Source organism: Salmo salar, chromosome ssa10, assembly GCF_905237065.1.
Source record: "Salmo salar chromosome ssa10, Ssal_v3.1, whole genome shotgun sequence".
Classification (NCBI taxonomy): Eukaryota; Metazoa; Chordata; class Actinopteri; order Salmoniformes; family Salmonidae; genus Salmo; species Salmo salar.
Window position 1 is genome coordinate 80226763 of NC_059451.1, and position 144179 is coordinate 80370941.

The 144179-nt window shown below is 42.9% G+C and overlaps 4 protein-coding genes across 5 annotated transcripts in view; 3 read left to right on the forward strand and 1 right to left on the reverse strand.

Moving 5' to 3' along the window:
* The first annotated feature begins 528 nt into the window (after positions 1 to 528).
* Positions 529 to 60175, forward strand: LOC100136415 (peroxisome proliferator-activated receptor alpha). 2 transcript variants are annotated; one of them, XM_014124067.2, is made up of 7 exons: positions 529 to 717; positions 37648 to 37890; positions 41024 to 41181; positions 45080 to 45218; positions 50706 to 50905; positions 54233 to 54689; positions 54884 to 60175. In XM_014124067.2, exons 2-7 carry the CDS (start codon positions 37695 to 37697, stop codon positions 55126 to 55128), a joined length of 1395 nt encoding a protein of 464 aa, XP_013979542.1. In that variant the 5' UTR covers positions 529 to 717; positions 37648 to 37694; the 3' UTR covers positions 55129 to 60175.
* A 12378-nt stretch (positions 60176 to 72553) lies between these two features.
* On the forward strand, positions 72554 to 80903 carry yars2 (tyrosyl-tRNA synthetase 2, mitochondrial). The gene is made up of 5 exons (XM_014124502.2): positions 72554 to 73369; positions 73612 to 73779; positions 74125 to 74280; positions 74439 to 74609; positions 78391 to 80903. Exons 1-5 carry the CDS (start codon positions 72582 to 72584, stop codon positions 78548 to 78550), a joined length of 1443 nt encoding a protein of 480 aa, XP_013979977.1. The 5' UTR covers positions 72554 to 72581; the 3' UTR covers positions 78551 to 80903.
* A 1787-nt stretch (positions 80904 to 82690) lies between these two features.
* Positions 82691 to 86312, forward strand: LOC106560990 (cyclin-dependent kinase inhibitor 1B). Its single transcript, XM_014124501.2, has 3 exons — positions 82691 to 83420; positions 83829 to 83958; positions 84897 to 86312. Exons 1-2 carry the CDS (start codon positions 82991 to 82993, stop codon positions 83945 to 83947), a joined length of 549 nt encoding a protein of 182 aa, XP_013979976.1. The 5' UTR covers positions 82691 to 82990; the 3' UTR covers positions 83948 to 83958; positions 84897 to 86312.
* A 14753-nt stretch (positions 86313 to 101065) lies between these two features.
* LOC106560953 (potassium voltage-gated channel subfamily KQT member 1) overlaps positions 101066 to 144179 on the reverse strand; it is a 248252-nt gene continuing 205138 nt past the window's right edge. Inside the window, exon 18 of the mRNA XM_045688129.1 lies at positions 101066 to 102975. Coding sequence (XP_045544085.1) covers positions 102799 to 102975 — 177 coding nt within the window. The 3' untranslated portion in view covers positions 101066 to 102798. The remainder of the gene's footprint in view (positions 102976 to 144179) is intronic.

Consider the following 144179-nt stretch of genomic DNA (forward strand, 5'->3'; position numbering starts at 1 on the left):
ATTCTATTTTACAATAACGACCTGTGTGTTTGTGTGTCTTTATGTTTATAACATGGTAATACAGGTATATAAACATTGAGTAAATGTAGATATGAGGGCATAAAAGTAGAGCATGAAAGTTCTTATAATGCCCATATTTAGTGTTATTGATGCTTCTGTGACATTCTTTCCTACTACATTGGCAAACAGCGACTAGTGGACAGAGTTGGATTATGCGGACTGTTCTTGCCTTGCTCCCTCATGTCATTTCATTGTTAGGAGGGGTCCTGAACAAGGAAAAGACATGGGGAGAATCTCAATATCATTCTTCTCGAGTCCTCTCTCCCCTCCTCCTTCTCAAAATCTATTGGAGGAGAAGGACAGAGAGGCGGGACCTCTGGCTTTCTCATCCAATGGGTGTTGAGAAGGAGACGAGGAGCGAGGACGCGAGGCTTGACAATTGAGATCTTTTTCTATTCGTTGAAATGATAGGTGTGTCAGGGGTGTGTGCTTCTTTTGCCTCAGCTGTCAGTTATGACGTCAGTTCCGGCGGGTGGGTCGAGCTCTGTGGTCAGTGTGGTGGGGAATTTTGACAGCGACAGCGTTGTTTAGGAGACAAACAAGGACGTGTAGAAGGGGACTATTTTTCTCTCCTCGTTCCTCCCGATCTCGCACTGACAGTTTCTCAACGCACCTAGATTTCTGACGATATGGCGGCTTCAGATCGGGCTGTCTACTGTAAGGTAGATCAATTTGATCGCGTTATTACTGCACATATTGATGTGAATTGCATTACTTTATGTCTATATGGTGTTGACATAGAATTGAAATGTTACGATTCGAATTTGCCTGTGTTCATCGACTGATGTTTGTGAGGGAATTTATTCCATTCATATTTATAGTTTCAGCAAAATAACAGAAAATCTATGAATGGATAGTGTTGCAACAAGATATCTGGGGCCATTGTTATTGTATATTCTGATTTCACATCGAGCACGCCGGCGCATCCGACATGGATATCGATACATGCTTTTTTGTGATGTAAGGCTGTTCATGACTCCTGTAGTCTGTTACTACTATGAATAAACAACTGCCCATGAGAGTTTTGTGACAGTCTTATACTCCAAGTTGCACATGCAAGACATTTAAGTTATTTTTCCCACGCATAGACTAGGCTACATGTTGCACTGCACACTCCTTGAATCAAAGTAACAAATGTTTGTCCTAGTGGAGCCTTACCCTAATATTTGGAGCTTGAGAGAGATGTTCTATTTTAGGATATACATTTAACTTATAGAAAATGTTCAAGATTTTTCTCATTGCAGAAGTGATAAGTTAAGACAAAAACATGTTTTATTGTCCCATGCACCAGTTAGCCTACACTTTGAAGTTTGTCTTGCTATGTCAAATAGGGGTGAGAGGTGGTGTTGAGGACATATTCAGGGATGGAGCTAAAATGTTTGTCTAGGACAGTTGTTGGAGCAGCATGTAGCCTAGAGGTTAGAGCATTGGGTTCGAATCCCCATGTCGACAAGGTGAAAAATCTTGAACAAGGTACAGTACTTAACCCCAATTGCTCCAGGGTCACTGTTGATAATGGCAGGCCCTGGCTGTGACCCCACTCTCTGAGGGTGGCATTCAGTGCCAAATTGCACACTTCCTCTGTGAGTCTGAAACTTGATCCAAATCCTGCTGTACCTGTCCCAGTCCCCCAAGCTACAGGAATGCTGCCTGGGTTTTTCTACATCCAGGCTTGTTGAGATTTTAACCCATTCTTTTAGTCATCCACTATTTTTCTGAATTTGTTACACATGGGTCACAGTATTCTATATGAGGCTTTGTAAGGATATACTGTTAGACGTTTTGTAATTGTATCAGTAACTTGTATTAATCAACAGTATGATATTGTATAAACTGAATATAATAGATTACCGTAGAATGCACAAGACCTTTCTGTAGAATGCACAGTAAAATACCATAAATGTGTTTTACAGTATTAATTATGGTGCATTGTGGGAGGAGAGTCTCTGACAATGCACCATAATTAATACTGTGTAACACATTTACTGTATTTTACTGTGCATTCTACAGTGTTTACAGAAAGGTATTGTGCATTCTACAGTAACCTACTGTATTCAGTTTAGGGAGTCTCTGACATATTTCTAGGTGTGCCTTAAATAAGCTATATTTGGGGAAAAGGGATACCTAGACAGTTGCACAACTGAATGCATTCAACCAAATGTGTCCTCCACATTTAACCCAACCTTTAAATCAGAGAAGTGCTGGGGGTTGCCTTAATAGACGCCCAGGAAGCAGTTGTTGAGATTTTTCCACCTTGCCGGCTCGGTGGATTCAAACATGCGACCTTTCAGGTCCATCGCTCTTAACAGCAAGGCTACCTGCCGCCCATATTTGTTGCAACCGTGAGTGAGAATGCTGTATCCCCACAGAATACGATAATATACTGTATTTTAGGAATTCTACCAACCTTGTCCTGAAACACTACAGTAACTTACTGGCTAATTGCTGTCAGTAATTTACTGTGATTCAGAATACAATATCAATACCTAATTTTTGGAGTGCCAAAAACCTTTTGCACACTAGTGGGTGTGTGGTATTGTTGTTTCTTACTCATTAACATATTTTGAGTTGTGTCTTATAAGCAGCTATATTTGTTTCACCCGTTAGTGAGAATGCTGTACCAATTTAACTGGTATGTGGTAGTGGTTCCCTAACAACTATGTATATATAGGAGACTGATCAAAGTAGTAGAAAAAAAAAGTTGTATTTATTGACTTTGGAGAGCTAAAACTACTAAATATCAAGGCATTAAACCTCTCTCTCAAAGCTACTCGGCAGTGTTAGCCTAGTGGTTAGAGTGTTGGACTAGTAACCGAAAGGCTGCAAGATCGAATCCCCGAGCTGACAAGGTACAAATCTGTTGTTCTGCCCCTGAACAAATCATTGAAAATAACAATTTGTTCTTAACTGACTTGCCTAGTTAAATAAAGGTTAAAACATTTTTTTTAAATACTGAAACTGTATCTAAATCCCAACTGGTTTTCCAGTAGGCTACTAAGAGAGGCACATCTGATGTTCAAAAGGGGTCTCTTTGCTGTTATACAGATTAAAACTATCAATTTCTGGTGGATTGACAATGGAACCCTGTTTAAAGTAACCTTATTTTAAGTGAAGCGATACAGAGTTGGCTACAATTCCAATTTTATCCCCTAGAAGACGCAATACAAAATTGTAACCATCTCATCACAGCTCTGCCACAAAAATGGAAAAGGCAATTACTTTAAAGAGAAAGGAATGAATTTGTTTGTCTGCCACCAATTAAAGATCATAAATGGTTTAAAATAACTAATATAAATCGTAAAAAATCTGTTTCACTTATTGTCAAGAGGGTTGACCACTATGCTACATACAAGATAGTTGGGAACAGATTTTCGATGTCCCAATACCATGGCATCGAGTTTATGAACTGATATACAAGACAACAACTGATGCATCAATTTAGATTTTTTCAATATAAGCTATTATATAAAATTCAACAGTCAGACAGTTGCAGACTCTGCCATGAGGCAGAATCTGTAGAGCATATATTTTGGTACTGTCCATCGGTAGCTTGTTTTTGGGTCCAGGAATGGTTGTTATGCCATAATATCAGGGTGCGGTTGCACCTTGAAACTCTATTGTTAGGGGATTTGAAGGAACATAGTCAGTCAATAGGAAATATCATTGCTGCCTTGGGTAAAATGTTTATTTTCAAGGCAATTTTGGCAGAAATGTTGCAGATGGGGAGGTTCAAGTCCCGAGTGAGACGCCGTGGGAGAATGGAGGGATGTATTGCTTGGGGAAATGTTACAATGATGATTTATTGGAACATTTGGGTTGATCTGTGGCTATCTGAAGGGTAGAATTGATGACCGTTGAAATAGTTATATACACAAATGTACAGTGTAAATGTTTGAGGTCCTCCAATCAGGGGTGAGGGTGGGCGTAGGATTATTGTATGTTTTGCTTTTCGTTATTTATGTTTTGTGGTTTGGCTTCACGCTGTGTGCTGGTCCGGGTAGTTATGGGTACGCTCGCTTCCACGCTCAGCTGGGTGTCAGGCGGGGCTTAGGTTTTTCCCGCCCTTGGAAAATCACTTTGGGCCGGGGGCGGGGCCTTGCCGTGCTGGCATCTCGGGGCGGGTGGTGGCGAGCACACCCTCTGACTAGAGAACCTTTAATATTTGAGTTGCAGCCATGTCCCTTTGATCTGTTTTGCCCAGTAGTCACTGTCAGTTTAGATGCTTTTGTTAAGGTCTAAATTGCTGTTTTGCTGTTTTGCTATATATTTACTGCAGCAAACTGTAAATGATGGTTTATTGTGGAGAAATATTGTGGGAAGAGAAATAATCGCTGATCATTAACATATGCATCCTTTAGTGAGAGTGCTGTACCAATTGAAGTGATATGTGGTAGTAGTTCCTTAATAATAACATTTATACTGAATAAACATATACTGAAAAATAAATGCAACAATTTCAAAGATTTTACTGTGTTACAGTTCATATAAGGAAATCAGTCAATTTTATAAAATTTGTTAGGCCTTATCTACGGATATATCATATGACTGGGAATACAGATATTTCATCTGTTGTTCACCAATACCTTTTAAAGAAAGTAGGGGCGTGGATCAGAAAACCAGTCACTATCTGGTGTGACCACCATTTGCCTCACGCAGTACGACACATCTCCTTTGCATAATGTTGATCAGGCTGTTGATTGTGGCCTGTGGAATGTTGTCCCACTCCTCTTCAATGGCTGTGCAATGTTACTGGATACTGGCGTGAACTGGAACATGCTGTCGTACACTTCGATCCTTATATGCTCAATGGGGGACATGTTTGGTGAGTATGCAGGCCATGGAAGAACTGGGACATTTTCATCTTCCAGGAATTGTGTACAGATCCTTGCGACATGGGGCTGTGCATTATCATGCTGAAACAGGAGGTGATGGTGGCGGATGAATGGCACGACAATGGGCCTCAGGATCACGTCACTGTATCTCTGTGCATTCAAATTGCCATCGATAAAATGCAATTTTGTTCATTGTCCGTAGCTTAACCCCACCATGGGGCAATCTATTGCTTACCTCAGGCAAGCAATACCTTGAGACTTCCTTAATATTAGACATTGCGCAACAGCTGTTATTGACAAATATACACACACCCCCACCGTTCGTCTTACCAGACGTAGCGGTTCTGTACTGCCGATGCACAGAAAACCCAGCCAAATGTATATTATCCGTGTCGTCGTTCAGCCACAACTCAGTGGAACGTAAGATATTACAGTTTTTAATGTCCCATTAGTAGGATAGTCTCGAACGGAGATCATCCATTTTATTCTCCAGTAATTGCACGTTGGCCAATAGAACAGATGGTAGAGGCTGGTTACGCACTCGCCGACAAATTTTCACAAGGCACCCCAATCTCCGCCCCTTGAATTTCCGTATTTTCTTTACACGAATAATGGGGATTTGGGCCTGGTCTTGGTGAAGCAGTGTATCCTTCACATCGGACTCATTAAAGAAAAAATCTTTGTCCAGTTCGAGGTGAGTAACCGCTGTTCCGATATACAGAAACTATTTTCGGTCATAAGAGACAGTAGCAGCAACATTATGTGCAAAATAAGTTACAAACAATGCGAAAAAACACAGAAAATAGCACAGCTGGTTAGGAGCCCGTAAAACGGCTGCCATCTCCTCCGGCGCCATCGTGGGCGGGTGGTTTGCTGATGTCAACGTTGGGAACAGATTGTCCCATACTGGCCGTGGGGTTATGGTTTGGGCAGGCAGAAACTACAGACAACGAACACAATTGCATTTTTATCAATGGCAATTTGAATGCACATAAACACCATGACGAGATCCCGAGGCCCATTTATTTTAAGGTATCTGTGATTAATAGATGCATATCTTTATTCCCAGTCATCCGTAGATTAAAGCCTAATGAATTTACCAATTTCCTCATATGAACTGTAACTCAGTAAACTTTTTGAAATTGTTGCATGTTGCATTCATATTTTTGTTCAGTATGCAATTATTTTCAAAACCAATAGATCCTTAACTATAACAACATTTTCAGTAACGGTTATAGACACGTTTTAATTGCTATGACTGTGATAAGCGTTATTTTTATCAACCTTTATTGAATGCAGTGACTGTAAGTTGCTAAGGGCAAGAGTGCCCGCTAAATTACCTAAATGTAAAAATTAAAACTTGCAAAGAACACTGGGTAATATGTCACGGCATGAGTAATTCCAGTAATATACTGTAAATTAGAATACAGTAAACATGTTGGTACTGTAAAAAGGATTACCATAAAATGAAATACAATAGCTGTAGTGTAAAATAAATTACAATAACTTATTGGCAAATTGCTGCCAGTAATGCACTGTTCATTTTACTGGAATTGTTTTACATTCTAGCCTGGACACAAACTGACTGCAGTGGTAGTTGAGGGTTACATAATAATTATCTTTGGTTGCTGCCTTGGGGCCCTTGTCCATACTGCCAGGGGTGTGTGGACGTGGAGTTTGCCTTTAGTTCAAAGGTCACCCTCCCATCAGTGAAAACTTTCCACAATGGCCCTTATCATGCTGCAAAGTTTCCTTTTGGTTTAATATCCATTAATGATCTGCCATGGTTGCATATCCCAAAGTGTTCATGTTCATGCACAAGGAGGTCTACTCACTTTCCTTCTTTTGTGCATGTAGGCTAAACTATGTTGATTGCAAGCTGAAGTTGCTGAGAACCGCATTTTCAGTTGCAAAGATTTTATAGAAATTGATCTGATATTGATGTATGAAGTATTCCTCAAGAGCCCTTCAATGTGCACCTGCAAAACTGTTGTCTCCGCTGCACCAATGATACAGGGGGATTTGAGCTGCATGACACTTGTTCCACCAGCAGCAAGTTGGTAGTTGCCTGTTGAGTTGGTTACTGCATGCACTGACAGAACCCAATGGATCTTCTTTAGCTTTCAAAAAGGTACAATTTCTCATCAGAGCTTTCCATGCAACTTCACATCATGGAGCACAGAGCTATAGTGTAGAACCACTGCAGATGAATAGTACCTGCATAATGTCTATGACCCTCAATCTCAGGACATAGTCCCTTCCTAACCATGTGTTGTACATGTTTAGTCTATTCCTATGGGAGCTATGGGATACTTCTCCTGTTCTGTTCTTAGGCAGTACGTTTCTAAAGGTTTGGCAGCACTGTGAGAGACTTGTCTGTAGGAACTTGACATTGGTGGAAAAAGTACCCAATTGTCATACTTGAGTAAATGTAAAGATACCTTTAATAGAAAATGACTCAAGTGAAAGTCACCAAGTAAAAATCTACTTGAGTTAAAGTCCAAAAGTATTTGGTTTTAAATATACTTAAGTATCAAAAGTAAATGTAACTGCTAAAATGTACTTAAGTTTCAAAAGTACAAGTATAAATAATTTCAAATTCCTTATATTAAGCAAAGCAGACGGCCACATTTTCTAGTTTTTATTTATTTACGAATAACCAGGGGCACGCTCCAACTCTCAGACATCATTTACAAATGCAGCATGTGTTTAGAGAGTACGCCAGATTAGAGGCAGTAGGGATGACCAGGGATGTTGTCTTGATACGTGTGTGAATTAGACCATTTTCCTTTCCTGCTAAGCATTCAAATGTATGGAGTAAAAAGTACATACTTCACTACATTCCTGAAGAAAAGTAAAAGTAAATATTATTAGTCAAGTCATGTACAGATACCCCCCAAAACGACTTAAGTACTACTTTAAAGTATTTTTACTGAAGTACTTTACACCACTGGAACTTGAGACCTGTAATTGGCTTGGCTGCTTTAGACAGCTGCATAGAGACACAGAGCCATAGAAAGAATGAGAGACAGAGGGGAGGGCTTTATTTTTTTCCCCTCCTCAAACAGGACTTTCCGGTTTCGTCTTTACTGCTTTCAATCTTGCATTTATCACCTTTCTTTCTCTGTGATTCCGAGAACAACATGTCAGTAGGTTACTGCACACGTCCTCTTTCAGAAGCCTGGTATGCATGTTCATTAGGGAGGTGAGAGTCCTTCTGAAGGGAAATGTCACCATAGAAGCAGTATCAAGAGTCTGCTGTAGTACAGAGAATGTGTTCATGGAGGTATCGGCGAGCATGTGGGTATGTTGGTAACTCTGTGTGAGTGCATGCGTGCGTTCGTGCACACACGTGTGTACTGGTTTGGCGACGTGTTTATGTGTGTGTACTTCTCTGCCTGCGCGACTGACTATGTGAGGATATGTGCGAGTCTCTTAAAGCCGATTTATGCTTGATGTGGCTCGGAGGCTCCGTACGGAGGGTGTGGCACAATTGCGGCATCTCTGGATGCCAAATCAAGCTCCGTATGGCGATGCCGTGCGTCTCCCAAATGTTATAGCTCCACATTGACATGATTGGTTGACGGTAGGTCGGGTGAAACGTCCTGTATAATCACAAACTCCCTTCCCTGACAACTTCCTTCACAACAGCTCTGCTCTGCTCCTGAAAGTGCAAGAAGTATGAATCCCCTGACTTCTGCAGAGGCCGCATCGCAGTAAATGCTATACAGCCAATGCAAACGCTGGATTGACAATGCTTTTTGCTTTACTCTGCTATCCACTCCTCTTAGAAAAAAGTGTTCAATAAACCCACAGCCCTCCCATTGATGTTGGAGACTACAGGGCCCTTCTGGTATTCCTCAAGCTTGTGTACACTCTTAGAAAAAAAGGATCCAATAGGGTTCTTTGCAGAGGGATAGGGGTTATTATCAGATAACTTTTTGAAACAAAGTTTTTTTTAATGATTCTTTGGAAGGCAAGAAGGATTCTTCAGATGGCAAGAAGGGTTCTATATAGAACCATATATCATATTTCCCAGCATGCTCTATTGCGGGTGATTTTCAGAATTGTTTGTTTTAATATCTGTTTTTTGCATTATACATTGATTGGTTGATTAATTTCATTATTATTTTTAGATTTTTTATTTAACCGTTATTTAACTAGGCAAGTACAATGACGGCCTACCAAAAGGTACGGGGGCTGGGCTTAAAAATAAAAAAAATAAAATAAAAATATAGGACAAAACACACATCACGACATGAGAAACACCACAACCCTACATAAAGAGAGACCTAAGACAACAACAGCATGGCGGCAATACATGACAACAAAGCATGGTAGCAACAGAACATGACAACAACATGGTAGAAACACAATATGGCAGCAGCATAACATGGTAGCAGCACAAAACATTGTACAAACATTATTGGGCACAGACAAGAGTACAAAGGGCAATAAGGTAGAGACAACAATACATTACGTGAAGCAGCCACAACTGTCAGTAAGAGTGTCCATGAATGAGTCTTTAAATTAAGAGATGGAGATAAAACTATCGTTTGAGTGTTTTTTTTGCTGTGCATCTTAGTTAGTTTTGCAGCTGGGGTGTAAGAGGAGCGATTACGATAGAGGAAGCCAAGTCTAGATTTAACCTTAGCCTGCAGCTTTGATATGTGCTGAGAGAAGGACAATGTACCGTCTAGCTGTACTCCCAAGTACTTGTATGAGGTGACTACCTCAAGCTCTAAACCCTCAGAGGTAGTAATCACACTAGTGGGGAGAGGGGCATTCTTCTTACCGAACCACATTACATTTGTTTTGGAGGTGTTCAGAACAAGGTTAAGAGCAGAGAAAGCTTGTTGGACGCTAAGAAAGCTTTGTTGTGGAGTGTTTAACACAAAATCCACGGAGTACTCCAGCTGAGTATGACTGTATCATCTGCATATAAATGGGTGAGAGAGAGCTTCCTACTGCCTGAGCTATGTTGTTGATGTAAATTGAGAAGAGCGTGGGGCCTAGCATCGAGCCTTGCTGTACTCACTCGGTGACAGGCAGTGGCTGAGACAGCAGATGTTCTGACATTATACACTGCACTCTTTGAGAGAAGTAGTTAGCAAATCAGGCCAAAGACCCCTCAGAGACACCAATACTCCTCAGCCGGCCCACGAGAATGGAATGATCTACCGTATCACAAGCTTTGGCCTAGTCAATAAAAATAGCAGCACAACATTGTTTAGAATCAAGGGCAATGGTGACATCATTTAGTACCTTTAAGGCTGCAGTGACACATCCATAACCTGAGCGTAAACCAGATTGCATACCAGAAAGAATACTATAGACATCAAGAAAGCCAGTCAGTTGATTATTGACAAGTTTTTCCAACACTTTTTGATAAACAGGGCAAAATAAAAATAGGCTTATAACAGTTAGGATCAGCTTGATCTCCTCCTTTAAATAAAGGACGCACCGTGGCTGCCTTCCAAGCAATAGGAACCTCCCCAGAGAGGAGAGACAGGTTAAAAAGGTCAGAGATAGGCTTGGCGATGATGATAGGGGCTGCAATCCTAAAGAAGAAAGGGTCTAAACCATCTGACCCAGATGTTTTTTTGGGATCAAGTTTAAGGAGCTCCTTTAGCATCTCAGACTCACTGACCGCCTGAAGGGACAAAGTTTGTATCGGGGCAGGGGGAAAAGAGGGAGGAGCATCGAGGCTAGTCTCATTAGAAGGCTGTGGGAGATGAGGAAATGTTGGATGGGCAAGGAGGCATGGCTGATTCAAATAGGACTCCTCACTTAATGAAGTGGTGATTATAGAGCTCAGCCATGTGCTCCTTGTCAGTAACAACCACATCATCAACATTAAGGGACATGGGAAGCTGTGAGGAGGAGGGTTTTCTCTCTAGGTCTTTAACCGTTTTCCAGAACGTCTTGGGATTAGACCCACAGAGAGAGAACTGCTCCGTAAAGTAACTAACTTTGGCCTTCCGGATAGCCTGAGTGCACTCATTTCTCAATTGCCGGAACGAGAGCCAGTCAGCCTGAGTATGCGTGTTTCGAGCGATTCGCCAAAGGGAATACTTGAGGTGGAGTAACTCTGCCAGATCACGGTCGACCAAGGGGCTGAACCTGTTTTTAATGCTCATTTTCTTTATGGGGGTGTGTTTGTTAACAATACCACTGAAAATATTAAAAAAAGAAGGTCCAAGCGACTTTGACAGAATGGCTCAAGCTGATTCTATACCAATTTACAGAGGCCAGGTCATGAAGGAAGGCTTGCTCATTAAAGTTTTTTAGCAAGCATCTATGACAAATCAGGACAGGTCATTTTACTGAGCAGCCATTACGAATACAGGCTGTAAATCAGTGATCACTAGGGTCATTACAGGAAACACCAGACTGATACCTATCAGGATTAGTTGTGAGGATAACATCAAGGAGAGTAGCATTTTCCATAGGATTGGTAATAATCTGAGAAAGATTTAGGGAGTCCCATTGCTTTAGGACTTGATCAGGTGGTTTAAGCATGTCCCAGTTTAGGTCACCTAGCAGGACAAATTCAGACTTAGTTTAATTGGCCATTGAGAGAGCTAAGGGCATTTAAGGTACAGGCCGGTGTTTATGGAGGACAATAACACCCAGCAACAGTCAACAAAGAGCTATTTGAAAGTTTAATGCTTAACCTCTCTAGGGTATGTGGGACGAAATTGTCCCACCTAGTTAACAGCCAGTGGAATCGAGTGGCGCGATATTCAAATACCTTAGAAATGCTATTACTTCAATTTCTCAAACATATGACTATTTTACACCATTTTAAAGACAAGACTCTCGTTAATCTAACCACATTGTCCGATTTCAAAAAGGCTTTACAACGAAAGCAAAACATTAGATTATGTCAGGAGAGTAGCCAGCCAGAAATAATCACACACCCATTTTTCAAGCTAGCATATAATGTCACAAAAACCAAAACCACAGCTAAATGCAGCACTAACCTTTGATGATCTTCATCAGATGACACTCCTAGGACATTATGTTATCCTGTTAGGGCTAGAGGCAGTATTGACACGGCTGGATAAAAAAACGTACCCGATTTAATCTGGTTACTACTCCTGCCCAGTAACTAGAATATGCATATAATTATTGGCTTTGGATAGAAAACACTCCAAAGTTTCTAAAACTTTTTGAATGGTGTCTGTGAGTATAACAGAACTCAAATGGCAGGTCAAAACCTGAGAAAATTCTGTACAGGAAGTACCTTGTCTGACCATTTCTTGGCCTTCTTTGCCATCTCTATCCATTACAAAGGATCTCTGCTGTTACGTGACACTTCCTACGGCTGCCATAGGCTCTCAGAAGGCGGCAAAAAGCTGAATCGTGGCTTTGCAGGCTCTGGCTGAAAAAATGTAGCGCGTTTGGGTAGTGGCTGGTTACAGTACTGTGAGACTCAGGCTCGTGCCCGCGTCGACCGAAAGCTTTGTTTTCTTTCCTCTGTTTACCTAAACGGAGATTCCCGGTCGGAATATTATCGCTTTTTTACGAGAAAAATTGCATAAAAATGGATTTTAAACAGCGGTTGACATGCTTCAAAGTACGGTAATGGAATATTTAGAATTTTTTTGTCACGAATTGCGCCATGCTCGTAACCCTGATTTACCATTTCGGATAGTGTCTGGAACGCACAAACAAAACGCCGCTATTTGGATATAACGATGGATTATTTTGGACCAAACCAACATTTGTTATTGAAGTAGCAGTCCTGGGAGTGCATTCTGACGAAGACAACAAAGGTAATCAAACTTTTGTAATAGTAAATCTGACTTTGGTCAGGCCTAAACTTGGTCGGTGTCTAAATGGCTAGCCGTGATGGCTGGGCTATCTACTGAGAATATTGCAAAATGTGCTTTCACCGAAAAGCTATTTTAAAATCGGACACCTCAATTGCACAAAGGAGTTCTGTATCTATAATTCTTAAAATAATTGTTATGTTTTTTGTGAACGTTTATCGTGAGTAATTTAGTAAATTGTTAGTAAATTCCCCGGAAGTTTGCGGGGGGTATGCTAGTTCTGAATGTCACATGCTAATGTAAAAAGCTGGTTTTTGATATACATATGAACTTGATTGAACAAAACATGCATGTATTGTATAACATAATGTCCTAGGATTGTCATCTGATGAAGATCATCAAAGGTTAGTGCTGCATTTAGCTGTCTTCTGGGTTTATGTGACATTATACGCTAGCTTGAAAAATGGGTGTCTGATTATTTCTGGCTGGGTACTCTGCTGACATAATCTAATGTTTTGCTTTCGTTGTAAAGCCTTTTTGAAATCGGACAGTGTGGTTAGATTAACGAGAGTCTTGTCTTTAAAATGCTGTAAAATAGTCATATGTTTGAGAAATTGAAGTAATAGCATTTCTAAGGTATTTGAAAATCGCGCCATGGGATTCAACTGGCTGTTGCGTAGGTGGGACGAATTCGTCCCGCCTAGCCCAGAGAGGTTATACAATACATGCATGTTTTGTTCAATCAAGTTCATATTTATATCAAAAACCAGCTTTTTACATTAGCATGTGATGTTCAGAACTAGCAAACATACCGAAAACTTCCGGTGAATTTACTAAATTACTCACGATAAACGTTCACAAAAAACATAACAATTATTTTAAGAATTATAGATACAGAACTCCTTTATGCAATCGCGGTGTCAGATTTTAAAATAGTTTTTCGGCAAAAGCACATTTTGCAATATTCTGAGTAGATAGCTCACCATCACGGGCTAGCTAATTTGACACACACCAAGTTTGGCGTTCACTAAACTCAGAATTACTATAAGAAAAATTTGATTACCTTTGCTGTTCTTCGTCAGAATGCACTCCCAGGACTTCTACTTCATCCACAAATGTTGTTTTGGTTCAAAATAATCCATAGGTATGTTCAAATATCCTCTGTTTTGTTCTTGCGTTCAAGACACTATCCTAACGGTGACGCGCGGACGCATATCGTGACAAAAAAATTCAAAATATTCCATTACCGTACTTCGAAGCATGTCAAACGCTGTTTAAAATCAATTTTTATGCGATTTTTCTCGTAAAATAGCGATAATATTCCGACCGGGAGACGTCTTTTTCGTTCAAAGACTGAAAATGTAAAATGGCCTCTTCACGTGCATGCGCGCAACCGTCTCATTGTTCTCAGATCGACCACTATCCAAATGCGCTACTGTTTTTCAGCCATGGGCTGCAAAGTCATCATTCAACGTTCTGGCGCCTTCTGAGAGCCTATGGGAGCCTTAGAAAGTGTCACGTTACAGCAGAGATCCTCTGTTTTCGATAAAGAGAGTGTAGAAGGCCAAGAAATGGTCAGAGAGGGCACTTCCTGTACATAATCTTCTCAGGTTTTGGCCTGCCATATGAGTTCTGTTATACTCACAGACACCATTCAAACAGTTTTAGAAACTTTAGGGTGTTTTCTATCCAAATCAAACAATTATATGCATATTCTAGTTTCTGGGCAGTAGCAATAACCAGATTAAATCGGGTACGTTTTTTATCCGGATGTGAAAATACTGCCCCCTACCCTAGAGAGGTTAAAACCAGCAAATCAAATTATTTGGGGACAAAACTTGGTGGAGACAACTGAGCACTGAAGGTGTTCCTTGGTGAAGATTGCTACTCCCCCACAATTTGGAAGATCTGTCTTGACAAAAAAAGGTTATAACCAGAAAGGTTAACAACAGTGTTTAAAACACTCTTTCTTAACCACGTCTCAGTGATGACCAACACATCTGGATTAGAGCTGTGAACCCACACTTTCAATTGATCCATTTTAGGTTATAAGCTTCTAGTGTTGACGTGCAGAAAACCCAGGCTTTTACAAAAGCAGAAATCAGTGAAACACATATCAGAGCACAAGTCAGAATTGAGGCTAACAACAGTAGATGAGCTAAGGTGTATATGCACATTTCAAAATATCATCAGCAGTAATACAATCAGGGCACGGCAGAGGACAGGGAGAGCTCTGCTGTGTTGATTTGTTATAACATTTGAATGTGCATTAGATGGCAACAAGATCATATTGTACAGCAATATCATCAGGTAACATGAATAATAAGCCGGCGAGAAGTGGTTAGAATAAGATGGGAGGCCTTATAACCAATAGAGAGTCAGAGTCCCGAGTGTGGGAACAAACATAGTCTGTCCCACGGTTGGGTAAACAAGCAAGTTCATAGTCAACAAAGCATGCAAGAGTCACGAGGCAAATAAAGCACAAGAAAAAATATAACGACTTGGGGCTAGTCATTGTAAGTTCAGAGTCACTCGCCCCAACAATGCGTGTGTGCTGGAGGCGGGCGAAAACTCGGGAGAGGTGGGATTGTGGCTGGGGGTACCTGTACCAGACAGGCCAGGGCAGATGGTGAACAGATCACCAGGTGCAATCCAAACAGCAGTGCAGCAGGCAATGGGAGTAGGTGTCACACCCACTTGGGAGAAGCTTTTTTCGGGAGGCAGATTCCTTGTAAAAAATTCCAGTTAGCTAGCTGATGTAGCAAGTCTCTGTCCACCATTTATTTTCCATGTGGAAAAGGAAGTCATTAGCTAACTATATCTCTTCAGTTTTGGCTTTTGGAGGTTGCGAGAAGGATATCTTCTGATATGATCAAAGCAACAATATTGTTTCTTATTGAAGTAATTTACAATTGAAGTGTCCTGGCTGCATCTTTGGTAGTAGGAATCCTTCCAGGTAATTTTGTCCAAATCAGGTTTTAGTTTTGGAATTTTGATTTGGAGTGAAGGTTATGTTGTGGAGGGTAGTATCCTGTATATGTCCTTGTGGAAAAATCCAAGTTTACTGTTTCTATCTTTTTGTAAAAACATGCGGGAGTCCATCTGCTCATGATCTCTCTCTCTCTCTCTCTCTCTCTCTCTCTCTCTCTCTCTCACTCTTTGTGATGCTACACAAAGATAAATAACATCCAATCTGTTAGTAGGAGGACTCATTGCACCCGTTAGTGGGATGGTTTTTCCAGTTTAGATGATTGAGGTAGTCTCAGTATTTAATCTTAATTCTGAATGAATGTTGTGGCTGATAAAAAATTCCACACGTCCTTCTGATAAAGTTATACAAGTATTAGCGCACTGTTTTGAAGCAAACTGCTTAGCAATTTCGTTGCATGCCTCGGAGCTCCGGTATCAAACGTACTTGTGGCCTGTAAACCAGGCGCTTCCTAACACCACTGTGAGGGCCTATAATTAGGCTCTCAACGATAGGCCTTCTGATATATATAATGTATTGTCATAAATAATTTAATCGTAAAGGCTAATAACACTGGTAGAACTGTTCATAGAGGGTTCTAAGAAGAACCTTTAGATGATACAATGGTTTTTGTTAGAACCCTTCATAGAGGGTTCTAGGCAGAACCTTTCATAGAGTGTTCTAGGTAGAAACATATATAGTGGATTCTATGAAGAACCCTAAACAGAGGGCACAAAAAAGGGTTCCGCTATGGGCACAAACCTTTTTTATAAGAGTTTTGACAAACTAAGGTCCTTGGAGGACACCTTACAACGGTAAATAACAGAGAAGTCTCTTTTGCTTTCTCTTTGTCACTCTCTGTCTTTGTTTTTCCCTCTATGTTTGTCCCGCTCTCTCTCTAGTAACCATTGGATTAGCTCCAGGGACGTATGAGAGAGATACAATTTGAACCTCCTCTGAAAACACAGCCTGACTGATGTCATTTGGGAAGTAGTGCACTACGTAGGGAATAGGGTGCCATTTGGGAAGTACTGCACTACGTAGGGAATAGGGTGCCATTTGGAATGCAGGACCAGATCTTCCATGGTAAAGTTCCTCAGTCCCATCTATAGGATTGGGTCATAGCCAAACTTAATGTAAGCTGCTCTGGACAGGTGCTAGCCTGAACTACTGCTCGGGCAGCGCCATCCTCATGGCCCACTGATGTCACCTGACTGACTGTCAGGGTAACTTGAACCCCAAGGGGCTTACATCTATGATGATAGTAATGGGCTCCCTTGAGTGGATCTCTCTATCTCCGTAGCTGCTCCATAGTGTTTTAGTCAAGGTCTACTGTATCTGTCTGGTTGGAGCAGAGGGGTATTTGGCCAAAGGTGTGGGAGGTGGGGATAGGGGTCAATGTGCCGGTGGGGTTGGGCACGTCTGGCCACATGAGGCCTGTCTAGAGAAATTGTCATCGATCACGTAGCTTCAGCCTCTTCTGCTCTAGTAATGTCTAATTCCATTACTGGGTTAAGCCCTGACCAGTCTCCGTAGATGTTCGACCATGGATGTACTGTAGAGCCTGACTCAGAGTGTAACTGCAACGTTGTATTAATGTTTTCCCTCAAACAGCCTGATCGGTGGATTGGATGAGCCTGGGTATAAGTGGTCACTCATTATCAACAATGTACTATGGAGAAGGGCTGTTCCTGCTATATTCCTTGGAGCTTAATTAAGACTGTTTATAAGGGTGATACCTAAGAGTCTTGGCTGGTCAGGAGTGCTGGTGTTTTCCAGTGGTTCTGTATGCTGCAAGTCTGTATGCTCATTTACACAGGCAAACTGACCCGTGTTGTGAAGAGAGACAATATATATATATATATATATATATATATATATATATATATATATATATATGGGAAACTGTCGCAGTTCAAATAATCTTAGAACCTATTTAGCATATGAATGTTGTTAGAGTGAATATAATGAATTAAGCTGACAAAATAGTAGTGTGTGTGTGTGTTTAAGAGGCACACAGACTGTTAGTGTGAAATTAGGGCCGTCCAAGCGCTGGCCCAGGAACAGTTTTGTTTGTCAACTCCAACCGTTAGTTTAGGTTGCACTGTTGCACTAACCCTATCACAACTCCCTCAGGCTGAAACAGCAGCAATAGTAGTGTGTAGTAAACTACATGGACTGGGTCATTCCACCAATAGAGGGCCTTTTGGGTCGAATCATTTGGTCCAAAATAACTATTTATTTCAACTAATTTTAACATTCTGTGATAAAGAACACAATTTCAACTTCATAACAAACATACAGTTGAAGTCGGAAGTTTACATACACCTTAGCCAAATACATTTTAACTCAGTTTTTCACAATTCCTGACATTTAATCCTAGTAACCCTGTCTTAAGTCAGTTAGGACCACCACTTTATTTTAAGAATGTGAAATATCAGAATAATAGTGGAGAGAATGATTTATTTCAGCTTTTATTTCTTTCATCACATTCCCGTGGGTCAGAAGTTTATATACACTCAATTAGTATTTGGTAGCATTGCCTTTAAATTGTTTAACTTGGGTCAAACGTTTCAAGTAGCCTTCCACAAGCTTCCCACAATAAGTTGGGTGAATTTTGGCCCATTCCTCCTGACAGAGTTGGTGTAACTGAGTCAGGTTTGTAGGCCTCCTTGCTCGCACACGCTTTTTCAGTTCTGCCCACAAATTTTCTATAGGATTGAGGCCAGGGCTTTGTGATGGCCACTCCAATACCTTGACTTTGTTGTCCTTAAGCCATTTTGCCACAACTTTGGAAGTATTCTTGCGGTCATTGTCCATTCGGAAGACCCATTTGCAACCAAAATTAAACTTCCTGACTGTTGTCTTGAGATATTGCTTCAATAAATCCAAATAATTTTCCATCCTCATGAGCCATCTATTTTGTGAAGTGCACCAGTCCCTCCTGCAGCAAAGCACCCCCATAACATGATGCTGCCACCCCTGTGCTTCATGGTTGGGATGGTGTTCTTTGGCCTGCAAGCCTCCCCCTTTTTCCTCCAAACATAACATGGTCATTATGGCCAAACAGTTCTATTTTTGTTTCATCAGACCAGAGGACATTTCCCATCTCAAGAGGTTAAATTTGCAACATGACTATAAAAGTGGCAAGTAAGGGCCTCCCGAGTGGCGCAGCGGTCTAAGGCACTGCAGTGCTTGAAGTGTCACTACAGATCCGGGTTCGATCCCGGTCTATGTTGCAGCCAGCCGTGACCGAGAGACCCATGAAGTGACGCACAATTGGCCAGTTGTCCGGGTTAGGGGAGGGTTTGGCCGGGCGGGATGTCCTTGTCCCATCATGCTCTAGCGACTCCTGTGGCGGGCCGGGGCACATGTACGCTGACATGGTCGCCAGTTGTACTGTGTTTCCTCTGACACGTTGGTGCAGGGTTGTGTTTTGGAGGACCACAGCTCTCGACCTTCGCCTCTCCCGAGTCCGTACGGGAGTTGCAGCAATGGGAGAAGACTGTAACTACCAATTTGGGGAGAAAAAGGGGTGTAAAGAAATAATAAAGTGACAGGGTTGACAATGTCATCTTAACTTATTTTTTTCTTATTTTAATGAAAACACACTAATTCTGGAATTGTTAACATGGTTTAGCTTAGGTACAGCAAAGAGGTATGTGATTCAACTGTTAAATTGAGAGTTTTATCAAAATGTACACACCTAACATGCTGACCAGACCAGCTCCACGCATGTGTCTGCGCGTAGCATTGTGCACATTTAGATTTTGTCTATCCCTACCAGACATGTTCATGACACGATAGTTAAAATACCAAAACCAACTGTGAACCATCTGTATTAATTTGGGGACAGATTGAAACACACATGAAACATTCATGGACATTTAGTTAGCTTGCTGTTGCTAGCTAATTTGTCCTAGAAAATAAACATTGGGTTGTTATTTTATCTGAAATGTATATGGTCATTTTTTAGCTGTCGAATTTCTGTCAAATTTGTATAAATTTTTTTATCAATTTTGAGTCATACAACATTGAGTTTTCCCTACTCTGACAATAAATCCACAGATGAAAAGGGGAAACCTAGTTAGTTTTTCATTTTCTTTGATAAATCTCTCCCCGTTCATCTTTCTTGTTCTTTTTCTGTGGATTTTATAAGGCGGCAGGCAACCAACTTTAAGGTGCATTTCCGCCACCAACTGGACTAGAGTGTGGACCTCAGTCACCCCCGTGGGTATATGCTCTTAAAAAGCAATGAGTAGATGGGAGAGGTGCAGCGCGTCAAGCGTGTAAAATAGAACCAAGTTCATAAGCCTAGTTTCCTGAAACGGGTCACATATGCTGAGCACATGTTGGCTGCTGTTCCTTCACTCTGCGGGCGGTCCAACTCATCCCAAACCATTTCAATTGGGTTGAGGTCGGGTGATTGTGGAAGCCAGGTCATCTGATGCAGCACTCCATCACTCTCCTTCTTGGTCAAATAGCCCTTACACAGCCTGGAGGTGTGTTGGGTCATTGTCCTGTTGAAAAACAAATGATAGTCCCACTAAGCGCAAACCAGATGGGATGGTGTATCGCTGCAGAATGCTGTGGTAGTCATGCTTGTTAAGTGTGCCTTGAATTCTAAATAAATCACTGACAGTGTCACCAGCCAAGCACCCCCACACCATCACACCTCCATCATCCTTTCATCGACACTGCGTCTCACAAAGACACGGCGGTTGTAACCAAAAATCTCAAATTTGGACTTATCAGACCAAAGGACAGATTTCCACCGGTCAAATGCCCATTGCTCATGTTTCTTGGCCTAAGCAAGTTTCTTATTTTTATTGGTGACCTTTAGTAGTGTTTCTTTGCAGCAATTCAACCATGAAGGCCTGCTTCAGGCAGTCTCCTCTGAACAGTTGATGTTGAGATGTGTCTTACTTGAACTCTGTGAAGCATTTATTTGGGCTGCAATCTAACTCTAATGAACTTATCCTCTACAGCAGAGGTAGCTCTGGGTCTTCCTTTCCTGTGGCAGTCCTCATGAGAGCCAGTTTCATCATAGCGCTTGATGGTTTTTGAAAATCTTGACATTTTCCGTATTGACTGACCTTCATGTCTTAAAGTATTGATGGACTAACGTTTATCTTTGCTTATTTGAGCTGTTAATATGCCATAATATCGACTTGGTCTTGACTATCTTCTGTATACCACCTCTAACTTGTCACAACACAACTGATTGGCTCAAACACATTAACAGGCTGACTACACCATTGCAAAATAAATGTAGAAATCTATGTTATTAAATTATTGCACCCACACTGCTCGCGCGCACCAACGAGCGTCTGCGTTGCCAAGGGAAAAAATAGAAATCAGTTCTATTTCTGACGCAGATCGTGCTGCAAGTCCTGCCTCTCCCATCTCCTCATTGGTTTATAGAAGCAGGTACCCACGTGCCATTTCCTCATTGGTTATACCCATGTGGGTGACTGAAAGACAAATGAGGTTGGTGGCGATAATGCACCTAATTTATGGAAGTTGCCAATCGCAATATATAGTCCAGAGAAGAAAGAGCCTGGAAGGAGGAGAGATGACTAGAAACGATTCGGTTGACCGTTTTATGTGTGGATTAATTGTCGGAGTAGAGGATCTTGTGCATTTCAGGTAAAATAACAACTCAATGTTTTATATCCCAGGACAAATTAGCTAGCAACAGCAAGCTATCTGAATAGGATAAATTAGCTAGCAAGTGCAAGCTAGCTAGCTAAATTGCCATACATGTTTAATGCTTTTCAACCTGTCCCCAAATTAATGTAATTGGTTCAGAGTTTGTCTTGATATTTTAACCTGCGTGTCGTGATCGCGTTTGGTGTGGGGGGACAAAATACATTTATGCATGATGGCACACGATTTTAACAAGGCACACCTGTTAATTGAAATGTGTTCCAAGTGACAACCTCATGAAGCTGGTTGAGAGAATGCCAAGAGTGTGCAAAGCTGTCATCAAGGCAAAGGAGGGCTACTTTGAAGAATCTCAATATAAAATAGATTTTGATTTGTTTAACACTTTTCTGGTTACTAGATGATTCCATATGTGCTATTTCATAGTTTTGATGTCTTCACTATTCTACAATGTAGAAAATAGTCCAAATAAAGACCCTTAAATGAGTAGGTGTGTCCAAACCTTTGACTGGTACTGTATGCGTACATTTATTTTGCAACGCTCGCGCACGCAACGCGGAATGTCTGATCAGCATGTAATGTCTGAGGGACATAAAAGGCACTCTATTCGTGGAATGACCCAACTGTCCGTCGCCAGGCCTGTACGCACGTCAGCGCATGCCTAGCTTCCAACCTAACAAACATGTAGGCTGACTTGGCAGCCAGACTGGGGTAGTACAGGACTCCAATGTCATACTGGAAAATGTAACAGGACCCACACAGCTGTCTAGTGGGGAGAAGTGCTCCCAATGTCCATCTCCCAACATTTGTCCTTGTAGTAGTAATATTCACCTCAGAAACAGACAGAATTCACACGTCAGGAGGTCAGACCCTGTTCTGTTCTCAGCCTCCTCAGGCTTTCTGTATCTGTCTGTCTGTCTGTCAGTTTGTTTTCATGCACATGCTGTTCCTGCTGTAATACGAAGAGGAGAAAAACTCATTGTTGTGCGTCTGCTATTGTTTTAGCCCATTGGGTGTGCTACAAACAAGTAAGAAAATAATTCGGTGAGCTTACTTCACATCCGTGACAAATGACCACCATTTACACGCTCCACAGAATAAAGAGGAACCTTGACCAAATGCTGCCCTTCATGCACTGACAGCAAACTACAGTGCCTTCAGAAAGTATTCATACCTTTTGACTTATTCCACATTTTGTTGTGTTACAGCCTGGATTCAAAATGGACTACTTTTTTTTTTCTTCTCAAACATCTACACACAATACCCCGTAATGTTAGCAAATGTATTGAAAATGAAATACAGAAATACACATTTACGTAAGTATTCACACCACTGAGTCAATACATGTTAGAACCACCTTTGGCAGCGATTACAGCAGAGTCTTTCTGGGTAAGTCTTTCAGAGCTTTGCACACCAGGATTGTACAATATTTGCACATTATTATTTTTTAAATTCTTCAAGCTCTGTCAAGTTAGTTGTTGATCATTGCTAGACAGCCATAGATTTTTAAGCCGATTTAAGTGAAAACTGTAACTAGGCCATTCAGGAACATTCAATGTCGTCTTGGTAGCCTTGTGTTTTAGGTTACTGTCCTGCTGAAAGGTGAATTTGTCTCCCGGTGTCTGTTGGAAAGCAGACTTAACCAGGTTTTCCTCTAGGAATTTCTCTGTGCTATTCTGTTTCTTTTTATCCAAAAAACTCCCTAGTTCTTGCCGATGACAAGCATACCCATAAAATGATGCAGCCACCACCAGGCTTGAAAATATGGAGAGTGGTACTCAGTGACGTGTTGTATCGGATTTGCCCCAAACATAACACTTAGTATTCAGGACATAAAGTACATTTCTTTTTCAAATTCTTTGCCAAATTTTTAGCAGTATTACTTTAGTGCCTTGTTGCAAACAGGATTCATATTTTGGATTATGTTTATGCTGTACAGGCTTCCTTGTTTTCAGTCTGTCAATTAAGTTAGTATTGTGGAGTAACTCCAATGTTATTGATCCATCCTGTTTTCTCCTATTACAGCCATTAAACTCTGTAACTGTTTTAAAGTCACCATTGGCCTCATGGTGAAATCCCTGAGCGGTTTACATTTACATTTACATTTAAGTCATTTAGCAGACGCTCTTATCCAGAGCGACTTACAAATTGGTGCATTCACCTTATGATATCCAGTGGAACAACCACTTTACAATAGTGCATCTAAATCTTTTAAGGGGGGGGGTTAGAAGGATTACTTTATCCTATCCTAGGTATTCCTTAAAGAGGTGGGGTTTCAGGTGTCTCCGGAAGGTGGTGATTGACTCCGCTGTCCTGGCGTCGTGAGGGAGCTTGTTCCACCATTGGGGTGTCAGAGCAGCGAACAGTTTTGACTGGGCTGAGCGGGAACTGTGCTTCCTCAGAGGTAGGGGGGCCAGCAGGCCAGGTTTCCTTCCTCTCTGGCAACTGAGTTAGGAAGGACGATTGTATCTTTGTAGTGACTGGGTGTATTGCTACACCATTTAAAGTGTAACCAATAACTTCCCCATGCTCAAAGTGATATTCAATGTCTGCTTTTTTTACCCATATACCAATAGGTGCCCTTCTTTGTGAGGCCTTGGAAAACCTCCATGGTCTTTGTGGTTGAATCTGTGTTTGAAATTCACTGCTTGACTGAGGGACCACACAGATAATTGTTGGGGTAGAGATGAGTCCATGCAACTTATTATGTGACTTGTTAAGCACATATTTACTCCTGAACTTATTTAGGTTTGCCATAACAAAGGGGTTGAATACTTGTTGACTCAAGACATTTCAGCTTTTATCTTTAATTCATTTGTAAAAATTTCAAAAAGCATATTCCACTTTGACATTATGGGGTATTGTGTGTAGGCTGTAACAATCCAGGCTGTTACACAACAAAATGTGGAAAAAGTCAAGGGGTATGACTACTTTCTGAAGAAACACAACTCACCCTGTCAATATCAGCCAAATCCTAAGCTTTACCGTCAAGCATTCTTATCGATGTCACATATGCTACTCCATCCTCGTCAGTCAGTCAGAGAGCACGTGTAGACAACGGCTGATGAAATTTGGCTGTCAGCTGCTAGCCAGGGCTCCTGCCAACCCAATCCACACATTAATAGTCCTGGTAGATAGACCCTCCTGTGCAACTCAATTTCCAGGCCTGAGCAGCTTGGCACAGTGGCTGGCTAGGGACACACTCCTCTATGTCTCAGTTAGGCAAGGTAGGAGGTATGTGCAATTGTCTTGTCCACTTTTCCATGACAGTTGTATCTCTGTGTATCTGGGAGTTTGTGTTCACACACAATAAATCAGCAAAGACAGAGGGAGTAGTAAACAGTGAATGTTAAAAACGTACTTTCTTCTTTACCATAGGTGACTAACGATGTGGGCAATATTCAGTGTATTATGGTTTTGATATTTGGCTTTCTATGGCTATTGTGTTGCTCTTACTGGAGAATATAGTGTGTAGTGACTGACTGTGCTGTACAGATAGAATTCCTTCCTCTTCAGCCAGTCCTCCAGCTGTCCAGTGGATAAAATAGCTGGGACAGATTTCTGCCGTTTGTCTTTCCCCACTCTGAAATGTACAGTACAGTTGCAAGGAGCACAGAGTTGTTTTGTAACGCTGCTCTGCATCTGATCCTGCTGGCTGATTTGGAAATAAGCTCAACATGGCCACCAAGAGTTTGGCACAGAGCTGAGGTGTAGCTTAAGGACATTGTTTTTACCAAGTGCTGCTTGGAGCAACAGGGAGAGAGAGAGTGAAAGAGAGGGGTAAAAAAAAGTCAGAGGGGGAAAGAAAGGCTGCCACTGGTTCAACTCTAAACATTTCTGGCATTACGGGACAGTGTGACCTGACGTTTCCATGTACTCTCAGCGTCACTAACTATGCCATATCTACACACTGGCCTATTCAGGGCAGCAGAATACCAACTGAACTGAATATCCACCTGTATCGGTACCGGCGTGGACACAGTAAGCCCAGGAAAGACTCCAGACCATTATTCTATATTTAGGTTATTACTCGGGTCCCAAGTTTATAAAGATGTTTTTTGTTGTTGTTTTTTTTACCTGTGTTGGAGTTATGGGGTGAAGTTACAGAGTTACAGTTCATGTGTTTGCTTTGTTCATGACCTCTCTCTGACCTATTATAATGTTACAGTGATTATCAGTATGACACTGGACCTGGACCTGCTGTCAAGTCATGAGACAAAGTCCAGTGGAGGAGTTTATGTAATGTTTGGGTTTAATGTTTTATTTCTCAATGCTTCTATGAACCAGCGGCGGACTGTACATGACAATTGGCCTGAAGGAGAGACCTGTACACATTGGACTCCCAACGCTGAAGGCTACATCCCATATCCCCGAAAACGTACCCGCCCTCTGTCCCCCCCGAAAACTTACCAACCCTCTGGTTTACCTATTTCCAAGAAACTTGTCCCATCACTGAAGGCAAATCTATAATCCAGAATGCCTTAGCAGTCGTCACGAGTTATAAAATGTGTGAAGTACGGTAAAATAAATGTTTAAATCCCAATTTTCCGGTGCTCATTCCCTAGTCCCCATACTCCATAGTAGCTGCCATGCGTGATTACCACGTGATCCCAGCGCACCTTTAGGGAGATATGGAGTCAATTTGGTAAACTCTGGAAAAGTTGTTTATAAAGGTTTCTTTTCACACATTTTTCTATTCCGGATTATAGATTTGGGCAATTGCGCCGAAACTAAAATGTTTTCTTAAAATGTATGCCAAAGGAAAAAAACATTGATTTCAAAGTTTAACAAACCATACAATACATGCACAATGACTACTTTTAACAATTTACACTGAACATTCTACAAAAACACATTTACTGGAATAACTATGCAGATGCAAAGTTTGGTAACAGCATTTAGTAACAGTGAAATCAGTAACAGTAAAATTTCCCTCAGTGTCCTCGTTTTCCAAAAACTCTGTTAAATGTCTGCAACGAATTAAGATTCAATGATGTCTGCTAAAAGAATGGGTTGTCGCCTATGACATGACACATTGATTTCTGAATAAATATTTTTGGGTTATTCAACTACAGTTAGTGAAGTGGATTTCCACCATGTAACGGAATTGTGCTAACGTGCCCCTGATCTGTACTACATATAAATGCATAATTATTGATATGAATGTCATTCTCTTCATGGTGATGTATCCTAAATAGGTACACGAAGGTAGAAATATGCAATATCCTTCTTTGGGCATTAATCTACACACTGGCTGTTATTTTAATGAGTTCTGCCCCCAAACAAGACCAAATTTGGTTGGTCTGGACTGGACCAAATCTGAACAAATCATAGCTATGTTTTACAAGTTTGGACATCAAAGTACAGCCCAGTAGAGTACAGCACAGAACAGTAAAGTACAGAACAGTAGAGTACAGCACAGAACAGTAGAGTACAGCACAGCCCAGTAGAGTACAGCACAGCCCAGTAGAGTACAGCACAGCCCAGTAGAGTACAGCACAGCCTCCTAATATTGAGTTGCACCTCCTTTTGCTCTCAGAACAGCCTGAATTTGGGGTGGCAGGTAGCCTAGTGGTTAGAGCGTTGGACTAGTATCCGAAAGGTTGCAAGATCGAATCCCTGAGCCGACAAGGTAAAAATCTGTCATTCTGCCCCTGAACAAGGCAGTTAACCCACTGTTCCTAGGCTGTCACTGAAAATAAGAATTTGTTCTTAACTGACTGGACTCTACAAGGTGTTGAAAGCATTGCACAGGGATGCTGGCCCATGCTGACTCCAATGCATCCCACAGTTGTGAAGTTGTCTGGATGTCTTTTAGGTGGTGGGCCCTTCTTGATACACACGGGAAACTGTTGAGCGTGAAAAACCCATCAGCATTGCAGTTCTTGACACAAACCGGTTGCGCCTGGCACCTACTACCACACCCCGTTGAAAGGCACTTCAGTCTTTTGTCTTGCCCATTCACCCTCTGAATGGCACACATACACAATCCATGTCTCAATTGTCTCAAGGCTTAAAAATCCCTCTTTTAACCTGTGACATCAATAAGGGATCATACTGTAGCTTTCACCTGGATTCACCTGGTCAGTCTATCATGGAAAGAGCAGGTGTTTCTTATGTGTTGTACACTCAGTGTATATACCCGGTGAGGGTTCTATCCCTACTCCAGAGTGTAATTGGGTTTTAGAAAACAGCTAACAGCTAACCCAGTCACATCAAAATCTGAAATGACAGCTAACTTTCCCTTATCATTTGTTTCACCTCGTTTTTTCCATGGCAAAAAGGAAAACACAAAGCGGACCCAACTCTTTGGTCCTTTAAAAACTTGCTGTATGTAAAATATTGTGTGCTACAATATTGTGTTCTATCGTTTGGAAAATAAACAAATGTGACGGTGGATGACAACATAATGATGTTTGTTTCCAACATTATGGCGGTTTTCCTAAAGAAGTTAAATCTGGTTTGTGTTTGGTTTCCTTGCCACGCTACTAACGAGTATCGCGGTACTGGTATTGTCCCGGCCCGAATAATAACGCTGATTTAAGCAATTGGTTAAGTTGGCTTTTTTTTTACAGTGTATGTAGACTTGATTTACTCTGTAAATGGAGTAAAGTGACTGAGATGGTGACAGACAGTGGAGCCCTAGTGACCTAGCTGCAGTGCAGTAGAACTGGGACATATGTCTACTGCCTCCATTCATCTCAACCCATAGAGTAGGCCTAAAGGGAGCACTGAGTTCATGTTGACATTAAATGAAGTGGCCTTGACATGAGTTAGGTAAACGACTCATTAGTATTGTAGTTTTGAACCTTCAGATATCACATCACATGGGTGACCCTGTCACAAACCTACTAAACTCCTGCTGAAAAATCCCCCCAGCCAGTGCAGTGTCTATCATCTCACCCATTACACTGCACTTTGACCGGTCTCCTTAGAGATGATTGGGCGCTTGGTGGCTGGCGTAACAGTGTGCTCAGATAAGGGCCACTCTTCTGTTTGTTCATTGGGCACGGTCATGACGCCGAGCCGCTGCCACTCTCTGTTGTCATCTATGCATAGTCACTTTAATAACTCTACCTACATGTACATACTACCTCAACTAACCGGTGCCCCCACACATTGACTCTGTACCGGCACCCCCCCCGTATATATTGTTATTTTTTACTGCTGCTCTTAACCTGCGTTGTTGGTTAGGGGCTCGTAAGTAAGTATTTCACTGTTGTATTCAGCGCATGTTAATAATAAAATTTGATTTGATTTGAAAAAGGAAACACTGCAAACACATAGGCTGTGTTCGAAATCCCCCCCTCCCTATTCCCTACATAGTGCACTACTTTTGACCAGAGCCCTATGCAGGCCCTGGTCAAAAGTACTACACTATATAGCATTTTTTGTCTCATTTTGCGACCCTTTGACTTGGCTCTACGAGTTACATTTTCTTTTACTGGTCGCGTCGTTGCGAGCTGCACGTCCTACATGGTCACCTCATTCAAAACGTCCTATTTTTTTGGAAGGCTAAAACCACGATTTGGTCAAACAGTAAAGTACAGTATCCTCATGATTCCTGTAATGAAAATGTCTGCCTTCCCCTGTGCCTGTTTCAGTTGGGCCTACTGCTGTGTCAAACGAGCCACTCTGTCTCTTTTCCCGGGGGAAAAAAGTGTTTTGATAGTATAACATTTAAAAATCCAGTTGGGGGGGGGAAACACAGCTATCCTGTTGTCACAGTTAGAGAGAAGGTTCTCGGCTTTCTGAATGTATACTTTTTATTTCTCAACTCAAATGTTTACAACCAAGATATTTGTTATGGCTTTGAAATACGAAGTGTGCAAAATGCACATTGGCCATTGCAATTGCATAGGTCTCATTGGGCGGTAGGCTAAAACTGCAACTTTTTTGGGGGCATTAAATGTAATGTCAGATCAGCAGTTCCCAAACTAGCGGTCGACTGATATGAAAATGGGGTCGCGGGAGAATTTCCAAAATCCTGGTAAAATAAATCAATTATAATATCTTCTTTGTCTCTCAATCATTGTAATGTGGTTAACCTTAGTCTAAATGAAAATCATTAAAATCTAAAAGTTAAAGTTCAACCAGTTCGTGGGAAAAGGCCACACTTGACCGTTACACTTGAACCATTCCCACGGTGAATGGCTAAGCCCGCTATGCTATGAAACCGCACACTATTGCAGAGACTTTGATAATACCGGCCACAAATGATATGGTGAAAACAATGTGTGGGGAGGCAGAGGCACAGAAACTCACATCAATGCCTTTGTCAGATAACACTGTGAAACTAAGAATTAATGCTATTGCTAGCTATCAAGAGCAAACTGACTCAAAAACTCCCCACCTTATGCTCTCCAAATGGACGTTAGCTGTGAGGGCCAAGATGCATTGACTTTTGTTCACTATTCACAATGACATATTGTTCTGTCTCACAATTCCAGAGCATGAAACGGCACGGGGGATGTTCAGTGTTCTGCGTGGCTATACAGTTGAAGTCGGAAGTTTACATACACTTAGGTTGGAGTCATTAAAACTCGTTTTTCAACCACTCCACAAATTTCTTGTTAACAAACTATAGTTTTGACAAGTCGGTTAGGACATCTGCTTTGTGCATGACACAAGTAATTTTCCCAACAATTGTTTACAGACAGATTATTTCACTGTATCACAATTCCAGTGGGTCAGAAGTTTACATACACTAAGTTGACTGTACTTTTAAACAGCTTGGAAAATTCCAGAAAATGTTGTCATGGCTTTAGAAGCTTCTGATAGACTAATTGACATCATTTGAGTCAATTGGAGGTGTACCTGTGGATGTATTTCAAGGCCTACCTTCAAACTCAGTGGCTCTTTGCTTGACATCATGGGAAAATCTAAAGAAAGACCTCAGAAAAAAATTGTAGACCTCCGCAAGTCTGGTTCATCCTTGGGAGAAATTTCCAAATGCCTGAAGGTACCACATTCATCTGTAAAAACAATAGTACGCAAGTATAAACACCATGGGACCACGCAGCCGTCATACCGCTCAGGAAGGAGACGCGTTCTGTCTCTTAGAGATGAACGTCCTTTGGTGAAAAAAGTGCAAATCAATCCCAGAACAACAGCAAAGGACCTTGTGAAGATGCTGGAGGAAACCGGTACAAAGTATCTATATCCACAGTAAAATGAGTCCTATATCGACATAACCTGAATGGCCGCTCAGCAAGGAAGAAGCCACTGGTCCAAAACTGCCATAAAAAAGCCAGACTACGGTTTGCAACTGCACATGGGGACAAAGATCGTAATTTTTAGAGAAATGTCCTCTGGTCTGATGAAACAAAAATAGAACTGTTTGACCAAAATGACCATCGTTATGTTTGGAGGGAAAAGGGGGTGGCTTGCAAGCCGAAGAACATCATCCCAACCGTGAAGCACGGGGATGGCAGCATCGTGTTGTGGGGGTGCTTTGCTGCAGGAGGGACTGGTGTACTTCACAAAATAGATGGCATCATGAGGATGGAAAATTAGGTGTATATATTGAAGCAACATCTCAAGACATCAGTCAGGAAGTTCAAGCTTGGTCGCAAATGGGTCATCCAAATGGACAATGACCCCAAGCATACTTCCAAAGTTGTGGGAAAATGGCTTAAAGACAACAAAGTCAAGGTATTGGAGTGGCCATCACAAAGCCCTGACCTGAATCCTATAGAAAATTTGTGGGCAGAACTGAAAAAGTGTGTGCGTGCAAGGAGGCCTACAAACCTGACTCAGTTACCCCAGCTCTGTCGGGAGGAATGGGCCAAAATTCACCCAACTTATTGTGGGAAGATTGTGGAAGGCTACCCAAAACGTTTGACCTAAGTGAAATAATTTAAAGGCAATGCTACCAAACACTGATTGAGTGTATATAAACTTTTGACCCACGGGGAATGTGATGAAAGAAATAAAAGCTGAAATAAATCAATCTATCTACTATTATTCTGACATTTCACATTCTTAAAATAAAGTTGTGATCCAAACTGACCTAAGACAGGACATTTTTACTCTGATAAAATGTCAGGAATTTTGAAAAACTGAGTTAAAATGTATTTGGCTAAGGTGTACGTAAACTTCCGACTTCAACTGTAAGTATTCAGACCCTTTGCAATGAGGCTCGAAATGGAGCTCCGGTGCATCTTGTCTCCATTGATCATCCTTGAGATGTTTCTACAACTTGATTGGAGTCCACCTGTGGTAAATTCAATTGATTGGAAATGATTACTTCGCCTCCATGGCCTATTTATTGCCTTAACACCCTTATCTTACCTCATTTGCACTCACTGTATATATACTTTTTGTTTTCTTTTTTTCTACTGTATTATTGACTTTATGTTTTGTTTATTCCATGTGTAACTCTGTGTTGTTGTATGTGTCGAATTGCTGTGCTTTATCTTGGCCAGGTCGCAGTTACAAATGAGAACTTGTTCTCAACTAGCCTACCTGGTTAAATAAAGGTGAAATAAAAAAACAAAAAATTGGAAAGGCACACGCCTGTCTATATAAGGTCCCACAGTTGACAGTTCATGTCAGAGCAAAAACCTAGCCATGAGGTCAAAGGAATTGTCCGTAGAGCTCCGAGACAGGATTTTGTTGAGGCACAGATCTGGGGAAGGGTACCAAAAAATGTCTGCAGCATTGAAGGTCCACAAGAACACAGTGGCCTCCATCATACTTACATTTTTACATTACATTTTAGTCATTTAGCAGACGCTCTTATCCAGAGCGACTTACAGTAGTGAATGCATACATTTCATACAATTTCATACATTTTTATTTTTTTTTTGCTTGGTCACCTTTATTGGAACGTAGCAACACACTCTTAGAAAACAAGGGACCTAAAAGGGTTATTCGGCTGTCCCCATAGGAGAACAGGTAGAACCATGTTGGGGTCCTACCGGAAACCAAAAAGGGTTCTACCTTGAATCAAAGAGTGTTCTCCTATGGTGACAGCCGAAGGCTTCGTCCAGTAGCTGTGTGCCAAAATGTAGCTACCCTCTGTGTGTTCTATTTATAGCATGTACAGTGCCTTGCAAAAGTATTCATCCCCCTTGGTGTTTTTCCTATTTTGTTGCATTACAACCTGTAATTTAAATTGATTTTTATTTGGATTTCATGTAATGGACATACACAAAATAGTCCAAATTGGTGAAGTGAACGGAAAAAATATAACTTGTTTAAAAATAATTCTAAGAAATGTAAAACGGAAAAGTGGTGCGTGCATATGTATTCACCCTCTTTGCTATGAAGCCCTTAAACAAGATCTGGTGCAACCAATTACCTTCAGAAGTCACATAATTAGTTAAATTGCACACAGGTGGACTTTATTTAAGTGTCACATGATCTGAGTATATATACACCTGTTCTGAAAGGCCCCAGAGTCTGCAACACCACCAAGCAAGTGGCACCATGAGGACCAAGGAGCTCTCCAAACAGGTCAGGGACAAATTTGTGGAGAAGTACAGATCAGGGTTGGGTTATAAAAAAAGATCAGAAACTTTGAACATCCCACGTAGCACCATTAAATCCATTATTAAAAAATGGAAAGAATATGGCACCACAACAAGCATTAATGCCCTCCTTGCCTGGTCCAACACTCATGGACCAGGCAAGGAGGGTATTCATCAGAGAGGCAACAAAGAGACCAAAGATAACCCTGAAGGAGCTGCAAAGCTCCACAGTGGAAATTGGAGTATCTGTCCATAGAACCACTTTAAGCCGTACACTCCACAGAGCTGGGCTTTACGGAAGAGTGGCCAAAAAAAGCCATTGCTTAAAGAAAAAATAAGCAAGCACGTTTGGTGTTCGCCAAATGGCATGTGGGAGACTCCCCAAATGTATGGAAGAAGGTACTCTAGTCAGATGAGACAAAGAAATTGCTTTTTGGCCATCAAGGAAAAGGTTATGTCTGGCGCAAACCCAACCCCTCTCATCACCCCGAGAACACCATCCCCACAGTGAAGCATGGTGGTGACAGCATCATGCTGTGGGGAGGTTTTTCATCGCCAGGGACTGGGAAACTGGTCAGAATTGAAGGAAGGAAAACAATGACGCTAAATACAGGAACATTCTTGAGGGAAACGTGTTTCAGTCTTCCAGAGATTTCAGACTGGGACAGAGGTTTACCTTCCAGCAGGACAATGACCCTAAGCATACTGCTAAAGCAACACTTGAGTGGTTTCAGGGGAAACATTTAAATGTCTTGGAATGGCCTAGTCAAAGCCCAGACTGCAATCCAATTGAGAATCTGTGGTATGACTTAAAGATTGCTGTACACCAGCAGAATCCATCCAACTTGATGGAACTGGAGCAGTTTTGCCTTTAAGAATGGGCAAAAATCCCAGTGGCTAGATGTACCAAGCTAATAGAGACATACCCCAAGAGACTTGCAGCTGTAATTGCTGTAAAAGGTGGCTCTACAAAGTATTGACTTTGAGGGGGTGAATAGTTATGCACGCTCAAGTTTTCAATTTTTTTGTCTTATTTCTTGTTTGTTTCACAATAAAAAATATTTTGCATCTTCAAAGTAGTAGGCATGTTGTGTAAATCAAATGATACAAATCCCCCCAAAATACATTTTAATGTAAGGCAACAAAATAGGAAAAATGCCAAGGGGGTTGAATACTTTTGCAAGCCACTGTATACCATCCTGTATATTCCACCAGCACTCTGCACTATGAGACAACAGTCAATAATTCAGCTGAACCATAAAAGCTCAGCTTGCCAACAATTATTTTACACAGCTCTGACTAGAAGCCTGTCTGCAGTCTGCATGCCTGTGTCATGTTTAGAACTTGCCCCTATAACAGCTCTCCCACAACATGGGGACTGCTTTACAGGATGTCTCAGGGCTCTGCAGTGGAGACAGCGCATAATGCCTGCACAGCGATAATAAAGCAGGGGTATTAGACCAACTAGACTGCATGTGGGCTCCCTACGTTGATCTCTGTTTTTTGCTCCTAGTACACCTTTCTCTGTTTTCTGTCCCCGTGTACACCTTTCTCTGTTTTCTGTTCCTAGTACACCTTTCTCTGTTTTCTGTCCCCGTGTACACCTTTCTCTGTTTTCTGTTCCTAGTACACCTTTCTCTGTTTTCTGTTCCTAGTACACCTTTCTCTGTTTTCTGTCCCCGTGTACACCTTTCTCTGTTTTCTGTTCCTAGTACACCTTTCTCTGTTTTCTGTCCCCGTGTACACCTTTCTCTGTTTTCTGTTCCTAGTACACCTTTCTCTGTTTTCTGTTCCTAGTACACCTTTCTCTGTTTTCTGTTCCTAGTACACCTTTCTCTGTTTTCTGTTCCTAGTACACCTTTCTCTGTTTTCTGTTCCTAGTACACCTTTCTCTGTTTTCTGTTCCTAGTACACCTTTCTCTGTTTTCTGTTCCTAGTACACCTTTCTCTGTTTTCTGTTCCTAGTACACCTTTCTCTGTTTTCTGTTCCTAGTACACCTTTCTCTGTTTTTTGTTCCTAGTACACCTTTCTGAGACTCTTGCAGTGGTAATAGATTGCAGTGGTAGTAGATTGTTGTTTTGGAATGTTTTCCCCTCCCGATTTTGGCTATCCCAGTGGCTGATGGGAGAGGTATTTTGTCAGTCCCCCGGGGTTAGACCAGAGCCCTTCCCTCCCCCTCACAACCCTAACACACACACACTTGCACGCACGCACACACACACGCACGCAGATGACCTTGCTTGTCCTCGGTGCAGTATGTGCAGTGCCCTCCTCAGCAGGCTTGGTTGACCTCTGGGACAAAGCACTGCTGTTACCGTAGGAACCGCCTGGCGTCCTTTCTCCCTCTTCACCCTCTCTCTCTCTCTGTGTCTGTCTCTGTCTCTCTCTCTCTCTCTCTCTCTCTCTCTGTCTCCCTATGTTGATCTGTTTTTCTGTTACTCTCTCTCTCTCTCTCTCTGTCTCTCTCTCTCTGTCTCTCTCTCTCTCTCTCTCTCTCTCTGTCTCTCTCTCTCTCTCTCTCTCTCTCTCTCTCTCTCTCTCTCTCTCTCTCTCTCTCTCTCTCTCTCTGTCTCTGTCTCTCTCTCTCTCTCTCTCTCTCTCTGTCTCCCTATGTTGATCTGTTTTTCTGTTACTCTCTCTGTCTCTCTCTCTCTCTCTCTCTCTCTCTCTCTCTCTCTCTCTCTCTCTCTCTCTGTCTCTGTCTCTCTCTGTCTCTGTCTCTGTCTCTCTCTCTCTCTGTCTCTCTCTCTCTCTCTGTCTCTGTCTCTGTCTCTCTCTCTCTCTCTCTCTCACTGTCTCCCTATGTTGATCTGTTTTTCTGTTACTCTCTCTGTCTCTCTCTCTCTCTCTCTCTCTCTCTCTCTCTCTCTCTCTCTCTCTCTGTCTCCCTATGTTGATCTGTTTTTCTGTTACTCTCTCTGTCTCTCTCTGCCTCTCACTGCCTTGCTGTCTCTCTTTGTCTCAATCTCTCCTTCCCTCTCTCTCAATGTCTCTATCTGACTCTCTCTCTCTCTCATTCTGTTTATCTGACCAGCCCACCCTACCCCCTCACATCTGTCAGCCTAGGTTAAAGTGACACCATACCCGTGTTTTGGTAAGAAGCTGAGGGATGGGTCTGTAGAAATGTAACCACTCTCAAATTCATAGACTATGGCTATGGATGGAAGGACTGACCATCCAGGATATCAAAATGAAATATTTTTTACCATGTTTTGAGGCTATACAGTGTTTGTTGACAATGCCATTGTTTATAAACAATGGAGTAAAACGGGCTCATGTGTTGGGTTCTGATGGGGTGTGACAGTGGAACTAAGCTCATGAGGCATTTAGAAGTTATATTCTTGGACTAGGGCATAGTGGAGTAGGGCAGTACTGGAGTGCATAGCTGCTGGTGGGGGTCATGCGGTCATTGAGTGTGTCAGTCATGTCTGTGGAGACTAACCATAAAGGGTGAGCTGTGACCAGAGACCCTGTGTGACAGGTGTCTGTTTACACAATGTCTCTAGTCAGTCAACCATAGTCAGTCAACCATAGTCAGTCAGCCATAGTCAGTCAGCCATAGTCAGTCAGCCATAGTCAGTCAACCATAGTCAGTCAACCATAGTCAGTCAACCATAGTCAGTCAACCATAGTCAGTCAGCCATAGTCAGTCAGCCAGTCAGTCAGTGGGCAAGTCAACCATTCAATCAGTCAGCCAGCCATCCAGCCAGTCTGTCTGTCAGTCAAACAGTTTGCCAGTCAGTCAGTCAGCCAATCAGTTTGTCAGCCAACCAGTCAGTCAGAACCAGCATTGGTAGTGTCAACTGCTACGTACTGTTACACCAACTCTGTTCATTGTTTAAGATCTACATTGGCACATCAGTCTAACCTAGGTACTGTATTTCTTCACTACCTGGCACTGTGGATGTCATGGGAAGGCCTGTGCTGTGATGACATATTAATGAGAGAATTGAATGTCCTGAAACAAGGTGTCCTCTAAATGAAGACCTCTGGGAGCAGCAGGACTATGTTAGCTAATGAGGCCAGCTCTATTTCTCCTGGGTTAACCAACACTGTTCGTAATGCCCGCTGCAGTGCCTACTTTGACCTGCAGCTATTATATACCCACAGTATGCTTCAATGAAACGCAATGCATTTCAGTGTTGACTTGGATCTACAGCTGTACACTATGATTCAACGAAGTGCTATATATTTCTCTTATTGGTATATCTGTGACATGGGAATACATTGAGAGGTGTGGGGCTGGAATTCTCTTTGAAGGTGCATGTAACTGTTAGACACCATTGACCAGAGTCCAAAATAGACGTGAGTACTGCATGGAGTCTGTTAAGATTAGACTTAGCCTCAATAGGGTCAAGCCCTGGCAGGCTGCTTACTGCAAGCTGGTTTCAGATGGAGTAGCTCCTCCTCCCCCGTGACTGAGGGTAAATTCTACCCAAAACCATTAGGTCTTTATCACCCCTCCAGCCCCTCCCCTCATCCGGCCCAGCCCAGAGTCATACGTTCTGCCCCCCCTCCCTCTCCCCCATAACAGTGGGTATGAGGGATCCGGTTGCTGTCTCTAAAATTAGGAGTCCATTGAGGGACCAGACCTAACCAGGCTGTGTTGTGTTGTGTCACTAGATATGTGTTGCAGAGCTGAAGGCTCCTCCTACTTGTATGGGCCACGTATGCCCCATACACCATTGTGCCAAATTTATTGTACATCGATTGTGCAAACTGAGTGTGTATAGAGCCTGTAATAGCATGTAGAACAGAGTGTGTTCCATCCTTGTCGTCAGGGATACACTTCATTAGGAACGCTTGTTGGTGTTCAGACCCTCCATTAACTGACCCGCTTTCTCACTCTCCCCTCTTGTCTCTCCAGTCTGATGAGTAATCCCCCCCCTGGTCCTGTCCTCCATTGTGGACGACATGGCGAGCCACTACCGGCCGCCGTCCCCCCTGGAGGATTCGGTGCTGGGCAGCCCGGTGTGTGGGGACTTCCTTGGGGGCATGGAGGAGCTGCAGGACATCTCCCAGTCCATCGACGGTGACGCCCTCAGCTCCTTGGATGTCCCTGAGTACCAGTCCCAGTCGAGTAACGGCTCCGAAGGATCCACCGTTCTAGGTAAGATAGATATACACTCACTGGACAGTTTATTAGGTACAACCATCTAGTACCGGGTTGGAACCCCCTTTGCCGCCAGAACATCTTGAATTATTCGGGGCATTCTACAAGTTGTCAGAAACGTTCCACAGGGATGTTGGTCCATGCTGACAATACGCGGTTGCTGCAGATTGGACGGCGGTACATTCATGTTGCAAACAGCCCGTTCTAGCTCATCCCAAATATGCTCTATTTTTCCACGCCTCAATTGTCCAGTGTTGGTGATCACGTGCCCACTGGAGTCGCTTCTTCTTGTTTTTAGCTGATAGTAGTGGAACCTGGTGTGGTCGTCTGCTGCAATAGCCCATCTGTGACAAGGATCGATGAGTTGTGCGCTCCGTGATGCCGTTCTGTACTGTACTACGCTGTACACCACTGTACTGCGCTGTTATTTGTCTGTTTGTGGCCCACCTGTTAGCTGGCACAATTCTTGCCATTCTCCTTCGACCTCTCTCGTCAACGAGCTGTTTTCGCCCACAGGACTCCCGCTGACTGGATGGTTTTTTTTTCTTAAAGTAAGAATGAGTAGCCTACGGTGTAGTGATCCTTTCATAAGCCAGCTCTACGTTGTTATCGTTTGACCATATATTCCCTGATCATTCAGGACCCCTCTTCACATAGCTAATCTGTAATTCACCCTGACTCAGAGGGTTAAGAGAGGACACTCGGCTTGTTTAACCTTACCTCAAGGCAACAGAGCTGCTTTTGACAGAGGGGTTATCTGTTCTGTGAATGTCTGACCTACATATTCACACCCTGAGGCCACTCTCCTCTTCCCCACACTTCCACAGAGGAATTCCTAAATCCACACACATTCCTCAACTCACAAGCTGAGTCTCGACATGGTACCCTATTCCCTATATAGTGTACTACTTTTGACCAGGGCCCTAGGCTATAGGGAATAGGATGCCATTTTGGACTCAGACACACACTCCCCCACAGCAAATTAGTCAGTGTTAAATTAACACTGACAGTGTCAAATCTAACTATGGGCCCGTGTCTATACGAATCCACATTTTTGAGTATTAAATTAACACTGTGCTTAGTGCTGACACTGTTACACTTTGTCAGTGTTAGGGAATTAAAACTTTCAGTGTTATGCAATAACACCTCATGTAGTATTTTGAATCATTAAACCAATAGGTCAGTATCTCTTGACAAAGTCGCTGTTGGGTTAAAGACATTACAATAATATTTACAAGTCAATCAATCAAATGTATTTATAAAGTCCATTTCACATCAGCAGTTGTCACAAAGTGTCTTTATATAAACCAAGCCTAAAACGCGAGAGAGCAAGCAATGTAGAAGCACGGTGGCTAGGAAAAACTCCCTAGAAAGGCTGGTACCTAGGAAGAAACCTAGAGAGGAACCAGGCTTTGAGTGGTGGCTAGTCCTCTTCTGGCTGTGTCGGGTGGAGATTCTAAGAGTACATGGCCATTGAGGCTAGATCGTTCTTCAAGATGTTCATACTGTAGATGACCTGCAGAGTCCAATAATAATCACAGTGATTATAGAGGGTGCAACAGGTCAGGACAAGGTACCACGACTAGTGAATTCATTCATTTCCAATCCTGTGGACTTCGCCGAGTGAGTTCCCACTGTAAATTTATGACAATACATTACACATATCATAAGGCCTTACGTTGACGGCCAGGCTTTACCCTAATCAGTGGTGTTAGGAACCTCCTGGTTTACAAGTCACCTTATGCTGGCTTGCAAAGTGATGTGCAATTCCTACTGGAATCCAGCCAGAGTTAGGACAGCCAACAGTTCAAATTTTTATTCACCCAGATCTTGCATTCAGAATAACAATCAGGGTTCGAAACATTGATAATGGATACTACCTAAACCATTTAAACTAGAACAACCATTTCAGTAACGATTGCAATACATCTAACTAACGGATTGGATTAGTTTAGAAAAAAATGTTATTTATCTTTGTGTAGCATAAAATCAATCAATGTACATACAAAAACACAGATAGTAAAAACAATCCACCAAAAAAATCAAGCTGCAGCAGAGCATGCTGGGAAATATGATAATGATGGATGGGAGAGTACACAATCAGACTCTCACACTCAGCACTGGTTATTAACACCAACACTGGGGGTTCTTTTACACCAGTGAGTGTTAAATTCACTCTTAGAAAGTGAATTGAACTCCTGAATCAACACTAGAAATGTTATACTGAAAAATCAACACTTGGGAACACTGGTCAATTTGCTGTGCCCTAAATAATATTTTTGTAAACATTGTGTTGTTTTGTGTCTAATAGAAACCACTGGGATGTGTTAACAAATATGTTACTACGTATTAGTTATTATGCAAATAGACTTGAAACAGTGACTGGAACGTAAACACAGAGGCAAAGAGGGGGCTGGCGTATTGGGAAGAGGAGGGAGGAGGGGCTTCATGGAAAATAACAATGATGATATCATGGAAAAGTAATGGAGTGTTAGAGAAGTACTGGTTGTTTATGGTGGTTTAAGGAGTGAAGAAGGAGGGAGAGAGAGAGCGGGGAAGAAGAAGCAGACACTGAGTATCTGGGACGTGATATTCTCTTCCTTGTTACAGTGCAGACTGTAGAGTATTGTGGGTGTGTGTGTGTGTCACGTGCAGTTAGTCCAATATTTATCCCTGATTTGGCTTCTCTCACCCACCTCATGTGGGATGATTTAGTGCTGCTCTATTTTGCACCGTCCCTGGAATGCTGTGTGTTTGGTGTGTTTGTATTCGGGAAACAAGAAAGATACAGTGTGTGTATCATGGGTCAATATTTGACTCATCCCCTGAATTTAGAAGTGTTGCTCATCCACTTTTAGTGGTGTGTATGACTGTCTCTACGTATTTATAGAGATGCAATGGAACACATATTACATGTGCTCTTCCTCTGTGTTTGGCCAAAGGCATGAGACACCAGTGACTTTCCACTGGTACACATATTCTGCCAGCTAGGGCATAGAGGCTTCACAGTCAAAACACTAATAGGAATATCAATGTCTCAAGGTTTATTGGTTCATTGGTTATAAGTGTCTGTGTGTGTGTGTGTGTGCGTGTGCGTGCGTGCGTGTGTGTGTGCGTGTTCGTTCGCCAGATGCTCTGACCCCAGCCTCCAGCCCGTCGTCAGGGGGGTATGGGGCGGCTGCAGGGCTGGAGGAGTTCTCCTCCACCTCTCTCAACCTGGAGTGTCGGGTGTGTGCCGACCGCGCCTCCGGATACCACTACGGAGTTCACGCCTGTGAGGGCTGCAAGGTGAGTGACCAGACATCACACACACACACGTACGCAAAGCATGCACAATACACACACACATAAATATATGCCTACATAATCACACACCTGGTCAGAGTGCACTCCAACACATGTTTTACAACAAGGACACTGGTGTGGATGCTCTCTTGGTTAATTATTTCTGTGCCTGTTGAAGAGCAGCCCAAGGCTTATGTGTTTTGTCACTGTCACTGGAGGACAGAGAAGATCTCAATCTGCCACCGGAAGGCCACTAGATCACACTGTAAGATAATGTCGTTTTGGTGTTGTTATGACACACATACCACTAACCACTAAGTAAGCATATCCCAGTCTTTAGTTGTGACCCAAAAGTAGGTGGTCTATGTGCTGACCCCATGACCTTTAACATTGTTACTGTATTACTTCTGAGCCTTTGAATGGTAATGGGGGAAAAAAAAGAATGAATCAACATTTCAAAATGAATATATTTGGTCAATATTTTTTTTCATTATTTTGACCTCCTTACATTATCAAAACCAAATGTCTTTGTCGCGTACACAGATTTAGCAGATGTTAATCTCTGGGGCATGTGGGATGCACACTATTCAACAGCCAGTGAAATAGCAGGGCGGCAAATTCAAAACAACACAAATCTCATAATTCAAATTTCTCAAACATACAACTATTTTATCCCATTTTAAAGATACACTTCTCGTTAATCCAACCACATTGTCCGATTTCAAAAAGGCTTTACAGTGAAAGCATAACATTAGATTATGTTAGGACAGCGCCGAGACAAGAAAAACCACACAGCCATTTTCCAAGCAAGGAGAGGCGTCACAAAAAACAGAAATACAGCTAAAATGAATCACTAACCTTTGATGATCTTCATCAGATGACACTCCCAGGACTCAATGTTACACAATACATGTATGTTTTGTTCGGTAAAGTTCATATTTATATCCAAAAACCCCATTTTACATTGGCGCGTGATGTTCAGAAAATGTTTTGCCTCCCAAAACTTCCGGTGAATGAGCACATCAATTTACAAAAATACTCATCATAAACGTTGATAAAATTTACAACAGTTATTGAAAGAATTATAGATACACTTCTCCTTAATGCAACCGCTGTGTCAGATTTCAAAATAGCTTTACGGCGAAAGCACATTGTTCAATATTCTGAGTACAGAGCTCAGCCATCAAAGCAAGCTATACAGTTACCCGCCAAGTTCTGGAGTCAACAAAACTCAGAAATAGTATTATAAATCTTCACTTACCTTTGCTGATCTTTGTCGGAATGCACTCCCAGGACTCCCACTTCCACAAGAAATTTTCATTTTGTTCGATAAACTCCATATTTATGTCCAAATACCTCCGTTTTGTTCACGCGTTCAGATCACTATTCCAAAGGCATAATGCGCGAGTGCAAAACCCGAGACGAAAAGTCCAAAAGTTCCATTACCATTCGTAGAAACATGTCAAACAATGTTTACAATCAATCCTTAGGGTCTTTTTATCATAAATATTAGATAATATTCCAACCGGACAATAGCATATTCATTACAGAGGAAAAAGAAGGAACAGAGCGCCTGCGTGACTGCGCAGTAAACAACTCATTGGCATCAGGCAGTCCACTTGTTGAGTGAGCTCTTTTTCTCTCCCCAGTAACAGTAGAAGCATGAAACAAGGTTCTAAAGATTGTTGACATCTAGTGGAAGCCTTAGGAAGTGCAAAATGACCCCACAGACACTATAGTTTGGATAGGCAATCACTTGAAAAACTACAAACCACTTCCTGGTTGGATTTCTTTCTCAGCAGTGCACTAAATGTGCAGTTATGCAGATGAAGGATCTTCATTTGATCACCCTGTTGCTGGAGGACTTTCCTGCAATGACGGAAATGTCTAACTTGTAGTCATGTAGGAGGTTTAAAAAGGCTTCTAAAGTTTGTATTTCCCACTTTAAAAATTCACTTAATTTTCCTTTATGGAAAATGTATCAACCCCAACAAAAATCTCCATGAATTATAATCCACATAATAATTCACATTTCCTTTTGGTGCAGGATTATTTTCCTACTGTAGCAAACTGGCTCAAATTAATATTCCTACGTCTGTAATTGGAAGATGAAGTGTAAACTCTAACATTGCCCACTCCGAACACATGGTTAAACAAAGGTTAGCCATGTGTTGGCAAAAAGTCAAGAAAGCTTACAAGCAGCCAGAGGCACTTGCTGCGACTGGTACTCACTAGTGCTTTTTCAAAGCCAATGTCAGCTACTGAGTGTAATGAACTCCAATTAGTGTAATTTGGTCAATATTAGGAGTTGAGAAATAAAGATTGCATTATTCCAAATATTTTCGCGGAACCCCCTGCAGTACCTCCGAGACCCCAGGTTGAATACCCATGCCCTAAGGAGAAGAGTCGATTTTCACCCTGCTATGAAAGTCAGGCAAAGATAATGGGTTTTCATCCGCTACATTTTCTACATAGTCTTTCACCCTGAATGTATGGGTGATGCCTTCTTAGATCCCTGGCCAGCCCATCTATCCCTGTGCCAGGGCTATCTGAGTATGGATCTCACATGGCGAAGTTGGCAGTGCTTTCAGTCACTCCTTCCCCTCATGTCAACACACTGTTGCACTGAGTTCCACAGTGTATCCTACCCTGCCCTGGCTGGACCTGGCTCAGGGCTGCTGGAGGCTAGAGTGGACATTGCCTGAACTGGTCAAGCATAGCTGTCCCAGATTGGAACTCCAGCTATGTGCGCTACGTGGTCCATGGAGCAGGCCCGGCCAAGGTACGGGGCCATAAACCAGAGGTCGCCGTTGCTCTTACAGTGAACTCTGTGAACCTTCCTCTTGGCCAATCAGATGGGCAGCACAGAGTGGGCCGGTGTGTCTCCCAGAGACATGGAGACACACTGAAGGGCATAGCTAGATACACAGACACACAGTACATAGCACACATACAATACACACACACACAGGTATTTGGAACCTATGAGTAAATTCGGATTGATAAAACTGTAAGTTCGGATTCTAGATGATGATAGGTTAAAACAGCATTCCAGCTTTCCCCTCTTTGTTGTCACATACCCACGTGTGCCCTGCTCCTCAGCTGTCTGGTCATCTGAGAGGGACGGGAGGGGACTGACCCCTGGATAGGACGACGTACAAAGACACGAGACAGGCCTGTCATGAGGCCGTTGTGTCTGACAGGCATTCTGCCCTGGCCTCATGTGATCCTCGAGGGGTGGGGGTGTGTGTGCATGCACGTGGCATGTCCTTGCAAGCGTTAGTGCCTGCCATGTGCAGGGACACATTAAGGAGATCTTTCACAAGAATTGGGAAATGAATGTCTTGGAATGGAGGTGGCTAAATATGTTCTTCTTAAGCAATTCCCTGTCCATTTCAATACCCCCCCCCCCCCGCCCCAACCCCAGTCCAAGCCCTTAACCACTCAGCACAGGACATCTACTGCTGCCCATAGCCAGACACTGTTGTTTCTCAGGGTTGTGTAATATAAGTGAAATCCCATTTAGATGTGATAAGCATATATGTCCAGACTGATAGTGTCATGCTCCAGTCATTGGGTCCATTCTCTGTATTATGGCCAAAGTGGCCATTGGGTGATTTGGAGTTTCCTTAGTGTCATGTTCTAGGCCAGGACACTGCCTTCACTTCGCTGATAGATAGCTGAGCTTGAGAAAGTCTTAGATGACGGAACACGTTTAATAAAGTTAGCAGTTGAGAGATATCAAGATATCTGGTATGAACTGACAATAGTCTTCTTTTGTCAAGTCACTATAGTGTGTGGTTGAGTTCGCCTACTGAGTCGAGGCTGAGTTTCTTTCATGAGTGCAGTCTATTGGGTCTCGACCTGAACATTTATCTCTCTCCTCTTTCTGTGCCTGCAGGGTTTCTTTCGGCGGACCATCCGCCTGAAGCTGGAATATGACAAGTGTGAGCGCCGCTGTAAAATACAAAAGAAGAACCGTAACAAGTGCCAATACTGCCGCTTCCAGAAGTGCCTGTCTGTGGGCATGTCCCACAACGGTGAGGATTTCTTTTCTTTTTGAAAAATGTTTTCTTTAACCTTTATTTAACTAGGCAAGTCAGTTAAGAACAAATTCTTATTTACAACGACGGACTACACCAGCCAAACCCGGACGACGCTGGGCCAATTGTGCGCCGCCCTATGGGACTCCCAATCCCGGCCGGTTGTGATACAGCCCGGAACACAGACATAGCCAGATCCCTGAGTACTACTTTCTGCATACAGCACAACCTGCCAGCAGCAACCAGAGAGGAACACACACACACACACACACACACACACACACACACACACATATGCATTTGCACGTAGACATACGCACACATACATGTACGCCATTCAAAACCACACTCTTGAGGAACCGGGAGTTGCAATTTAACACCACATTAACACAGAAGGTTGCTTTTCAAGACTAATGAGAGTAGGTAATCACTTGATAGACTGCCGTGAATCCTACAATTTTCATAAAAAAAAAATGAAACAATTGTTCAACATTTGCACCGTTTCATATTTCGCTTTATCCAGACAAAAACGATGCAATTGATGCATGAGTCTCTCTGCCTCTGTGTGGTGGTCTCTATGCAGACTGTCTGTGGTGTTTCCTTGTGAAGGTCAGTAAAACTATAAGGTGGGGTTGTATTGCGTTGGCTGAACCCTCCTCACCCTTTAGCTGTGGATGTGTGAACAGAGAAACATACAGTGGGAGTCTCAGCCTGGGCCTGCCGGTCATGTGACCAGGGCTGATAGAGAGCTTTACAGGGTAGTGCAGCGTGTCTTTCAATAGGATACGTTACTAGTGCAACATTACTGCCTACACACACAGTGTAAAAAAAAAATCGTACAACAGATTTCACTGTACAGAAAAAAATCACAGACATGCACCCTCATACATACAGACAGACTAACTACAAGCACTATAAACATAAGGATCTTTACTTTATAGAGTTAATCTACAATCAAAAACCTTGATCCAGGACAATTAGTTCAAATTCTTTGACCCTATTGGATGGATGTTGTTTACCTGTGTGTTTTATGTCAACATAAAACATGGCATTCTGAAACTTAGCTAAGATCGATGTCCTGCCGTTTACAGTGAGGGAAAAAAAGTATTTGATCACCTGCTGATTTTGTACGTTTGCCCACTGACAAAGAAATGATCAGTCTATAATTTTAATGGTAGGTTTATTTGAACAGTGAGAGACAGAATAACAAAAAAATCCAGAAAAACGCATGTCAAAAATGTTATAAATTGATTTGCATTTTAATGAGGGAAATAAGTATTTGACCCCTCTGCAAAACATGACTTAGTACTTGGTGGCAAAACCCTTGTTGGCAATCACAGAGGTCAGACGTTTCTTGTAGTTGGCCACCAGGTTTGCACACATCTCAGGAGGGCTTTTGTCCCACTCCTCTCTGCAGATCTTCTCCAAGTCATTAAGATTTCGAGGCTGACGTTTGGCAACTGGAACCTTCAGCTCCCTCCACAGATTTTCTATGGGATTAAGGTCTGGATACTGGCTAGGCCACTCCAGGACGTTAATGTGCTTCTTCTTGAGCCACTCCTTTGTTGCCTTGGCCGTGTGTTTTGGGTCATTGTCATGCTGGAATACCCATCCACGACCCATTTTCAATGCCCTGGCTGAGGGAAGGAGGTTCTCACCCAAGATTTGACGGTACATGGCCCCGTCCATCGTCCCTTTGATGCGGTGAAATTGTCCTGTCCCCTTAGCAGAAAAACACCCCCAAAGCATAATGTTTCCAACTCCATGTTTGACGGTGGGGATGGTGTTCTTGGGGTCATAGGTAGCATTCCTCCTCCTCCAAACACGGCGAGTTGAGTTGATGCCAAAGAGCTCCATTTTGGTCTCATCTGACCACAACACTTTCACCCAGTTGTCCTCTGAATCATTCAGATGTTCATTGGCAAACTTCAGACGGGCTGCTGCGCCTTCTTCACCACGCTGTCTGTGTGGGTGGACCATTTCAGTTTGTTCGTGATGTGTACGCCGAGGAACTTAAAACTCTCCACCCTCTCCACTACTGTCCCGTCAATGTAGATAGGGGGCTGCACCCTCTGCTGTTTTCTGAAGTCCACGATTATCTACTTTGTTTTGTTGACATTGAGTGTGAGGTTATTTTCCTGACACCACACTCCGAGGGCCCTCACCTCCTCCCTGTAGGCCATCTCGTTGTTGTTGGTAATCAAGCCTACCACTGTAGTGTTGTCTGCAAACTTGATGATTGAGTTGGAGGCGTGCATGGCCACGCAGTCATGGGTGAACAGGGAGTACAGTAGAGGGCTGAGAACGCACCCTTGTGGGGACCCAGTTTTGAGGATCAGCGGGGTGGAGATGTTGTTACCTACCCTCACCACCTGGGGGCGGCCCGTCAGGAAGTCCAGGACCCAGTTGCACAGGGCGGGGTCGAGATCCAGGGTCTCGAGCTTAATGACGAGTTTGGAGGGTACTATGGTGTTAAATGCTGAGCTGTAATCGATGAACAGCATTCTTAGATAGGTATTCCTCTTGTCCAGATGGGTTAGGTCAGTGTGCAGTGTGATGGCGATTGCGTCGTCTGTGGACCTATTGTGGCGGTAAGCAAATTGGAGTGGGTCTAGGGTGTCAGGTAGGGTGGAGGTGATATGGTCCTTGACTAGTCTCTCAAAGCACTTCATGATGACGGAAGTGAGTGCTACAGGGCGGTAGTCATTTAGCTCAGTTACCTTAGCTTTCTTGGGAACAGGAACAATGGTGGCCCTCTTGAAGCATGTGGGGACAGCAGACTGGGATAAGGATTGATTGAATATGTCTGTAAACACACCAGCCAGCTGGTCTGCGCATGCTCCGAGGACGCGGCCGGGGATGCCATCTGGGCCTGCAGCCTTGCGAGGGTTAACACGTTTAAATGTTTTACTCACGTTGGCTGCAGTGAAGGAGAGCCCGCAGGTTTTGGTAGCGGGCTGTGTCGGTGGCACTGTATTGTCCTCAAAGCGAGCAAAAAAGTTGTTCAGTCTGTCTGGGAGCAAGGCATCGTGATCCGCGACGGGGCTGGTTTTTCTTTTGTAGTCCGAGATTGACTGTAGATCTTGCCACATACCTCTCGTGTCTGAGCCGTTGAATTGCGAACTCCACTTTGTCTCTGTACTGACGCTTAGCTTGTTTGATTGCCTTGCGGAGGGAATAGACCTGGGGACTAGTGTCAGTGCAATCATGGACACACTTCAGTTTGTAAACCACTGAATTGAACACTATCATGCTGGAGAGCAATCTAATATGTGGACTGATGCACAACATTAGTATTTATTTCACATCTGGGGTGTGTCCAAGACGAGTTTCTCCTTGTGGAAACACGTGTGTTGTGTTTCCTAAATGTAACAGTATACAGGGGAAAGGACATGGGAGAGGGTGATGGAACCTGATACACTGAGGAGGACTCGAGCAGGACTACAGCCCTCCCTGCTCTTTATGCCTTGCAACAGCATAGGTTGAGTTGTTTGTTGTTTGATAGACGTTCTGACAGATTGCTGTCCCACGCCATCCCTGTGCTCTGCTGTAGAGGGTCAGAGACTCATCCTCTCACCCTCAGCTTAGTCTGATGTTCTAATCCTGGGTATCCTGATCCCTACTCAGAGCATCTCTCACTTCCTCTTTCGTTAATGAATCTTTCAAATACATTCAGCGTTTGCTTTAGCCTGCCTGGAGAGCCAGGTGGTTGGCTCTACACCTGTGAAACTGTGATTTGTCCAAATAAACAATGATGAAAAATCCAAGCTCCGGAATTACTGGTAATTGTTAGCTATCGGTGCCCATAGTATAATTAAGCAATAAAGCCTGAGGGGGTGTGGTATATGACCATCTTACCACAGTTAAGGGCTGGTCTTATGTATGACGCAACGCGGAGTGCCTGCATACAGCTCTTAGCCGTGGTATGTTGGCCATATACCACAAACACCGAGGTCCCTTATTGCTATTATAAACTGGTTACCAACGTAATTAGACCAGTAAATAGTACTTTTTTGTCATATACCACGGCTTTCAGCCAATCAGCATTCAGGGCTTGAACCACCCGGTTTATAAAGACCGTTATAAACTGGGTGGTTGAGCCCTGAATGCTGATTGTCTGAAAGCCGTGGTATATCAGACCATATACAATGGGTATGACAAAAAAGTACTATTTACTGGTCTATTTACTTTGGTAAACAGTTTCTAATAGCAATAACGGACCTCGGGTGTTTGTGATATATGACCAATATTCCACGGCTAAGGGCTGTTTCCTAGCACTCCGCGTTGCGCCGTGCATAAGAACAGCCCTAAGCCGTGGTATATTGGCCATATACCACACCCTCTCGGGCCTTATTGCTTAATTATAAACTGGGTGGTTTGAGCCCTGAATGCTGATTGGCAGAAAGCCATGGTATACCACGGGTATGACGAAACATTTTTTTTACTGCTCTAATTACGTTGGTAACCAGTTTATAATAGCGATAAGGGACCTAGGGTATTTGTGGAATATTGCCCATATACAACGGCTAAGGGCTGTATCCAGGCACTCCGCGTTGCGTCGTGCTTAAGAACAGTCCTTCGCCGTGGTATATTGGACATTTACCACACCCCCCCGGGCCTTATTGCTTAAAGATCTACAGTACTGTACCAATATATGTTTACATAGTCTGTCCACGAGCGATGAAGATATGTAGTTGAAGGCATTCAGTTATACAACTGACTAGGTATCTCCCTTTCCCTAATAGGGGCACCTGCTGTTGTGCACCCTATGAGGGAGGTGTGTGTTTGCGTATGTGTGTTAGCCCACTGAGTTATTGGTAGTAATCTGATTAGTTAGACACTTAGGATCAGACTGTCTGAGAGAGTCAGAGTCGCTCTGTACAAAAATAACACACACGCACACATACTGGCACTAGCTATCTGATTGGTCTTATTTCCTTTAGCGGTCTAACACATTGTTCCTCAACTGCCTCTCATCCTGCCCCCACTTCTCTCAACTGTCTCCAGGGATCCATAGCCTGGCTACATTTTACTTATTTAAAAAAACAAACGTTTGTCATTCAGCAGACGCTCTTCTCCAGAGCGACTTACAGTAAGTGCATTTATCTTTAGATAGCTAGGTGAGACAACTACATATCTCAGTCGTGGTAAGTACATTTTTCCTCAAAGAATAGAAAACATAACAAATAACATGCTCCTGGAAACAACCAAACCTCTTGGACGGCAATCCCTTCTGTGGGCAGCTTCCAAGTTACACCCAAAACCTTTGAACAACAGTGTTCATGATTTGGCAAACAAATAAAAAAAATACACATTGACTTGAGCCTCCATATCTTTCTAATGTTGATATGACAAACAATATACAATAGTCTTGAGTCTCCATATATCTCTCAGCAAAACAGATGCATCTTTGTCCGTTGTATTGTAAATACTGTATGTAATTTTCTTCACGTACGTTCTCATCTGTGCACTCTCTCTAATTAGCGATCCGTTTTGGTCGGATGCCCCAGTCTGAGAAGCTGAAGCTGAAGGCAGAGATCCTGACAGGTGACAGGGAGGTGGAGGACCCCCAGCAGGCCGACCAGAAGACTTTGGCCAGGCACATCTACGAGGCCTACCTCAAGAACTTCAACATGAACAAGGCCAAAGCCCGCACCATCCTCACCGGCAAGACAAGCACTCCAGTAAGAGCAGTGTGTAGAATTGTGTGTGTGGGGGGGGGTGCATGTTGGATCAAAAATTAAACTAACTCTCCAAAGGGAATCATTCAAATTTTGGAAATGAAATACAATTTTTTGCAACTCTGATGCTACTGCATGTCTTCTGTGCAATCAGATGGGTCCAATATTATATTTTGGATTATTCCCTTTGGAGTGCGTTGGCTGCATTTTTATCCGGTTTGAATGGGATGCAATGTGCAAACCAAACAGTCCTTGTGTGTCAACATAACCTGTTGGCAACCACTACCCACTAGGAGCCAAAGAACCATGCAACGACAGAAATAACTTGATCAATGGCATTTAGAAGCCAACGTGTCTGGACAAGGACACATCTGTCTGAATACATGAAGAACAACTCTGTATGACCGTGACTTATAAAAGACCATTATCAACAGTGTTTGAAGACCACTGCACCCCTCCCTCCCTCTCTTTCTTTCTTTCTTTCTTTCTTTCTTTCTTTCTTTAAAGATGGTCCCCTTAGATCTGTGGACTCCATTCATTCTTTCATCACATAGGAGAATAAATGGGTGGGGTAAGGGTGAGGTTTTCTGGTGAAATCCATCTTCGGTGGGTGTAGGTGTTGCAGATGTCAGAGAGGAGGATCACGGGATTGTAAACCAGGAGTAGAAGTGGTGGATCAACTACACAGTAACACTGTATGGATAGACATTCCACTCAGCTTTAGCGTAGCCTTTAGCAATGCATTGTCGTGTCTTCTGCACATTGTTGTGTCTTCTGACCTTGTTTTCTGTTGTTGATCAAGCTGCTCTTACCCAGCTGCCACCTTCAGCAATAGTATTCTGGCCTGCATTGCCAGTCAGATGTTGGGAGCGTATCATATTGTGAGTTGAGTAAGCTGTGTGTAGTACGCAGCTCTTCGTTAGGAGCAAGTGCTGGATTGGCTCCTGTGGGAACTTTCACCACTGCAACTCTGGTCATGTACTTACAGCCCGACCAACACGATGACCCAGATACGTGTTGTTTAGCAGCCTCACACTCTAAAAAACAATGTGTTGAAAACACCTCATGAGAGTCAGTGATAACAGTAGAGTTTAAGTTCACAGTCCTTGTGTATTTTCTATTGGAGCTGGTGTCCTTGCAGTGCTTGCTCGAAGAAGCGCAGGCAGCAGTGTTTTTGTAAGACGCGGCTCTATCTAAGGGTACACACCTGATAAGATTAGATTGTCCTGTTGTTTGTTTTGCTACAGTGTAGGGCATCACAGCTAATCTAGACCCGGTTTGCCCTGTCCCCCAACATACATATTACAGGAGAAATAAGCTACTATAACCTTCACAGTTACATAACGACAACCAAATAAAATGTAGGTTTTGAGACTGTGACACATGAACGGAGGTGTTCTATAACGTACTCTAGGATCAAGGACAGGACTTGGGTTATGTTACAAGGAGGATTTACAACTGCTTGCAATAAACACTCTCTTTTATTTCTGTCAATAAATGTTTTATATAGACTCACTATCCCTACATGTAGGCAGGACTGTTTGTGAAACATATGGTTCCTTCATTCTAGTAGTAGTAGTAATATTACAAATAACTACTGTTGAAGTCAGAAGTTTACATACACTTAGGTTGGAGTCATTAAAACTCGTTTTTCAACCTCTCCACAAATTTCTTGTTAATAAACTATAGTTTTGGCAAGTCGTTTAGGACATCTACTTTGTGCATGACACAAGTAATTTTTCCAACAATTGTTTACAGACAGATTATTTCACTTATAATTCACTGTATCACAATTCCAGTGGGTCAGAAGTTTACATACACTAAGTTGACTGTGCCTTTAAACAGCTTGGGAAATTCCAGAAAACGATGTCATGGCTTTAGACACTTCTGATAGGCTAATTGACATCATTTGAGTCAATTGGAGGTGTACCTGTAAATATATTTCAAGGCCTACCTTCAAACTCAGTGCCTTTTTGGTTGACATCATGGGAAAATCAAAAGAAATCAGCCAAGACCTAAAAAAGTAATTGTAGACCTTCACAAGTCTGGTTCATCCTTGGGAGCAATTTCCAAATGCCTGAAGGTACCACGTTCATCTGTACAAACAATAGTACGCAAGTATAAACACCATGGGACCACGCAGCCGTCATACCACTCAGGAAGGAGACACGTTCTGTCTCCTAGAGATGAACGTACTTTGGTGCGAAAAGTGCAAATCAATCCCAGAACAACAGCAAAGGACCTTGTGAAGATGCTGGAGGAAACAGATACAGAAGTATCTATATCCACAGTAAAACAAGTCCTATATCGACATAACCTGAAGGGCCGCTCAGCAAGGAAGAAACCGCTGCTCCAAAACTGCCATAAAAATGCCAGACTACGGTTTGCAACTGCACATGGGGACAAAGATTGTACTTTTTGGAGAAATGTCCTCTGGTCTGATGAAACAAAAACAGAAGTGTTTGGCCATAATGACCATCGTTATGTTTGGAGGAAAAAGGGGGAGGCTTGCAAGCCGAAGATTACCATCCCAACCGTGAAGCGCGGGGGTGGCAGCATCATGTTGTGGGGGTGCTTTGCTGCTGGAGGGACTGGTGCACTTCACAAAATAGATGGCATCATGAGGTAGGAAAATTATGTGGATATATTGAAGCAACATCTCAAGACATCAGTCAGGATGTTAAAGCTTGGTCGCAAATGGGTCTTCCAAATGGACAATGACCCCAAGCATACTTCCAAAGTTGTGGCAAAATGACTTAAGGACAACACAGTCAAGGTGGGCAGAACTGAAAAAGTGTGTGTGAGCAAGGAGGCCTACAAACCTGACTCCGTTACACCAGCTCTGTCAGGAGGAATGGGCCATAATTCATCCAATTTATTGTGGGAAGCTTGTGGAAGGCTACCTGAAACATTTGACCCAAGTTAAACAATTAAAGGCAATGCTACCAAATACTAATTGAGTGTATGTAAACTTCTGACCCACTGGGAATGTGATGAAAGAAATTAAAGCTGAAATAAATCATTCTCTCTACTATTATTCTGACATTTCACATTCTTAAAATAAAGTGGTGATCCTAACTGACCTAAGACAGGGAATTTTTACTAGGATTAAATGTCAGGAATTTTGAAAAACTGAGTTTAAATGTATTTGGCTAAGGTGTATGTAAACTTCCAACTTCAACTGTATCTCATCCACAGGGTCTAGGTAGGGGCTAGAGTTCAGTTTGAAATAGTTTCCTATCTACCGGCCTTCCTTCATACAGGGCTGTCATTACACATGGCTACAGACTATGTTTCCTCACCGCCCTGTCTCCCTCCATGCCCCTGCAGCCCTTCGTCATCCACGACATGGAGACCCTCCAGCTGGCAGAGCAGACCCTGGTGGCTAAGATGGTGGGCACGGCCGGGAGCCATCTGCTTGAGAAGGAGGCTGAGGTCCGCATCTTCCACTGCTGCCAGTGCACCTCCGTAGAGACGGTCACAGAGCTAACCGAGTTCGCCAAGTCTGTCCCCGGCTTCTCCAGCCTGGACCTGAACGACCAGGTGACTCTGCTGAAGTACGGCGTCTACGAGGCACTGTTCGCCCTGCTGGCATCGTGTATGAACAAGGACGGCCTCCTGGTGGCCTACGGATCGGGCTTCATCACCAGGGAGTTTCTCAAGAGCCTGAGGAGGCCCTTCAGCGACATGATGGAGCCCAAGTTTCAGTTCGCCATGAAGTTCAACGGGCTGGAGCTGGATGACAGTGACCTGGCTCTGTTTGTGGCTGCCATCATCTGCTGTGGAGGTGAGAGTGAGAGAACGGGAGAGGCTAGGATCTGGGGTTAATGACCACCAATTGGTACAGTAATTGGTTTTAGTGTTAATTACTATGTGTCTTCTTGGTGGATTTGCTAGTCCCCTCAATGCCAATCACAATGTCTCTTCTTGGGTTGGCATAATCCTTTCTCTAACTCTCCTCTCCTCTTTTCTCTCCCTCAGACCGCCCTGGCCTGGTGAACGTGACCCACATCGAGTGCATGCAGGAGAACATTGTTCAGGTTCTGCAGCTCCACCTGCTGGCCAACCACCCAGACGACACCTTCCTCTTCCCCAATCTGCTGCAGAAACTGGCCGACCTCCGTCAGCTGGTCACCGAGCATGCGCAGTTGGTCCAGGAGATCAAGAAGACAGAGGACACGTCACTCCACCCCCTGCTGCAGGAGATCTATAGGGACATGTACTGAGATATTGAGCCCAGGGAGAAGGGCTGGGGGCTGAGAACACACACCTCACCCTCCATTTTTGGGGACATGTACTGAGCCTAGAAAGGAGGTGGTCCGCCATTTTGGGGACGCAGGCGTGAACAGTCTATCTGAACAGTCCCACGGTGATAGGGTTGAACCACTGAACCCCCAGATACAGGGTTGCTTGTATTTCTCAGCAGCGAGAGTAATGGTGTTTATGAGGCCCAGACATCACAGGACAAGACAGAACTACAGGACAACGCTCTGGGCGACTGCAGTTGGGTCCACTACTCCTACATGGACCTATAGGGCCGTATTACGTGTGTGGAGGGGCAGTGTGGAGCTGAATTGAGTCTCCTGTCCTATCCTAGTGTTTATCCTAATGCAGTTCCCAGCTAGAGAACATGTATCGGGCTGGAGTACACAGATCAAGTAATAAATTGCTGGTTTGGGTAAGTAAGATTCAGTCAAACTATAGCGTAGGTACATGCTTAAAGGGGCCTGCACTGAGCCATACTCAGGCACTAGAGTGAAGAACAGCAGAACTTACTCTTCAGAACACCACTCCAGCGGTATGTTTATAACTATGCCATTTTGTACCGAACGTGAGAGCTAGAGGAAAGAATGATAGTGATGCCCACCTACTTTGCAGTAAAGACACCCAAGTGACTTCAATGCCTACTACAGATTTTAGATGTGAGTGACTGTGTCTCACAGCAAGGCAGCTTTTTCAGTGATTGGCTGTGCACCCCCAGTGAAGTACAGATGTAGGTTCTTTATTTGAAATAGTTTGCCACAGCAGGATAATACTTCTGCAGCAACAGGAAATGTGAATTATAATTCATGGACATTTTCTGTCGGGGATGACACCTTTTTCGTTAGTGCCAATCAAATCTGAAATGTAAAAGGAGAAATTGCAAATGTTATAAACCTTTTACACTACAAGTTTGCATTTCCTGCTGTGCAGGAAAATTCTCAGCAACTAAAAGAGTGATTGATTAAGATCCTACATCTGTAATGGGATTGCATGGTCAGTTTCCTAATACATCATACTGTACCAGACTATTGTCCCTCAGATGCAGCTGCAGCGGCTCAAAATCCAACTCACAGGACAAGTAAATGTAACAGACCGCTTCATTCATTTTGGGAAAGCTCTCCTGTGCCTTATCAAATTCTTTCACCTGCTTAGGCGATAACAAATCATGTATTATAAATGGGATTCCTATGAAAAAAACTATAACTATAATTTAGCCATTGATTTAACATGAGCACTTTCACTAATGTTATCATGGATGAGGCTGCAGAGTTTCAGTAATTGCTCCTTCTATATCTCTCTGAATATTTTGTCCTTTGCTATTTTCGACACAAGACCCACAGCCTCAGTTGCACAGACACACTCTTGGCCTCAACAGGCCTCCGTTGTTCAAACATCAGTTACTCTTCAGTCATTCTACAGAGAATTATTCCCCATGTGCTGTATAGGGATGGTTTTTACATACCTTACCATCCGTCTCATTTTCCTCTCCTATCTACACCAAACTCTAACATGGAGGCTTTTTGCGCATTATATTCATTTCATAAAACCAATTTGAAACTCAATGAACTTTAACCGATTTTTTTCAGTATTTTCACAAACAAAGGCAAACAAACTGCCATGTCAATAGTGTTTCCCCCACCCTTCAGAACATGGCTCTATCAGGACATTTTGTTTGGAAGCAGTTTGATTTTCTTCATAACAGACATTCAGAAATGACCACTGTTAGAGATTCACTATGTAAATGGTCCCACATTGCAACACTAAAGCACAAGTGTGCTTCCGAGATGTGATATGAGACTATTTTGTATACTATACCTCCGGAATTATGCCTTTTTGGAAAAAAAACACACAAATATTTGGCACTCCATCTTGTTTTGCATTCTGGTATTAAAGGTCTAATACGACGTTAAACTACATTAAAACCTTAACACATGCAGATTGAGAGCAGATTTACCACATTTTAAGCAATTTACCAGAAAGCCTGTTCTTTTACTCTCTCACTCATATTATCCCAGCCCCCATTACACATATCTGACTTACTCTCTTACTCAATCATCTCTCTCTCTCGTTCTCGTTCTCGTTTTCTCTCTCTCTCTAGCTCTCTCTCTCGCTCTCTCTTCTCTCCCTTTCTTGCTCCCTCTCTGTCACAGTGCCTCGTTTGGCTTGGTCCTCTTTCTTGCTCCATAGATTAAGGGCCCGATTCAATCTGTAGCGTGGAAGATCTGCATTGTAGCTCAGATGACATTTAAAGTTCATTTCCGATAGAGCCGACAAATGCAGCGTTTAGTGTGAATGCAATCTCTGCAAACGCGGTAACATTGCCTTTAAATGTTAGATCTTGTTAGATCTTCTAAATGTTAGATGTATGGTTCAGGGAATTATGCTACACAACAATAATATTTTCTTTTGGATTGATGACAGATGACCATTGTTGCGCTCTCTTTTTCTTACAAGAAAGAATAGCCAACATTTCAACTCTGACTGGTATAGTATGGAATGTCAACTAACCCAGCTCTCTCCGTGATTTGAAATATTAATGGAAAACAACTTACATCTGGATGTTAGAGTCTAGTAGAGATGACATACTAAAACTGCTTCATCAAACCAGCCATCAATCCCTCACAGAACTATTGGGAATGTTGCAAAAGCATAATGAAATAATCATTCATGTGTGCATGTTTGTCTGATGGAAATACGTTCTTAAGTGCATTTTCTGTGAGGGAATGTTTTTTGTTCTTTGCTTACTGTACCAAATTCTCATCTGAATCCATAAATCAATGATTTGGTTTCATGTAATGGACCTAGATTCACTCGCTGCACCACATTGTATAAATGCTTTGTACATAGATTCAGTGATTGTGTGATTGCTTGCCCCAACTATAACCGGAGCTATACAAGATACTAACTGATATTGGATATGTTTTGTATTCCTCTTTGTCTGGTAAATACTTTTCAATGTTTTCAATTGTACAGAAATGCAGGTATGTTTTTGCTTAAAAGCCAAATCCTCTCCAAAAAATATTTGGGTATTTATTTCATTAATCCACTGTTAATACAGTCCCAAAATGTATTGCATGTCAGCAGTCAAGTTTTTAAAATATAGGATTTTGAGGAAGCAAAGTGTTTCGCATCATATAATGCATTTTGTATCATTATGATGATGTGGCAAGCGACACTTTGCTTCTTGGAAGTCCAATATCTTGTAAATCTGACTGCCGACATGGACTAATGGGAAAAAAATACCAAAATATCGATTTGAGGGGATTCTTCTTTTAAGCGCTACCTAATTTGACCATGTTATAATTGAGTTGGATCTTATTTTTATACTAAAGCTAAAGCATATCTATGATTATATCTGAAACTGTTTCGTTGAAGTGTGCAATGTAAATAGAGTAACAAAGAGTAACTAAGTAACTGGTGATATAACCATAGATTTGATTCCCAATGGGGACATTCCTTTTGTTAATTCCCACACTATAGAGGGAGAGTTAACATGTTATGTACAGTGTGCTGTGCTTAGCTTTAGGGATACTAAAAGCTCTCAGAGCTAATATCAAGACTTGACCGCGAAACCTGCTATGGGTTATTGGCACTACTTTTTCACTAGACAACGTGATCTGGATATATTCTTTGTCTTGAACAGACATAAGTAAATAATTAATGTTAAGACTGGTAATGATACAGTACTGCAAGTCTCCTTCTATGTTGTCATCTCAGGTTGAAGATTAAATAATAGAGGAGATGTTTAGGGTGTTATTTCACTATTCCCAACATAAATGCTCCATAATTGCCTCTTTGTGTACTTCAAGCCAAGCGGTTTTGTCGTTTTTGTGGCCCTATTATATCCCTTCTCTGTATAGATAAATATATACGACATTATGCACTCATAACTTGTCCACTTAGACACAATGCACAGCGATTTCATAACCGTTAAATGCAGTTGAAGAAAAATGCAGTAATAAGATGCGGTATATTGTTTATTAACATGCTCCCATTGTATCAAGCTTTTTGCCCGCTTTCCTTTCTCCTCCTCTCTCACTGTGCTATGTTCTAACTTAACCATAATCATGCCATATGTTAGATGACTGACTTTCAAGCTGCCTATAATGGTAGTTCTATAGTATGTATTCCTCGGGAATGTCAGGCCTCCATAGAATGCAACGATCCTTTAATCCACTGCCACCTGGAACGATTCTAGAATCACCAGGTGAACTGAACACATTAGGGATTAAACACAACCCGTGCCTTAACACCATGCCATGCAACATTAGACACAATACAGTATAGTCCTACAGACGCACACAGTTCTGTGTCACCAAGGTGCTGGTATGGAAATGACACTACACAGTACAGAGATACACAAAGAGAGGATATGACATAATGACAGAATTAGGGAAGGTATCAGAACTGTGATAGACAGACGGATTATTGTTGAATCTGTGGAACATAATGATTGTTTGGAATCGCATTCTTCCAAATTAGAGAGATCTCTGTCTTGCAATAGTGAAAATACAAGCAAGGTAATATAATGGTTCAAACACTAGAGATTTCTGCTACCCTTAGTGATGTATATTGTTTTGTGTTGAATTGTCAAGCAACTTTTGACAAGTATCAGGGAAAATTTTGTCTTCCTTAGTTTATTGTAGTTTAGGCCATAGCGGGGTACTCTTCTTCTTGTTGAGTTTATAGGGCACTGCCATACAGCACACAAATAATAATAGCAATAATAATAACAAATAAATAAAACTACATAGAAATGACGAGGGCATCAGATATAGGAAATATGATTTTTATTCTGTATTAATTTACTAAATGTCATGGAGTTGATGCAGTGTTTTTATGGCTAGTGTCATGCACAGATACCAGAGATGGTCTTTGGAGGTTGATGTATACTGTGGCTTTGTAGCAATACTGTAAATGTTTGACAATTGTACTGTATATCTTAGTCATTTAAACAATAAACAAGTTGACTTTGAATGGACTTTAAAATAAAATGATTTTAAAATACAACATTATTGTCCATCTATTTTTATGTGAATAATAGCGTTGTATTGATGGGGAGAGCTGAATATATGAAAGAAACAGGCGATTCTAGGATTTTTGTTGATGGGGTGGCCAATGGGGCACCAAGAACAAGTCATGTATTTTTCTTTTTTTAATCCCAGCCCCCGTTCCCGCAGGAGGCCTTTTGCCTTTTGGTAGGCCGTCATTGTAAATAAGAATTTGTTCGTAACTGTCCTGCCTAGTTAAATAAAGGTTAAATAAAAAACAAAATAAATAAAAATGGTTGGCCATGGGAAATCAACAAATTGTATCACAAATAGCATTTGAAAATTGTCTTGAACTACGATTCATTGTATTAAATAACTTTAAATTTGTTACTGCCCTAATTTATTCAAACAAATCCATTTGAAGAGATCCATATTGATCCATATTCAAGCTAGATACATGTTCAGGGTAACACCCCGTCCAAGGAGTTTTTGAAAGTTTAAGCTAATTTACTGCCTTTCTGCATGCTATTTGCTATTTGTAGAACAGATAAAAACAAGCAAAGGGACATATACACCGAGTGTACAAAACATTAGGAACACCTTCCTAATATGGAGTTGCAGCCCCTTTTGCCCTCAGAACAGCCTCAATTCCTCGGGGCAGGGCATCTACAAGGTATTAAAAGCTTTCCACAGGGATGCTGGCCAATGTTGACTCCAACGCTTCCCACAGTTGTCAAATTGGCTGGATGTCTTTTGGGTGATGTACCATTCTTGATGCACAAATGTTGAGTGTGAAAAACCCAGCATCATTGCAGTTCTTGACACAAACCAGTGTGCCTGGCACCTACTACCATAGCCTGTTCAAAGGCACTTAAATATTTTGTCTTGCCCATTCACCCTCTGAATGGCACACATACACATCCGTGTCTCAATTGTCTCAAGCCTTAAAAATCCTTTAACCTGTCTGCTCCCCTTCATCTACACTGATTAAAGTGGATTTAACAAGTGTCATCAATAAGGGATCATAGCTTTCACCTGGATTCACCTGGTCAGTGTATGCCGGATGCCTTGTCAGGACCCGGAGAAGGCGAGTGGGAAAGCTGCCATTACCGTCAATACTACTCGCCAACGTGCGATCATTGGACATTAAATTAGACGAAGTACGATTACGAATATCCTACCAACGGGACATCAAGAACTGTAATACCCTATGTTTCATGGAATCATGGCTGAATGACGACATGGATATTCAGCTAGCGGGATATACGCTGCACTGGCAAGATAGAACAGCACACTCCGGTAAGATGAGGGGAGGGGGGGGCGGTCTGTGCATATTTGTAAACAACAGCTGGTGCACGAAGTCTAAGGAGGTCTCTAGATTTTGCTCACCTGAAGTAGAGTATATTGTGATAAATTGCAGGCCACTACTTGCCTAGAGAGTTTTCAGCTATACTTTTCATGGCTGTTTATTCACCACCACAGACAGATGCTGGCACTAAGACCGCACTCAGTCAGCTGTATAAGGAAATAAGCAAACATGAAACCGCTCACCCAGAGGCGGTGCTCCTAGTGGCCTTTAATGCAGGGAATGCAGACTTTAATGCAGGGAAACTTAAATCAGTTCTACCAAAGGTGGTCTACAGTTTTTTTCCCTCTGTTTGCACATTTAACATTCTGGTAGAAATGAGGTAAAACAGATTTAAGTCTCCCTGCATTAAAGTCCCCGGCCACTAGGAGCGCCGCCTCTGGATGGGCGTTTTCCTGTTTGCTTATGGCCGTATACAGCTCATTGAGTGTGGTCTTAGTGCCAGCATCGGTTTGTGGTGGTAAATAGACAGCTACGAAGAATATAGATAAAAACTCTCTTGGTAAATAGTATGGTCTACAGCTTATCATGAGATACTCTACATCAGGCGAGCAAAACCTCGAGACTTCCTTACTATTAGATTTCATGCACCAGCTGTTGTTTACAAATATACACAGACCGCCACCCCTTGTCTTACCAGAAGCGGCTGTTCTAACTTGCCGAAGCGGCGTAAAACCTGCCAGTTGATATTACAGTTTTTAATATCCCAATGGTAGTATATTCCTGATCATAGTTAGTCTATTTTGTCATCCAATGATGGTACGTTGGCTAATAGTAGTGATGGTAGAGGCAGATTACCCACTTACAAGGCACCCCGACCTACATCCCGATATCTCCGTCTCTTTCTCATGCGAATCACGGGGATTTGGGCCTTGTCGGGTGTCTGAAGTAAATCCTTTGAATCCGAGTTGTTAAAGAAAAAATCTTCTTCCAGTGCGAAGTGAGTAGAGGCTCTTTTCGGGCATAAGAGAAGGTGACAGAAACATTATGTACAAAATAAGTTACAAATAACATGAAAAATCACACACAATAGCACAATTGGTTAGGAGAACGTAAAACGGCAGCCATCTCCTCCGGCACCATTATCTCCTTTAACTTTTAATTCTGTCATTGTAATTCCATCTTCTATGGATTAGATATCACCTAACTTTTGCCACACGGAGCAAGGTTCTATGACTGTAGCCTATTGCCTTTTTGATGACTTATGATTGGCCAACAACAAGCTACATGCGCCACTCTCGTGATAAGCAAGAGCAGCAGCATAAATTATACAATTTCTCTCTCTCTCCTGCAGCAGTCACGTTTCGATCTGTACGGGCCCTTCCGGACAAGTCAGTTATAATTACACATACCCGAGACCCGTGACAATAATATCAGACACCACCCAGACCCGTGACATTATTTAGAATTCTGGATCCGGACCCGCTTAGGTCCCGGAATGGGTCTCGGGTATTCAAGTACATGTGGATCCGGGAAGACCTCTTATTGGCATCCAATATGTTGCATTACCGCTCCCAACTGGACTATAGTCTAAATCCATTATACTTATTGATACAAAATGAAAAAATAAAATAACAAATAAAACACCCTTCCAACCAGCCCTAGACTCATTAAAACCCACTACCTCATTCTACTACTTTGATCCTATCTGCTCCTGCACCATGCCATCGGACTGGGAGGACGGGACACCACCACTCAACACACCCTGGAACTCTTATGAAGTCAAATCTCATACCCCCAAGTACTTCTCTGCAGCTGCCACCACAACATCTATTTTCTGTGATTTACGTTCAAATTCTACTGTACAGATGATAACCATTGCTATACACGCTAAGAAGCCAACCTCTAACGTGGTAATTGATAAAGCCTTACACGACCTTGTCATGTAAAGATTAAAAACTCTAAAGGACAGACTGTGACACCTCTGTTTCACCACGCTCCCAAGTCGCGTTGTCCAATTGATGCAGCTGTTCAATTGATGCAGCCAGCCAATCAAACAGCATTTCCACTGGCTCCAGCCATTACCACGAGCCCATCCTCCCCAATTAAGGTGCCACCAACCTCCTGTAGGGGCAGGATATGATTGGGGGTCAGATAGAAAAACATTGCTGTATATGTACTAGGCATTGATCCGGTCATCTTTGGATTATGGGTGCTTTGTACAGTATATGGATCGGCAGTCAAAACGGTACTACAGCCCCTTGAAAAGATACGGTCAAGGGCCCTGAGATTGTGTGTGGGTGCCTTCAGGACAACACCTGTTGAGGCATTGCAGCTTGCAGGTGGATAGTGGGGAACTGCCACTGAGGATAAGGCGGGACAAACTTGCATTAGCGTACTGGTTGAGGTTGAAAGGGAGTTCAGAGGGACATCCTGCGGTCATGGCAACTGGGGAATGCTGGGAACGAGAAGGGGGTAAGCAGAGGGCGTACGGTTGGACAATCGGGCAGAAGGTGGTAGAATATGGAATGGGGTAGAGAGAGACAGGGCCGGCAATTGCATTGGGGAACGCTCTTCCGTGGCCGTTTCCGAAACCAAGTGTAGACGTTGACATGATTGAGGGCAGGAGAGAATGGGGTGAGGACGTGAGAAGGTGTGTGGAGAGATGTATAGATAATCGATTGTATTCATTTTTAAGGATATATACAGATGGTTCAAAGGATCCATTCAGTGGTAGGGTGGGGGTTGGGGTGTAAATTCCAGATTTCAATGTTAGAGTATGTAAGCGGTTAACTGATTATGTGTCAGTGTATGCAGCCGAGTTGATGGCCATGATCTTAGGTCTGAGATGGGTGGAGGAGGTGAAACCACTCAGAGTGGTGATCTGCTCTGATTCGGCTGCAGTGTTGAGTAGTGTGCAGACAGGCAGGGGAGACTTGTTTGTGGAGATGATGGTGCTGTCAATGGGATTGGAGAGGATGGGAGTGGTGGTAAGCTTTTGCTGTCTTTCCACCCATGTGGGTGTGGAGGGTAATGAGAAGGCTGATGTGGTGGCTAAGAGTGCTGTGAGGAGAGAGGGGGTAGATATTCAGATCCCGCTGGGCTGCTGGGAAGTCAAGTCCTTGATCAAAAGGGCTCGATCTTTGGAAAAAGGAGTGGGATGCTAGTAGTAAGGGGAGGCAATTGTATTGCGCGCATCGGTCAGTAAAGGAAGAAGTGGGGGAGTATGGGATGTAGGAGAGAGGAAGTTGTGGATGTTTGAGTGCCACGTTGTGGATGATAGGGAGGCATGAAACAGGTCTGTGTGATGAGTGTTTAGTGGAGGAAACGGTGGAACGTGTTGATATTTTGTGAACTGTATGACGTAGATAGGGAGAGATTGTGTGAAAGGGGTAGAGAGGATAGATGGGGTTGGGGTTTGGCTGGGGAAGAAAGAGGAGGGAAGTGGTGTCTAGGGCTCTATTTCACTTTCTTAGAAGAACGGGACTAATGAAGAGAATTTAATGTAGTTAGGCAGTGACTGGCCTCACACTCCGATACAGTAGGTGGCGGTGTATGCACCTTAAATGTTGGATGCCATCTGCCAACCCAATCCCAAAGAAGAAAGTCTATGAGTCTATGAGGATATGAATCTATGAGGCCATGGGATGTTGAGATTGAGGACTCCATCTGCTGGTCTTCAGACATAACTGAAAATTATGTCTTGAACAGGCAGCTTTTGGCATCAGCTTTTTGTTCACCCGCACCCGCACCCAAAACAATTCAATCCAAATATTTTCTGTGCAAAATGTCCAATTGACAGCAGTTTTTCCAGTTGTAAGGACATAGAAAGCTGTGAAACTAATTTCTGATAACATTTCAGTTCGGCTTGGATGCATATTTAATTTGGTTGAAACACTATCAGCTTGTATGATGCTGATAAAGATAGCACCTCTACAGATGGTCCCTAATGACACATTCAGGCATTCTCTCAAGATGCTGAAAGAAATAAATGATATTTCTCCACTCCTTTACATTTGGTGTATCAATTTACTGCAAGAAAGACTTAATTCTGCAGTAGTCAATATTAAGGCTATGTGAGAGGTTATAGACCTACAGTCAGTGTCCAGATTTCAGTTTCCATTTAACCCATCTGAACAGTAGGCTACAGTTGTATAGCCTATCACAATCATCACACACAACATTCACTGCTATCATGCTCTTTTACCACTTCACTAAATCTTTCCCGAACATTTGTTTTCTGGCCCTCCCTTCTCACTATTTTCAACTCTCCATTTAGCGGGTTTCCTCTTAGGGACAGACTTTAAAAAAAAAACATTGTCACATGACCCTCCCTTTGTACTGTCAAATAAATGGAACACCCTCCCCCTTCATAGAATTACCTCAACATAATAGTTATGACCACAAATAACCAGTAGCGGTGCGTTGGTAAAATCACTGAACTTCCATCCTCTCAGGCCAGGGGCACAACAATGAATGAAGTAATGGTTGGATCGGAATTGCCGTCATAATCATTGGCCAGTACGGATAATTAAGTAAAACCACAAGTACAAATCCCTGTCTCCATCCATGGCTTATTTAGGAAAGGGCCAACTTTAGCTAGTTTTTCTGTGAATGACATATGCTCTCAAAGGGATTTGATAGGAGTAATGCCAAATCCAAGCTGGCTTCCCTTGACACTTCTTTTGGTGAGCTTTCACAGTTGAGCTTGCTCAGTTTAGGTCAATGCTGATTGGCTAATTTGTATACTTTTTTTGTCAAGGTAGGCCATATGCTGGCTTCCCTTGCCTTCAATGCTACGGGTGGCAACAATGTCATATCCGTTTGGACCAGACAGCATCAGATAGATGGCTTATGCGTAGAGAGACAGAGGGGCGCTGTTTCGCTCACTCGGATGCTTTCTCCTGTGAGATACATTCAGCCTCTTGCGAATTGAAGGAAAATTGAAACACAGAGAGACGAAAGATACATAACTGTATCGTAAAAAAAAGAATTATTGGTACATTTTTGTGGGAAGCATTGCTTCCCTTGCCATCCATGAATAAATGCCACTACAAATAACAATAACTGTAGTGACCCTGTGTTAATAAACGTGGATATCGACTTTGCTTTTGTGGCACAACTGATGCCACGCAGGGCTATGGGTCAGAAGCTTGAGGTTAGCCGACCACCACAGATGATCTCACTCTTCCTGCCTGTTTCATTACTTCACGATCAGAGCCGGTTGCAGACAATGATCAGCCAGGGGAAAATCAGAGATTTAACATTTTGATACAATATTTATAATATATGCAACAAATTTGTTTGGTTTGACAATGTCATTAACCGTTTTGGTGTTTTTTAACAGATGTCTCTTTCCATTCATCAAATTGCCTCTGCACAGTTGGGATTGATTGATTGATTTTATTTGTCAGTTAAAAAAAGACATACTGTATATACACAAATCATTTTAAAAGTGACCGGGATTGCACAATAAAGTCGGCGACTTATTTTCATTGTGGTCCTGTAAGGGCTGTCTTCAGGAATGGACCAAAATGCAGCGGAGTTAGTATTAATCTTTCAATTTAATTAGAAAGAACACTATAACAAACAAAACAAGGAAACTGACAGCCAACAGTCCTGTCAGGTGCAAACACACTAAACAAGAAACAATTACCCACAAAACCCAAAGGAAAAACATGCTCCTTATGTGTGACTCCCAATCAACCACAACCCTCTACAGCTGTGCTTGATTGGAAGTCACACGGCCAAAATCAATGAAACAATAAAAAACACACACTCCCTTCTGCCACGTCCTGACCCAACTACACCCTCTACTGGTCAGGATGTGACAGGTCCCTACATTTGCTGCAGCAAATGCTACAGTACTATAAGGACTGAATGCACGTCTATTTTACAGACCTCTATCCGGCTTTCGGGGGTCACCTTATTTATGAACATAGCTACATCTATGGGCTTTTATGTTTTTCTGTCATGCGTAATGGGTAGTAGCCTCTATCATAGGTTATGTATTGGATAACAGCACAATCATTTGGTCTTTTTTGGGCTTGGGCTCAAATCCAGACATATTAATATGCTTTATATGCTTTAGAAACCTACACTCGATCCCTCCGATGTCAACAACTACAGACCAGTATCCCTTCTTTCTTTTCTCTCCAAAACTCTTGAACGTGCCGTCCTTGGCCAGCTCTCCTGCTATCTCTCTCAGAATGACCTTCTTGATCCTAATCAGTCAGGTTTCAAGACTGGGCATTCAACTGAGACTGCTCTTCTCTGTGTCACGGAGGCTCTCCGCACTGCTAAAGCTAACTCACTCTCCTCTGCTCTCATCCTTCTAGACCTATCTGCTGCCTTTGATACTGTGAACCATCAGATCCTCCTCTCCACCCTCTCCGAGTTGGGCATCTCCGGCGCGGCCCACGCTTGGATTGCGTCCTACCTGACAGGTCGCTCCTACCAGGTGGCGTGGCGAGAATCTGTCTCCGCACCATGCGCTCTCACCACTGGTGTCCCCCAGGGCTCTGTTCTAGGCCCTCTCCTATTCTCGCTATACACCAAGTCACTTGGCTCTGTCATATCCTCACATGGTCTCTCCTATCATTGCTATGCAGACGACACACAATTAATCTTCTCCTTTCCCCTTTCTGATAACCAGGTGGCGAATCGCATCTCTGCATGTCTGTCAGACATATCAGTGTGGATGACGGATCACCACCTCAAGCTGAACCTCGGCAAGACGGAGCTGCTCTTCCTCCCGGGGAAGGACTGCCCGTTCCATGATCTCGCCATCACGGTTGACAACTCCCTTGTGTCCTCCTCCCAGAGTGCTAAGAACCTTGGCGTGATCCTGGACAACACCCTGTCGTTCTCCACTAACATCAAGGCGGTGACCCGATCCTGTAGGTTCATGCTCTACAACATTCGCAGAGTACGACCCTGCCTCACACAGGAAGCGGCGCAGGTCCTAATCCAGGCACTTGTCATCTCCTGTCTGGATTACTGCAACTCGCTGTTGGCTGTGCCATTAAACCCCTACAACTCATCCAGAACGCCGCAGCCCGTCTGGTGTTCAACCTTCCCAAGTTCTCTCACGTCACCCCGCTCCTCCGCTCTCTCCACTGGCTTCCAGTTGAAGCTCGCATCCGCTACAAGACCATGGTGATTGCCTACGGAGCTGTGAAGGGAACGGCACCTCCATACCTTCAGGCTCTGATCAGGCCCTACACCCAAACAAGGGCACTGCGTTCATCCACCTCTGGCCTGCTGGCCCCCCTACCTCTGAGGAAGCACAGTTCCCGCTCAGCCCAGTCAAAACTGTTCGCTGCTCTGGCACCCCAATGGTGGAACAAGCTCCCTCACGACGCCAGGACAGCGGAGTCAATCACCACCTTCCAGAGACACCTGAAACCCCACCTCTTTAAGGAATACCTAGGATAGGATAAAGTAATCCTTCTAACCCCCCCCCTTAAAAGATTTAGATGCACTATTGTAAAGTGGTTGTTCCACTGGATATTATAAGGTGAATGCACCAATTTGTAAGTCGCTCTGGATAAGAGCATCTGCTAAATGACTTAAATGTAAATTAAATGTAGAATGACACTTCCGGTTTGGGCGGGAAATATTTGGTTAGCCGGGAGAAAAGTTATTATTCTCGGGATGGAACATTTGTAAAATACCGGGAAAATATTAAACCCTAGTCTGTAGCTATTCTTCAGATGTTTGGGGCTGCTGGTGAACCATGATTTGCGGGCATAATCAAAGTGACACTGGATTGGCACACATGCCAGTCTTTAGGGTGTCTATAGGTTTCCATCCAATTGGTGACAGACTTTCATGCGAATTTTCTAAAATCTGCATAAAAACATTGTAAACGTGTATTTCTGTCTGTAATTAAGCTCAAGGTAAAGATGAATGGCGCAAAGTACAGAGATCCTTGATGAAAACCTGCTCCAGAGCGCTCAGGACCTCAGACTGGGGTGAAGGTTCACCTTGCAACAGAACAACAACCCTAAGCACACAGCCAAGACAACGCAGGAGTGGCCTCGGTGTCACGCCCTGATCTGTCTTTGTGATTGTCTCCACCCACCTCCAGGTGTCTCCTATTTTCCTCATTCGTCCCCGGTGTATTTATCCCTGTGTTTCCTGTCTCTCTGTGCCAGTTCGTCTTGTTTTGCCAAGTCAACCAGCGTTTCTCCAATGCCCTATTTTTTCCCAGTCTCTGTTTTTTCCTAGCCCTCCTGGTTTTGACCCTTGCCTGCCCTGATGCCGAATCCGCCTGGCTGACCACTCTGCCTGTTCTGACCTCGAGCCTGTCTATCCCCTGGTACTGTTTGGACTAGGACCTGGTTTATGAACTCTCGCCTGTCCCCAACCTGCCTTTTGCCTACCCCTTTTGGTATAATAAATATCGGAGCTCAACCATCTGCCTCCTGTGTCTGCATTTGGGTCTTGCCTTGTGTCCTTATACTCAGGACAAGTCTCTGAATGTCCTTGAGTGGCCCAGCCAGAGCCCGGACTTGAACCCGATCTAACATCTCTGGAGAGACCTGAAAATAGCTGTGCAGTGCCTCCAACCTGACAGAGCTTGAGAGGATCTGCAGAGAAGAATGGGAGAATGTCACGACTTTCCGCCGGAGTTGGTACCTCTCCTTGTTCGGGCGGCGTTCGGCGCTTGACGTCACCGGCTTTCTAGCTGCCGCCGATCCATTTTCCATTTGTTCTGTCTTTGTCTAACACACCTGGCTTCACTCAACCAATTACTTGTTTATAATTTAACCCTCTGTTCCCCATGTTGTGTTTGTGAGTGATTCTTTGTTGTAATTCGGCCCGTTTCACAACAGCACACAACAAAACTCCAGAGACATATTGAGCAACCAACTGATACCAATCACGACCACACCCAGAGACTGATGGCGGACTAAGCACTCACACAAAAATGTCAAGACATGAAAGCACCCTAGCCACACGAACTGACCCTTGGTGTAAAGAACAACATTCCATGAATATTGCAAGCACCCAGACACGAATTACCAGAAATACACACACACACTTAGGTGTGTTGGACTCCGAGGACAAAGGACACTGCCAAGGGCCAATGGGAAGTCGACACCACCTGGAGAATGGACCGTCCCTCCACTCATCGACCAGTCAGGAGAGCGGACCTACTAGACTCAACGTCAACACACTGTTATTTCATTGTATAAATTGGATGTACACTATGTTTCGGGGCTCTCTTCTGCTAGTTCCCTATGAGCTAAACGAAGGAGTCCGTGCATGCTTTGCCAAATATCTTTGTCTCATAATAAACTGCCTTACTATAAACTGAATCACCCGGTCCAACGTCTTGACTTGGTCTCCTTCTCAAATAACTAATCATCAACAAAGCAGAACATCTTGTGTCGTCGACAGGTGCAGGTGTAGTACTGCTGGTAGTAGCAGTACTGCTGGTAGTAGCAGTACTATCAGTAGAGCTGGTATGTGTTTCTATGGACGCAGGCCTTACCTTTTTTTTTTTACCATTTATCAATTTCCGAGCAAACGTAATGAGCAGCAGCTACGTTTGGTAACATACGGACCGTTAGTGGAATTCCCGTAAGAGAGTAACGGTTAATGTGATTGGATGTTAATTATTTGACTAGGCTACCTGCATTTGACATTGTGTTGTTATTTCGCTGAACACTAGATGGTTGAATTTTATTTTTGGCAGTGAAATGATGCTACTCAGGTGAGAAAAAAAACTCACCCAAATGTATAGCCCCGTTGGAAAATATAAATGGACTGTTTGAAAATGTGAAGAAATGTTTATTTTTATATAATAATAAATTATTATATATTTTTTAAATGTGAATCACATTTTTATTTGGCGAACCCCTGACGGCATTGCCCAGGGGTACGCGTACCCCAGTTTGGGAATACCTGTAACTACATGATGAGATTATTATGGATAAAAGTGTGAGATTATTTTCATTTGTCAAATGGCAGCCAAACACCGATCATCATGTCACCAGAATAAGAACCTCAATGTTTATATATATTTGATTTTTAATGTTACATAATGTGTCATATTATCCTCTCAGATTGATAATGAAAAAAAGTATTTGTTTGGGTTGTGTGTTTGCCTGTTGTTAATAATGTGTTTGCCTGTTGTGTGGATATCCCATTCAAATCTCACGAATTTAAATCTGGATAATTTGGAAAATGGGAATAATGTGTAATTGACCATGTTTTCTTACTCCTCTATGTCAATGACAAAAGCCAAGTTGAGTAAAAATAAAAGCAAACTCCCCCACCTGCTTAGTAGTGCATTTATTTTGGGGGGGAATAACAGCAAAATTTGACCAGTTTCTGACATTTCTTTGTATATATCCATACAATGTATGTTGATTCATGATTCCGACTGGCTGATATAAAATGTCAGTTGCTCCCCCCCCCCCCCCCCACAATTAAAATCCATACATTTATAAAGTTTGTGCAATTGATATATCTGGCATTAGAGTGTAAGTCTACACTTTAGGGTCTAACTTTACGCACGCCAAATAGCCTACACGTCAATTGCCAAATGCTTTTGGGAACGGGCAGAAGAAAAAAAAATCTGGAAAATTATCAGATTTCCTTCCCACTTCTTTATGCTACTACAGTAGCCTACATGTCGGATAAAACATGTCATGACAGGCCTGATGGAAACAGGTAGGCTAAACTTTCCAAATGTTGACAAATCAAAATATGCTACACAAGGTGGAATCTTTTTGTGTTGGTAAAATGAATTATGTGAGAAATGTTGGTGGAATCGCTTTTAATGATGTACTGTAATAACCATCATACCGAAGTAAACTTGGAGTCATGTTGACATGTTGATGACATGTTGTGTGGTCCTCCCACTACCACTCGTCGGAAAAAACATGCAATTTCCTACAGATGAAATAAATGATGAGGAACTTCACAGGGTGGTGAAAGTGCACAGTGATGAGAGGGTGATGCTCCTTTCAATAAAAAAAGGCCACAGGTCAGGAGGAACAAGCAGGATGTGGTATAGTTACACAATAGACTAGATGGCGCTATATTTTTTCTCTCATACATTAGTCCCTTTCATCTTCCTGTCCAGTGTGTCACAGTTTCCAATATGGCGGCATCCATAGCCAGGCTTTTTTCTCGTGTATCGTGGCATGGTCATTATATTATTTTGAAAAACACACTCCCGTGTATAACGTTAAGATACATGTTTCATCGCTCTGCAACAACCCAAAGTGGACTTCTTTTTTCGCTAAATAAGCGGGGCATTTTGAAGGATGCTTTCCCCGAAAACGCAGCCCAGGAGCAACTTCCTCAACTGCTTCAGTCCGGGTGCCAGACCGTGTACTGCGGATTCGACCCCACGGCGGACAGCCTTCACGTGGGTAATTTACTCGCCATCGTCGGGCTATTGCATTTTCGAAGCGCAGGACACAATGTCATCGCTCTAATCGGTGGTGCAACAGCACAGATAGGGGACCCAAGCGGGAAAACGAGCGAGAGAGAGCATCTACCGTCTGATGTAGTGGAGGACAATACAAGGGCTATCAGGGAGAGCTTGCAGCGAATCTTCACCAACCACGAACTGAATTTACACAACGACTCTAAAAAGCTTGGCACTGTAACCATATTGAACAATCTAGCTTGGTACAAAGACTGGAATGTGGTTGCTTTTCTGTCAGAAGTTGGCAGACGTTTCCGAATGGGGACCCTGCTCAGTAGGCACAGTGTCCAGTCCAGGCTGAAGAGTGCAGAGGGCATGAGCCTAACTGAGTTCTCTTACCAGCTGTTTCAAGCTTATGACTTCTACCACCTGAACCAGAATCACAGCTGTAAGATTCAGCTGGGAGGGACAGACCAGCTGGGCAACCTGATGTCTGGGCACGAGTTTATACACAAGTGATGTTGCATCAGATTCATTGGACACACACACAGAGACATTTGCAAATGTACTGACCAATTATCATATTGATTCCAGATATTGTAGCCTAGCATCTGCATGTGGCATCAGACACCAGAGTGATGATTCAAGGCCATAAATAGCCTACAGTAGTAAACATGCAATAACACACACTTGCCTCAACATTAACTGACCAGTGATGGCCTCTTTAATATCCATTGTATCAATTTCTCTGTAACAGGGTGACTGGACAGGACGTGTATGGGCTGACCATCCCACTGGTGACCAGCTCTGCGGGGGACAAGCTGGGGAAGACAGCAGGCAATGCAGTGTGGCTGAACAGGGACAAGACATCTCCGTTTGACCTCTATCAGTTCTTCCTCAGGCAGCCTGACAGCAGTGTGGAATGGTAGGTGGCTGGAGACTGAGACCACAATAGAACTGGCCCACTTATCAGAGCCTTCAATTTAGGTTTATATTCATCCTGGTATAATTTGTTTGTATAGACTAGGACCACTAGGCTTAACCCGAGTCTGTGAAACCGGCCTCGGGCCCCGTATTGAAGCGTCTCAGATGAGGAGTGCTGATCTAGGATAAGGTCCCCCCTCTATGATTTAAAAGGCGCAACTAGATCAGCACCCCTACTCCGAGACGCTTTGTGAACATGGGACCTGATGGTATTAGCACCTGAGTGTAGCCCATGTCTGGTGATGTTGGAGACTGAGTCGGGGTTGGTTGGTTGTGCTACCTGCAGGTATCTGAAACTGTTCACCTTCCTAACCCTGGCCGAGGTGGAGAGGGTGATGGAGCAGCAGAGACAGGAGCCAGGAAAACGGCCCGCACACAAACGCCTCGCCGCCGAAATCACCAAACTGGTCCACGGCAAGGAGGGTCTGGAGAGTGCCAAAAGGTGAGGAGTGTGTCCGTGTGTGTTGTGTGAGTGCACATATGCATAGGTCATTTGTGTGTCATTAATGAGGTCTCGCTTGGGACTATTAGTAATGCTGTGTGTGTGTGTGTGTGTGTGTGTGTGTGTGTGTGTGTGTGTGTGTGTGTGTTTCTCTCCAGGTGCACCAATGCCCTGTACCACAGTAACCTACAGGCCCTGGAGCAGATGAGCGATGCTGAGCTGCAGGAGCTCTTCAGAGAGGCCCCTTTCCATGAGCTGCTGCTGGAGCCAGGGACCACAGTACTGGATGCCTGCCACAGGGCAGAGGCCATCCCCCAGGGGGCCAAAGGGTAGGGCTCCACCTTTACGTTCCTCTGTTCCTTATACCTGACCCGCTCACTCTCTGTTCTCGCACCTTTAGCATACGCATCACATGCATATCAACCCTCAAGGTGCGCAAACATAAGCACCAACACGTACGCACCATAAATAGTGCATAAACTATTGTAAATTATGAATTGCATGAAGACATATTTGTGGAATTATATCCATGTAAAAATTTAACAATAGATATTTGTTTAGATAGAGTCAAGGATATGTTTTGTATAGTTCTACAAAGTCTGAGTGAAGAACGTACGCCTAAAGCCATATTTCGACACTTCCAGACAATGACGCATCAACATTCTAACAGTCTAATAAATACATTTCATATATGCTGTCGGAAGAATAATCATTTGGTTGTGTTTATGAAGGTAATGTTAGAATACTAAAAAAACTATTCTTTCAAAGAACACAGTAGCGTTTTTATTAGTTTATGTTACTATGGGCTATAAGTTAAAAAGAAAAACAACTAGTTCAAGTCCATCACAAAGAATTCCAGTATAATTTAGTTTTGGCAGGTCTAAAGAAACATTGTGGAAATAAGAAAATGTATTTGAACAAATACAGAATAGCATATTTTAAGATTGTGTTACTAGTCTTCGCTTAGTAGCCAGATCAGTTCTGCCGTGCGAGTGGTCATGTGCTGAAGGCATGGACAGCGGAGTGGTCATGTGCTGAAGGCATGGACAGCGGAGTGGTCATGTGCTGAAGGCATGGACAGCGGAGTGGTCATGTGCTGAAGGCATGGACAGCGAAGTGGTCATGTGCTGAAGGCATGGACAGCGCAGCTATTCTTGGAAATAGAGATGCACTTCTTGAATTTTAAGTTATTTTAACAAGGTGTCATAGAAACTGCAGAATATGCTCTTTCTGATACTATATATACTGAACAAAACTATAAATGCAACAATTTCAACTATTTTACTGAGTTACAGTTCATATTTGGATTTCACATGACTGGGCAGGGGAGCTGCCAAAGGTGGGCCTGGGAGGGCCAGCTAATCAGAATGAGTATTTCCCCACAAAAGGGCTTTATTACAGACAGAAATACTTATCAGTTTCATCAGCTGTCCGAGTGGCTGGTCTCAGATGTTCCCGCAGGTGAAGAAGCCGGATGTGGAGGTCCTAAGCTGGCGTGGTTACACTTGGTCTGCGGTTGAGGCCGTTTGGACGTACTGCCAAATTCTCTAAAACAATGTTGGAGGTGGCTTATGGTAAAGAAATGTCATTCCTGCAGTCAGCATGCCAATTGCACGCTCCCTCAAAACCTGAGACATCTGTGGCATTGTGTTGTGTGCCAAAACTGCACATTTTAGAGTGGCCTTTTATTGTCCCCAGCACAAGGTGCACCTGTGTAATGATCATAATGTTTAATCAGTTTCTTGATATGCCACACCTGTCAGGTGGATGGATTATCTTGGCAAAGGAGAAATGCTCACTAACAGGGATGTAAACAAATTTGTGCACAAAATTGGAGAGAAATACGCTTTTTGTGCGTATGGGAAATTTCTTTGTTTTGTTTCAGCTCATGAAACATGGGAACAACACTTGACGTGTTGCGTTTGAATTTTTGTTCAGTATTGAAATCAAAACATTTAACCTGCATGTGACTCTGAAGAAGGATTTGATGAAGTTATGCTCCTTTCCCTGCATCTGTCAATTCCAAGCTGTGCCCCCATCTCTTCATGTACATTTTGACAACTGGTCATATTGTCACTCATCAGACTATTATCAATTTAATATTGTCTTTAGGATAACTTTTATTATGTGTGAAAGTAGTTTCGTTTTAGTTTAGGTGTAGTTCCGTGGGCCAGCTCCGAAGGCTGCCTGGCATTGTTTGTTTCCCCGCACTCATCAACTTGGAAAGAGTCAAGGATATGTTTAGCATTTTATTAGTAATTAGTAAATTTATTGTAAATACAACTTTCTCGTAATAGCTTCTTGTTAAATGTAAAAGAGGATGATATGGACTCGCAAGGCCCGCGGTCAAATGATTAACATGAGCCCCAACCCTGATAAATAGGCATAACACAAGCTCATTACACTAATGTTGTTCTAAATGAAATCAACCTCTTCACCCTCCTTATCATTCAGTTAGGCCGTATTGAAATTCGATTGTGAGGTAACGTGCATAGGGCTGTGGCAGTTTCAAAATTCTGTCATTGACCATTAATGAACATAAACACGTTTAGCATCTCCAGGCCTCTGCATACACGATGCTGATGCGTGCCTTTGGAACATCTGCGTTTAAAAAGTCGAATAAATCCATTTGATATACACCATCAAAATAAATATATTATTTATTTTATGCGGGTCTAAAGAAACTACATGACCAGAAGTATATGGACACCTGCTCGTCGAACACCTCATTCCAAAATCATGGGCATTAATATGGAGTTGGTCCCCCCTTTGCTGCTATAACAGTCTCCACTCTTCTGGGAAGGCTTTCCAGTAGATGTTATAACATTGCTGTGGGGACTTGCTTCCATTCAGCCACAAGAGCATTAGTGAGATCGGGCACAGATGTTGGGCGATTAGGCCTGGCTCGCAGTCGGCGTTCCAATTCATCTCAAAGGTGTCCGATGGGGTTGAGGCCAGTCAAGTTCTTCCACACTGATCTCGACAAACCATTTCTGTATGGACCTCACTTTGTGCATGGGGGAATTGTCATGCTGAAACAGGAAAGGGCCGTCCCCAAACTGTTGCCACAAAGTTGGATGCCCAGAATTGTCTAGGATGTCATTGTATGCTGTAGCGTTAAGATTTCCCTTCACTGGAACTAAGGGGCCTACGTGCTTCAGCGGTCGGCGGTCCCGTTCAGTGAGCTTGTGTGGCCTACCACTTCACGGCTGAGCCGTTGTTGCTCCTAGACATTTCCACTTCATAATAACAGCACTTACAGTTGACCGGGCAGCTCTAGCAGGGTAGAAATGTGACTTATTGGAAAGGTGGCATCCAAGGACGGTGCCACATTGAAAGTTACTGAGATCTTCAGTAAGGCCATTCTACTGACAATGTTTGTCAATGGAGATTGCGTGGCTATACACCTGTCAGCAACGGGTGTGGCTGAAATAGCTGAATCCACTCATTTGAAGGGGTGTCCACATACTTTTGTGTATATATAGTGTATGTTTTGTATTATTCTAAAGGTCTACTGCAACACATAGCATGTTTTCGTTTCCCTTACAATAAATGTGATTAGTTTACAAAATAAAACGTAAAAGAGAATATTAGCCCGCAAGTCGCACGGTCACATTATTTTTCTATAAACATGAGTGCCAACGCTGATAAATAGGCATAACACAAACTCATTACACTATTGTTTTAAATGAAATCAACCTCAACCTCCTTATCATTCAGTTAGTCCTAATTAAAATGTTAAAGTAACGTGTACAATTATTGCCCATTTGTCATTCGTTCAGTGAGGAGAGAGAGATGCATTAGCGCCTGGCTGGGTACCAATGTCTTACAATGCGATGTCTCGGTGGGTTAAGTTGGGAATAGGTGTGGGGGGACTTTTTTTTTTTAAACCTCTAAATACTTTTCTGTTTGATTTTAAAATTCAGACAAATGAGCAGAAAAGTCAGGGAAAGAGCAGGACATTGCTATTTTTTGGGCCGGTTTTAATTTCTTTACTTGTTTCTCTCTCACTCCCTCTATTTCTCTCTCAAATTCTTCCTTTTTTTGTCTGTCTGACTTTTGTGTTAACTGACTATTTCTGTGCTGTAATGTGTTTGTGATGTGCTGCAGGTATCGCATGGTATCGGAAGGAGCTGTATGGATCAACCACAGTAAGACCGACAGCCCAGAGCAGGTACTGATCCCTGGCCAGCACCTCTTGGCCAACGGACTTTCTCTCCTCAAAGTGGGCAAGAAGAACGTCCACATCATCAAGTGGCTCAATCTGTGAGTGGCACTGGGACCTTAAAACTCCTATGGACTGTTTGTGGACTGGAGGTAGGACCGCAAGCTGGGAGGCTTAGGTGAAGGGAGATGGATATTGGAATTAGACCTGTATTGTTTCAGTACATCCCTGTTTGTGTCTGAGTGGATGTAGTGCACTATATATGTGTGGATTGAATGATGCTGTAAGATGTGGTATTAAATATATTTGTTAGAAGTCTTTCGTCTTGTTAGTTGTATGTTACGTACTGTGTCCGTAAACAGTTTTATTTTTGTGATCATTAGAACGCAGATTTGCCTACTATTGAATTTCACCACTAGGGGTCAGTATCGTCTTCTCTTTCAATGAGGACCGGGAAAAGCCTCCTTTAGCAAGCCTGAAGCAAAGCTCAGTTGTAAGACCCTAGTTACATCCAGGAATTAAAATTCTATGGCAAAAATATCTTACAGCTAAAATAAATGATCATTCAAAATAAAAAAAATGACAATAGGAATAGGAAACTAGAGAAGTATATTTCCTGAAGAAAATGTGTGCTTGCTAGCTTGTTTTAAAGTGTTTCTGGTTTTGAAATAAGTTATAGTGGTGGTACTGACTAATGGTGCGCGGGTCAGCTGTTTGTTCACCAGCACCCGCCCGCAATTCCTAATAACCCATCTGCAACCGCCCAACTATATGTGATGAAATAAAGATGTAGAAAATGCGCTGTAGGCAGCAGAACGATTTTTTGACAATGGGTGCAGAATTTTTGGGGGGCTGATTTAGATATGTTTCTGCTTATAATTTCCGACATATTGGTAGGTTATTTGTTAGTCATGTTTCTGCTTATAATTTCCAACATATTTGTAGGCTATTTGTTAGTCAACTTGCCAATAATTAGATACATGCAGCTTCTCTTTTGTCATTATGTTTCCCTAGAAGACTACATAAACCCTTGCTCACCAGAATAATGTAATAGATCCCTAGAGTGAATGCTTCAATCTAGTTGACATCAGTAAAGTTTTCTCTTGTCTTCTTTCGCAGAGCAAATACGTTTAGGGACTGGGAGAAAATACAATAACCCTAAAAAAAAGAATTTCTGTGCAAAATGTCCAAATGACATCAGTTTGACCGGTTGTCAGGAAAAAGAAAGCTGTGAAAATGACCCAAAGTGTTTCTGATAAAATTTCAGTTTTGCTTCGATGCATATTTTATGTGTTTGAAATACTATCAGCTTTCATGCTGCTCTTATGATGAAGACAGCATCTCTGCAGATCTATCTAACTGAGCAATGCATTCTATCAAAATGCAGAAAGAAAGAAATCCTATTTCTCCACTCCTGTTCCTAAGTCCAAATTTTGCCTACATTTGGTGTATAATTTTACTGCAAGAAATGCTTAATTCTGCCAGCATTATTATTAAGGATATGTGAGAGGTTAAAGACTTAGAGTCAGTGTCCAGATTTCAGTTTCCATTTAATCCATCTAAACAGTAGACTACAGTTCCCTTGACATGCCATAGGACTATTTGAAGTCCCGTCTTGTGACTGTCGGATTTGTACAGCGCCTCACAATCATCACACGTAACATCCTCTTATACCACTTCACCAAATCTTTTCCAAACATGACTTTTCTTTCCCTTCTCTTTATTTTCAACTCTCCTTTCACAGCTTTGGTCTTATTGAATTAAACTTCAACAATGTCATTTTTGCCTCCGTGGATTGACGTGAACTTTTTCTGCGCGTTCCCAAAAGCATTATTTGGCGATTGGCTGTGTAGGCTATTTGGCGCATACAGTTAAGTCCTAAAGCTTAGGTTTATGCACTAATACCAGATAGCCTAAAATAATGACAGAAAAACATCAATGTAGCCTATATAAATTGCACAAGAATTCTACATTGTATGGATTTTTTTTAAGGTATTGTTACTCTTTGTTCAACCCGCCCGCCACACACCCGCCCTTCAGCCACACAATATTTAGTGACCCTAAACCCGTCCGCCATGTGGATAATGAGTCAACCCGCGCATCACTAGTAGTGACTCTAGTAGTAATGGTGGTGACTGGTTATAGTTGGAAAAGTATGTACATGGAAAGATTGATTGGCTGATTTGATTGAATGGATAGCCTGAACATGGTGTCTAGCTTGAACGGTTCAATATTTACTCAGCGTTTCACCTAGGATGTCTTTCAGTAGCAGTGGCAGGGTTAGTGGGGCGAGGGCGGTGCCGCTGTTAGATGCATATAGGCGAAACGCAGTCTTGGCAGTTGGGGTATTTTTATTTGGTTGTTATTCAAATAAGCTGTTAATGTGTTTCAACACATGCTTTCTGTTTTTCATAGTTGTAACAAAGGCACTCCGAATAAAATTGATTGAACACTTGAATCGTTTATTTGTGGGTTTTTAGTTTTACAGTAACATAAACTAATGAAAATGCTATTGTTATACATTAAAAAAAATATATCTTATTCTAATGTTACCTAAGCTCTTCATAAACACAACCAAATTGTTATTTTTGCAATAGCATATATGACATGTATTAATTACACTGTTAGAATGTTGCAGTCAGAATGAATGCTTATTAGCTTGAAGGGGGGTCCTTCGAGACCCAGCAGTTCTAGTGTTAAATGGTTCAAGAGGAGTTGCGTTGCCAAATGTTCCCCATGTAAGTCTATAGCCCTTTTATTGCCATTGAAGTGCATTGGGAGCTCATTTAAATATTGTTGTAGTACAAAAAAGTATAGATGCTGTAACAAAAAAATATTTTAGAATTTTCTCAAGGAAAGTTGGGGTGGTCTGCACGTTTGAAAGGTGGTTTTGTGTTTATAGCTTATACGGTTACAGAATTTACGCACATTTAAGCTGATTAAAGGATAGAATAATTAAATAATGAATGAATGTATGAAATGTTTCCATCATCCTGAAGTTGGTTTGGAGTTCCTAGCTTGAATGGTTAGAAAGCAGTATCACTGAATACTGTATCTACCTCTCATGGTCACCATTGACTCTCATGTTAGTATTGCACATTTTAAATCAGAATAGTTCAAAAAGCCTTTGACAAGCAATCTAAGGTCAGTCTGAACATCTCAATGTTGTTTTTGGTGTTTAATAGATTAAACGGTTCAAGAAGAGATGCGCGGCCAAATTGTATCATTTTTAACATTGAAGTCTATGGCCCTTTGATTTCAATGAAAGATTTTTGCAAGCAATGTAAGTTGGGGCCGTCTGCACATTTGAAAGTTGGTTTCTTGTTAATATCTTAAATTGTTTCAGCTCTAAAGAGGGCGGAATACATGTAATAAGTAGAAGAAGTATGTAAGAAATCCAGTGTCCTGCCTTCAGCATGCACACTAATTAAAAACAACTGTATGTTTGTCACATTTTACTGCCAAGTCTGTCTCTATTGCAGATGGCGAAGAAGTTATTGGAATGTATATAGGTAGTGTTTCATTGATGGTTTGATTATTTTTTCAAAATTGTCTCGTTTCGATATATTGCAGAAAAGATTGTTTTCCCAATGAGAGATGCTTGCCACTACTCTGATACCCAGCCCTTTTGCTGGGGTGACCACTAGTGACTTTGTCTTAGCCCAGATAAGTAAATATTCTCATCTAAATCATGGAGAGAAATAAGTCACCGCCGTGTAAAATAATTAAAATGTTCAGATTTGTAGAATGCTTGACAGATATGACAATGGAAATTTACCTACCACATGCAACAAGTTGCTTCACACTGACTTGTGTATTTTCAAACGTTTCAAATCATTAAGGTGGTATTACAACCTCCGCATGTATTGAAAAACTATTAGAATTCTATAATTCACAAATAAAATTAGATGTCCCCTGTATATTTATTGTAACATTTTTGGTGCTGAAAAAAAAAAACTCTCGACACAGATAGACCACATTGCCATTCAAATATTCTCTCAACATAAAGTAGCCATTATTAGTTTGTTTACGTTTCCTTATAACGCCCTTTATTGCGTGACATCCACTGCTACAGTGTTACAGCTGCCTATTGTGATTACAGCAGGTTTCATGAAGTTTAAGTAACGTAATTGGAGAAAGCCTTTGTAGCGTGGAGATAACCTTAAGGGAAATGGGCGGGCGTATACTCTTTAACCAATCAATGCCCTTCTTCGTTTTAAATCGCTCTCTGTGTCAATCATTTCTACCCCAGTCAGCCTCCCTCAATCGCCATATTGGGTACTGAAAAGGTTTGTCTGTTGTTTCTTCTCCCTTACTACGAGACGAAATTGACAGGAGTGGCTTCAGTTACGGCACTTTGTTTTGATGGTCTGTCGAGACTACTTTAGCTCACGTTGCCATATTGGAAGTTAGCGTTTCTTTTACAGACCTATGCATGCGTTTGTGTTGATCAGTCGATTTACTCTTGGTTTTGGATCGCGGTGAGCAAGGAGGAAATACGCATTTTCAAGTGTTCTATTTGGACGTTCTTTGATTCTCGGGAAAATGTCAAATGTTCGTGTTTCAAATGGGAGCCCTACATTTGAAAGGACCGATGCTCGGTTTTCGGATCACCCCAAACCGTCAGCCTGCAGAAACCTTTTCGGCCCGGTGGATCACGAAGAGTTAAGGAGGGATTTAAAGGGACATTTGCAAGAGATCGAAGAGACGTCCTCAGCGAAATGGAACTTCGATTTTTCAAGTCAAACACCCCTATTAAACGGGAGATTCGAATGGGAATTAGTGGATAGTAAAGACATTCCGCGTTTCTACAGCAGAACTCAACGATCGGCAAAGGGCCTTTGCCCCTCTGGGAATAATAATGTGGATCTTAATGGGAATAGTTGTGTGACTCCACCGCAGCCCTCTGAAAACACAGAAAGGTCGGAGAGCAAAGAGCAGTGCACCGGGCAGAGAAAAAGACCAGCCTGCCACGGTACGCGCTTATGAATAATGATGATAAATTCTAATCATGATGTCAGTCTGGCTGCTTTGTCTTTCTGCCTTCTGGCTACTTTTCCGGTGCAGGCCCATTCACTGATGTAATTCTGTATCAGCCAGGCTCGACGTTGTAACCTTGTAGCAGACTGTTTGTTTGCTACATGGTCGAAAGTTACCAGTTAGATGGCCCACTGTTAGTTATTCTAAATAAAAGCGTTACTGCAATGTATTATCATCGTTTTCACTAGGCTTTACCGGTAGCATATGACTGCCAACGTGTCAAATTGTGAAGGCATAGAATCTGACAAGCAAATCACTAAAGATAATAATGTAACGCTATTCGCGATACTTAATTTTTGAGAATATCATTTTGACCTCTTAACTTTGTTTATTTCTCTTCCAGACCCCTCGTCCCAAAATAAAAGGTCACACAACAGTTCGGATGAAGTTACTCGTTGCCCAGCCTTGGCGCATTCTGTAGAACATACACCCAGGAAAACCAGTCCCAGGACTCAAACGTGAAGATGACAAAGGTGAGTAACTTATCGGATACAACTGGACAGAAGGACTATGGTCTCTTGGAGCTCGGAATATGCAGGAGTTTCTCAATTTCTAGCTCGGGCAACTAGTTTCATAGGTCGTTGGATGTTGTCTGGCTTTAGTGAGACGGCGTATACTATTCTCGAACTCACCCAATATATTGGCACATTCTTTTGCAGGGTGTGTAAAGCTGTTCAAATTGGGTTTTGTGAAGAGAGACATCACTTGACGTGTATTCCCGTCAGCATTTAAGACATGCTGTCTAAATAATATGTTAAGCAGTTATGAATTTCCCACGTTATGCCCAATTGCCAAGTGACTATTCGCTTTAATGAAGCTCGAAATGCGCAATGAACTATATCGTGACGTTCAGTGCGGTCTAGTAAAGGGTTAAAGTCCAAGAGGCTACACATAGGCGACGTTTACTACAACCATTGCCACGGTGAGGTTGAGTTTCCGACGAAACTGTAAACAAGTCTCAGAACAACACTATAGTAAAACGTCAGCAACCACTGCCCTCACGAGAGGGAGAAGAGGCTGGTCTCCTCATAGTGCCTTATGCACGCTAGGCCCCTCTCAAAACATCTGTCCATTCTAGTGAATGAAAGCACTGTAGCCTATCAATTGTTTTTTTTTTTTTTTTTTTTTTTTAAATAGGCCTAAAGTTTTAAAGAAACTTTCAATAAAGTGTGTGTTCGAGAGAACAAATTATAATTTGGAAAGTGAAAGTATTCTGGTGGGTCTTTCTGCTTTGAATGAGTCCGCAGGGTGTCTTTTTGACTTCAATATTTGACTGTCTTCAGCCTTCTTAGAAATGTTTTGTCATGTCAAAACTACAACTGTTTTATTTTTATGGATTTGTATGTAATGTTCACGGTTTTAAATTAGAGCTGATCTCACAACTTTAAAAAAAAAAAAATTCTTTCTACAGAGCTGAAGACGTATTTCCCCTTTTGTCATCAAAAGCCTCAGTGTTGGTTGATTTTTTTGAAGAGGAACTACAAAGAAAATGAAACATATCAATTCTCCTGAAGGATGGGGACGCTGTGCAAGCACTGAATATAAACACTAAAGTTCTGGCACTCATAAAGTTACTGCCTCTAAAAGCAGTCAATGTAGCAGTGTGCAATTAGGTTTTCCTTTTTTGCTCATTTTTTTTTTTTACTACCTGTGTATATATTTCTCTTCATATGTAGCACATAAAACGTATTGTTTTTTTTTTAAATCCTTTATGTAAAAGGCGTGAATTTGATTTGACTTGAAGAATTGCAGTGTAGTTTTGTTTTGAAAATGCTGTGTATCTTAAGGCAGTGAGTGTAACCTGTTGAAGTATAATACATCTGCTCCATTGAGAAAATTATTATGGATTAAATAATTGTTCCTCATCAATATAGATCGTCATAGGTATGCATGTAAGGAGAGAAGGACGGTACTTAATGTGACCTTGTTTTATTTTTTTAAGGTCATTTAAATGTCACTCAACCTGGGTTCTCATCCACCCCACAAACTATTTATGTTTTGACAACAACAAAAAAGTGATCTGAAGTCAGCCAATATTTTTTTTTGTATTTTGAGAGATACCGGAATATCAATTTTTTTCCTACTCACCATTTTTGAAAGTGTAGCCAATTGTATTTGAAGTTGTGGGAGGTTATCATTTGCTGAAGGATAGTCTGTTAACTGTACTGGTTGTATGAATCGACTGTATCCTCTCCCTGACGTGCTCAAATATGTCTTTGTTAGTTTAACGGTTATTTTTCTTTTAATGAGGCGTTTCCATATGGGTGGAATAATGCCCTACAATACCGAATACCTGGTTGCTTCAATATGGCTGTCGACGCTTTCACTTACCATCAGGTTGCCTTGACATTGTACTCCTGCGTGATTAAGAAAGATAATAGAATTTGATCACCCCCCCCCCCTTCTCCATGACATTGTTAGACTGCTGATCATGCAAATGTGGCTTTGAAAATAACTTTTATTTCACCCAGTTACAATCATCCTTTGTTCAGAGGTTAAGAATTGTCACACAAAAAAGCAGTCACTCTGCCTGTGTATTTCATGTAAATCTTTGAAGTGTACATAACTGTGTAAAAACACTGAGAAATTATACTAACTTATTTATGTCAGGCTTTTTTTTTATGTAGAATAAAATGGGGTTTTGATTACGGTTATCCAAAGTGGCATTTACATATTATTATTTTTTTTTTTGTAAAAGCATATTTTTGCTAGTTTTTATTTTTATCAAATAAGGTTGCAACCTGAGCCTGATAAAAAATATTTGATGTGCATTTTGTATTGTGTGGTTATAAGATATGTTGCAATCAATTAAAACTGAGAAATTACATATCTGATTTGTTGGTCATGTTTGCACTGTTGATAGGAATGCTCTCCAGACTACACACAGTCTCTCTCTCGCTCTCAGCCAGTAGTATAAAATTGTTATTCTATTTAGATTACACTCATATCTATATTCCTTTGCTTCATAACTTGTTTCATATAGCCTATTTGTGAATCACAAGTGAAAAAACCTCGGGGCCTGGCTGTTAGGCATACAATTGTGTGATTGTGTTATGCCTCAGTTCTCTCCATATCCACTGCTTTTAGTATGATTTTAGACCATTTACAATTTTGGAATGAAGTCAAAGGCATGCAAAGATTTAACTCGATATAAACGTATTTTTGTGGTTCTAGTGATTTTCATAGGGTTTATGATTAGATACAGTATTTCAATAAATTAAGTTAACGTTTTTTATCAATTGGTGTATTCTCTTCGGCTCGAGGACAAACTGGAACCAAACCGTGCGTATTGAGTACCATTTGGCACATTACGTTTGCATGTTTGAAGCTTGAAGTAGCACGTAATAGGATTCGGTAAATACAAACGATGTTCTTGCTGCTACTACTACTACTACTACTACTACTACGGTTAAAAAAATCCGTCTATTTCAATATATTTTATCTTGTGTTCAAAATCAACTGTGCCACGGCTGCCGCCGTCTGCGCAGTGACACTCCCAATATGATGAAATCGTGTATTAAAAAAAAAAAGCCTGGTGATTGACGTTTGGGTCCTCCAATCCGGTAATGTCTAAGGAAAGCACACCACTGTTGCATCCAGTTACATTTGTCTAATGGCATGTTTGAAACAATTCACTTTTATGCTGTCCACACGGGTCCACATTTGCAATACGCAAGTTAGTCTTAAATGCATGCGTTTTTTGTTCTATTTCATCTCAGAGTGCATACGTATAGCCGATAACCAATTAGTACTACAAATGCATTCATACAGATGTTTTAACTGTAGTTTGACATTGAATTAATTTGAGAAAAATGTATGTAGAAATATCCGTTGAATGAAATGTGGAATAAAGCAACAACCCTATATGATGTCTATATATATATATATATATATATATATATATATTGTTATTGATGTCTTTATATATTAAAGCTATACAAACAATATTTTGATGTAGATTGTTCATTTGCCTTATTTTGAAGCCTATTAGGTAATTAGTTTAAATTAAAAATTAGTTTCCTCTGTTTAGTCATGAAGGCACAATGGCATATATTTATTTTCACTTTTTACACCAGAATTATGTTTTGTCCTAGATGTTTTACTGGGCTACTTGAAATACAATTTCAGCCCTATTTGGAGAGTTGTTTGCAACAATCTCTTGGCCTACTATATTTTACAACTATAAAATGTAGCCTACATTTTCAAACAATATATTCGCCTACACAAATAGCATAAAAACATTTTATAGCATCAATTTTGAAAATAAGTCTGGTTCCCAAATAATATTTAATATTTTCTATTTTTTTAAAGAATCTATTTTGGAAATCATCAATGACATTGTAAAGATTAGATTAGTAGCAAAGCAATAAAAACATGTTCACAGTGATATTTGAAAATCTATTGCATAATTTGTCATGCATTTGTCAAGATGCACACCTGCGCCATTTCTCACCAAATTCCATCTGATCAGTTCCATGGCAATTTAAGACCTTGACCTTGTGGAGTGGTCAATTCAATCCATTAGTCTGATTCACGCACACACATGTATCAACCATCCACTACAATTCTAAAAAGGTGTATTTTTAATGAGGATATTGAGTGTTGAGTTAGTAAAGGGCTCCTTCCTCTCCTTACCCTACCACAGCCTGAGAGCACCAGAAAGCAGGATGCATCAGGAAGACACCTGCAGCAGCAGCAGCAGCTCTTAGTGGGTTCCTGATTCATTCTGAAGTGTGCAGGTGGGTAACCTTAGCTCTGCTGTTCACCCCCACTCAGAGCTGGGTCCATTGTCCATGTGTGTGTGGCTTTGTGCGGAAGGCCATTGTGAGGGGTGGGCGCTTGGCACTGTTGTGTCTGGGGCTCCCAGTCAGACAAAAGGGCCCGTCTAGGAGCCTCCGCAGTGCTCCGCCCTGCCGGCCGAAATACTGGAGAGGAGGAGGAGGAGGAAGTGCTATCTGCAGTCTGAGAATACCACACTAAGAATCCCACACGGGGACAGGGTGATTTGTGTCATTAAGTCATGTTGGCATGGACAGAGGTCAAGGTCAATGTTAGGTTATTAGTGCCAAACATTGAGTACACTAATTTGTTGGTTCTTTCAAAACAGGAGCCCCTCTGTTTTTATTATGCTCACCAGGAATTCTGTGACGCAATGCTGTTTTTTTTCCTGTATAATTAATTTCTCTATAACTAAATGGCAAGTTTGACCACACAGGCAATCCTGGTTATTCTCCAGAAGCCCAACCAACAGCTGGACTGGAAATATTCAACATGCAAGTAGCCTACACTGTTATTACATTGTTATTATCCACGGGTGCAACTTTCGATGGGGATGGGACGTTTTTGTCCCCCCCAGTTTTATCATTGGAATGTGATACAAAACGAGGCAACTGTGTGCTTTAGGACCATGCGGATGCCTCCGAGCGGTCGGGTAGGCTGTATGGAGTGTTTATCCGACTGGATAAAAAAAATGTTTATGTCCCCCCCACTTCTCAAACCAAAGTTGCTCCCCTGTTATTATCTGTTCTTTGACCAGCAACATCTCAGTTTTGACAAAGACAGTCATCCAATGAGCCATAGACAAGACTATGGAGGCCAAAGAATATAGTCCATCATTTTTAAGTCCCAACTTTCAGCAAAGGCCCTTTGCTATCTCCTTGAAGTGTTTCAAATTCAAACACAAAACAACGCATGTTTCTCTACTTAATTCTTATTCACTCTGACCACCATAAAGAAAACCGCTATGAAGTTGAGAATATTCCAGAACATTTCTTTGTCTCAGTTTTATATGTGCCAAGCCAGACAGAGACTGAATTCACACTTCCTAGTTATATCAACAGCAACAGGTTATCTTTTCCTGTTAACCGCATCAGTACTTAATATAAAGCCACTAGTTCCTCGCCATGTTTCCTGAATTGGCCACAACCAACATCATAACCCAATCCCCTGGCACCATCTCCTAGGGGGGAAGAGCGCCCACAAACAAACACCTGCCTGTGTTCCCTCTTCTCTGACACATACAGCACAATGATGGCCAATGAATAGTTGGAGATGAATGATTGGAGAGAGAGAGGGGGGTGAATTCTGTGTAGAGATGAGAGATGTGATGCTGCGTAGCATCAAATGATAGATGTACAGATGTGTCTATGGCATGTTTGGTTTTTGTGGGGGAGCTAATGGTTAGGCCCTAATGCTCATTAAACGAGCGCACCTGCAGCCTATCAAAGAGCCTTTATCTGTTATCGGTGCAAATCTGCTCAAGTACGCAGATAGAACCGCAAAATCAAGAGAGGCAAGGCACACTCTGTCCCTCTCCTAAATACCTCCTACCTCATGATCAGTATGTCTGTGGTAGGAGAGAGTAGGGTAAGTTGAGCCATTTTATACATTCAGCATCACTCCATCAAGGGAAATATAGTATTCTTTCCAACAAAGATATCTACATACAGTATACACTCACCGACCAATTTATTAGGTACACCACCCCGCTCCTACGTACAGATGAGTTACGTGGCCGTGGCTTGCTATATAAAACAGGCAGACAGTCATCGAGGCATTCAGTTACTGTTGGATTGAACGTTAGAATGGGTAAAATTTGTGACCTAATCGACTTTGATTGTGGTATGATCGTTGGTGCCACGCGAGTCAGATCCAGTATCTCAGAAACTTCCGACCTCCACTTTCTACACACAACTTATCTCAGAACACCCAACTTGTCGATCCTTGTCATAGATGGGCTATTGCAGCAGACTACCACAACGGGTTCCACTCCTATCAGCTAATAACAAGAAGAAGCAGCTCTAATGAGCACATGATCACCAACACTGGACAATTGAGGTGTGGAAAAATATTGCCTGGAACATGACAACGAGTTCAGTTTACTTGAGAGGCCTGGTCAGTCCCCAGACCTCAACCCAATAGGACATCTTAGGAAATAGATTGAACAGGGCTGTTCGCAGCATGAATGTCCCGCTGTCCAGTCTTCAGCAACTGCGTGATGCTATTGCGTCAGCACAGACCAACATCCCTGCGGAACATTTCCGACACCTTGTAGGATGCCCCGAAGAATCCAGGATGTTCTGAAGGCAAAGGGGGTCCGACCCAAAAAAGTGGCCTCTTGGCACAATTTACCCCTCGGTAAGGGGGGTAGCGGGACAGGGTAAGTTAAGTCGCCTACTGTCACGACTTCCGCCGAAGTCGGTTCCTCTCCTTGTTCGGGCGGCATTCGGCCGTTGACGTCACCGGTCTTCTAGCCATTGCCGATCCACCTTTCATTTTCCATTTGTTTTGTCTTGTTTTCCAGCACACCTGGTTTACATTCCCCCATCACTTGACGTGTGTATAACCCTCTGTTCCCCCCATGTCTGTGTGTGGAATTGTTTGTTGTATGTGTTTTGTGTATTTAGACTGGTTTGCGACGGGTGATTTCAACCCGTATTTTGCTGTTCTGGGTGCAGTTTGTTTTTTTGCATCATTAAAGTGCTCCGGCTGTTACCCATTTCTGCTCTCCTGCACCTGACTTCCCTGCAGCCAGTTACGCACCGCTTACAGAATTCCAGACCCGAATATGCAGTCAGCAGGAGCAGGTGCCCCTGGTATAGGGGTCGAGGAGCGCGTCCGGGAGCAAGCGGCGATGCTCCACCATCTCGGCACCGCCATGGACCGCGTCGTCCAAACCATGGAGTTCCTCCAGCGCCTCCACCAGCACAACCGGGGTCTCCACTACTCGCCCCCCCTGCACCCGGTCCCAGTGGGATTCGTCTCGCCCTTCCCCGGCAGTACGATGGGACGGCTGCACGCTACAAGGGTTTCCTGTTGCAGTTGGATCTATACCCGCCGCTTCCGGGCAGTCTTCGACCACCCGCCCGAGGGTAGAGCGGCGGGTGAACGTCTCTTCCATCTGAGGCAGGGGACGAGGAGCGCCCAGGAGTTCACTATGGACTTTCGGACCCTGGCTTCCGGCGCGGGATGGAACGACAGGGCCCTGATCGACCACTATCGCTGCAGTTTGTACGAGGATGTCAATCAGGAGTTGGCCTGCAGGGACACCACCCTCACCTTCGACCAGCTGGTGGACATGTCCATTCGGCTGGATAACCTGCTGGCTACCCGCGGACGTCCAGAGCGGGGTCTGTCGGTTCCATCCCCCAGCACCACCGCTCCGATGCCCATGGAGCTGGGAGGTGCTGCGCTCAGGGAGACCGGAGGAGGTTCGTTCTCGTGCACCATCTGTGGCCGCAGAGGTCACACTGCCGGTCGGTGCCGGGTTGGTTCCTCTGGGGGTCGAGGCAGCAGGCAGGGCACTCTGGCGTCACCCCAGGTGAGCCGGCACCATTCTCACCCAGAGCCCTCTGTTGCACACATGTTTTTGTATGTTACATTTCCTGAGTTTTCCTTGTATTCCCAGCATAAGGCGCTTGTCGATTCAGACGCGGCTGGGAATTTTATAGACAGATCATTCGCCCATAGTTTAGGGATCCCCATTGTTCCAATGGTTATGCCCTTCCCAGTTCACGCCTTAGACAGTCGACCATTAGGGTCAGGATTGATTAGGGAGGCCACCGCTCCCCTGGGCATGGTGACACATTGGGGTCACAAGGAGAGAATCAGTCTCTTCCTCATTGACTTTCCTGCGTTTCCCGTGGTGCTAGGCCTACCCTGGTTAGCTTGTCATGACTCCACTGTTTCATGGCAACGGAGGGCTCTCACGGAGTGGTCGCAAGAGTGCTCGGGGAGGTGTTTAGGGGTTTCCGTTGGTGCTGCTACGGTGGAAAGTCCAGACCAGGTCTCCACCGTGTGCATTCCCCCTGAATATTGCGATTTGGCTCTCGCCTTCTCCAAAAAGAAGGCAACTCAATTACCACCCCATCGTCGGGGGGATTGTGCGATAAATCTACTGGTAGACGTTGCACTTCCCAGGAGTCACGTGTATCCCCTGTCACAGGCGGAGACGGCGGCTATGGAAACATATGTCTCCGAATCCCTGCATCAGGGATACATTTGGTCCTCCACTTCACCCGCCTCCTCGAGTTTCTTTTTTGTGAAGAAGAAGGAGGGAGGTCTGCGCCCATGTATTGACTATCGAGCCCTAAACCAGATCACTGTGAAGTACAGCTACCCGCTACCTCTCACAGCCACAGCGATTGAGTCAATGCATGGGGCACGCTTCTTCACCAAACTACATCTCAGGAGCGCTTACAACCTGGTGCGTATCCGGGAGGGAGACGAGTGGAAGACAGCATTCAGTACGACCTCAGGGCATTATGAGTACCTCGTCATGCCGTACGGGTTGATGAATGCTCCATCAGTCTTCCAAGCCTTTGTATTCAAGATTTTCAGGGACTTGCACGGGCAGGGTGTAGTGGTGTATTTTGATGACATTCTGATATACTCCTCTGCACGCGCCGAGCATGTGTCCCTGGTGCGCAGGGTGCTTGGTCGACTGTTGGAGCATGACCTGTACGTCAAGGCTGAGAAATGCCTGTTCTTCCAGCAGTCCATCTCCTTCCTAGGGTACCGCATTTCCACCTCAGGGGTGGAGATGGAGAGTGACCGCATTTCAGACGTGCGTAATTGGCCGACTTCCACCACGGTAAAGAAGGTGCAGTGGTTTCTAGGGTTTGCCAATTACTACCAGAGGTTTATCCGGGGTTTTGGTCAGGTAGCAGCTCCCAGTACCTCACTGCTGAAGGGTGGCCTGGTACGTTTGCAGTGGTCGGCTGAGGCGGACAGGGCTTTTGGTCACCTGATGGCTCTGTTTACCTTGGCTCCCGTGCTGGCCCATCCGGATCCCTCTTTGGCGTTCACAGTGGAGGTGGACGCGTCCGAGGCTCGGATAGGAGCCGTGCTCTCTCAGCGCTCGGGTACGCCACCGAAGCGCTGCTCCTGTGCCTTCTTCTCGAGGAAGCTCAGCCCGGCGGAGCGAAACTATGATGTGGGGGACTGGGAGCTGTTGACTGTCGTCAAGGCTTTAAAGGCGTGGAGACATTGGCTTGAGGGGGCTAAACACCCTTTTCTCATCTGGACTGATTACATCCGGGCAGCGAGGAGACTGAATCTTCGCCAGGAAAGGTGGGCCATGTTTTTCACCCGTTTTGTTTTCACCCTTTCATACAGACCAGGTTCCCAGAATGTCAAGGCAGACGCACTGTCCCGGCTGTATGACACAGAGGAGCGGCCCATGGATCCCACCCCCATACTCCCGGCCTCCTGCCTGGTGGCGCCGGTAGTATGGGAGCTGGACGCGGACATTGAGCAGGCGTTATGTGCAGAGCCCGCTCCCCTCCAGTGTCCCCTAGGCAAGCATTTTGCTATATTAGCCCACACAGCTACAAGGATGCACTTTCATGCTAGGTTTAGGGCAACATATTTAAGTGTATAGAGACCCCAACTGATGTATAGACCAATCTTAAAAGTATCTACTTAGGTTTAGATACAAGTATCATGAAACTTCTAACACAATACATTTATTTGACTTGGTGAAAATCCGTTTTTTGGACCTAACTTACCACTTTTTACATGTGGTTTCTTCCTTCACAGACTCCCTGAAATGAATATTAATATAAAATGATGATTTTTTTTATATGGTTTCCTAGAAACAAGGGTTGCTCAATTTACCCCTTTGGCTCCTCTTACCCCACTCTCCCCGCCAAGCCCAATCTAGTCAGGAATGTCTTACGGATGCATTCAGATGCTGTTGGCCAGAAAACAGGGCCTCTTAAACATCTGTGCAGTGTAGATAGACAACAGACTGCTGACAGACAGGGATTGGAGGGAGCTGAGAGCTAAAGAAGTGCCATACTCATGGATGTGATCAGGTGTGATGACCTGCAGATGACTGCTAGAGAGGAGGACCACACTGATACAACCAGCTGTTCTACAGCTACAGATCTGAGATGTTTCAACAGAATGCAGTCAGAGGAATTACTTGTACAGCAGGGAATGAGGTGGGATGGGGAGTGCAATGGTCACAATGGAGAATAGAGCAGTAAGATGCTTAACTACTGTATTATTATATTGTATTATTTTGTTGTTGAAGATAAATACTAATCTTGCCTAGCTGATCTTTCGATTACCGAGAATGATGATGACACAGGGTGTGGTGGTGTGTGTCACGTCATTTCACGATGATTGTGCAAAAAAAAGTGGATGTGGCAATCATTCCTGTCAGTCAAATTACATGTTGCAACATAATGCTATTAGACAGTAGTAGTAGTAGTAGCAGTAGTCGCTGTCAACATGTCCCAGATAGGAAATTGATCTATAGCGTAGTTTTAACATTTTTTTAACATAAGGAAGAAAATGTAAAGAATATTGAGATGTTAAATACATAAACAAGCAGGATTCAAATGAAATGATATGATGAGAAGAAACATCCAGTAAGCGTTTAATATTAGTCATAACGAAACTGAGACACCATTAAATAAATGACCTCACATCTGGCATATGCACAGAGGGAAATATCACACTAAACAGCCACTCTCTCTCTCCCTTAAAAACCACTGCCAATCTGTTTTGTGGAATTTCTTGAAACTGCAACAAAACACAGTTGAGCTTTCCTTTGATTAATCAAGCAGCCCATAACTCCAGCTGATGCGGGCTATCACCGAGGCAGCACGTCAGAGGATACTAGAGCTTTCTCTCACACAGCTGCAAAACTCAGAGGGAGGTTTTTCTTTTCTCCATGCAGGTCTCTTGCTTCTTCATGTCCCTAGGAGCCTCAGAGGGCCTGAACCGTGGCTCAGTGGGGCTCAGAAGAGACGGCTGCTGTAGTGAGGAAGGAGCATGTTCTCAAATACACAGCATGATGAGGAAAGCAGTTCTCTCTCCTCTCGTCAGGCCCTTTGTCAGGACCAGCCATGCAAAGACTTAGAGATATGACCAACGGACACAGGGACTCCAATATCTACTCTGTTATGTGTTGGCAGCAATGTGTATATAGACTTTTTAATGTAATGTTAGCATGAGAAGGTACGTCAAACATAAAGGTAGTGCTTGCAGAAAAACCCTTGTATTTTTCTTGGCTATTGTATGACAATGTGTGGTGTGACATAACACCATGCCCTCTCCAAGCCATGTCCTCTCCCCTCCTCTCCTCTGCGGCCCTACTCGGCCTCTGTCTCCACAGTAGCCCTTAGCTGCAGCTGTACTCCATGCCTCACGTACTGTTCTGGCTGGCCAAACCCCACCGCACCACTGAAGTCCTTCCAGTTCCAGCCAGGAATCTCAGCCTGTCTGGGGGAAAAGTCCCCAATACTGTGACCTACATAAGCAATGGACAGCCTCTCTGTCCTCTGGCCTCTTTACATAACATGTGTGCACCACCCCAGACTTCCTTTCCTCGTCCTTCTCCTCCTGATCCTCAGCAGCTGCTGCTGCTGTTGGCTTACTTGGCCAGTCTTGGGTGGGGTTGTTGCGGACGGCCGGCTTGCCCTGGCTTGGACATGAAGCAGAGCAGCGTAGACTAGATGGATCTTGAGATCTAGTTGTTGTTGGCTGTTGAACTTACTTACCCTGGTCACTGGTCAGTGGATAGGTCAAAACAACTACACCAGACATATGGTCCAAGGGAAATGTCAGAGGGCAAAGGTCACCGATGGTCAAACTAACCCTGTAACCTCTTGGTGATTCCTCTCCCAGGGGTGATGTAGCAACTACCTATACCAACCACAGCAGAGGTCAGAGGTCGTGCACTGTATTGTCTCTTCTTTTAAATGGTTACATTCAAAGACAATATCCGGTGCTCTACAGAAGGGGGCTAGGGTGAGGTAGGCCTCTGGAAGTTGCAGTGGGTCAAAGGCCAGGGCCCCTAAGGACAGTACTTACTGCTGTCTGCTTGACGACACAGTACTACATTGAACAGTATATGCCATTTTTATTCCACTGTAATTGATTTTTTTAAATAAATGAAATTGTACTGCACTGGCTTTGTATGACATTTATATATTTTGATGGAGCCCTTTGCAAAAAAGTGGGTGAGGGGATTTTGAATGGGAATTTGAATTATGCTTGAACACTAACTGACAGTTAGCCACAGGAGCCACAGTAGCAACAACAACAACTGTCTTGAACCCAACTATTGCCCTTCGCTATTTAGGGACTCTCGATGGAGTGGCTAGCATCAGCTGCTGCTGACACTGTTTATGTCCCTCTCTGACACACACATATACACACGCATGAACACACGCACACACACACACACACACACACACACACACACACACACACACACACACATATCTCATCCCCACGCACACACACAAACACACACCTGTTCACCGGTATCTGCTTTCTGCGTTGTTGGGCCTGCATGGGGCCATCAGGCTTCTGCAAGGCCCCTCAGGGTGCCCAGTCTTAAATACCATATTCCAGGTCTCCAATGTTCTCAGTCCAGCCTAATAAGCATAAGGAGATCTCACCTACAGTCTAAGGTTAGTGAAGACTGCATGACTACACAGGAAAGACAATTAGAAAGGAATGCATGGGAATTAAATGAAACCTCTACTGGGAGTGGTTCATCTCCACAGTATACTTCACGTGATAACCCATCGAGATATACAGTACCAGTCAAAAGTTTTTACACACCAACTTATTCAAGGATTATTCTTTATTTGTACTATTTTCTACATTGAAGAATAATAGTGAAGACATCAAAACTATGAAATAACACATATGGAACCATGTAGAAACCAAAAAAGTGTTATTATTTTATTATTATTTTATATTTGAGATTCTTCAAAGTAGCCACCCTTTGCCTTGATGACAGCTTTGCACACTCTTGGCATTCTCTCAACCAGCTTCATCAGGTAGTCACCTGGAATGCATTTCAATTAACAGGTGTGCCTTGTTAAAAGATAATTTGTGGAATTTCTTTCCTTCTTAATGTGTTTGAGCCAATCAGTTGTGTTGTCACAAGGTAGGGGTGGTATACAGAAGATAGCTCTATTTGATAAAAGACCATGTCCATATTATGGCAAGAACAGCTCAAATAAGCAAAACGACAGCCCATCATTACTTTAAGACATGAAGGTCAGTCAATACGGAACATTTCAAGAACTTTGAAAGTTTCTTCAAGTGCAGTCCCAAAAACCATCAAGCGCTATGATAAAACTGGCTGTCATGAGGACCTCCACAGGAAAGGAAGACCCAGAGTTACCTTTGCTGCAGAGGATAAGTTCATTAGAGTTACTAGCCTCAGCACAAAAAAAATTATAATTGCAGCACAAATAAATGCTTCACAGAGTTAAAGTAATTCACACATCAACATCAACTGTTCAGAGGAGACTGCCTGAATCAGGCCTTCATGGTCGAATTGCTGCAAAGAAACACTACTAAAGGTCACCAATAAGAAGAAGATACTTGCTTCGGCCAAGAAACACGGTGGTAATCTGTCCTCTGGTCTGATAAGTCCAAATTTGAGATTTTTGGTTCCAACCACTGCGTCTTTGTGAGATGCAGAGCAGGTGAACGGATGATCTCTGCATGTGTGGTTCCCACCGTGAAGCATGGAGGAGGAGGTTAGATGGTGTGGGGTGCTTTGCTGGTGACACTGTCTGTGATTTATTTAGAATTCAAGGCACACTTAACCAGCATGGATACAACAGCATTCTGCTGTGCTACACCATCCCATCTGGTTTGCTCTTAGTGGGACTGTCATTTGTATTTCAACAGGACAATGACCCAACACATCTCCAGGCTGTGTAAGGGCTATTTGACCAAGAAGGAGAGTGATGGAGTGCTGCATCAGATTACCTGGCCACCACAATCACCCGACCTCAAACCAATTGAGATGGTTTGGAATGAGTTGGACGGCAGAGTGAAGGAAAATCAGCCAACAAGTGCTCAGCATATGTGGGAACTACTTCAAGAATGTTGGAAAAGCATTCCAGGTTAAGCTGGTTGAGAGAATGCCAAGACTGTGCAAAGCTGTCATTAAGGCAAAGGGTGACTACTTTGAAGAATCTAAAATGTTAAATAGATTTTGATTTGTTTAACACTTTTTTTGGTTACTACATGATTCCATGTGTGTTATTTCATAGTTTTGATGTCTTCACTATTATTCTACAATGTAAAAATTAAGAAAAACCCTTGAATGAGTAGGTGTGTCCAAACCTTTGACTGGTACTGTTTATATATAACTTTCTCAGATGCCGTAACATGCTATTGTGAACACAAGTTATGAGGGTACAGGCTCCTACGTCCCACGCAGAGCTACATTATATTCCACTTTCTTGCTGGCTCTCTCCTGATGCTCAGACACACCGAGCATCTCTAGATGCTCAGTTTGCCTGCCGATAGTACTTAGCACCTCTGAACAGAGAGTCGGCAGTCAATCTCTTTTGTGCTTACACAGCAAAGACCTTGAAGTCGTCAGCCACTGAGCCTTGTTAAACTACTCCAAACCAGAAGGTGGCAGTAGCGTTGTTTGGCAATGCATGTCCGTATGTGTCGCTTTATGGTATAGTCAATGTTAGGGCTAATGTTGCTATTGTTGTAGAAAGCCCTTGATACTAGCCAGATGGCCACAGCTAGGTAACTAGCTACAAGATAACAAAGAAACAATTTAATTCACTCTCCATAATCACATACAGCCCATATATACATTTTTAGTTAGCTGGCTAACGTTAGCTAAATGGTTAGCATGATTCGCTAGCTAGCTGTTGTGCTAGCTGGGTAAAGTGAAGACACTGCATTGACTCTCGGCTGCCAGCTGCAGGCAGCTGCTTCATGGAAACGAATCCATTGTGATTTAATTATAATGTTACTAGCTACAGTGGCCAGATAGCTAGCTTGGTAAAGCATTTAGTGTTGTGTGCATTGTGCTGCTCCTACTACCCTATTTATTTCATATGAAGTGTCTAGCTAGCTAACTAATAAGCTAGTGGATATTATCAAACCTAACAAATAAATCCTTCTTCAAGCACAAAACTCTTTCCTATAGAAAATAAAATGTAATATGCAGCTTTATTGTTTTAGTTAAAAAAATTCTGATGAAAAGAGGGTGGATTACAATGGGAAAAGGTGCCCTATTTTTTTTCATTTTTCTTATCAATCCTGTCGGCTCCCCCGCACGGAGGTTCGTGCTCTCTGATTGGCTCAAAGTCAAGTTGTCGGCCACTGCCGAGCATTGCGATTCTACAAGTAGAGACGTCAGATGAAGGAACGGCCTCCTACTGTGAAGGAACGGCCTCAGTGAAGGAACGGCCTCCTACTGTGATAAGTACCTATCGGCAGTCAGATTCTCTGTGTGTTCCATGCTTTAGCTTGTGATCCTGCTCTTGTGTTCTTCTGACACCAAAACCTCGTTTGAAGTGGGGAGTCGGAGATGAAAGTGGAGTAGCAGGGTCAAGGAAGAGCTGAGCTGGCTCAGTAAACAGCAGCTAGACCAGGGGGAGACCAGGGAGCAGGGGCTATCAAGGTCCTCCACCACTGACATAAACCAGGGGTGGACAATGGCAGCATAACACCTTGGCTGGGCTGTGGAGACTATGGCTCTCTGGGTAATTGAAAATGCGTTGGTCTACTCCTTTACTCCCCTCACCTCCCAATCCTCCTTCTCCTGCCTTCCTCCCCTCCATCCACCCCTCCCCAGAGACCTCTCTCTCCCCACTCTGGCCGTGCTGTTCTTGGGCTATCCCCAGTATTTATTGTCCTTTGAAGGGAAATATAATTGAGTGGTAATTTGAGATGTATTCTCTTTCTCTCTCCCTCTTTCCCTCCCCTGCCCACATGCCTCCCTCACTCCTGAATGGTTATGGAATATTGAAGTTCAAAGTAGGCACAGTGAACTTCTTTTTTCTCCCCTGATTGCAGTGTGAAGAAAAAACACTGAATTTAAGTATTTTTAAAAACTTTGTGGGATTTAGAGGCCATGGGTTACCTTGACCTGACGTGGCCTGCAAATCAAACAGATGCAGCCAAGAACGAAGGGTTGAGTCCAAGGAAAGCAAATTATAGACAAGATGAGCTGGTAATCAAGAAACACTGAGCCCAAGGAGAGCCCAGAAAATATAATGAAATAGATTTTTATTTACACCAGATTTACAGAGGGTAGTGAATACAATTTACAGTCATTCCAATCCGTTTTAAAACACTCTTTGTTTCTCATCATCTCTCAACAGACCAGGAGTTTTCCCAGGTTGATTGTTCCACATGATAATAAATATGAGGCAATGTTATTATATACAACTCTTATAAAACTATACAGGACAGCCAGATGTATGTGGCGCAGTTATCTCAAAGAGACTTGCTTTAAAAAGCAACCTGTTAATAGAAAATACATGCAACTAATCTTCAACCGCGGCAAAATATTAAAATATATACTAGTAGTGGAGAGTCTCTCTGTCTCTCTCTCTCTCTCTCTCTCTCTCTCTGTTTCTCTCTCTCTCTGTCTCTCTCTCTGTCTCTCTCTCTCTCTCTCTCTCTCTCTCTCTCTCTCTGTCTCTCTCTCTCTCTCTGTCTCTCTCTCTCTCTCTCTCTCTCTGTCTCTCTCTCTCTCTCTCTCTCTCGGTCTCTCACTCTCTCTGTCTGTCTCTCTCTCTCTGTCTCTCACTCTCTCTCTCTTTCTCACTCTCTCTCCCTTTCTCTCTCTCTCTGTCTCTCTATGTCTCTCTCTGTCTCTCTCTGTCTCTCACTCTCTCTCTCTCTCTCTCTCTCTCTCTCTCTCTGTTCCTCTCTCTCTCACTTGAAGAATGTGCATACTATAATAATGGAAGGACTTGCATTCATTGCTTGGTTATTGTTTTAATATATTTTCTACTGGCTAAACCCAGCTGGGTCCCGGACGTCGAGAAATATGTGAGAAACTCAAAGAGAAGCATTCTTTCTATTCAAATGCTTTAAAGGGCTTTAAAATCGAAGCCTGGTACATCTCTCTTTCTTAGTGTTAGCCTGATATTTCAGGGACTTCACACTAAATTATGTAAGCCTACTGTTTAAATTGTACAAATTTTTCCAGTATTTATTTTCATTACTCAACTCACACACAGAGTAATCTCCCCTTACCAGGAATTCAGCACTTAATTAGAAAGAGAATGAAAAATAATCAGCTCTCTAATGGGGCAAATTCATTTCAAATTGCATACAGCAGTTGGAGTCCAAAGAAGGAAAATGAAAATGTTTTAGCATGAAGAAGGGTGGGGGGTGAAGTGGTTCTTTGGAATATCCTAGTGAAAATCTTGGCACGGGGTGTTGAGTCAACTGCAAAAGGCCGTACCATAACTCCCCATACTGTTCTTTCTATCACTGTATTTCTGTAATACTGCACTCTGCCTTGTCACGGCTGTTTTGCTATTTTTATTAGCTTAACCGTAGCCGTAAATCAGCGCCAGATTAGTTCCTGCAGAGCTTTTTCACCCCTCTACTCTGCTCCAGCAGCGCAGGCCCAGCCACTAACAGACGCACACCCCGGGCAAAGTCAACAGATAATCTCCTGGTCCTTCTCTATGTCACTTGATAACTACCTACAAACATACGCCAGGCCTAAATACAGTAAGCTGAGATGAATTGGTGGCTATATGGAAATAGTGGTGCTGCATTTAGGTTTTTATGGTGCCAAAATCATCAGTAGGATTTGAAGAATTCCTCTGTTAGACTGCTGGTCTGCTGTGGTCTTTAGTGAGTGCTCCTAATAATGTCATTAATGTGTTGGTTTGCTTGGAAATGATAATAATAATCAGTGCTCTGATGTGCCTCACTGAATGAATACAGTTGAATACATTAGCATAGCTTATGTGACTATTTACAGAGGAGTGAAAGTGGCAGGCTAATCTTATGTAACTACAAGGAAATGATGTGTGCTTTCCCTACACTCTATGCTGTGGAAGTTTCAGTAGCAGGTTTTCATAGTGCTGCTACTACAAAGGGAGATAGAGAGAAAAAACTTCTGAAGAAGAGGAGAACCCCATATGCCCGTTCACCATGATGTGGGGGACAGAGGATGGACGGCATGCCTGTGGCTGCCAGTATACTGCTGCCATGTTACCTCTCAAAGTTCTCTACCTCCCGTAACCTTCAGACAAGCCAACCTCTTCACCAGAGGGGAACAGAAGCAGGAGTTGACTTGTTCACATTCTCTCTCTAAGGTCAGAGGTCAAAGACAGTGACATAAAGGTTTTGGGGGTTATGAGACAAGGCGTAGCATGGGGTACTACATGTATGAGTAGCCAAACTACACCACCTTCCTAATGAAGTAAGAGGAGTACTCCCTTTTTCTTTATTTGAGTCTGTGCCCTCCTGGCCAAGCAGCTAATATCTCATGCCTGGTCCTAGCCCCTGGTGATTCCATCACTGGCGCCTGTCTGTCCACTGTGACATCACCGCCCCTCGTCCAAGCTGACGCCGATGCTCTGACGTCTCACGATGCTGATGTGGGAGCTGGAGGGGGCTGGGGGTGGAGGGGCTGGGGCCCTCAGGAGCAGCTCTGCCTTGGGCTTGTACTGGTCCACCAAGATCTTCAGCACTGCCTCTATCTTATGGTCCATCTGGTATATCTATTTATACAACACACACAAAATAAACAACAGAAGGGCACATGTTGTATAATGGGTGACTACAGGGAGGACATTTAACAAACAACAGAGACGGCCATATTATACACATGCTTGACTGGCAGGTTGGCATTTATTGAGATGACTCATGTACTGGAGGCAGCTCTGCAGGGTAGTTACTAGCTGGCACAGCCACAAAGTCATACAATCTGACTTTAAACCTAACCCTAGCCTTATTACCACAAGTATTTATATATTCCTGCTACCAGTCACTTTCCAGCCCTGTCTACATGTATATCTGCCTATCACACCTATACTGTAACTCTTGCACACACACAGCCTCACTCACACACTTACACTTAGATACACACACTCAGCACCACCACACTCAGCACCACCACACTCCCACCCACCACTTATGCTGCTAGTTTACTATTAATATTATTTACCCTGCTATCAATCACTTTCTCCTAATCCCGCCTATATGTACATATCTACTTCAAATACTCCAGTAATTTGGTATTAGCGCTGACCCTGTATATAGCTCCCTCTCCTATTTCTGGTGTTTTCGTTATTATATACACCACCATTCAAAAATTTGGGGTCACTTAGAAATGTCCTTGTTTTTGAAAGAGAAGCAATTTTTTTGGCCATTAAATTAACATCAAATTGATCAGAAATACAGTGTAGACATTGTTAATGTTGTTAATGACTATTTAGGCTGGAAACGGCAGATTTTTTATGGAATATCTACATAGGCGTACAGAGGCCCATTATCAGCAACTATCACTCCTGTGTTCCAATGCCACGTTGTGTTAGCTAATCCAAGTTTATCATTTTAAAAGGCTAATTGATCATTAGAAAACCCTTTTGCAATTATGTTAGCACAGCTGAAAACTGTTGTCCTAATGAAAGAAGCAATAAAACTGGCCTTCTTTAGACTAGTTGAGTATCTGGAGCGTCAGCATTTGTGGGTTTGATAACAGGCTCAAAATGGCTAGAAACAAAGACCTTTCTTCTGAAACTCGTCGGTCTATTCTTGTTCTGAGAAATAAAGGCTATTTCATGCAAGAAATTGCCAAGAAACTGAAAATCTCGTACAACGCTGTGTACTACTGGCTCTAATCAGAATAGATAGAGGTGTGGGAGGCCCTGGTGCACAACTGAGCAAGAGGACAAGTACATTAGAGTGTATAGTTTGAGAAACAGACGCCTCACAAGTCCTCAACTGGCAGCTTCATTAAATAGTACCTGCAAAACACCAGTCTCAACGTCAACAGTGAAGAGGCGACTCCGGGATGCTGGCCTTCTAGGCAGCATTTCAAAGAAAAAGCCATATCTCAGACTGGCCAGTAAAAATAAAAGATTAAGATGGGAAAAGAATACAGGACAATGGACAGAGGAACTCTGCCTAGAAGGCCAGCATCCCGGAGTCGCCTCTTAACTGTTGACGTTGAGACTGGTGTTTTGCGGGAGTCGCCTGACCGAGGCCCTTTTCCCCCGATTGCTCAGTTTGGCCAGGCGGACAGATCTAGGAAGAGTCTTGGTGGTTCCAAACTTCTTCCATTTAAGAATGATTGAGGCCACTGTGTTCTTGGGGACATTAAATGCTGCAGAATTTTTGTTGGCACCCTTCCCCAGATCTGTGCCTCGACACAATGCTGTTTTGGAGCTCTACGGACAATTCCTTTGACCGCATGGCTTGGTTTTTGATCTGACATGCACTGTGAACTGCGAATGTCCAAACAATTGAATTTACCACAGGTGAATTACAATCAAGTTGTAGAAACATCTCAAGGATGATCAATGGAAACAGGATGCACCTGAGCTCAATTTCAAATCTCATAGCAAAGGTTCTGAATACTTATGTAAATAAGGTATTTCTGCTTATTATTTTTTTAATTTGCACAAAATTCTAAAAACCTGTTTTCGCTTTCTCATTATGGCGTATTGTTTGTAAATTGCTGAGGAATTCTTTTTATTTAATCCATTTTAGAATAAGGCTGTAACGTAACAAAATGTGGAAAAAGTAGAGGGGTCTGAATACTTTCCGAAGGCACTGTACAGTATATATTTGTATACTTTTAGTTACACTATTTTGATATTGATAACTGCACTATTGTGTAGAGCGAAGCAAGTGAAGCATTTCCCTGTACTTGTGCATGTGACAATAAAACTTGAACTTGAACTCTAAACTAAACCTAAACATATTATTATTATTAAGAATACTTACTTATTCTAAACTAACTTAAACTTTACATTTTTTATGAATTTTTACGATATATAGCCAATTTTGACTTTGCAGCTGGCCCATCTAGTGGAAATCTAGTAATTATATGTGCGTGACTGGAGTAAATCAGTGAGGGCATTTAAATGGGTGCAGCAGTTGAGGAGTGTCCCTGAGTTTGTGCCTTTCTTTTGTCCGCGATGCCAGGTCTCTAATATGACCCCATCCCAATGACAGACCAGTGGTGTATAATGACATGTTCGTCTATCTGTCACGGTCTACCTACTAAAACCACTCATTAAAGCAGCTGGGCTAGTTCAGTGATCCAGGAGTGGGAGGGAGGGCTCTTAGTGCACACACACACACACACACACACACACACACACACACACACACACACACACACACACACACACACACACACACACACACACACACACACACACACACACACACACACACACACACACACACACACACACACACACACACACACACACACACACACACACACACACACACACACACACACACACACACACACAAGGAGCTGTGGCTGCATGGCTACTGTTGACATGGTGTTGCAACTGTAAACAAAGGTGTGTCTGTCACCCAATAGATAGGGACATCGCATCTCCACCAGGCGACTTCTTTCTATTACTAACCCAGACTGTCTGCCGACACACAGACACACACACTCGTGCGCACACACCTTTCTGAACATCAATGACTTTTTACAGATCTTTACTGCAATGCTTTGCGTCTTTATATCTGAGTTATCCAGTTATCTTTTCAGGAAGGCATTATCTTAGGCTGTACTTAACACTACTTGTTAACCTGATTTATAAATGCAATAGAGATCAATACTAATGGGGTCTTTTTGTAGGAACTAACTCGTGTTATATACATGAGTCACGTTCATTGGACAAAGCCTATGGGAAAATGAATGGAGTTTTTGTAATGTTTTTGGATAAGTGCAGAAAATAAGGTCTGTGGTAAACACAGGCTGAGGAGATCTAATACGTTTTGTTCCATGAGATCATCTTCATCAGCTAACGCCACATTTTGTTAATTTTGAAGCGTTTATTTTTTTATTTTTTTTATTTCACCTTTATTTAACCAGGTAGGCAAGTTGAAAACAAGTTCTCATTTACAATTGCGACCTGGCCAAGATAAAGCAAAGCAGTTCGACAACATACAAAAACACAGAGTTACACATGGAGTAAAACAACGTACAATCAATGATGCAGTAGAAAAAATAAGACTATATACTATATATGTAATCAGAAAAAGCACATAAAGGCTTCATAATTCATAAAGTTCATGTAAACTGACTGCTATTATCTTATAGAACAAAACGTATCAGATCTGTGTTAACCTCAGACCTTATTTTCAGCGTTTATCCCAAAACCCTAGTCTTTCCCCATTCATTTCTCCCATAGGAATGGCTGAACGAACCAGAGGTAAGTAATTTCCGTTTTTTAGGACTACAAGCTGGCAAACTCTATAGTCATTGAGATACCTGGTAATGGGTCCTGATGAAGTTGAAGGGAAGAGAAAAGTACATCAAAGTACATGAACGAGCCATGGCATCTCATACAACAGACAGACAGGAATGTGTAGACTCTCATTCCAGTCATAACTGATAGTGAGGAACCATGCAGTATTTTGTCTGAAATTCACATTGCAGACTTCACTGGTATTTCTTTGTGTTGAGGATTAGGCTCCTCTTATCCATCTTTGAGTGTGTGTGCTTGACAGCCATGACACTTTTATAGTAGACCAGGACATTGTGTATCGCTCATTGTTATTGGGATATGAAACCATGGATGAAGCATATTAAATCACATACAATAAGATCACCCCACAGCGATGATTCAGTCAGGCATCATAGAATCATCAAAGTAGGAAGGAAGCAAAAAAAAAAGAAAGGTTTGAACAAGCCTTGGATTAGACTACCATGTTTATCATGACCTAAATAGCTGTGTTAAGAAGATAGACCACATGCTCCCTGGTCTGTGGGCAGAACATACAACGGTATCATAAACATGTCGGCAGTCATTTATACTTCTCAGCACGCCTATGGTTTTTAGCATGTGTCAGGAATTCCTGTCATGTATCTGGGCTGAACTGGGTTAGGGTTAAAATCCTGAACAGGGTTAGGGTTAGGGCTCGAGCTAGAGTTCTGAACAGGGTTAGGGATTGAAGCTAGGGTTATGGACAAGCCTTTCTTGTTACTGTGTTTTTCCTCCTTTGCCGGGGGCCTTAAATCCAACCCTAACCCTAACCCTAGCTTCATGTCCACATCCTGGTTCAACCCTAACTCTAGCCTCAGTAACAACCCTAACCCTAATTCTACACTCTTAAAAATAAAGGTGCGAGTTGGAACCAAATAAGGTTCTGGAGAGCGATGCAATAAGGGAAACATTTGAGGGTTTCTGAAGAACCATAAATAGGATGGTTCTTTGAAGAACCATACAAAAATCCAAAATCAGAAATGTTTCGGCCCTCCAGGACCGGAATTGAATAGCCCTGCTGTAGGGTTGCCTTGTTTGTATATTTCCCAGGGTGCCTTGAGTGAATTTAAGAGTTACCAGTACCACCCATGACTGTGTTTGCTAGAGACAGAGACATGGCTGTTGCATTCTCACATGCTCTGTCCTGTGGCCTTCACCAAGTGAGATCGTAAGTGAATAATATGTTGTTTTTAAAATGTAATTGTTTAAGACAATATATATTTCGTAAGGACTTATTTTAAGGACCTAGTTTTACCATAATGCAGTGACCTGAAACTCATAGTTTGCAGGCCATATCAGGCCTGCAAGTCACATTTTGCTAGTTTCCAAAGTGATGTATAATTCCTATTAGAATCCAGCCAGAGTGGGGATATTCAACATTTTGAATTTCTATTCACCTGCAACCTACATTCAGAATGACTGCCAGGTATGGGAAGAGTAAGATATGAGACTATCTTAAACATCTAAACTGGAAAAAACATTTCAGTATCACGAATGGTTGCAATAAGTCCAAGTAACAGATTGGAATAGTTTAGAAACATTTATGTTATTTATATTTGAGTAGCATAAGATTAATTACTCAATCAGTGTATATGCAAAAACGTAGATATTGAAACAAACAACAACAAAAAGATCTACCTGCAATAGAGCATGCTGGGAAATATGATAACGATGGGTGTGGTTTTGGTTCAACTCCAATTTTGAACACCAACACTAACCGCTTAGTTTAAATGTAACTATTTACAGTCCTAATTTAACTCTTGAATCAACACTAGAAATGTTACATTGAAAAATCAACACTAGTTAACACTGGCCAATTTGCTGCGTGGTATGAAAATAACTTCCATACATTTCAAGTGCCTTTTAGAATTCTGATGAACCGTAGATGCCACGTCAAGAACCCCACACTTAACTCAAAGGTTCTTTATCGGGCAAGAGTTCTCCAAGGAGCCTTAAGCTCTGAGGAAGAACAGTTTAAGAACCTTCATTTTTTTCAGTGTAGCTTTATGTCAACATCCCAGTCAACCCTCACCCTAGCCTCAACTACAACTCTAATCCTAACCCTAGCTTCGTGTCCACATCCCAGCCAACTCTCACCCTAGCCTCAACTACAACCCTAATCCTAACCCTAGCTTCGTGTCCACATCCCAGTCAACTCTCACCCTAGCCTAATAGGTGTTAGCTCAGGGAGCTAACACAAGTCGTCTGGTCTCAGGCAAGGTGCTTATCAAACCACCTCTATGCCTGCTGGCAACTTCAACCCAGGGTAGGCAGTGGCAGGCAACATAGAAGGGTGTGTGACTGACTGACCGCTGCTGGGATCGTGTCACTGTGGAGGGGCAGGGATGGCTGGTGACAACGCTGTCTGCCTCACTGTGTCAAAGGACATGTGATACACGGACAGGTGATGCCTCAGCTGTCCCCAACCCACCCACTCCACCCTCCTAAACAACACATGGTACAAACCACCAGACAGCCTCCCCGCCCCACTCATACTATGTGGCACAATCTTTTTTTTTTTATATATAGGGCGAGGCACCAAAGCCCTTAGGATAACACAGTAGCCTGAAAAACACAAACATTTTCAATTGAATGTTTAACTGAAACTACATGGGCCAAATTTGTTTAGGAGGGGGACAACAATCTAGGCTGGGACCCCACCCTGCCAAGCCTAACCAATAGTAGGGGAAACACTGTTCTGAGACCCATAGAGGCCCAACCCTCTCTCTGCAACCCAGTCTGTCCCAAAGTGTCTCTTCACAGGGGGACAGCAGTGGGGGGAACGTAGGCTTAGTGGGGACCAACTGGGGACAGGGGACCAGGACCCAGTGGCTGTGTTGACAGAGGAACACCCTTCCGTTCCTGGCTTACCTCCTGCCCCTTCCCTGGGACCAGCTGTATTATCTGCAGAGCAGCCTCACCCAGCCGCTAAACACTGCTGAACGCCAAATGCCCCGTTCTTTGTTCGTTTGAGTTTGTTTGACGACAACAACAACAGCAAAGCAGTCAGTTCAGTCCAGAGCTCAGGCTTGTCACAGCTTGGGACTAGGTCTGTCCAATTCATACTCATGTGTGACCCTAGTCAGCCTACTAAACACCAGTTATCACACAGCAAAAATAAACGAGAGAAATAGAAACCTGCCTAAAATTATAGTAGTTCTTGTCACAGTTAATTAGCACATCGAGCAAATCTCCTCCTGCTCGCAGACTGGACTAAAAGACTGGACTGCCTGGTCTAATTGCATGGTTCATTTTGAGTCCAAATAAAGGCCATGTCTGCATCTGAAATGGCACCCTAGTACCAATATAGTGCACTACTTTTGACCAGAGTCTATAGGCCCTGATCAAAAAGTAGTGCACTATATAGCGAATAAGTTACCATTTCGGACGCAGTCCATTTCTGGGCTGGGTCGAGGTAGAATATAATACTGCAGGTCTAAATTTAGCTTATTTTTTTTCTTTCCAGAGGGGCAATAGCATAATTACTATGGATAATTACTCTGTGTTGAAGCTGCTTCGGGGAAAAACTGTTCTAGCTTTACCATCTGAGTGGAACAAACACAGTAGGTTAATCTAAACAAGGTTTCTGGAAGGAAAACTTCAGGGAAACTCTCTGACACATGTAATCATGTGATTCATACTGCCATCTGTTGGAGGGAGGGAAAGGTCGGGTTGCTGCTGTTGAGGTATTACAGTTTATGAATGTTAATAATATACAGTAATAGCATGGATACTAAGAAATAGAGACGTTCTATTGCAACAAATCCGTGAGAAAGTAATAGGCTGAGAATTGTTTTATATCCTAGATGTGTATATGTAGAACTATTATTAGGTAGTATTATGAAGTAGTATTCAGGAGAAAAACACAGGTTTAAACGGCAACATCTCCAGGAATGTCCTCTTAATAAACACGGACAGATGCCGACGTCTTTTAGATGTCTTTTTTTTGTACCGGACCAAATCTGAACCAATCATAGACATCTGTTTGGTTCAGATTTGGTCCGGTCCGGTCTGGCCATGATTTGGCCCAAACATACTGTAGACATTGATGTTTGGTTCAGATTTGATCTGGTCTGGACTGGCTTTGACTTCAACGTCCACAGACTGGCCTTGATTTGGCCCAATCATAGACATTTATGTTTCGCAAGTTTGGACAGCACAGTACTGTACTGCAGAGCACAGCCGTGTACAGTACATTACAGTACAGTAAAGAAAAGTGGAGTATAGTACAGTACAGTAAAGTACAGTACAATACAGTAGAGCACAGTAGAGAACAGTAAAGTGTTCAGATTTGGTCTCGTCCGGACCAACCACATTTTTACTTGTTTTTGGGGCAGAGCTCATTAGAGTAATACCCAGCATGCTTTGTAAGTGTTTGTTTATACATTTACATTTTCAGTCATTCAGCAGACACTCTTATCCAGAGTGACTTACAGTCAGTGTATTCAGCTAAGGTAGATAAATAACAACATATCACAGTCATAGCAAGGAAAAAACATCTATGTAACCGTTACTGAGGCTCCTCTTTCCTATAATAAATAGACAGAACAATTATTATTGTGATAAAATTGTTATTTCATTGAGAATGCGTGTGCAGTTGAAATTTTTCCATAAAATCAATGACCAAAAAATAAGTGTTTTCAATATCTGTAAATGTCTTTTCAACTTTCAATCAGAACTGAAAATGAACCTGATTTCAACTTTTTTTTTTTTTTCAGACGTTGAAGTTGTGTTCATTTTAGGTTATTACTGGACTGGCATCTAAGAGGAGTTAGCCCTATTAAAAACCAGATTCCCGTCATTGAACTGCCGTAGCTCTCCATCACCATTGAAAATTGGGAGAGAGTAGGGAAAAAATGGAGCGACAATTGGCAAAAGAAAACAATTCCACAAGTCACGATCGGTGCCCATCGTGATATGTGTGCCATTTATGTTCCCTCTGGTGACCCTAGACTGGAGCCCCTGCACATCAGCCCAGCCAGCCCCATCCAACCTCAGCTAGGGCTCTCTCTCTCTCTCCCTCACTGTCTCTGGGCCTTGGGTCTGAAGCCGAGGGCATGTCAGTGGAGCTTCCTTTTCCCCTGCTCAGGAATAACAACATGGGGTCAGGTCAGGTGAGCCTGGCTCGGCCGAGGGGTTACTCGGGGCCCTCTGCCTAGGCCTACGCTGCCCTGCCTGGCTGCGTTCTCATTGTGTGAAATCCCCCCTCCTATGGCCCCTGACCCAGCCTTACCTCCCCCCACCATCTCCTGGAGCAGAAGCAGAGAGATCTCACACAATGGACAATGTACAGCAGGAGCACACACTGGGCTCGCTGTGTGTATGTGTGTGTGTATATGTTTATGTGTGTGACTAACAAGCTGCACTGTGGTCATCAGAGGGGGGGTGGGGGGGGTTAGAAGGAGGGGAGGGTGGATAGAGGGAAGTAGGAACAGAAGGACAGAGGGGGGGGTTGGCTTTTGTCTCCAGCCATGTTTGTACATTTTAAACGGAGGAGAGATGCAGCCTCCTCCCAGACTCCCAGGGTTAGGCCTTGAGAAGAGTAATGGAGCGAGGAGAGAGGCTGAGCGCAGATGAAGCTTCAGATGACCTATGGGATCTAGTGTACCATATAACTTCCTAGACATCTGCCTTCTCCCTCAGTATACAGAGAGACTGAGAGAGAGAAAGGAAGAGAGAGCGAGATAGAGAGAGCAGACAGAGAGAGAGAGAAGACAGAGAGAGAGAGAAGACAGAGAGAGAGAGAGAGAGAGAGAGAGAGAGAAGACAGAGAGAGAGAAGACAGAGAGAGATATACAGAGAGAGAGAGAGGAAAAGAGAGAGAGAAAAAGCAAGAGAGATGTTTTATGATGTCCGTTCCTCTCTGGGAGCGTGGGACAGAAAGGTCCTGAGGAGGGAGAGGGAAGAGGGAGGAATGGAGGGAGGAGAGAGGAGGGAGAGGGGAGAACAGACAGATTCACTTCAAAGCAGACCTAGCCCAGTGTCATTTAGAGCGTTGTTTTTCCTGCTTTCTGTGTGTTAACTCTTGTCAACTCATCTCTTTCATATTTGCGAGAGAGATTGTTAGTCATGAGATTTGTTATGACAAAGGAATGCGATACTCATATCTCATCGCTTGGGTATATTGATGTGTGTGAATGTACACTCCATATGTATTTGGACAGTGAGGCTTATATTTTACATTTGGCCCTATACTCCAGCATTTGGGATTTGAGTATCTAGTCCCCCAATGTGAAGAAGTCATAAGTATTTGGACAAATTCACTTAGTGTATGAAAGGAGTCAAAAGTTTAGTATTTGGTCCCATATTTTGAGCACACAATGACTACATCAAGGTTGTGACTCTACAAACTCGTTGGATGGGTTTGCAGTTTGCTTTGGTTGTGTTTTGAGTAATGTTTTGCCCACTGAATGGTGACTGATGACTTGACTAATTTTCTTTCTAAGTGAGTAGATAAGATGTTTCTGAACATTTCAGAATGAATCTTGATAATTCCATGATCAAGAAAAATCTTGAATGAATCATGAATAATGATGAGTGACATGCCATTCATAGGCTACAACAAAACATGCTAACATCTCACCATTACCAATAACAGGGGAGGTTAGCTTTATTTTGGGGATAAGATATTTATTCATGATTTTTGGGGTATGTTCATATCTGTTATCATGGTAGGATCCACATGAATGTAGAAGTGTTCCGAAACATCTATTTACAATAAAAGTGACTCCAAAATGACACAATAGAGTACTCACCATTCAGTTCCTGTTGGGCAAAACATAACCTGAAACACAACCAAAACAAAACTGCAAATGCATCCAACAAGTTTGTAGAGTCACGGCTTGATGTAGTCCTGGCTTGCACGTTAGGAATATGGGACCAAACACAACACGTTTGACTACTTAATACATTAGAAGTAATGTTGGGGAGCTACATGTAGTTCAACTAGTAATTAAGCTACATTTTATAGTATCTTGGTGGTAGTTTAGTTTATCTTGGTAGGGTTTTCAGAAGTGAATTATTGTTTTGCCATGTAGTGGTGTAGCTAACCACTGGAACTACACACTACTATTTTTGCAAAATGAAAAGAAAAATATGGCTGAAGTAGGCAAGAATTTATTATATTTTTCGGCATCAGACCTGCATAATTCTCACTTGAAACATAGTTTTTGTGTATAACCCCTAACTGTAACTCCTAACCCTAACCATAAACCTAACCCCTAGCCTAGCTAATGTTAGCCACCTAGCCACCTAGCTAATGTTAGCCACAGACATTGGAATTCGCAACCTATCATACGTTTTGCATTTCACATGCATTGTTACGTCTACTGCTGTGTCCAGGTTGCAGCACTGGAGTAGAGAGCCAAATAAAAAAAATTCTAGATTCACTGTCCAAATAAATACAGAGGGTAGTGTATGTGTGTGTGTGTGTGTTATTGTCATTACCACAGGACAAATATGACACTGAGGGTGTGGTGTGTTTTGCTACAAAGCTGGTACAATCTGGGTAAAGTGTGTGTGTGTGTACTGTATGTGTGTGTAGACTCAAGGGTTGTGTGTTGATTTGAACCGTGCATCTAGGTGTTTTGTGTGTTGATTTTGAATCCAGTGCAGGAGAGAAATAATCCTAAACAAATGTGTGTGTGCACAGATCAAATTCACCAACAACCAACCAATGATCGGACCAACCGACCAGTAACTACGGCCAACTGGAAGCACACGGAGCACAGCTCAGATACACAGAGCCCGTCCGGCCCCTGCCAAGACGAATGGATTCAGTTTAACATTGGCAGATACAATATGTTCTTTGTATTTGTAAAAAGGAGAAAAGGGAGGAGAAGTGGAGGGAGGGTGGTTTGGGTTTTGAGCAGAGGGATTTGGTGGTGGGTTGGAGGGAGAAGGAGGAGGGGGTATTTAAAAGAACAGGAAACCAAGCGAGAGCACCTGACGCACATGATAAGTATCAAGGCCTTTGCCACGTGCCAAAGCCTTTCCAGGGGGGGGCAGGGACAGGCGCTCCCCACCGCCTAATCTCCTTCACTGAGTAGGCGTGCTCTCAAAGCTGCTTTTGTTTCAGAGCTACTTTCACAAGGAGGTACAATCCGCGTCCGTATGGGGCGGGTGGCCTCTTTCTCTCTCCACCCCACCTCTCAGCCCCTCATCCATCTCTCTCACTCCACCCTCCTAAGCACTGTTGTTGGGAGTGCCATTTTCCTAGTCCCCTGACCCGGGCCATCAGGGCCCACATACAGTGCAGCAGACGGACAGAATGACAGCTGGAGGGACGGGAGGGGGGGTTATTTGATTTACTGATCACCCTGTTTGGACATGACTGAGGAGCTGTGAGGGGGAATGTGTGGGAACAGTGACGGCTTTCATGTAGAGAGAGAGAAAAAAACACCTCAACATCAATTCAGACGGAGACGTGCGATGGCTTTGAAATCACGGTGGTGGGCCCATTAGCGTTTTTTCACGTTGAACGATGTGAGAGTCGGCAAAATGTCACTGAACACCAGATACACGCGGTGGATAAACAGGCTAGTAGCAGGGTAAAGAGGTGAATTATGAGACTGATGAGTTACCTGTCAGACTGCTGAGGCAGCAGTGAATTAGCTATCATGTTGTTGCTCCTGTTGTTCTCACAGCAATGCGGATGCGTGGAAGTCTGTATCACGGAATGAGAGCCTGTCAGTTAGTGAATAAATGGCTCTACATAGGTACCTCTTGGTCTTATCATCACCGTGGTGTGGAAAATGTAACAATCATGTCTTTTATAGGGAGCACCTTACAGCATTCCACATTACTATCAGCGACAGAATGAAATAGAACATCTATTGTATTGTAACTCTATGAGTCCTTCGCAGACTGAGTCTAGCCCCTATTTAGTCGGCTCCATCAAGCTGTCACCACACATGAGGATGCCACTCCAGTCTGGCTGTCATAAAAACATATCATAATCATTTTATTTCACAAATCTGCCAGTAAAGCCTTGTGGATGTGGAATAAAACTAGGGACCTGGGAGTGAGGTCCTGTAAAATATTGGGCCAGTTGCCTTTTTCAGCAAATGTCCTTGGCGACAGCTGGAAGTCCTCCCCTCTTTACTGGTCCCCAGTATGGTGGCCCAGGGGACGAGAGTGGCAACAAACACACCAAACACACACACGCAGGCACATGCAAGGACACACACACGAGCACACACGCATACCCACCCAGACACACGCACACGGCTGTTCCTCCAGGACCATGATTTCTCCAAAGAGGCTTTACGATACCACTACACTTCGATGCGAATTTGCATCTGAAATGAAACCTTGGTAGTCAACCTCCCTGTGAAACTGACAATAAGTACTTCAACTGTAATATTCGTCTAACTCCAGTAGTGTTGTGTTGCGAGGAAGCAACTTGTTCAACCAATGTAACAATGACTCCTGACATCTCTCCCCACCTTCATCAACATGCCAATGACTCAATGGGACAAACATGGCATCATCTGTTCACCAGCCTGGTCTTCAAGCCCTGCCCTACCCTGAAAACCTGTTGCTGGGTCTGTCTGTGATTCCCTCTGGCTGTCTGTCTGTCGCCACACTCACCAGGCCTGTTGGCAGCTGGTAGCTAAAACACTGTTACCAACCAACCATGCACGGTGCCCCAACAAGGGAGGTGTACAAGTGTGGTTTAAATGTCAAAGGACAGGGACACATGGGGCTGGGGTGCCTGGGGGCGGTTTGACTGGGGGCTTGGGGTCCACGGAGTCCTCGGGCTAGTCCTGAGCTCCCCTGTGTGGCCAACAGGAGAGGCTTTATGGGGGGAGAGGTGGCCCCTGGACCAGCTGCTACCACACATTGCCACCACAACCAGTCATGGTAGCTAGCCTCATGGTTGCATACCAGGCAAGGGAAGTGGCTGTTTTAAACCAAATAATGTTTGTCTTCCTCTAGCCTGGTCCCAGATCTGTTATTGCTGTCTATCCAACTCAAGACAGCACAAACTGATCTGGGACAAGGCTAGTCTTCCCCTGCTAGTCTTTGTCTTGGTACTAATTAGAGCGTTGGCCTATTATGTTAAATCTCATGAAATAAATGGCATCACTTAGCTACAGGTCAAAGGTTATTGAGATACTAACTCCTACATCTGTTTGGGTGTCATTAGCAACAAAGGCAGCCTCTTGTCAGACATGATATCAGGCACAGATAACGCCTGCCTGGCCGGTGGTCCAACCAACACCCAAACCCTGACTGATCTGAAGCGAATCACAAGACAAACACAGTGAAGTAAACAATCCAGTCAGAGCCAGTCAGTGCAATGTAAACAGAGTCAGAGAGAGAGCCAGTTGTTTGGGGTTGAAGGAATGGGGGACGGTGCACCACTCCAGACAGAGTGGGGTCTGGGTCGGAACGTGTGCCTGACCATCAGCTGTCTCCCAGTGACTCAAGGCAAAGCAGTGCCCAGACTGTGGCCCTGCCTGGCGCTCGGGTCGGTGACAAGGCCAGCCAGCATGCCAGCTGATCCAGCCCCCCGTCACCACTGGAGACCCCCATAAGCAGCATTAAATCAGATAAAGCCAGTTTTATGCTATATTGCCTCCCAGGAACAGCTGGCTCAGAGAGAGAGAGTGAAGAAAGAGGGAGAGATAGACAGAAAGAGAGAGAGCTCTGTCGTCCCCTCGTCTGTTTCCAAATATAGTCCGTGTCTCCCACTCACTCTCTGTTTTTGTTATTGTGGCTTTTGTCCTTCATTGAAGACGCAGACATGAGAAAAACATTTACGTTTGGAGTATCGCTTTTGTAAAGACGTTTGTTTGGCTTCCATCGGGTGATGGTGGCGTCTCAGATGGTGAAGGGAAAGAGGAAGGTAATTATATACGATGGAGTCGTCTGGTTGGCTAGCGACAGTGTGACAGATTCTGAAGTCGTCTGGTTGGAGCTTGGAGGAATGCACTTAGATTTGACTGGGGAACGAACATGACTTTGGACTCCCCTTCGTCACAACCCCACCTCCCCCAAAAAAAACATTTTTGCAGAACTGAATGACAGACCAATTTGTTACACAACTTTAACAAGGCTCTAAGGTGAAATATTAAAATGGCTATTTACTATATTATAAGTCCAAGATGTTATTTCTAACTCTGTCACCTCTATCACAACCCAACATTCTTCCCGCAAGACCAACAACCACCATGGCAGCTACTGTAGTCAAAACAAGCTCTTGATAAGGCTAAATGAAACTATTCCAGCCACTTGGCTACGCTGGCCAGTAACATTCTGTGCCTCCAAGCCCACCGGCACCGCAGTAATATCAACATGAAAATATACAATGTTTTTTTTTTCTTTCAATAAAAGTGACTGTTCTGTTCGGCATCCCAGGTATTTGTCTAATCAGTCTGGGCTATGTTTTTGTTGTCTGGTCTGTGCGTTCACCCCCAGCATTCCCTAGATGCTAATCATCATCAGATCCTTCAGACACAAACAGGAAGGTATTTAATCAGAACATCAGTAACTAGTTCCATCTCAGAGAGAGGCCTCTCTTTCTCTCATACACTGAGATACAGGAGAGAGGGGGAGAGAGGGAGGGAGAGAGAGAGAGAGGGAGAGAGAGAGAGAGAGACACAGAGGGAGAGAGAGCGAGAGAGCGAGAGAGAGAGAGAGAGAGAGAGAGAGAGAGAGAGAGAGAGAGAGAGAGAGAGAGAGAGAGAGAGAGATGCACAGCTGCCCGGGCACAATCGACCTCACAGTACCTACTCAGTCTGCGGCACGTCATTGGAAAAGGCCAATTGCCTCTTGTCCGTATGATGGTAAAAGCGGGTTGGAGAAGAAAAAAAACACACATACAGAAATAGAGCCTTAGTCACTTAGCTGCTGTTCTGAATGGCAAATACTGTACTCACATAGAGCCTGCACACCAACAACAGGCCCCTTAATGCCAAAGGGCCAAGAATTCATCACACTAAAGATGTATTAAACTCTGTGGACTATTATAGTTTCTAAAACATGAATGAGAGAATTCAGCTCTGTATTTAGCTGTGGACACAGACTGTGTGATACTGGGCTTTCACAGGGCACAGGCTGTAGTAACACACACATGTGCACGCACACATACACTCAAAATATCAGCCTGACTCTGGCGCTCTGGCCCTCTGGCTCTCTTAGTCCCCTCAGCCCAGCCCAGCCCATCCCGACAGCTGAGGGTCCAGCCCAGGGGGAGAGAGAGAGGTACCTGTCCCACACCGTTATCGGGGGAGCAACAGGTGGAAGTGCAGTATGTGTGTGAGCAGGGCTGGGCTGGGGGGACAGAGAGAGCCAGAACACCAGAGCCAGGCTGATATTTTTTTGCCTGTAGTTAAAAGGGGAGTGGGCGGCCTGTGCCCATCAAACACAGCCCCCTGCCTCTCTCTCTGCATCCCCCCACAAGGAAGCAGTCAGGAAAGATCACAGTCCTCATTTAGGCAGCCTGTTGATTTAAAGGGCGGGGGGCAGACCCACTCAGGAAATTACTGCAGGTAGCTCTTTTAAAGTTCCTCTGTACTGAATTAGGCCTTTCTATTTTTAACATGAAATTGGCACACTATGCCACTGTCTAACTGAATGAGATGGTTCCTCTCTGATGGCAGCCAGGGTTACTAAGAGAGAGAGAGAGAGAGAGAGAGAGAGAGAGAGAGAGAGAGAGAGAGAGAGAGAGAGAGAGAGAGAGAGAGAGAGAGAGAGAGAGAGAGAGAGAGAGAGAGAGAGAGAGAGAGAGAGAGAGAGAGAGAGAGAGAGAGAGAGAGAGAGAGAGAGAGAGAGAGAGAGAGAGAGAGATGGAGATGGAGATGGAGATGGAGGAAATAAGCCCAGAAGCCATTTTTAGTTGATTTGAGTAAACTATAAAGTTATAAAAATAATTATTGGTAATTAGGAAAATTTGTATGAAGTAAGAGGAAACTAATCATCCACAGGTTGCCACATCGTGAGTGTTAATCACTTATTCAACCTTGGATGGAGCAAGTGAGATATGACGACTCCAGGCACGTTTCAGACAAGGGGATGGAGACATTGGTCGCACGATTTCTTAAGAACGCAGCTACACATAGTCTGCATCCCAAATGGAAACCATGTTCCTTATATGGTGTACTAATTTTGACCAGGACTCAGTGCAATTGTTTTTAAAGATATACATTACCAGTCAAAAGTTTGGACACACCTACTCATTCAAGGGTTTTTATGTATTTTCCTATTTTCTACATTGTAGAATAATAGTAAAGATATCAAACTATGAAATAGCACATATGGAATCATGTAGTAGCCACAAAAGTGATAAACAAATCAAAATATATTTTATATTTGAGATTGTTCAAAGTAGCCACCCTTTGCCTTGATGACAGCTTTGCACACTCGTGGTATTCTCTCAACCAGATTCATGATATGCTGAGCTCTTGTTGTCTGCTTTTCCTTCACTCTGCGGTCCAACTCATTCCAAACCGTTTCAATTGGGTTGAGGTCGGGTGATTGTGGAGGCCAGGTCATCTGACGCAGCACTCCATCACTCTCCTTCTTGGTCAAATAGCCCTTACACAGCCTGGAGGTGTATTTTGGGTCATTGTACTGTTGAAAAACAAATGATAGTCCCACTAAGCCCAAACCAGATGGGATGCATATCGCTGCAGAATGCTGTGTTAGCCATACTTGAATTGTAAATAAATCACTGACAGTGTCACCAGCAACACCATCACACCTCTTCCTCCATGCTTCACGGTGGGAACCACACATGTGGAGATCATCAGTTCATCTACTCCGCGTCTCAGAAAGACACAGTATTTGGAACCAAAAAACTCTAATTTGGACTCATCAGACCAAAGGACAGATTTCCACCAGTCTAATGTCCATTGCTCGTGTTTCTTGGCACAAGCAAGTCTCTTCTTCTTATTAGTGTCCTTTAGTAGTGTTTTTATTTGCAGCAATTTGACCATGAAGGCCTGATTCACACAGTCTCCTCTGAACAGTTGATGTTGAGATGTGTCTGTCACAACACAACTGATTGGCTCAAACGCATTAAGAAGGAAATAAATTCCACAAATTATCTTTTAACAAGGCACACCTGTTAATTTAAATGTATTCCAGGTGACTATCTCATGAAGCTGGTTGAGAGAATGCCAAGAGTGTGCAAAGCTGTCATCAAGTGAAAGGGAAGCTACTTTGAATAATCTTACAAATATAAGATATATTTTGATTTGCTTAACACTTTTTTGGCTACTACATGATTCCATATGTGTTATTTCATAGTTTTGATGTCTTTACTATTATTCTACAATGTAGAAAATAATAACAATAAAGAAAAACCCTGGAATGAGTAGTGTCCAAACTTTTGACTGGTACTGTATATACTTAAATCATACTTCATTAATACATTTAATTAAATAGAAGTCTGTCCATGATATATATACTTTAGTATATTTAAAAATATCTAAATTATATTTATTTTTTTGCATTTAATTTCAACTTTATTAGCATTGAAGTATATTAAATGCATTTCAAATTATCTAAACTGGGACACTTTTTTGTCCTTCAGTGTTTTCTTAAGTATGTTGGATAAAGAGCAAAACAAATATACCTTAAGTAAATTTTCTTTGTATTTCTCATAAATTAGAAGTACTGTATACAAACATTCTAATTCAGTGTTAATGAACATTTGATGTAGTTGACCAATCAACATCATTGTATTATTAGTATACTAGCATGAGCAATTAAATGGTATTTGAATTAGAATCCCTGTATTTTCTTTACAAATAAAGTGTATTTATGTGCTTCAAGTATGTTTTTACAAATAGACCTACTCAATTATCACATTGGCTATTGTTTTGAGCCATTTAAAGGTTACCTTGATAAGCCAAGGCATCATCTCAGCCAATGTTACAACAGGCTCTTTACAAAACAGTTGTGACTGGAGCAGCAATTTACAAGTAACATATTCGATAACTTTGCATCAGTGGCATTTTTCCCTTTTTAGTTATTCACATATCGGTGATAAATTAACATTTAAAAAAATGTGTGATGTGTAATTAAAAGTACAACATTACCCAGTTGGAAAATTAACATCAAAACATTTGAATAAGAGAAATATGAGGAAAAACATAATATTCTAAATAAAAACTTCAGCTGCAGAAAAGGAAGCAAGGTAATATGCAAATGTTTTTTTGAAAGTATACTTAAAAATAATTTTATTTTCAATATTTCAATAATTATTTTTTTCCACTCCATATACAATTGGATACATACGAACAACAACTTACATACAATGACTACATCTCATCTGCCCAGACCCTCATGCTCAGACCCACATCTGTAATGCCTGCATTATTGTTTGACATTTGGCCATAAATTTGATCAATTTGTTTTTCTCGGTCGACCATGCTATTTACAATATTTCAATAATACATCTTTATATTTTTCCATTGTGTTAATGATGGCGGATTGTTTTATTTCCAATATACGTTTTTTTTAAGATGAATGATGAGAAGAGAATCATCTACCCCATCTTTCCAGAGCTCTAACCTGAAGATCACTGACGTCATGATTCAACATTGTTTTTTTTAATGAGTGCCCAGTTGTCTTGAAAGCACCATAAATTCATAAAATGCCAGACTTGGATGACAAAGTTTCCTGACAAAATTTGCCCACAAGAAAGACTGCCACACCACCTTTATCAAGTGAGCACAGCACAACAAGGTAAGTCCAAAAATGTCTTGTATGCTGCTGCATATATGACGTAATATGCCAGGGAGATATGTATACTGTAGCTAAGGAAGTTTTGTATATATTCCCTATCATATGTATAACCTTTTCTGACTCAAATAAGATTGCCTCAAGGTTGCTCTGATGTCTAAAAGATTTCAAATCAACATTTTGTGATATATAACTTTTAAGTTGCATGTATTTGAAACTATTGGTCAGTCCAAAATTACTTTTTAATTATGTCATGGAAATAAATGTATTTCTTAAACCTGGTTTAAGGTTAAGGTCTGTTTCTTAAACCTTAAACCTGTTGTATTCGGTGCATGTGACAAATTAAATTTGATTTGATATTTTCTTGTGCTATGAAAAAGTATACTCAGGAAGCATGGTCCTCACCTGTGCATGTTCCCTTACGTGGAATAAACAATCGTTATCATTGTCAACTTTCTCTTTCTCTGCACTCTTCTGAACAGAAATTCAGAAAGTACTTTAAATTTAACTGAAATTATACTTAGTGTACTTGATCACTCAAAAGCAGTTTCATAAAAAAAATGTTTTAAAAACCACTCCAAGTGTATTTTGAATGGGTATACTAAATTACAATTATAGCATATGAAATTGAAGTACACTTTTAATAAGTGTGTTTAAGTGTAATGATAGTGAACATATTGACGAGGGAGGAAGATTTTTTTTCATGAGCATGGCTTTAATTCTATTACAGGATATTGGATGACTGTAATTCATATTCCATTCACCCAGTTCGACGTAACAGCGAAAGGTCTAGGCTACTACATGATACTAACATTTTCCCTAAACCCATCATCAGGTTGCCTAACAGGTCGAGAGACAAATTTGAGGTGACATTCAATACCGCCTTGCACACACTTGCCTACATCTAGCTGATGTAGGGTGTAATCATTAGTTCAACAGCTGCAAACGAGAGTTTCTATTGGACAAATTCAGGTATGTTTATCCCCATTTTGTTCCGTTTGCTTCCGTTTAAGAAATGTTTTTCAACAGAATCAGCGGAATGAATACACCCCTGACCATGCGTAAACACAGTTCACTTTCATAGCAGCCACGTTGTATTCCTTCTCGCATGCGCTCTACCTCCTCTCACCTCTTCCTTTCGCTTGTGGACTTCAATGTACAACACATCAGCTATATGTGGCCAGGCGAAAAAACCTTTCCAAGCCAAACCGCTACACACAGCCTACATTGTTGTCACCATAATTGCTAAAGTAATGTCATAGTCAGCATATATAATAGAACTAATGCGTTACTAAACTCGCTACAATCATACAGTAAAGTTAGTGTACAGTCAGTAAGCAGTTACACCTGCGGGCCCCGGTGGCAATAAATTAGTAAAACCAGAAGCTTACCTTGACTTGGAAGAGTTCCAGTGTTGTGTTGGAAAGTCATAGCCAGCTAGCTAACATAGCTGCATTTGCTAGCGAAGAAAGTGAAACTGAAAGTGAAAAAAATTACAATCCATCTCTCTCTCTCTATTTCTCTCTTGTTTCTCCTTCATCTTGGAAGAAATTAACTTGTTCTAAACTGTTCAACTATTGTCTTTCTCTCTCTTTGAGTCAACTATTCAACACATTTTATGCACTGCAGTGCTAGCTAGCTGTAGCTTATGCTTTCAGTACTAGATTCATTCTCTGATCCTTTGATTGGGAGGACAGGTTGGAGGACATCCTCTGGAAGTTGTCATATTTACTGTGTAAGTCTATGGAAGGGGGTGAAACCTATGAGCCTCCTAGGTTTTGTATTGAAGTCAGAGGAGGATGGAATCTAGCTGTCCTCCGGCTACTGTAGACATTCTTTGCAAAATAATGTGTTTTAATCAATTATTTGGTGTCGTGATTATATTTAGTTTAGTTTTATCTAAAAACAAAAACTTTTTACATGTTTCACTATTTGTATTTTTATTAAATTCACTGTCCACCTGAGGAGGAGCCTTCACTGAAGAAAATTAACCCCAATCATGCTCATAATTATGTTTCATTATGCCCATTAGTGCTTGTTGTTCATGGTAAAAACATGTTTTTTTAAGTGAAGACATTCCTGTCCTGATAACTGTGTGTGGAACACAATGCCATGGTAAACCACTCACTGCACTGCAGACATGTCTAACACAACAATGTTATTTTTAAATATTAAAAGATATGTATTTTTATGAAATTCACTGAGGAGGATGGTCCTCCCCTTCCTCCTTCGAGGAGTCTCCACTGGTCTGACTGTACCTCAACAGCTGAGTACACTGTCACACAACTGGGTAAAAACTGTTGAGAAGCCTTTTTGTCCTAGACTTGGCACTCCGGTACCGCTTGCCATGCAGTAGTAGAGAGAACAGTCTATGAGTGGGGTGGCTGGGGTCTTTGACAATTTTTAGGGCCTTCCTCAGACACCGCCTGGTGTAGAGGTCCTGGATGGCAGGCAGCTTAGCCCCAGTGATGTACTGGGCCATACGCACTACCCTCTGTAGTGCCTTGCGGTCGGAGGCCGAGCAGGTGCCGTACCAGGCAGTGATGCAACCAGTCAGGATGCTCTCGATGGTTCAGCTGTAGAACCTTTTGAGGATCTGAGGACCCATGCCAAATCTTTTTAGTTTCCTGAGGGGGAATAGGCTTTGTCGTGCCCTCTTCACGACTGTCTTGATGTGTTTGGACTATTCTAGTTTGTTGGTGATGTGGACACCAAGGAACTTGAAGCTCTCAACCTGCTCCACTACAGCCCCGTCGATGAGAATGGGGGCGTGCTCGGTCCTCCTTTTCCTGTAGTCCACAATCATCTCCTTAGTCTTGATTACGTTGAGGGATAGGTTGTTATTCTGGCACCACCCGGCCAGGTCTCTGACCTCCTCCCTATAGGCTGTCTCGTCGTTGTCGCTGATCAGGCCTACCACTGTTGTGTCATCTGCAAACTTAATGATGGTGTTGGAGTCGTGCCTGGCCACACAGTCGTGGGTGAACAGGGAGTACAGGAGGGGACTGAGCACGCACCGCTGAAGGGCTCCAGTGTTGAGGATCAGTGTGGCAGATGTGTTGCTACCTACCCTCACCACCTGGGGTCGGCCCATCAGGAAGTCCAGGATCCAGTTGCAGAGGGAGGTGTTTAGTCCCAGGATCCTTAGCTTAGTGATGAGCTTTGAGGGTACTATGGTGTTGAACACTGAGCTGTAGTCAATGAATAGCATTCTCACGTAGGTGTTCCTTTTGTGCAGGTGGGAAAGGGGAGTGTGGAGTGCAATAGAGATTGCATCGCCTGTGGACCTGTTGGAGCCGTATGCAAATTGGAGTTTTTGGGATAATGGTGTTGATGTGAGCCATTACCAGCCTTTCAAGCACTTCATGGCTATGGACATGAGTGTTACGGGTCTGTAGTCATTTAGGCCAGTTGCCTTAGTGTTCTTGGGCACAGGGACTATGGTGGCCTGCTTGAAACATGTTGGTATTACAGACTCAGTCAGGGACAGCATGAAAATGTCAGTGAAGACACCTGTCAGTTGGTCAGCACATGCCCGGAGCACACATCCTGGTAATCAGTCTAGCCCCGCAGCCTTCTGAATGTTGACCTGTTTAAAGGTCTTACTCACGTTGGCTACGAAGAGCATGATCACACTGTCGTCCGGAACAGCTGATGCTCTCATGCATGCCTCAGTGTTGCTTGCCTCGAAGCGAGCATAGAAGTGATTTACCTCATCTGGTAGGCTCGTGTCACTGGGCAGCGCACGGCTGTGTTTCCCTTTGTAGTCTGTAATAGTTTGCAAGCCCTGCCACACACATAAGACGAGCGTCGGAGTAGGTGTAGTACGATTCAATCTTAGCCCTGTATTGACGCTTTGCTTGTTTGATGGTTCATCGGAGGGCATAGAAGGATTTCTTATAAGCTTCCGGGTTAGAGTCCCGCACCTTGAAAGCGGCAGCTCTACCCTTTAGCTCAGTGCGAATGTTGCCTGTAATCCATGGCTTCTGGTTGGGGTATGTACGTACAGTCACTGTGGGTACGACGTCCTCGATGCACTGATTGACAAAGCCAGTGATTGATGTGATTTACTCCTCAAAGCCATCGAATGAATCCCGGAACACGTTCCAGTCTGTGATAGCAAAACAGTCCTGTAGTTTAGCATCTGCTTCATCTGACCACTTTTTTATAGGCCGTGTCACTGGTGCTTCCTTATTTATTTTTTGCTTGTAAGCAGGAATCAGGAGGATAGAATTGTGGTCAGATTTACCAAATGGAGGGCGAGGGAGAGCTTTGTACACGTCTCTGTGTGTGGAGTAAAGGTGATATAGAATTTTTTCCCTCTGGTTGCACACATGTTGATAGAAATTAATTAGGTAGAACTGATTTACATTTCCCTGCATTAAAGTCTCTGGCCAAAAGGAGCGCTGCCTCTGTGTGAGCGGTTTCCTGTTTGCTTATTTCCTTATACAGCTGACTGAGTGCAGTCTTAATGCCAGCATCCATCTGTGGTGGTAAATAAACAGCCACGAAAAGTACAGATGAGAACTCTCTTGACAAATAGTGTGGTCTGCAGTTTATCATAAGATACTCTACTACAGGCGAGCAAAATCTGGAGACTTCCTTAGATTTCATGCACCAGCTGTTGTTTACAAATATGCACAGACCACCCCCCCCCTCGTCTTCCGGAGTGTGCTGTTCTATCTAGCCGGTGCAACGGTGCAGAGTATATCCCGTTAGCTGATATCCATGTCATCATTAAGCCACAATTCCGTGAAACATAAGATGTTACAGTTTTTGATAACCCGTTGGTATGATATTCATGATCGTACCTCGTCTAATTTATTGTCCAATGATCGCACGTTGGCGAGTAATATTGACGGTAACGGCAGATTTCACACTCGCCTTCTGCGGATTCTTACAAGGCACCCCTCTCTGTGTCCTCTGTACCTGCGTCTCTTCCTCTTGCTAATAACTGGGATGTTGGCCTTGTCAGGTGATTGGAGTACATCCTGTGCGTCCTGCTTGTTGAAGAAAAAATCTTTGTCTAATCCGAGGTGAGTGATGGCTGTCCTGATATCCAGAAGCTGTTTTTTTGCCGTAAGATATGTTGGCAGAAACATTATGTACAAACACAAGTTACAAATAACGCAAAAAAACCCCCACATAATAGCACAATTGGTTAGGCGCCGTAAAACTGCTGCCATTTCTTCCGGCGCCATTTTTTTTACAACTGTTTAGAATGATGATATGACACGAAGTTATGATTAATAAGTTGACTGTTTATAGATGTGATAGGTAAAGACCTTTAGAGTTTAATTTGGGAGATGGTAACTCTTTAAAGAACTGCTCTCGTGATGTACCAGATCCTACTGAGTTAATTACTACATGATTCATTTAATCTGGTGACAATTAAACATAGTTAGTTAATTAGATAAATAACAGTCTTCAAATTAATGTTAAAGTCAAGTCACGACAAGATGAACGAAATTAAGTACAGTGAGATCCTTGATGAAAACCTACTCCAGAGCGCTCAGGACCTCAGACTGGGGCAAAGGTTCACCTTCCAACAGGACAACGACACTAAGCAAACAGCCAAGAAAACGCAGGAGTGGCTTCTGGACAAGTCTCTGAATGTCCTTGAGTGGCCCAGCCAGAGCCTGGACTAGAACCCGATCAAACATCTCTGGAGAGACCTGAAAATAGCTGTGCAGCGACGCTCCCCAAAGATGCTTCAACAAAGTACTGAATAAAGGGCCTGAATACTTATGTAAATGTGATATTTCCAATTTAAAAAATGTATACATTTACAAACATTTCTGAAAAACAGTTTTTGCTTTGTCATTATGGGGTATTGTGTGTAGATTCATGAGGGGGAAAAACTATTTAATCAATTTTAGAATAAGGCTGTAACTTAACAAAATATGGAAAAAGTCAAGGGGTCTGAATACTTTTACGAATGCACTGTATGTGTATCAACTCAAAAGTGCTAGCACCTGCAGAATTAATCTGTACTTCCAGCATGTGAATCAGTACTCCTGTGAGGGGTTAAACTTAACTGTGCCTTAGCCTGGCTGCTGATTCAAAGAGAGCAATAGGAACTGTGAAATGACCTCCTCTACACTCCTCTTCTCCTGCTCTTCAGACAATGGCCAATGAGGCCAGACGTGAAAACACAGGGCCTCCACGGTAATGTAGTTATAATGCTAATAAAGAGACAGGCTGTCAGGGCCAATAACTCAGTAGGATCACTAGTCAGTCTCTGATGGGAAAGGATGTCCACCTGCCTGACTGTCTGTCAGCCTATCCGCTTGTCTGTCTGTCTGTCTGCTTCTCTGCCTGCCTGTCTGTCTGCCTGTCCACCTGTCCGTCTGCCTGTCTGTCTATCCCCATGTGTGTATTGTCTGCAGAATGTGCCTCCTTCCACTATATTTATAACCCTGGAGTGAAAACTCTGTTGTCAAAATAATGGCTATTTATTCTGAAAATAAAATTTAAAAGGGGGGGGTGCAAACAAATACTTCAGGAAGGAACACAGGGTCGGCTTTTCCGGAGAAAATATAATCCAAACAAAAACAGACAGACAGCTGCCCTTCTGACCCCAGCTTTGTCATGGCAACGCCAGGGCTGTATTCACAATGAGTCTTAGAGCAGGAGTGCTGATCTAGGATCAGTTTGACCTTTAAGACTCCATGGGTTAGGGGGGACCTGGACACTCCCACTGAGACGCTTTGTGAATACAGGCCCAGCCTAGGACTCATGAAGTCACAAAGCAGCAAGACGGAGGCAGCAGCCCTTAGGGGAGACAGGAGGGAGAGTGAGAAACAAGACTAAGTACCTCAGGAGTAATTATTATACCGTTTCACAAGTCTATGTCAATTATTTAGTAGTGAATTACCACAGGTATAACTACTACACCTGTACCACACACAATGGGAAGTAAGTAGAATTACATGAAGTTGTACAGTAAAAGTTGCAAAAGGTGCTAGGAGAACTTATTTCACAATTCTGACAATTTAATAAATGGTTCAACGCTAAGAAAGATGTCAAATGAAAAACAGAAACCTTTCTTCATCCTTCAAGTTTATGGACTAGCGTTATGCTAAGCGCTTGGGGCCGTTTGGCAAAGGATTGCAGTATAGTTAATGGAAAACATGAACTAACAGCAAATAACAGCATCCTTGTGTTTGTTGAGAACCGATCTCTCTGTATTTCATTGGGGGATTTTCCCAACATGATTTCCCAGGTGTCAATTAACATCAGTGATGTTATTACATTTTACATTTTTACATTTAAGTCATTTAGCAGACGCTCTTATCCATAGCGACTTACAAATTGGTGCATTCACCTTATGATATCCAGTGGAACAACCACTTTACAATAGTGCATCTAAATCTTTTTTTGGGGGGGGGGGGGTTAGAAGGATTACTTTATCCTATCCTAGGTATTCCTTAAAGAGGTGGGGTTTCAGGTGTCTCCGGAAGGTGGTGATTGACTCCGCTGTCCTGGCGTCGTGAGGGAGCTTGTTCCACTTACAATGCACTTTCATGCACTGTGTCAGTTAGTCGGGGTCCCCTCATGGCCCTATAGGACCTCTGGGTATTGAATTCATTTCAGACTAAATCAATTGGATATACATTATTTTTGGAGATCAGTGTGCTAAGTTCACCAACCAGGCACTTGAATAAAATGCCTATGGTATTTCAGTGCACAGCTAGGTCTGTGGAGTAGAGCGTAGAGTTTGATCCCATGAGGTTCAGTTGGTAGAGCATGGCTCTTGCAACGTTAGGGTTGTGGGTTCGATTCTCACCGGGGCCAGTGCGAAAACATTTGCAAATGCGTGCACTCACTACTTTACGTTGCTGTGGATCAGCCCGTCTGCTAAATGACTAACCTATTAATGTACTACTTTCACAACCTGAGCGATATGCTGACTTTATGTGCATGTTAAGAGGCCTGTGTATCACATTTAGCCCTCATCCCTTTGGCCCATAAAGAAGACAGTGTTAAATATCTGTCATTGAGGCTTGTTGAAGGCAGACAGACAGACTAGGGCCCCAAGAGGCTGAAGGCAGCAGGAGTGTGCTGTTCTGGTCCCCCAGGGGCCCCTCCTTCTCCCCTCTCTCTCAGCCCTCCAGCCTCTGTCTGGCTGCAGCTTGGGAAGGCATCAGTGAGGGCCAGGGGCTGGGTTGTGGCTGGCTATTGAAACACATGCAGCAGACAGGTGGTCTTTCACTTTCCTCCTCTGTCTCTCTCTGCACATCTGGAGCAAGCTGGTGGGCGAAGCAGCAGAGAGAGGGAGGGAAAGAGAGAGTGAAACAGACAGAGGGAGAAGGAGAGAGAACGAAAGAAAAGAAACAGTCGTACGTAAAGAGAAAGAGCGCAAAAGACAGATGTGGGCGAAAGAACAGAAGAGAGCGAGGCAGAAAGAGAACAAGAGTAAAGAGGAGAGAGAAAGAGAGCGAAAGCGGCTTCCAGTTTAACCAGAAAGTGCAGCTGCAGTCCTGATGACAAATCATTTCCCAGACACCGCTCATTTCCAAAAGCCAGGAAATTTCCACTCGATTCATGTGTTGGATCTGATTACCTGTCCACATGCAGAAAATACACTTGCAGCGCACTGCAGACCTAATTACAGATATGATTGATCATCAGGCACCAAATATCAGTCACACACCCTTGGCAAACACCGCGCCAGCTACACCCCTCACACTCCTCTAAAGCGGAGAAAAGGACAACTGGGGGAAAAGAGTAATAGCTGGAACTTAACACATATCTCACATTCCTTATTCATATAAATAACATTTATGTGAGCTGAATTAAATAAATACAATAAAAGAGAAGTCCAGGCCCTTGAACTTTATTTGTTCTGGGCTGCCTAGTGGGCAGAGTGCCTCTGACTGACTCCCAGTGCCTTTCTTCATCTATGTGTGTTGGAGAGAGCTTCACAGGAGCACGCTGGTATGTTAACACAGGGGAGAGATTCTTCTCTCTCACAGGCAGCTGTGCAAATCTCCCTGCATGGGGAGGGAGAGAGGTGGAGAGTTTCAGCACTACACCACCCCTGGACCATGGCCTCCCTCATACCCCTGGATGGATCTCATCTCAGCCCACAGCAGCGCCTTCGCCCGCCAAAACCAACAGCCGCCCTCTGGTCCTCCACGCTCCTGTGGCACGTGGCTCCTGATTCAAACCCAGGGTGGGGTTGCAGGGTGTGGGGTAACGTCATGTCAGTGCCCCTGGTTCTCTTCCAGTCAGTCTCCAGTTCAGTTTCTCCTCTCACCCGCCCAGCTGGCTCCTGGCTTCAGCATCAAAAGGCCTCACAGCGCAGGCTGGAGGAACACTATAGGCCCTCTCCATCCTCATTGTTTTTCTCTCGTTAGCAGACAGGGGCAGGAGTGTGTGTGTGGGGTCAAACGTTCAGGACGTGCAGTTACACAAAGTTCAGCAACTGAGAATGAGAAACAGAGGGAAGAAAGAAAAGCAGAGGAGCGCGCCTCGGCTTACTGGTGGGCCACTGACAGTCAGTCACAAAGGAGGAGGAGGCAAACAGCTCTCCCTTTTCTCTATCAGGAAAGAAAATAAGTTTTGTCCCCACAATACAGGCTTCCCTATTCTACTACCTGAGCAGCATCAACTGGAACAACACGACTGGGACAATATAGTATTCACACATTCTGTCCATTTTATACTATTGTGTAGAGAAAAATTGCTGTAATGTAGAAACCTTCCTGCTCAACACTGAAAAGTCAAAAGGACTTAAGATTGTGATAAAGAGGATTATTCACATAATAATGTGGTATGTATTCTATTTCTTTTTAACTGTCTGCTCAAGGCGTAAGTAGTGACACCGATGTTCCTCTGGGCTTAAAGACTCAAAAGTTCACCAAAGAAATTTCCACTTGCAGAGGTCAAGTTCTTTTCCAATGTGACATTCTTTGTAAAATATTTGAGCAATTCTTTGAATGTGTCCGAATACATCCATTTATGGATCTGACCTCTAGAAATAGACCAGTTCCTATCAAAACAATGGCATGCTCATCTAAGATGATAAGATGCTGATGAGATGAGCTCATTCTGCTGTGTGTGTGTATGAGAGAGAGAGTGAGAGAGAGAGAGAGAGAGAGAGAGAGAGAGAGTGAAAGAGAGAGAGCGGAAGAGAGAGAGAGAGAGAGAGCGAGAGAAAGAGAAAGAGAGAGAGAGAGCGAGAGAGAGAGAGAGGGGGGAGAGAGAGAGAGAGAGAGCGGAAGAGAGAGAGAGAGAAAGAGAGAGAGAGAGAGAGCGAGCGAGAGAGCGAGAGAGAAAGAGAGAGAGAGAGAGAGAGAGAGAGAGAGGGGGAGAGGGAGAGAGAGAGAGAGAGAGAGAGAGAGAGAGAGAGAAAGAAAGAAAGAGACGACTAAAAGTGTGGGGGATTGAAGTTTGGTCACCAAAAGGACAGGCGACTGACGTCAGCACACCATTAATGTTTGGTGTGAGTTTCCTGGTCTGTTGGTTTCCACAATATGGGGGGAGTCATTTCTCATTGTTTGTTAGAAACAGCCCACTGGGCAGACACTGGTTGAATGATGTTGAACCAACGTGGAATAGACGTTAAATTGACGTCTGTGTACAGTGGGAGGGAAGAGAATAGCCTCTCACACACATAGCATCAGAGGACAGCTTTGAGATTAGTGAAATTACATTTCATAGATAATAAAACAAGTTGGGGATTTTAAATACCCATTTCAAACAGTTAGCTTTTTTCTACCGACCTTATCTTTTGGTCAAATTCCTGTGCTTAAACTTTGTCAAAGATCATCAATTGATAAGGCAATTGTTAAAAAGTAGAACATATTCTGCCTGAGTCATCTCTCAAGCAACAACCCTAAAAGCCCTCCACACTTCTTCTGACCTGCTTTTCCTCCCTCCCTCCCTCCCTCCCTCCCTCCCTCCCTCCCTCCCTCCCTCCCTCCCTCCCTCCCTCCCTCCCTCCCTCCCTCCCCTCCCTCTGCCTCTCTCTCTCCTTCCCTGTGGACTTTAACAACGTCCCTCTTATTGTAAACCATTCATCTGTTTTATGCTGCGCTGGGACATAAATCACGAGCTCTGATGCCTCCGGCATTCTTTCCCTTGGCCAATGAGCTGGAGATGAGGTGATTTAATATCACAGGGTGCTTTGTAGTGTGCTTTGTCACTGACAGCTCCCTCTGCGCCCTCCACTCTGACGCTAACCGCTAATGCTAACTCCAGCCCACAGCTGGATAGAGCCAGGCGCGGCAGGGAGAGGTGGGGTGGGGAGAGAGGCGAACGGGTAAAGGGGAGAGGGGTGTAGAGGTAAAGGGATAGAGGAGTGGAGGGGGCACAACTGAGTACAGAGGTGTGGAGGCATTATCTACAATGCATTTTGTCCACTTCTGACGGTGAAAGCTGGACCGTGTGTGTCCATTGCCAGTCACAAGGGCAAGACTTCCTAGGCCTACAAGCAGCTACATAGCAGTGAGCAGAAATGGGTGGAAAACACATGAGCTAGTTAGATCAGTGTTTTTGGATGATGTATTTTGTATTTGTAATGTCACTAAGGACACTATGAAGTTACAGTATGGAGCAAGTGACCACAGTACGTACGGTAGTGACAGAATGGCATGACATCTCTGTGCCGATGTCAACCAGTCACTCAATGCCACACAGATGCCACCCTTCCCCTCCAAGTAAACCCATACTTCACCATGTAGCCACACCCACCATGAGCAACACTTGGCGACAGCAGGGTGCATGCTATGCCATGCCCCGAGACCTTATGCCAAAGAGATGCCCTGCCCGGTACACGTCCTCTCCAACCCTCAATGCCAGAGAGGGGCTAAACCATTTCCATTTAAACCATGCCAACCAGATGCCTATACGTCATGCCAAGAGTATGCACTCCACCTCAGAGTAAAGGACTAAAAGACATTGTAGAGGCTTAGCGGTGTCCATTCTAGAAATGCCGTGGTCACACTATATGTACAGTATCTGCAATACCTAAGGGGACAGTCTGTTGCCCTTGTCAATGCAATTTCTCATGTAGCATTTAAATCAAGTCAAATCAATGTTTATTGGTCACGTACACATATTTGCAGATGTTATCGCAGGTGCAGCGAAATGCTTGTGTTTTTAGCTCCAACAGTGCAGTAATACCTTGCAATACAAAACAATACATACACAACATGTCCAAAAGTATGTGGACACCTGCTTGTCGAACATCCCAAAATCACGAGCATTAATATGGTGTTGGTCCCCCTTTGCTGCTATAACAGCCTCAACTTATCTGGGAAGGCATTCCACTAGATGTTGGAACATTGCTGCGGGGTCTTGATCCATTCAACCACAAGAGCATTAGATAGGTCAGGCAATGATGTTGGGCAATTAGGCTTGGCTAGTGTTCCAATCCATCCCAAATATGTTCGTTGGGGTTGAGGTCAGGGCTCTGTGCAAGCCAGTCAAGTTCTTCCACACCGATCTCGATAAACCCTTTCTATATCGACCTCACTTTGTGCACGGGGCTTTGTCATGCTGAAACAGGAAAGGGCCTTCCCCAAACTGTTGCCACAAAGTTGGAAGCACAGAATCATCTAGAATGTTATTGTATGCTGTAGCATTAAGATTTCCGTTCACTGGAACTAAGAGGCCTAGCCTGAACCATGAAAAACAGCCCCAGACCATTATTCCTCCTCCACCAAACTTCACAGTTGAGTATGCATTCGGACAAGTAGCGTTCTCCTGGTATCCGCCAAACCCAGATTCTTCCGTTGAACTGCGAGATGGTGAAGTGTGATTCATCACTCCAGAGAACACATTTTCACTGCTCCAGAGTCCGATGGCGGCGAGCTTTACACCACTACAGCTGACGCTTGGCATTGCGCAGGCTTGGAAACCCATTTCATGAAGCTCCCAACGAACAGTTCTTGTGCTGACGTTGCTTCCAGAGGCAGTTTGAAACTCGGTAGTGAGTGTTGCAACCGAGGAAAGACGATATTTACGTGCTACGTGCTTCAGCACTCAGCGATCCGGTTCTGTGAGCTTGTGTGGCCTACCACTCCGTGGCTGAGATGTTATTGCATCATTTACAGTTGACCGAGGCAGCTCTAGCATGGCAGCAATTTGATGAACTGACTTGTTGGAAAGGTGGCATCCTACGACGGTGCCACGTTAAAAGTCACTAAGTTCTTAAGTAAGGCCATTCAACAGCCAATGTTTGTCTATGGAGATTGCGTGGCCAAATCCATTCATTTGAAGGGGTGTCCACATACTTTTGTATACATAGTGACCCAAAGCACACCTCCAAGCTGTGTAAGGGCTATTTGACCAAGAAGGAGAGTGATGGAGTGCTGCATCAGATGACCTGGCCTCCAGAATCACCCGACCTCAACCCAATTGAGATGGTTTGGGATGAGTTGGACCGCAGAGTGAAGGAAAAGCAGGCAACAAGTGCTCATCATATGTGAGAACACCTTCAAGACTGTTGGAAAAGCATTCCAGGTATTCTCATAAAACTAGTTGAGAGAATGCCACGAGTGTGCAAAGCTGTCATCAAGGCAAAGGGTGGCTACTTTGAAGAATCTAAAATCTCAAATATATTTTGATTTGTTGAAAACTTTTTTGGTTACTACATGATTCCATATGTGTTATTTCATAGTTTTGACATCTTCACTATTATTCTACAATGTCGAAAATAGTAAAATAAAGAAAACCCCTTGAATGAGTAGGTGTGTCCAAGCTTTTGAATGGTACTGCATATACAGTGGGGCAAAAAAGTATTTAGTCAGCCACCAATTGTGCAAGTTCTCCCACTTAAAAAGATGAGAGAGGCCTGTAATGTTCATCATAGGTAGACTTCAACTATGACAGACAAAATGAGAAAAATTCCAGAAAATCACATTGTAGGATTTTTAATGAATTTATTTGCAAATTATGGTGGAAAATAAGTATTTGGTCAATAACAAAAGTTTATCTCAATACTTTGTTATATACCCTTTGTTGGCAATGACACAGGTCAAACGTTTTCTGTAAGTCTTCACAAGCTTTTCAGACACTGTTGCTGGTATTTTGGCCCATTCCTCCATGCAGATCTCCTCTAGAGCAGTGATGTTTTGGGGCTGTCGCTGGGCAACCCGGACTTTCAACTCCCTCCAAAGATTTTCTATGGGGTTGAGATCTGGAGACTGGCTAGGCCACTCCAGGATCTTGAAATGCTTCTTACGAAGCCACTCCTTCGTTGCCCGGGCGGTGTCTTTGGGATCATTGTCATGCTGAAAGACCCAGCCACGTTTCATCTTCAATGCCCTTGCTGATGGAAGGAGGTTTTCACTCAAAATCTCACGATACATTGCCCCATTCATTCTTTCCTTTACACGGATCAGTCGTCCTGGTCCCTTGCAGAAAAACAGCCCCAAAGCATGATGTTTCCACCCCCATGCTTCACAGTAGGTATGGTGTTCTTTGGATGCAACTCAGCATTCTTTGTCCTCCAAACACGACGAGTTGAGTTTTTACCAAAAAGTTATATTTTGGTTTCATCTGACCATATGACATTCTCCCAATCCTCTTCTGGATCATCCAAATGCTCTCTAGCATACTTCAGACGGGCCTGGACATGTACTGGCTTAAGCAGGGGGACAAGTCTGGCACTGCAGGATTTGAGTCCCTGGCAGCGTAGTGTGTTACTGATGGTAGGTTTTGTTACTTTGGTCCCAGCTCTCTGCAGGTCATTCACTAGGTCCCCCCGTGTGCGTCTGGGATTTTTGCTCACCGTTCTTGTGATCATTTTGACCCCACGGGGTGAGATCTTGCGTGGAGCCCCAGATCGAGGGAGATTATCAGTGGTCTTGTATGTCTTCCATTTCCTAATAATTGCTCCCACAGTTGATTTCTTCAAACCAAGCTGCTTACCTATTGCAGATTCAGTCTTCCCAGCCTGGTGCAGGTCTACAATTTTGTTTCTGGTGTCCTTTGACAGCTCTTTGGTCTTGGCCATAGTGGAGTTTGGAGTGTGACTGTTTGAGGTTGTGGACAGGTGTCTTTTATACTGATAACAAGTTCAAACAGGTGCCATTAATACAGGTAACGAGTGGAGGACAGAGGAGCCTCTTAAAGAAGAAGTTACAGGTCTGTGAGTGCCAGACATCTTGCTTGTTTGTAGGTGACGAAATACTTATTTTCCACCATAATTTGCAAATAAATTCATAAAAAATCCTACAATGTGATTTTCTGGATTTTTTTTTCTTATTTTGTCTGTCATAGTTGACGTGTACCTATGATGAGAATTACAGGCCTCTCTCATATTTTTAAGTGGGAGAACTTGAACAATTGGTGGCTGACTAAATACTTTTTTGCCCCACTGTATATACAGTCGAAGTTGGAAGTTTACATACACCTTAGCCAAATACATTTAAACTCAGTTTCTCACAATTCCTGACACTTAATCCAAGTAGAAATTCCCTGTCTTAGGTCAGTTAGGATCACCACTTTATTTCAAGAATGTTAAATGTCGGAATAATTGTAGAGAGAATGATTTATTTCAGCTTTTATTTCTTTCATCACATTCCCAGTGGGACAGAAGTGTACATACACTCAATTAGTATTTGGTAACATCGCCTTTAAATTGTTTAACTTGGATCAAACGTTTCGGGTAGCCTTCCACAAGCTTCCCACAATAAGTTGGATGAATTTTGGCCCATTTCTCCTGACAGAGCTGGAGTAACTGAGTCAGGTTTGTAGGCCTCCTTGCTCACACACACTTTTTCAGTTCTGCCCACCAATGTTCTGTAGGATTGAGGTCAGGGCTTTGTGATGGCCACTCCAATACCTTGACTTTGTTGTTCTTAAGCTATTTTGCCACAACTTTGGAAGTATGCTTGGGGTCATTGTCCATTTGGATGACCCATTTGCAACTAAGCTTTAACTCCCTGACCGATGTCTTGAGATGTTGCTTCAATATGTGCTTCCACGTAATTTTCCTTCCTCATGATGCCATATATTTTGTGAAGTGCACCAGACTCTCCTGCAGCAAAGCACCCCCACAACATGATGCTGCCACCCCCATGCTTCACGGTTGGGATGGTGTTCTTCGGCTTGCATGCCTCCCCCTTTTTCCTCCAAACATAACGATGGTCATTATGGCAAAACAGTTCTATTTTTGTTTCATCAGACCAGAGGACATTTCTCCAAAAAGTACAATCTTTCTCCCCAAGTGCAGTTGCAAACCGTAGCCTGGCTTTTTTATGGCGGTTTTGGAGCAGTGGCTTCTTCCTTGCTGAGCGGCCTTTCAGGTTATGTCGATATAGGACTCGTTTTACTGTGGATATAGATACTTTTGTACCTGTTTCCTCCAGCATCTTCACAAGGTCCTTTGCTGTTGTTCTGGATTGATTTGCACTTTTCACACCAAAGTACGTTCATCTCTAGGAGACAGAAAGTGTCTCCTTCCTGAGCGGTATGACAGCTGCGTGGTCCCATGGTGTTTATACTTGCGTACTATTGTTTGTACAGATGAACGTGGTACCTTCAGGCATTTGGAATTTGCTCCCAAGGATGAACCAGACTTGTGGAGGTCTACAATTTCTTTCTGAGCTCTTGGCTGATTTCTTTTGATTTTCCCATGATGTCAAGCAAAGAGGCACTGAGTTTGAAGGTATGCCTTGAAATACATCCACAGGTACACCTCCAATTGACTCAAATTATGTCAATTAGCCTATCAGAAGCTTCTAAAGCCATGACATCATTTTCTGGAATTTTCCAAGCTGTTTAAAGGCACAGTATGTAAACTTCTGACCCACTGGAATTGTGATACAGTGGATTATAAGTGAAATAATCTGTCTGTAAACAATTGTTTGAAAAATGACTTGTGTCATGTACAAAGTAGATGTCCTAAACGACTTGCCAAAACTCTAGTTTATTAACAAGAAATTTGTGGAGTGGTTGAAAAACGAGTTTTAATGACTCCAATATAAGTGTATGTAAACTTCCGACTTCAACTATATCTATAGATATATATATATATATCTATAGATATAGATTTCATATATATATATATATACTGCAAAATTGGCTAGGAGCAAGAAACAGAGCTACCATGTCCGTTGGCGCCATCTTGTTGAGAAAAAGACTGAATAGCATGTATTTCCAACCAGCATAGAACAATGATGAGTGGCAGACATAACTCTGCCTATACCAAAGCATCTAGTTTCCCTACTAGCCTTGAGTGTTAGTAAGATGATCAAGGCTTTCCGTATAAAAAAATATTTAAAAAATGCATGAAATGAAATGTATGCATTCACTACTGTAAGTCGCTCTGGATAAGAGCGTCTGCTAAATGACTAAAATGTAAATGTAAAAATGTATACTGTGGCTTGTATTCAGGGGGACTGGGAGCAGATTAGGCATGGGGCTACTGTATGAGCTGAGGCCAGACCAGGCCTCTGATCCTCTGATCCCAGAATTGTTACTAAGAGCTGAGCCAGTCATAGCATCTACTGGTGTGGACATTTTTCTTTTGTGAACTGAGGTTTATCAATGAATCATTGTAGTACGCATGAACTCAAACACAACACAGTTAATAGACTATTATGACAATCTAAAACAAAATAGGAACACCAGCAAGAGGAGTTTGTGAATAACAAAGTAGAATGAACAGCATAACGTGATCTGAAAGTACAACATGTTCCTGCTGCAGGGGGACACATCCATCACAGATGACAGGTCACACATACTACTGTTACATCAGCAGAGTGTGTGTGTGTGTGTGTGTGCACGCGTGCGTGTGTGCGTGCGTGTGTGTGTGTGTACAGCATGTGAGTGTTGGGAGTGAGAGAAATTAACCCATCAAGAGCCATAACATAATCAGGCATTTTGGTCATTCTCTCATGCTTCTAATCTTCCTCCATGCATCCTTATAGAAAGCCTCTAAGACATGTGTTACATATGTTCTGGTATTACCCAGAACTATTATTATTATTATTAGTGGTTAACTTTTGGGCAAATGTACAAGTATGGTAACTCCCTGTTTTACACATTTCCACAAACAGTTGTATGGGTGATTTAAGGTACAGATGTAACACGATATACTGTCTCTTGATTATGCTGGGGAAGGTTTTCATTTTTAAAACAAATATGTTAGTATTGGATTCCTTCAAAATAACTGTCAACCACTATTATACACTAGAAGGGTTGATTGCAAAGGAAAATGGGAGGTCTAAAGATTTTACTGACAGGTGGGACCAAATTATACATCAAGACTCAAGAGGGATGGGCCTGACTACATAGACAAAGGAAAGGTTGAAGTTTAACTTGTGATCTCTGATCTCTGAAACACTTAGATGATACAGTGGATGATCCTGGATCCTTTCACAGCATTATAAGGCTGCATTGAGAAACTGGCTTATCAATGACTCAAGCCCAGCTCAGCTAATCCCTACCATTGTGACGCAGAGTTAGCATAATGCTTCAGCAAATGTCATTACACCAGAGGCGATGGTAGACACAATGTAAATAACCTAATTTATGTCCCTCTAACTGTCTTGAATGCCTCTGCTGATCCTACAACTATTGTATGCAGTAATCATGTGCCTTTGAACCTGATTTATACTGTCCACTGTGTGCAGCTCACCCTGCACTAACATAAATAACATGAGCATATCTACTTCTGCTAAGCACCCCAGTAAAGCAATAAAAATAAGTAAGCATCTCAGTAGAAAAGTGCCCAAAATAGCCCACATTAACATATGAAAGAAGGGTCATAAAATCAATAATTTGCTAGTAACAGATGACATTCATATTTTGACTTTCTCTGAAACTCCCTTAGATAATACCTTTGATGATACAGTGATAGCAATACAAGGTTATAACATTTACAGAAAATACAGAAATGCCAATGGTGAAGGTGTTGCTGTTTATATCAGAACCACATTTGTCACATGGAATGACGCTGGAGAGACGAAGCAGGTACAAGGAGTCAAACATTTAATAAGGAACGGACATAGAACGAGACAGGAACAGCGTCACCAAACGAATAACGCAAACAAAAAACTATTAATGCAGCAGCAGGGAACAGAGCAAGCGAACTGACAAATATAGGGGAGGAAATAAACAGGTCATGACTGAGTCCAGGTGAGTCCAATATCACTGATGAGGGAAGGCAGGTGTGCGTAATAGATGGCCGGGGAGAGCAGGAGCAGATGTGACAGTACCCCCCCCCCCCCAGGGGCGCCACCCGGCGTCCCACCTGGGCGAACCCGGCCGAGACATGGGTGCTGGGCAAGTGGGTTGGGGCGTGGAAGCCCAATGAACTGGCAGGAGCATGGGAGCCTGGCGAGCTGGCTGAGGCATGGAAGCCTGACGATCCGGCTGAGGCAAGACGCCTGTTGATCCCGCTGCAGAGAGGGAGCCCGAAGATCCGGTGGAGTGTGACGTGGAATGGAAACCCGCCGAGCCAAGGCCCAACGTGGGATCCGGCTGAGGCCCAACGTGGGTCGCCATCCGAGCCAACCGGGGCAAGGAAACCTCTCGAGCCAGCTAAGGCGTGGAAGCCCGATGAGCTAGCTAGGCACCCCCGGTTCCATCGGCGGTGACCCACAGCCGATGTCACCAACAACCAGAACGCCAGTACTCCCCGATGCTTCGTATGTTGGCTGCTGCATTCTGTCACATGGAATGACGCTGGAGAGACGAAGCAGGTACAGGGAGTCAAACATTTAATAGGGAACGGACATAGAATGAGACAGGAACAGCGTCAGCACACGGGCAACACAGACAAATTACAATTAATGCAGCAGCCGGGAACAGAGCAACGGAACTGACAAATATAGGGGAGGAAATAAACAGGTGATGACTAAGTCCAGGTGAGTCCAATATCGCTGATGCGCGTGACGAGGGAAGGCAGGTGTGCGTAATAGATGGCAGGAGTGCGTGATGCAGGGCAGCCTGGCACCCTAAAGCACTGGGGGGGAAGAGCGGGAGCAGACGTGACAACATTCCTGTAAAGCTTAGAGAGAATCTCATGTTAAATACTGTTGAAGTAATATGGCTACAAGGTCATCTGCCTCACCTAAAGCCCATTCGTGAAGCTGCTATAGACAACCAAGTGCTAACATGTCAGTATCTGGATAACATGTGTGAAATGCTTGACAATGTATGTGATATCAGCAGAGAGGTATATTTTCTGGGTGATATAAATATTGACTGACTTTCATCAAGCTGCCCACTCAAGAAAAAGCTTTAAACTGTAACCAGTGCCTGCAACCTGGTTTAGATTATCAGTCAACCTACCAGGGAAGTTAAAAACAGCACAGGAATGAAATCATCAACATGTATTGATTATTGGTCAACATGTATTGAATATTGCTGCAGAAATTAGCTTGAAAGCAGTATCCAGATCCATCGGATGTAGTGATCACAATATAGTAGCCATATCTAGGTAAACCAAAGTTCCAAAGGATGGGCCTAATATAGTGTATAAGAGCCTATACAATAAGTTATACAATAAGTTTTGTAGTGATTCCTATGTTGTTGATGTAAAGAATGTTTGTCCGTCCGTGGGGTGTAATGAGGAGCAAACAGATGCTGCACTTGACACATTTATGAAATTGCTTATCCCAGTTGCTAATAAGCATGCACCCATTAAGAAAATTACTGTAAAAACTGTTAAATCCCCGTGGATTGATGAGGAATTGAAAAATGTTATGTTTGAGAGGGATGAGGCAAAGGGAATGGAAAATAGTCTGTCTGCACAACCAATTGGCAAATGTATTGCAAATTAAGAAATCATGTGACTAAACTGAATAAAAAGAAGAAGAAACTACACTATGAAACAAAGATAATTGACATAAACAATGATAGTAAAAAGCTTTGGAGCACCTTAAATGAAATCTTTAGAAAAAAGGCAAACTCAGCTCCATCATTCATTGAATCAGATGGCTCATTCATCACAAAACTGACTGATATTGCCAACTACTTTAATTATTTTTTAATTGGCAAGATTAGCAAACTTAGTTATGACATGCCAGCAACAAATGTTGACACTACACATCCAAGTATATGTGACCAAATTATAAAAGACAAGCATTATAATTTTGAATTCCATAAAGTGAGGGTGGAAGAGGTGAAAGAATTATTGTTGTCTATCAACAATGATAAGCTACCGGGGTCTGACAACTTGGATTGAAAAGTACTGAGGATTATAGAGGACGATATTGCCACATCTTAAATTTAAGCCTACTAGAAAGTGTGTGCCCTCAGGCCTGGAGGGAAGCAAAAGTAATTCTACTACTTAAGAATAGTAAAGCCCCCTTTACTGGCTCAAATAGCCAACCAATCAGCCTGTTACCAACCCTTAGTAAAGTTTTGGAAAAAATAGTTTGACTAGATACAATGCTATTTTACAGTAAACAAATTGACAACATACTTTCAGCACGCTTATAGGGAAGGACATTCAACAAGCACAGCACTTACACAAATGACTGATGATTGGCTGAGATAAATTTATGATAAAAAGATTGTGGGGGTGTTTTGTTGGACTTCAGTATGGCTTTTGACATTATCGATCAGAGTCTGCTGCTGGAAAAATGTATGCGTTACGGCTTTACACCCCCTGCTATATTGTGGCTAAAGAGTTACCTGTCTAACAGAACACATAAGGTGTTCTTTAATCGTCTCTCCAACATAATCCAGGTAGAATCAGGAATTCCCCAGGGCAGCTGTCTAGGCCCCTTACTTTTTCAATCTTTACTAAAGTCATGCTATGAGTAAAGCGAGTTTGTCTATGTATGTGGATGACTCAA

Excerpts from the sequence above, each read along its gene's own strand:
- LOC106560990 (XM_014124501.2), top strand. The coding sequence starts at position 82,991 with ATGTCAAATGTTCGTGTTTCAAATGGGAGCCCTACATTTGAAAGGACC. Across the intron at positions 83,421-83,828 it reads AAAAAGACCAGCCTGCCACG|ACCCCTCGTCCCAAAATAAA; the intron begins GTACGCGCTTAT and ends TTTCTCTTCCAG.
- yars2 (XM_014124502.2), top strand. The coding sequence starts at position 72,582 with ATGGCGGCATCCATAGCCAGGCTTTTTTCTCGTGTATCGTGGCATGGT. Across the intron at positions 73,370-73,611 it reads GGGCACGAGTTTATACACAA|GGTGACTGGACAGGACGTGT; the intron begins GTGATGTTGCAT and ends TCTCTGTAACAG. Across the intron at positions 73,780-74,124 it reads CCTGACAGCAGTGTGGAATG|GTATCTGAAACTGTTCACCT; the intron begins GTAGGTGGCTGG and ends TGCTACCTGCAG.
- LOC100136415 (XM_014124067.2), top strand. The coding sequence starts at position 37,695 with ATGGCGAGCCACTACCGGCCGCCGTCCCCCCTGGAGGATTCGGTGCTG. Across the intron at positions 41,182-45,079 it reads ACGCCTGTGAGGGCTGCAAG|GGTTTCTTTCGGCGGACCAT; the intron begins GTGAGTGACCAG and ends CTGTGCCTGCAG. Across the intron at positions 45,219-50,705 it reads TGTGGGCATGTCCCACAACG|CGATCCGTTTTGGTCGGATG; the intron begins GTGAGGATTTCT and ends CTCTCTAATTAG.